Source organism: Scatophagus argus, chromosome 20 (assembly GCF_020382885.2).
Source record: "Scatophagus argus isolate fScaArg1 chromosome 20, fScaArg1.pri, whole genome shotgun sequence".
NCBI classification, from domain to species: domain Eukaryota; kingdom Metazoa; phylum Chordata; class Actinopteri; family Scatophagidae; genus Scatophagus; species Scatophagus argus.
Genome location: NC_058512.1, coordinates 7,793,894 through 7,928,308, shown reverse-complemented (window position 1 = coordinate 7,928,308; position 134,415 = coordinate 7,793,894). Strand labels below are relative to the sequence as shown.

At 39.6% G+C, this 134,415-nt stretch overlaps 2 protein-coding genes across 4 annotated transcripts; both read left to right on the top strand.

Moving 5' to 3' along the window:
- Positions 1-4,321: 4,321 nt before the first annotated feature.
- Positions 4,322-36,142, top strand: znf618 (zinc finger protein 618). Of its 3 annotated transcripts, none has more exons than XM_046375079.1 (15): positions 4,322-5,251; positions 15,176-15,461; positions 16,077-16,154; positions 16,444-16,488; positions 22,459-22,548; positions 23,264-23,344; positions 23,834-23,923; positions 24,289-24,378; positions 24,565-24,654; positions 25,964-26,041; positions 27,030-27,074; positions 27,866-27,943; positions 28,764-28,976; positions 29,301-30,403; positions 30,779-36,142. In XM_046375079.1, the coding sequence occupies exons 2-15, from the start codon at positions 15,203-15,205 to the stop codon at positions 31,325-31,327; spliced, it is 2,889 nt and encodes a 962-aa protein (XP_046231035.1). In that variant the 5' UTR covers positions 4,322-5,251; positions 15,176-15,202; the 3' UTR covers positions 31,328-36,142. The 3 variants fall into 3 exon arrangements, with proteins under 3 accessions (XP_046231035.1, XP_046231034.1, XP_046231036.1); XM_046375078.1 differs by having other exon boundaries at positions 4,324-5,251; positions 15,176-15,515; XM_046375080.1 differs by lacking the exon at positions 23,834-23,923 and having other exon boundaries at positions 4,325-5,251; positions 15,176-15,515.
- A 12,461-nt stretch (positions 36,143-48,603) lies between these two features.
- On the top strand, positions 48,604-134,090 carry pappaa (pregnancy-associated plasma protein A, pappalysin 1a). The gene is made up of 22 exons (XM_046375611.1): positions 48,604-50,114; positions 55,168-56,272; positions 63,537-63,682; positions 63,971-64,264; positions 64,599-64,791; positions 65,044-65,165; positions 71,357-71,858; positions 80,361-80,489; positions 80,642-80,733; positions 83,256-83,452; positions 98,577-98,687; positions 99,082-99,217; positions 99,438-99,651; positions 103,631-103,805; positions 110,322-110,505; positions 111,096-111,297; positions 111,465-111,669; positions 112,315-112,462; positions 112,803-112,918; positions 116,893-116,964; positions 118,014-118,112; positions 128,771-134,090. Exons 1-22 carry the CDS (start codon positions 49,724-49,726, stop codon positions 128,873-128,875), a joined length of 4,938 nt encoding a protein of 1,645 aa, XP_046231567.1. The 5' UTR covers positions 48,604-49,723; the 3' UTR covers positions 128,876-134,090.
- The last annotated feature ends 325 nt before the right edge of the window (positions 134,091-134,415 follow it).

Below are 134,415 nucleotides of genomic sequence, written 5' to 3'. Positions count from 1 at the left end.
ATCCTAAATAACACACTACACATGGATACAAGAGGCCTTTGATTGACCTTTGTCAAAACCTGCAATTACCTGTGGCCAAACAACAGCCAGGATTCCTACCTTACTTGACTGAGGACAGCCAACACCAACTGTTTTCTTGTGCCAACAATATACATGGGATGAACTTAGACAACAAAGATTATGTCATTCTGTTTACTGATCAGGTTTGTGCTATTTAACCGCTGGCTAAATCAACATTGCTGTCATTCAGTCCTTTGCCATAAATGAGGTCATTTCTGCTATCCGAGGACAGATGTTGACATAGTCTTGTGTACACACACACCTCCATACTGTGTCTCTGCTCTTGTTTGTGTACATCATCTGCGGTCAACACTGTCCTCACTGTACATTCAGACCTTGGGTGGTTTGTGTGTCTTCATGGTTTGTGTATAAATTAGTGTACTAAAAGTAAACAGCGTCTCCATTCTGAAGCTGTAATTTCAGATGTTCATCTTCAAGATCTTTTGCTGCTTGTATTGATGTAAATATTTTGAAGGAACTTCTGATCTTTCATTGAAGACATTTTTGGCACGTCTCAGCAGCTTCTTGTGCTTGCTGCCAAAATATCATAGATAGAAAGGAGATTTTTTTTGTCTGTTTTGTTAGTTTTTAGATTATATTCAGATTTTATGTAACTATGGTTGAAAATACCTTGTACTGTTCCATTTTTTGTTATGTGTAAATATACATGGTACATATATTTACTGACAGTCTTATATCTTGCGTTATCCATTTTGTGTTTGTTGCATGTGATTGGATATTTGTCTATGTGATTGTTTTGGCTTAAAAAACAGCATTAATAACTTATTTTTTGATTCTTCATATTTCTACAATTCTTTGGACAGAACAAATATATAAGTTCTGTAAGTGTATTGTTGTCAAATTTTGGAAGACCTACATTGTGGTAACATTATTGTAAGGGGACTGTCTACTAATTTATGCCGAGCTCTTGAGCATGCAGCAAAGGTCTGGCGACTCTCAAACCCAAGTAGGTCACAGAGAAAATATAGCATCCTTGTTGTCAGCCTCACTCACCTGTTGGTTATTCTGCCACTTGAAGGAATATTTCTCATAAAGTAGGTTGAGAGGAGGTCAGGCCAACCTTGAACAGTGAAAAATTAGAATGTGTTTTGTAACATTGAGGACACTACTGTTGCTGGGTTTTATCCCAAATTTCTGAGCTGACAAATGTTTCAGCAGTAGTCAAAAACTCCTTGCCCAGTATGAGTGAGTCAGTGGATTCAATCTGTTCTCAGCTGCTGTGAAGAATTGTCTCATTCATTCCTTGCTTCCAGAAATATCTTTCGGTCTTGGATTCTTACTTCCACATTGGACCTCAGAACTGAGTCTTTGTTTGAATTTAAAGGCTCAGAGTTCACGATTTTCAATCACTTCAACCAATCAAAAAATATTTACACACACACACACACACACACACACACACACATATATATATATATATGTAAAATACTGGGAATATTGACTAATTCAGAAATTAGTCAATTTTCTTTTGCTTTTATTTGCATAGCAAAGCAGCATCACCAAATGTGTTTTCCATCAGCTCAGGGATTTTGCTAAAAACTTCAATGTTTTTCTTTTATTTCATTTTCCAGACCTGGAAACACTCAGTGCCTTTGTCATCAATATAATAGATAAATTAAATGATATATAATAAATTTTCTATCAGTGTCTGTTGGTATACATCACTATGTAAATCACTTTGGATTGCTTTTTATGACATAAACTAGAAACGAAGCCCACGACATCCAGCTTTATTCTAATATCCATGAAGAATTCAAATTCAATCCAGTGGCATTGAAAACCTCTCAAAGATAAATTTCATCCCGCTTGATTGTCTAAGTTACCATTAAGATCGACCACTGAAATAATGTGGTCAACATGCTTTCCCCGAAACATCTGGACACTCCATGCTACAATATGTGGACTCATATGCTGATATTAACAGCCCCAGAACTTTAATGGATGAACACATGTTTGCACCCAGTACTAAACAGCTTTTGTTCTTCACTGTTGAGTGGTGATTCAAAGCAACTTCAATAGCAGTAAATGATGGATCAGAGCTTTGCCGAAGTCCAAGCAGTAGATGGAGACAGAATGCAAAAAGTGAACAGATTCTAATGTACAGATGAATTTCACTCACTGGCCACTGCAAAGGAGAAAACGTGGTGACTAGTTATTGGTATGTTGGTGCTCTCTGCTGGACAGAAATGATAAATACCTCAATAAAGAGGGAGCAGGGTCCATCTGGTGCAAATGTCAAAACAAAAGATTTGCATTGGGTGCACGTGACATGCAATAAATCACACCAACCCCAGTTACTAATTTGCATCCTGGGTAGAATGAGCACCCAAAGCAACTCTATGTAGCTGATGAAAACAATACCATCCTTGTGATGAGAGAAAAAGTATGTTTGAGAATTTATGAGCACTTCCCCCACACTATTTGTGGACATCAACTTTGTGGACAGGATGAATTACATCTTTAGTATATGTACATACTGTCAATATAATGAATGATTTATTAAATTTTTAATGATTTCACGACTTTCCTGTTGCAAAAGAGTAATAATGTCATTATTGAGCAACTGTCAAAACAGAGAATAATGTCATGTTTAAGGGATTTTTGTTGCTTCTTATTTTGATACAAAGTACAGTACAGTACAATAAATCATGCTACACCAAGGAAGAAAGGACAATGAATTCTCATTATTGATACAGTTCAACCCCAGATTTTTCTCCGTTGTTTCATAGCAATAAATCATTAAATTCACAGGTGTAATTTAGGACGGGTCAACAGCATGTTACGGGACCCAACACAAATTCTTGACTGGACTTCGGACTCTGACCAGGCCACTTAGGATATAAACGTTATTGTTTTTCAGTATAGCTGTAGCTTTATGTTTGGAGTTGTTGTCCTCTGCCAAGTTGCTATTGCTATGAACTTTCTTCAAAGATATTCTCTGTATTTTGCTGCATTCATTTGACCCTCCACTAACAGGCCTCCCTGTTACAGAGAAGCATAATGCTGCTTTCAACGGGCAGAACCCCCCCCCCACCAAAAAAACATATTTTTGACCTCATCAGACTATTTTGAAAAACATAAGCCCAGATGTAATTGACATTGTGTTTTGTTTTGTTTTGTTTTAAAAAAATGACTTCTTTCTCTTTGCTCCTCTGTAAACACATCTGTTGGTCCTTCTGAGTTTTTTTGGTGGCCTTTTTCATTGCACTTCCTCTGGGGAAACTCCATTTTTAAAGAGGCAGATTTCCGATTCTGCCATGATTTTCACTGACCTTACCGATCTCTGAAGGATATTCACTGCCTTAGAGGTTTTCTTGTACTCTGCCCTTGAGTTGTGCTTTTCAATAACTTTGTCACAGATCTGATTAGAATGTTTCTTGGTTTTCATGTTAGAGGTTTTGGCAGGAAATCGACTTGAAAATGACCTTCCACATACATATCACTTCTAAAACAAGTGCAGACATATTTAGTTTTGTCACATGTCAAATACTTATGCAATCAGTTATGTAGTGTTATATTTGTAATTTCCTTTGTAGGGATTTGACTTTTTTGCAGGCAGTGGAGTTGACTAAAAGAGATGAAGTAATACTGAATGAATGTATTACTTTTTATTTAAACACTTGTAGATTTATTTAAATTTTTCTTCAGCTCACAGATTTAAGTGTCAGTTAATATGGCTTTAACCTGTTGTGGTCTTTACTTACTATAATTCTTGAATTACTAACTCACCAACTAATTAATAATAAAAATGATTTATTGGTCAACTGGATATATGAGTGATTAATTAAATAATTAGAAATGAGTCAGTCTATTAATACTTCAGATGACAGAACATCCCTTATGAGAGGTTTGCAGAGGTTTTTCATTCAGATGCCTTAATGAATAACGATTCACAAACACACAAACAAGCCCTAATGCCTACAGTATTTATTATATTGTTGTTTTTGCCCCAGGAAACTGTTGTTATATTGCATCTGATATATTATAGACCCAATAATATAATATTTTATTATTGCTGTTTATTACTGTATGTTCATATTAATGTCAGGTCTAATTAATTCTCACACTGCCTACACCTGCACCATAAATGTATTAAAAATACTTAATAGATTATCATTAGTTAACAAGCCAAAACTGCTTCTTATAAGCATCCGGCAGAAAACTTTTATTTCTATTAAAACAAAAAAAAACTATTTTCAAAGGGGAAAGAAGATATTTTCCCAGAGTAGCGAAATCAAAATTTGTTGGCCAACAAAAACCTTTCTCTTGACAAGTCACCTTAAAACACATTGTACGTGCAGACTGCTGCAGTAAACAGGACCAAACTGAATGTGAATTAAGTGAATGTGTTGCCACTCTTTGTGGCAAAACTCTCTTAAGAGTTTTTATTTTGGTTTAATTGCACACACCGAACATTTAGACAACTTCCGCCTTGGATAGGGGGTTGCTATATTCCTCCCCATTAAATTAAGCAACAATTAAATCAGAAAAGAAACTGGAACTTGGATATTCAACTGACCAAGAGTCCATGATAGTTTTGCACAAAAACGGCCAATCATCCAAATAAGCCGAAACATCAACCTGATCAATGGCTATCATTTAAATAGCCCCATGCTTGAATAGCGTGGAGCTGCGGCGAGAGCCTGCTATTATAATGTTCTTATTTCAAAGGAGAATTTTATTTTCCTCTGCGTAATTTACGGTCTATTTTTCCCCGTGTAACTTCATAGTCGGCCAACCCTTTCCCCCCCCGTCTTCTTCCCAGACTTTTTTCCTTTTTCTTTCTTTTTTTTTCCCATGTAGGCGAATATACGGGCCGGCGCTGCAATTTCGGAATCTGCCCTTGTATATGGCGGACGAAATTTCCACAGGAGGAACCGCAACACAAACCCCCCCGTGCAAGGCAGAAAACGGAGAGCTTGCATGGACTGAGTAAACCTCGGCAAATTCATGATTCACTACGCCATTACTCCTTCTAAAATGTAACGTAGCGTGTCACGGGAGGGGAAAAAAAAAGAGAGGTTGTGGTGAAAATTTTTTTTTACATTTGGAATTTCTCATAACTAATTCACAATTTTTTTGAGGAAGCAGTTGTGCAGTCACCTCTGGTCGGGGTGGGAAGATTTCTGGAGCGGCAGCCTGGTTCGCATGAGCCGCATCGTTTTTGGAGGTATGTCACAGCGCTGTGTTTTCTTTTTTCTGATTTAGAATTACTAAATTTTTAGAAATTTCAGTAGCGGTTGTTAAGTTTCAGTCCCCTCTACTTAACAGTCGAGTCCTGGCAGTGTTTTTTTTTTTTTTTTTTGCACTGTTGCCTGCCACTACACCAGGTGCAGGCTTTGAAGCCATCCGAAATAGACCTAATCTGTTGGTGTGTATGTTTTTGTTTTTTTTTGGTTTTTTTTTTGGACTGAATTTTCATAATGAAGTTTCCGTGTAACTGCTGACTAGTCGTCGGTGCACCTAGTTAGTTCGCTTATACTCCACCTAGGTAAAACCAGTGTGTGCGCCGATAGAGCAAGGGGACCAGGCTATAGTGGCAACATGAAGGACGACGAGGGGAGGAACAATCTGAAACACAAAAACCTCCTGCAGCCATGTTTTGTGAATTTTCTAGCAAATTTGAGCAGAGCTTCGGAGTTGCTTTCCTCTGAAACTCACACAACGTTGACGTTACTTCTGGTTGTTTTTGGCGGCTTGGTGTTCGTTGTAGACACCCATGAAAAGCCACCAAAGTGTCGTCATATGAAAATACACTGGAATTTTATTTTTATTTATTTATTTATTTTTTTTTTAGGAAGATAGAGGATTTTAAATCTGGGTGTCATTGGCGCCACCTGTAGGCAGTCGTTTTGAGAAATTAAAAAAATTGTAATGAGACTAGTTTTTTGAGACTTGTCTCTTTTTTTTAAATTTAATGTTAGTTTCTGCGAACGGAAACGCATGTTGTAATGCTTTTGAAATGAATAGACGCCGTCCGAAAATGATTGCTACAAATTGAAATGAAAAGTATATTGTGCTCTTTATGCTAATCAAATGCAGAGGGATTTAAAATGACATTCAAAGCACTGTGCAAGTTAATTGAATAATTAGTACGTTCCCTTTTTGGTTTTATTCTTGATGAATATTGTATACTAACATTTAAGCATCTATGAAAAACAGTTTGGCTTTAAATGTGCCAGGGAGATGAAAATAAACAAAAATCTGCTTAATCCACCCTGAATTTTCTCAACTTAATTGTTATTTTCCTGTTTCTCCTTTCTTTTTTTAATGTATGAATGTGTATGTGTGTGTTTAGCTGGTTATACAGAGAGTATACATCTATAATTTACTACTTGGTAAACATGGAACATGGACTTTTATTTCTAGACATTGGAAATGTGTGAGCGGAAAATAATGATCCAAACTGAACTGAACAGGACTGGAAGAAAAAAAAAAAAGACCATGTCAGCATAATTTGAGGGCAGGAAAAACAATCACGACCAGTGCCTCTACTGTTTATATTAATCCTGCAGACGCCAAACAGTTTCCCATCTTGCATGGCTTGCTTTTATTTTAATGTAAGGGGAACTGCGGAGGCCATTTTGCTGTGGGTAATTTTAATGATGACCTTCAAATCTGTATAAATTCAAAGAGTTGGTGGAGATTGTATGGCTGGTATGCAAAATCTGTGTGTAAATTCTGACCTTTGCTTAGAAAATTTAATCAAAATGCAGGAGTTTCATTTAGTGAAGAGAGGCAACCAGTGTCAAGAGTTTAATAGAGTTGGATCACTCTGTGAGTGATGGGAATGTTTATATGCAGAATACCTGAAGGACCAAGTAATAACTTATAAAGTTCTCAGAGGTAATTCTTCCATGTTGAAATGAAAAACACCTTAAATCCTGACATGGTTATTGGGAACAGTATTCTGGGAGTGTTCTCATTTTAAGTAAGGTAACAGGAATGCTGGTCTGTCTGTACTTTAATGAACAAAAGCTTTGTTTCACTGAGGATATTTGGAGCCAATAGTTTGGATAGAGAGGTGAAACTTGTCCCCCTGAGGAACTGATAAACACAAGATGGCGAGGGATCATATCACAGCCTGAGGGTTTCTGTGGTTGAAAGTAGTTGCTGCTCTTATTGTCATTAACTTAGTACAGATGTTTGGTTTTCTATTAAAGGGCAGGCAGTGTTACACAAACAGTTTCTGTCTTTGATGCCATGTCAGTTCCTCCTTTTGTTAATGCACAATTACGGATTGATGATTTGTGCTTAGGTGTGTCTGTGCAAACATACATCCATTTTAAACATAGCGAGCATCATCTACTGTTTTCTTAGTGGCATGTTGAAAATGTCTGAAAATGGCTTCACTTAAATTAGTCTCCAGGGAATGGCTTTTCGGAGGTTGAGGCTGCTGCATTAAAAAATTCTGTGCATTCTGCACATATTTTTCCTGCCTCCTCCTTTTTAAAAATGAACCTTATTGGTTTCATGAATAATGCATAAGGACGTTCAATTGCTGCAGCAATGAAAATTAGGCCTGTTTACGTGCAGTGGTTATGTACACAGAGGCTTCTTTTTTCCTTGACCATTTTCTGAAGGTAGAGCAGAGCCTGAGTAGCTTTTCTGAAAATACAAATTTTCAGCAAAGCAAATCTCATTTCTTTGAGTGAAAAGGGGAGGGGTGAAACTCCCGCGGGTTTAATGAATCCATAAATCACAATAGTGCCAGGTTTGCTGCGCCTGCGTCAGTGTGCAGTGCAATTTTGATTTTCATCAAAAATTTAATCTGCCAGCCTACAAGGGTTTAGCAGCAGACCGGATGCCGCCCTGAATTTCTAATTTTAGGGGCCTGATCTTTCAGGATTTATTTTTGTATAATTCAGGTCTGCTTTTCAATATCTCTTGTTATTAAATTTTAATTCGTGGCATTAACATATAGATTGAAAAGGTTTTTATGGGGGTTTTGAGTGTATGCTGATGGAATTTTACTAGACGACACAGTTTCTTTTTCCAGAGCATCCTGTGTGTGTATGTGTTTGTGTGTGTGTGTATGTGCGTGCATCCGTGCACGTGTATGTGTGTATGACATGTGGTGAAGGGGGGGATTTATCCATTTCTCTGCATTATTGCTTTTTGAAATCATTGGTCATACACCATATTGGAAGACATTTATTATAGAGGACAGGAAAATGTGCATTTGATTATAGAAATAGGGAAACCAAAGGGTTTAGTGTGAAACAGGTTTTGGTCAACCCTTGCTTCTAGTCACTGACTTTGCTCTGGATAATACAAACGTGCAGTGAAAGCAGTGATTGAAGTGACCCCCCCTCCTCTCCCCATTTTAGCTGATTCCTATTTTTAATCCCTCCAGAGTGGAAACATTTTCATGTGCCTTAAACAAATTTGTATTTTATATTTGGAATCTCCACTCCAGTCTACTTAACTTGCAGGGCACAGTGATTTTTGGGAATGGAGGTACAGTTTAAAGTAAGAAATTCTTTCAGAGGTAGAAGCACAAGATTATTATTTTTTTTGTTTTAACCAAGCACAGTGATTGATTTACTTCATTACTGTGCAGAGGCAGATACAGTACTGCCCAAATATAGGCCAATTATTTTAAGTACCTCGACTAAGCTCTGGATTCTGTACAGAGGTATGTCCTAGAGATGTTTTTCTTGTATGCTTAACCTCCTTATTCTGTAACCCAAGACACATTTAGTACAGTGATATAATATATTGTTGATAATATGTGCATGCATTGACATTTTAAGACACAACAAGGCCAAATCACAAAGAGAAAACTAGTTTAATATATTGACATAAATTACAAGGCCACCTACACATTCTTACCTAAATGCAAGTTACAATGAACTGGCTATGGATCATTAATGTGCAAATAGCATTTGATTATTTAATTATCTGTATTTCCCGGTCTTCTGGTATTTGCGTCTCTTTGCAGTTTGTTTTGGTCGGTTTAGGTTGTTCTTTATTTGCAAAGAATACAAAGCAAACTTGCATCTGGTTTAGATTTTCATTCTGCATAGGGCTGTGCAATATGACCAGAATCTCATACAGGTCACTTTAGATAACCACACATATCACGGTAGATTTAATGAATTTAAAATGGAGACATGGAAAGGCCTATTTATTATTTGATTTTGAGTCATATACTCAACAAGTTAAGATTGACAATAATTTTCCCCTCATGTTAATTAATCAAGCACCAAAATATAAAATTGATGTATACAATGTAAAAAGGTAAAAGTGAAACATGACTCTTGCGTAGTTGGTAAAAGAGGCATCAGTAGGCCGATGTCGAACAGGAGATACTGCAGCACAATCAGCGCGTTTGTGTCCATTTTGTCTTGGATGTTATTTAAAAAAATTAAAGAGTTGACTTTGCTGAGAGCTGCTTCCTGTTTCTCATTCTGCACTGCTTGCCAAAATATTGTCATAAAGAGTGTGATTTCTGGCTAAATGGGAAAAAAACGACAGAGTATAATACAGAATGATAGGCATGTTTCTATTGTCAGACGATAGACATCGCCACGTCGCACAGCTCTACTTCTGCAAGGAGCCGTAGGCTAAAGCATATCAGAGTATGAATGTATAGATGGGTAATGTTGCATTTTGACTGAAATTAGAGGAATACCGGCTACGACAAGCATGTGTTATGTATATTTCAGGGAACTTCTTTAGAGTACAGATGAGATGCATAGCTGTGTTTTCCCCAGAGTAGGTGTACTCCTATCAAGATCAGTATCAATCAATATCAGTCAATGTCCATCACAAATAGTGAATTTAAAAGTTGCTGATCCCAAGAAAAGTCCCCCCAAAACACATTGATTTTACTGCATGATCTCCTTCTCACAGCTGTCAGTCTAATTATGGTTTTCTTTAACCACACACAGGTGGCCTTGTTGACCACTGCAGGAGTTTAGCTCACGTGGCGCTTAAATCCACCAACTCTCTCCTGTCAGCTACGGTAAAAGGAACAATACAACAATGTACACATGTTCCATTACAAGTCCTGCATTTTAAATTAGACTCAAGTAACAGTATTATCAGCGAAATATAAGTATTAAAAGTGAAAATACTTCTGCTGCAGTAAAATTTTTGCTGTGACTGATATTTTTATATATGACATGGTTAGAGTGTCAATTCTAATGCAGTAAGCAGTATTTCACTGTTATAGCTGGCTGAAGTGGAGCTAGTTTATGTACAGTTCAGTAGTTTTAACCAGTGATTTCCAACCTAGGGGTAAAAACTCTCCTACGGGTCACCAGACTAAATTTGCGTGAGATGTTTGGCGGGAGAAGAAAGAAGAAAAATAAAATGTGCTTCAAAGAATCTGTTGTCATTTTTAAAAAAAATTTTTTTCTAATCATTGTTTTTTTGTGGAATAATGGATAATTTTCCTCTTGGGCCTTTCAAAGAAGTTTATAGGGGACTTGTCCCTTAAATGTAGAAAAAGGGCCCCAGTCAGATTCTTACACTCACAAGTCAGTGTTTGGGAGCCACTAGTTCAGTCTTGAATGATGTGTTGTATTTTACAAGGCTGTTGTTTTTAAATGTAAAATCTAAATCCTACTAGTAACTGTTTCTGTGAAATAAATGTAGTACCAAAAAAGAAAAACATATTTCTCCCTGAAATATAGTGGAAGAAGAATATAATAAAATAACCACATAAATATGAATATACTCAATTAAATTGCAAGTACTTAGATGTTGACCCATCTACTGTTTATGAGTAAATCTAGTTAGTTTCTTTTCACCCCGGGTAAGCAGATGTGGTAATTTTTAAGAAGTTATGTAGTACTGTAGAAAGACATGCAATATATTAGCATGTCACTATGTTTAGGAAGTGGGTATGATGATGCTTAGCAGTCATTTTTGATTTTTTGCTAACTGGTATTGGATCACCTAATGCTAATGATATTAAATGCACTATAGAGACAAAAGTATTGGGACATACCTCTTTAATGAATTTCGGTGTGGTATGGGGCTGTTTTTCAGGCGTTGGACTTGATCCCTTACTTCCAATGAAGGGTAATCTTCTGGACAATGTTATGCTTTCAACTTTGTGGCAAAAGTTTGGGGAAGTTTGCTATTCCAGCTTGAATGTGTCCCAGTGCACAAAGCAAAGTCCATAAGTGAGCCAGGCCTTTTCGCCCAACATCAGTGCCTGACCTCACAAATGCTCTGCTGCATTAATGGACAAAAATCCCTGCAGAAACACTTCAAAATCTTGTGGAAAGCCTTCCCAGAAGAGTGGAAGCTGTTATAGCTGCATAGCTATCTATGTCATTAAAATGCGATACCATTAAAATCCCAGTTGGTGTAATGGTCAGGTGTCCCAATACTGTTGTCTACATAGTGTATTTGTACTGCCTATAAAAAGTCTCCAAGACTTTCACTCAACAGTTTTGAAGCTCTTGTTTCAGTCTCATAGTAAGTGACATGATCAATGCGCCCATTTAAATGGTAATAATTTATAAAGAATACGTCAGAGTCACTATATATTCAGCGTCTTCGTTTGTTTCGGCTGGAATTTAAGCTGTCAGAAGACCTTTACTCTGTCTTTTATATAACAACAGTGATGACAGGTTGCTTTATGTATGTGTGGGGGATTATACTTCTGATGGTAGAAAAATCTTCATACCAGTTTTAAGTTCTGCCAGAGCACTCTGAGATACTGGTGTTGTCAACTTGAAAACTGTTTCCCTTAGGCTGCGTTTTGAAAAACATCTGAAATAGAGTACTGTATTTTTCATGACACACTGTTAAATTTGTACAGAAAAACACTTTTCACATGGCACATTCAGCAAAAGGAAGATTATAAAAACCAAACCAAAAAGCCAAACCGCACACTGTAGCTTTTCAGTCCAGATTGTAGGCTTAGTAAAAATGGAAAACAGGCCTCACAAAATTTACATTTCCTGTTTACTTTGAGCAAACTTGCCTACAGAGAGAAGCTGGCTCAAAGCTGAACTTATACTAGCGGTTTATTTTGACAGAAAATTACTCCCATAATTTATCTGAAATTACTGCTTAATTTCCTTCTTCATGAATCAGAAAATATTAATTCTATTTTGTCTGTTTCTTTGCTATTTATTTTAGCTTTAATCACAAATGGTCCTGCATGTCTGCAGTGATGCTCACTCAGGTGATCAGATTTTTACAGAAAGTTAAATGACAGTATAGATGGATGGAATTACACTGATGTAATATTGTGGCCCGCATACCACCAGTGATCCTTCCCAGTGCAAAAAAACCCCTGTAAGCATCAGTTTCTAGAGATATTTTTGGAGAGCAAGCCCAGCAAAGTTTAGATATTGTAATAGCTGTGATCTGTAATTCAGTGCTTCAGTTATAGATAGGTACATACATATGTACTGGAAACAGTTTGTTGCATTAACTATACAATATATCCAAAATATGAAAATGTTTTTTTCTGAGCAGCAACATTTAAAGTGTTCTTGTGCAAGACACTGAAATGGCTGACCATTAGAAGAATTTATGTGAGCTGACCATTGGGCTGTGGTGATAACTTCATGGCTGCAAAACTGAGGTCATGTTATGCCCACTGCGGGGTTGAGCTCATTTATCGCCACAATGTTTTTGTTTGTTTGTTTGTTTGTTTGTTCTAATGCCTCGTGTGACCCCTGAAATTGGTACATTGATGTAGGATGTCACATATAACACATTATTACACTACGCAGCCCGAGCTAATGAACGATGTCACTGGGATGATTTTCATCTTTATCTTTAGATTAAAAGAATGATACATCCATAGATATTGCACAAACTGATGCCAGCGGTGGTTGTTTTAGTTCATAAATAGGCTCCACATTTATGTATGTTTGACCTTTTTTCTTTCATAATTCAAGTTAAATGGTTGCGTTTTTCCTTTCAGTAATACCTTTGGTGTAGGGGTGGGTGATCGGGTGAATGTAGATCATGATCAATTGTGTCAGTACAATCTACAGTCTTTTCATACAGATTGTAGTATTTACTGTCCTGGTACTTGTTCACATAACCTCACTGACTAATGTATCTGTACCATGTGAACAAACCAACTGAGTGATGTAGTCAGCTAAGGGGGTATAATGATTGACTGAATCAATTCATGTGGCACTTCCTAAGGTGACATTCTGTAAACACCACAATATGTGATATAGCTAGCAGCATGGCAGATGAGGAAGTTTTGTCTTTAGTGCAACATTATGTTTTAATTGTGGATTCATAGTCTACTTCAAGTCTGGCTATAGTCTACTGTAGGGCATTTCAACATTGAGATAAAAGATCAGAATTTAGATTGTGAATCATAATTATGATGAAACAGATTGTAATATTATCCCTTTGGCCAAATTGCCCAACCCTACTTTGATTACAGATTAATCTGCTGATTATTTTCTCCATTAATTGTTTGAATGTTCCCCAGAGTCCAAGATAATGTCCCCATATGTCTTCAACAGGCATGAATAAGTACAGTAAAATGTCTTAAGCCTTTACCAGAATAACTGTCAGAAATGGGTTTGCCCAACTTTTAACATACTTCCTAAAGGCTACATTGAACAAAGCCTTTGACACAGAGAAGCTTAGTTTTACACTTGTGATGTGATGCAGACACGTGGCATTACACATGAGGTTTCAAGATTTGTGACTTGAAATTAAATTCATAAACTTCTGGAAAATGGCTCCGTCTTATAAGTTAGTTGGTGTCATTGAGCAGCTGTCTGGTTCATTTCTGTAGTAAAGTGCAATAGTTAGGGGACATTTTCTTATTTCAGCAGCAGTATATATTTTATTATGAGGTCTTAACTTAAATCATTAACAAGATCCCATAAATAATACATGAATATAAACAGAGCTCACTGGCTAATTTCTGCTCACACTTTCAATCCATGGGTAGTCTGGATAAAATTACACTGGTGTATGCTGTTTCTGTACAACGTATGCCACTGGTGTAACCAGACAGTGTGAAAAGGAAAAGCTAGAATGGGTAATACATAAGCCTACATGGTGGTATTTGCCATAGTATTTGGCCCCAGAGGATGAATTCTGTCATAAGTGAGCACATGAACCTTCTCTGTAGTGCCATCCAAAGGTCAAAGGTCCCTTTGTCCAACTTTTTTTTTTTTCCTGTGCAACAAAACACAGAAAATGAAATGAATGAGTTCTCATGAAATATGCGGTGGGTTTTTAAGGCACACAGAATGTATGGTTGTACACAAAATTTACCTTACAGTCTCAAAGAGCTGTGTTCAAGTTTGTTCCATGTAAAGGTCACAGAAGATATGAAGAAATTAACAAAACACACAACTTGTACATATTAGATAAATGAGCTGACCTTACTTTTAATTTATTTATAGATGAAGGTAATGACTTTGAACTGAAACCCTTAAATGTTTTGCCACAACATTATCCAATTCAAGGGCTTTTTGAGGAGGCTTCATGGTTGTGTGTCATATCCAAAGAAAGGTGTATTTGGACTGTGAAAAGCCTTGTTGTTGCTGTATTGGTGCACTATTATTAGAAGACCAATTTTTCCTCTTTCCGTAATATCAGTCATCCTGGCATAGCTCTGTTTTGCTTGGTTGCATTTTGAGCACATTCTCTTGACAAGGCCTTTTATAGTCCTGTGCTGAAGTGGCAAGTTGTGTAATTTGGATATTTCTGAAATTAGAACATTTGGGTGTCACAAAGCTTTGGAATTTATGCCATCAAAGGTCACTCATGAACAGTTAAGCTCTGTTCTTTACGGGTAACATCAAAATTTATTTAATTTGTACATTATTTTTCACATGGTCAGACTTATTAATGGTGCGAGATCCTGTGCATTTTGTACTTACACTTTTTTTTAGGTGTTTGGAAAAAGAGTGGTGGGTTTTGGTGTTTTTTGTTTTTTTTTTTTAGACTTGCAGTAGTTTTCAGACTCAGGATATTGCTTATTAACCACAGCTTGTTCTTAGGCACTGAGTACCAAAGTAGGTAAAAGTCAATATAGTATATGTTGGACAAGTCATGCCTCAGTTAAGACTGCATGTTCTTGCTGGACCAAAAAAGTTAAGTCTTTGCCTCTCTATTGTTTGTTCCCCTGGTACAGAAGCACAGGCTCAGAGGAGGTGGAGTCATGAGTGCACAAGAGGCACCCAATCCTGGAAAGGAGCAGACGGATGGTGGGAGTGCAGCCACAGATGGCCCCTCACCAACCTTAGCCCCAAAATCCAAGAGTACAAGCCCACCACCTGTCACAATAAAGAAAGAGCCTGGGACCTCTGAGACGAGTAACGGGAAAGTGGGTGATGCCAACCCTGCCGAGATCTGTGTTGTCATTGGAGGAAATGATGGAGGAGCAAGTGGAGGTGGATCCCGTAGAGCTCAGTCCGAGGGTATGTTTGCCCTTGGTACTCCTCCTCCAACGAAGAGCACAGACTCATGCATAGGTGTGTGAATATACATGCGTTTCCTGACTGCGTTCGGCATCTCTTCAGCCCAATCTTGTTTTCTTACTGATAAAACAACACAAACACGCTGCACAGCATTTAAGAGAAATTCAGCAGCAGTGTGTCTTTTCAGAAACAATGTCCTGGTTTCTCAGGATAATCCCCAGACCTTGATGTAAGCAGTCTCTATTGAAAATACTTTCTGTAGAAGAAATTGCCCCTATAAAAACACTGTTGTTGCTGTGAAATTTTTAAATGTTATTTTCCAATCATATGAGCACAGTTGAAATTCTGTTGACCTCCATTTTATGTGGTATCTAGTATTGTGACAGCAGTTGAAATCTTAAAGTCCGATATCTCAAAACCTGTTTGAATAAACCCAATGCATGGCCAGAGAGGGAGAATTATTTGTTAAAAAAAGAAAGAGAGAGAACGCCAGTTTACTGTATACGCATTCAGTTGCCATTTTATTAGGTACATCTAGCTAAAATGAATGCAGTGCAATGCAATATCCCCATAACGATTTTATTTCCATGACAATGTTTTTGAATTCTCATACAGGTTCCTACGTATGTGGGGTATGTGGGAAGAAGTACAAATATTATAACTGCTTTCAGACACACGTCCGCGCACACAGAGGTAAGACACTTAATTTTTTGTTCGTGTGTGTGTTTAGTCTTTATGAAAATGCCAAATAATAACTGACTGCTAGCTGTGTTTTCCCTCTCTCAACAGTACAGTCGTAAAATGATTCACTTCCTCTATATGAGTCATACATGTCCTGCTGCTTGTATTTAATTAATTTTATGTTTTTGTTTTTTTGGCCTCTGAATTGTTTTAATGTGAGTTGGAAACCGTGGGCAGATAGGAGCACATATTGATCTTCTAGCGGATTGCTTTAAAGCTGACTTATCCCCCCCCCCCACAGAATCCGAGAGCATGGTTGGAGATGGTCTACCCCCGGCACACAACAGTAAGTACACTTTTGCACACTCCTCCAATGGACACACTCAAGTATATTAGCATACAAGCAGAAGCACAAGCAGTTTATTTCATACATGGCTCATTTAACAGACATCATGTTGTGTTTACTAGATATATTTTATACTTTTACTAAGTTGACTTAAACACAATCCACTGCAACTTGTAACTGAGGATATGTTTTGTCTGTATGTGATTTAACAGGCTAAAATTCACATTATTTCTTATTTGTTTTTATTATTATTCTCCTCTCTGTGGCCACCTTACCACAGGTGACATGCCACTATGGTGTACTTGTAAGGCAACATCCAGTTTAATCTCAGAATTTCTGGCACAGTCATGGCATATGTGGACACAATGTTCTGATTGTCAAAGTAATACCTTGCTGATGCAATTAGCCTAGTTAAAGTTTAACTGAATGATCTCACTGGAACCCATTTAAGATTGTGTCCTCACAGCCAAAAAAGTCATACACTAGGCCCTTGTTGTTGCCTGACAACATCAGTTTCTCTAATTTATGTGAGGTAAAGCAGTAAAACTTTAACTATGCTGAACAGAAGTATAAATGTGACACTTTTCTTTTTGGTCTTATTTTTCATGAGCTGAAAGATGAAATAGGTTTTCTATGCACACTAAAGGCTCATTCCTCTCACATTTCATTTTAAATGTGTTATTGAGCACTTCTCCTTTGCCAAGATAATCCATCCACCTGACAGCTGTGATGCCAACAAGTCAAGATGTACCTGACGGGTCAAGATGCAGCATGATTATTTCACGAGTGTGCCTTTAGCTGGTCAACACCAAGTGATGTCAGTGGATGAATGCACAGAATTGGGCCTCAGGATCTCGTCATGGTATCTGTGTGCATTTAGTTTGCCATCAATAAAATGCACCTTTGTTTGTTGTTTATGGGTTATGTCTTCCCATATCATATCCCCTCTGCCACCATGGGGCACTTTGCTCACACTGTTGTCATTAACAAAGTGTTCGCCCACATGGCGCCTGTTCGCCATCTGCCCGGAACAGTGAAAACCGGCGTTCATCCATAAAGAGAGTACTTCTCCAAAGCGCCAGACACCATAGAAAGCAAGCATTTTCCCACTAGATTCGGCTACAACAGTGAACTGCAGTCAAGTCAAGACCCTGGGGTGGACGATGAGCATGCAGATGAGCTTCCCTGAGACAGTTTCTGACATTTTGTGTGTAATTGTTTGTTTGTGCACACTAATTATTACATCAGCTATCCAGGTGGCTAGACTCAGATGATTGTCCTGCTGAAGAAGCCAGATATGGAGGTACCTGGCTGATCTGGTTTCATGTGGTGTGCAGTTGTGAGGCCTGTAGGATGTACTGCTAAATTCTCTGAAATGACAATAGAAACATTCCTACTGTTACCATGCAAGGTGCACATCAGCTCAAAAGTGAAACATCTGTTGCATTGTACTGTGTGATAAACCCGTCCATTTCAGGGGGACCTTTTATTGTGACTAGTCCAAGGCACACCTGTGTAATAATCATAATTAACATCTTGTTATGCCACACCTGTCAGGTCAACAAATTATTGTAGCAAAGGAGAAGTGCTAATCAACATGGAGTTAAACAGATTTGTGAACAAATTTGTAATTGGCATTTTGTGTGCATAGAAAAGTTTTAAAGTCGGAGCAAAAACTGATGAGTTGCAATTGTATTTTTGTTCATTGTACTTGTATTTAAGTCTTCGTGTATAGGCACTTTGCACTTCTTACTGGCATTGTTCGGCTGCCAAGGCCTGCAATTCGATAGGCATCCTAAAATCACTCCCAGGAATCATGACGAAAGTTTGATTAGGACTAAAAATACTTCTACCTTAGTGTAGTACTTGAGTTATTTTTAAAGCTTCCTACACACTCTCAGCAATCATTACATGAATTTGCACATCGCTTAAAGGTATCATAGCAGGCAGAAAAGAAAGAGCAATCATCTTTGTGCAGACAGAACCATCGTATTTTTTTTTTTTTTTTTTTTTTGCCTGTCTGTGGAGTACAAACACAGTGTAACCAAAAGGTTTGTGACAGTGTTAATAAGTAGGCCAGAGAGGCTGTGTGACAAAAAAAAAAAATACTGATAGATTAAATTCTTAAGAGGATGGATCATCCTGTAAAGCATTTTGGTTAATAATACATATTTAGAATTTGTACTTGCCATTTTATAAGTCTGTTTTAAATATAACTTGGTTCCATGATCTGCCTCAAAAGATTAAGGCAGAAAATAAAGACAAACCAAACTGAAGCCAATTATAACTTGTTTTAGTACCAGTTAATGCGATATGATAAATAAATAGTGACATGGGAGTGAAACTGATTCTGTATGTCAGTGATCAAATGAAGTTTAAAGCTCAGGTTCTAGGCAGTTAAGCCTGCTTACCGCTAGACTTTAATCTTAATGATTGGTTACTATTACTATAGCAATGAAGTCCGGAGCATTGCAAGCTGCCTGTCTTTTTTGAAACCAAATGAAGAAAACTGAGCCAGGCCGACTGAAATTAAGTCTAGATTTGCCTGTTAGCATGGTTTGTGAAGGATCACTCTGGTGAAGAGTGTTGTGGAGGAGTTGAAGAGAGTATTTTGGGAGCCCAGCAAGAACAAACTTTCCGTAGTTCTAAGTGGGCGTTAAGACTGAAAACAGACCTGCGTTAAAAAAAAAATGCAGGCGTTGGTGGAAACGTTGCTTTAGGTACCAGTGAGACAATAAATGCCTCCTCCACCAGGATATCACATTTAGATGCTCGAGCCCCCTAAGCTGGTAACCCTGCTGCATCAGCTGAGTGGTCCCCTTTACATTGTGTAATTATGCTACAGTTATTTGAAACCTGGCTCCGTATTTATTACACACCTCAGAATATCTCTTTACACACACACACACAAACACAGCACGCAGCTGTTTTACACTACTCTCAAAATTAAAATGAAAACTCAATTCATAAGCAATTTTCAGTATGTATTCCAAAATATATCCCTGTCATATTGATTGTAATATAAAATGGAAAGTGGTTTGTGCATTTTCAGTTTGTCAAGCTGGCAGTCTGACCTACAATTAGAAAATGAAAATGCAAACTGCACTTTGGCATTTGAATGTGAAATGTGTCATGACTTTTAGTGCTTATCAATAGAAAATGAAATGTCAATTTGCATGTTCATTGAATAATAGCTAACAATCTTTTTTAATACATTTTATCAGGCTTCTTTTCTGAAATATTTCAGTCCTGTTAGAATCAGTGGACAGGATGTAATATCCAATTGCACGAACTTTGATTCAAACACCCTGACACCTAGATCACAGGACTCTGCTGGCATTTTCTTTTCTTTGAGATGTACTTGAAAATGAAGAGGAAAGTAGTCTCCTTGAAGATTGTCTTGGGCTTGTCTTACAAGTGTTTTGCATTCTTTGGCAATGTCCGTGTGTGGCTGTGTAAAAGCCACAGAACAGAAACGTCACAATAAACACACAACTTACGGCCATCATGGATCCATAACCTGTTGCATATGTTGTTTCTGTTATTGTTTTACTCTGAATGCATTCTCACCTATGTTTGGAGCAGTGATGTTGAGCTTTAGTTACACTGCCAAGCACCTTGAAATTTGGTAATTAATGGAGAAATTACAGAATATGCATGGTATGAGAGCCTTGTTGTCTTGCTGCAACATTTAGACACCCTAATAATCACTTTTGTAACTATAGTTTGTTGTTTTCAATTCAGCCTAAATTTCATAGATCCTTTTTCTGTGAGATGGAGAAATAATTTGTGTTATTGTGAGGCTCAGTAGGGGAAGAAGTGCTCAGATCGTTTACACAAGTAAAAGTACCATATGGTAACTAACAGACCGAGACAGTGGTGTATCAGCAGCTCCTCTGTTCTGCTCAGTTAAATTACTGTCTTTGTCAGTGGAGTCTGGATTCAAGTCAACTTAAATCATTTAATCAAGCCAGTGATTTATTCAAGCTATGTTTGTTTATTTCAGGAACAACTGAAAGGGGACTTTGTTCAAAGACTACTGACTTTAATAAAAGTCCCAGTTGCATGTGGAAGTTGGTAACATCCAGCGTTAAAGTGTGGCTGTTGAGCTGCACAGTCTGGCATAGTTTATTGCTCTTGTACTGTGAATGGTGTTAGTTTGATTTAAAATGGCTTGTTAAACAGACCCTTATCAATGGCATCAGTTTTTTCACTGCCAATAATGTGAATATGGAGTATAGAAAGTGTGGAGTCATACTTCTCACAGTACCTATGTTCCCTGAAGGCAACTTGGTAAAGGAAGGTCTTCAGCCTTTTTTGTTATGCTGTCACTCATGATTGCACGCCCCTCTAAGCTGATGCCACGCCCCCCATGCCAGATGCGGGCCAAAAGTTTGAAACTGAAAAAAGAGACCTGAGAGTGAAAAAAGGATTTGAAACCAAATAAATAAGATTTGAAACTGTAAAAATAAAATCTGCAAATTAAAAAAAATAGACCTCAAATACTGAAAACTGAATAGATTGTTTATTCAAAAGAATTTCAGAACTGAATAAAAATTACATTTAAACTGAAAATTATTTTAAGTTCGAGTACAATGTTGTATTTTTCAAAGTTCAAAATCAAAATTTCAGCTTTCAATTTCGAATGTTTTTTTTTTTTTTTTTTTTCAAATTAATGAAACTTTTGGCCCTGATTTGGCACCATAGAAAAAATGATCTTTTTAAATCAATTCTGGCTCTTTTCTGCCCTCTGGATCACACTTCTGGGAGAGCTGATTTTCAGTCTTTTTTTTTCTTTTTTTCTTTTTTTTTTTTTTCCACAATAGCATGGAAAAAATTTGTCACTGTACTGCTAAATGATTAAACAGTTGTTGCATGGATGTCTAAGGTGAGGGATGTTCTGCTTCAGTCAGAACACATACATACAAACATAGAAGACTAAACCTGAACCAAGTGGAGAAAAGAGGTTAGAAATCGACTTTGTCTTCCACTTGCCCTGTGCCATGCTGTTTATACAATAGACTGCCTTCAGACAAGATTTAACTACGGTTTGCCAAGAGACACTTCAGATATTCTTGTCAGCAGCCACCTGGCTGCATGATGATTCCCACTGCAACAAAATTAGCAAGAACAGGACAAGTAATCTGTATCTTTTGTTGTTTCACTCTGTTAGTCTGCTACAGGCTGGGCAAGAAACCTCTTTGTAAGATAATACATTTTTAAATGTGTTAAGGAGAAGCGGTATTAATGCACATTCAGAAATTTACATTTGAATGATTTGGGACAAGACAAAATTTCAGTTAAGTATTCCAATTCAAATGATCCATTTTGAATCATGTGCCAGCAGTATGTACAATCTGACAGATTCATTATGAAAATGCAAGGACAATTTTACAATTAATTCTGAAGAACTCTGTTTTGTACTGTATAACACTCTTGTGATTTAATTAAAATGTGAATTGCACCAGTGACCTCATTTACATTGGAGTTTCTTTTGCTACATGTTTTCTAAACTTTGGAGATTATTTGGAGATACTACTCATAAAAATAATCAAATCATTATTAACTTTTCTGTGACTTTTCCTCAGGGATTCATCTGCCTATTTTTCTTGTTTATCTGATTGCATTTAGCCTGTCTCTCTGTCCGTCCATCCGTCTGTCGCTGTTCAATCAGATCTTTTTTTTTTGTATTTTTTCTAATACAGGACAGCAAAAAACAGAACTCTGCCCACGAAATATTTAATTGAAAGACATTGGGGGTACAAGGTGCATTGTAAACTGCACACGAAAGCAAAGTGTTGTTGCTATTTAATTATTATTAGATTATTATCTACTCGGTTTGGATTCAGTCCCCCCTATCACCCACCCCCACCGTACTGGTTGTCAGTGCCAGTAATAATCACTGTTTTCCTGCCTGTGTGTCAGTCACATATAAACATTGCTTGTCTTTCTCTATCTATTCATCTGCAGGTAGCTTCCGTTACTCCTGTGACATTTGTGGCAAGAAATACAAATACTACAGCTGCTTCCAGGAGCATCGTGACCTGCATGCAGTTGATGGTAATCATGAGTTTAAAGATAACTTGCATGGCACTTTTTTTTTTTTTTTTTTTTTTACTGCGAAACTCTCGACTTGAGCTGGAGTGTCATTTTTAAGTGAACTTCCCATTTCACTGTGTACTCTCGCTGCAGAATCTGTGCTTCCTGCAGCAGCAGCAAAAACTGAGAAGCATAGTAAAGAGGAGTACATCATGAATTAGGGGAGCCTTTTTCCAATAGTTATTGTCTGTCTCAGGTGAAGAGTATTTCAGACTGGTTATTTCTTACTTTGCTGGAAACAAATGAAGCCCAATGTTTCAGAATAATTACTTCAATTTGACAAAATCATTTACTAGTACCTTACATGAAATTATGCTCAGTAGTAAAGTCATATGCAGGTAAACACTTATCAGTGGGATGGCTTTGCCTTTTCCTGGCTGTGACCCCTCACTTTTTTGTTATTTTGTTTTCTCATAATGAGTGAGCTCTAAAATAAATGGTGTATATATAAAAATATATAAACAGATTTAAACCAGGACTGAAATATAAACTTAAAGTGTGCATGAGAGTAACACATGAGAGCTTCATTTAAATATGCCATTAAATGAAAAAGCAAGGAGAAAGTAGCACATATGCATCTGAAACTAACATCTGACAAAGTGTTAGGATGAAATTTTAAAAAATGTACAGTCGATATCAGTGTAGTAATTGCCTCTTTCTCTTTTGTCTCTCTCAGATCCATACGAACAGGTAGTCTTACCTGTGGATGGCCTTAAAGAGGAGGAGCCAGTTGAACCCTACCAGAAAATAGGACCAAGTAAGATCGTTGGATGCACTTTTTTCCAGTTAGTTCTGCAGACATACCCTGACAGATCAAGACTTCAAAATGTATACACACTGTAACCTAAGCAGATAATGCCCTTCAGAAAAATTAGATTAAATGGGGCTCATTTATTATTGTAACCCACTGTTTCAAAACAATTTGATTTAATTTATTCCGTTATTTTACAGTGGTGATTTAGAGGGGAAGTTCTGAGTTGAGACATAATTTCTTTCCTGGTGTTAGAGAAATTCTGCCTAGATTTTAGTTGCATCCATAATTCTTTTCATTGCCCTTAACATGCTGTTTGACGGCCTGAAGCCCACCTGTGTCCAGCTCAGTGTATTGGACACAATGTGCAGTGAACTGCAGTGAATAACCTTAAGTCATGGTGATGATCCATGTTAGAAAAATGACACTAAGCATATGAGCTAACTCCACACTGGAAAGGTTTCAGAACATGAGTCCAAAAGTCCTCCTTCGCAGGGGAAAAAGCACTCGCCCACCTCAGCAGAGACCGCAGGTTCAACCGACGGCAGCGTGTGTCCCTTCAAACACAATTGGCAGTGTTCGCAGGTGGGAAGCCTGCATTTGTCACTGCACTAATGACTCCTACTGGTTGGGGGGATAGAGTGAAGAGACCCCTGTGTGTTCTCAGTTCTCTAATATTAAGCTCTTGCTAAAAGTAAACTTTCAGATGGGAATTTTCAAACAGGAAAAGACACGTTCAGATCAGAATCACCAGCAACTTGCTCTTCTCCACTCCTCTTGTTTTCTGCTTCCTTCTACTGAATTAAGACACAATTAACTAAATGATTGTTTTTTTTTTTTCAGTTGAACACAAATAATCCTACCAATTGGACTGATATGTTACAGGTTTTGCTACTAACATGGGTTTTTGATGAAAACAAAAGTTTTATTGTGTGTTTTCTTGTTTACAGAAACCGGGAGCTATGTTTGTGAGTTCTGTGGGAAGCAGTACAAATATTTCAACCCGTACCAGGAGCACGTAGCTCTTCACACACCAATGGGTGAGCCCGTTTAGTTTCTGCTAAAAGCCTTTTGTATTAGATTTGAAAATGTCCAGCCTTTGGAATTTAAAGTCCCCACTGTTTTTGTTTGCACAAATTTAATCTCTTAAAAATAATAAAATATTCATTATTGAAGAAGTGCCAATAAATTGCACTGAGACTGACTGAGAATTTATCCCCATGTAGGCTCCTTTGATATGAAGGCATCACGGGCACAAGAATGTGGTGGTATGGATATGACTAAATATAGTCACAGCCAAACTAGTAAGATAAAAAGTAAGCATCATTTTTTTATTCTTCATTTTTTCATTGGTTTTGTTGATTGTACAATTCTAAGCTATTTTTGCATGTCTCATAGCAGTGCTTAGAATCAGAGCAGTAAGTTTTGGGTTTTTTTTTTACCTTTTACTCAGAGCCAAGTATAATATTTACACATCATATATATTATATTTGTCAATGTTAATGTAGATCTTGAATGCTTTGTAATTGAATGTGGTTGTCAACATGACGAATAGTATTGTTAAATATGACTCAGGTCAAAATGGTGCAGAGATTGATGGTAATAATATGAGAAAACAATCCAGTGAACATGATCAGAAGCTGAATATCTACTGCCTGTGCTGCTGAATAATGTCTTTGTAATCATAGTCAGTTTTCCATGATTGTGGCTCGGCTGTGTTTGAGGGTGTGGTTGAAATTCTTATGAAACTCATACGGCTAAAGTGTGTAACACTGAGCAGGTAGAAACAGGATATGAAAGAACCTGAAAAGACTGAATGTAAGGTTCTGGGTCATTGTATTTGTGGCAACCCTGCTGGAAACTATTAACCTTTAGTGAATGGTTAATTGCACAGTTTTAGCAATGATACATCGGACATTTTTTTTCTTGTTATGAATCTTTTTTTTATTAATTGCCTCCAGCACCTAAACACATTAAAGTTCTGATTTAAAACATTAAAGTGAAATTTAATACAGGTCATGCAGATTCTTCAGTTTCTTGGAGAAAGTTAGCCTCATTTTAAGCTGATATCTTTTTTCCAGAGAGGTTTACAAACTCAGTTAAATGCTAATAATAAGTACAATTAAATACTTTTTTTGTTATTTTAACCTACTACATATAGTCCCTTGTCAACATTGCAGGTGACTTTAGATAATGTCATTCTACTATGTTCACCAAAAGCTGTCATAAATCCTTGATTTTTCTCCCTAGTGGTGCAGTATTTTGTGGCACATAACCCCCCCCCCCCCCCCCCCCCAAATCTTTCTGCTGAGAAGCTCTCTGCCATAAAGAACTATTTAAAGCATGGCACACTCACATCTTAAAAGTGGGTCAAAAAGATGGAGTGAAGACGAGGAATTAAACCCATATTTAAACGTAATGTGAACATTTGGATGCTTTTTCAAGCCTGTTAGCGTGATTGATTTGCATGCGGCAAACTGAAATTAAGAAAACTAAATTGCACGCCATTGACTTTGCTCCATCTTGAATTCTGTGTCTGCTCATCATAGCTTGAATTAAGAGCGATACCCACGTAATTCAGTGTGGCCATGACACTCAGTGTTTTTCCTGTGTTTTCACTCTCAGATACTCCATTCAGGCGGAAACTGGAAAGTGCAATTCAGTCCAGCCTGGTTGACACAAACAGCTCGCAGAATTCGAGCGGTGAGCGCTGAGTCACTCATTTTATGTGGATGTGTGTGTGTGTATTTATGTGGAACTGTATCATTTCTGCTTGAATGGTTAAAAGTATTTTCAGTTGTCAAGGCTGAAAATTGAGGTGGCTAGTGTGGAGGGATGGGGGGTGGTATTAAAAGATTTGACCACCTTGCGTCAATTGTTATTATATGAAGCTGAAGTCTAAGAGCTGTATGATTATTGTCCTCCAAGCTCAGACCATGAAAATGGAGACCTTGTTGAATACCATACTGGATCACCTTTGGTTCTAATAACAGCTGCCAAATCATAGCAGTGACCCAAAAATAGACTAGTAATTAAGGGCTCCGAAAACATATTTGCTTAATCAGCCTCTTACTGTGAGCGCTGCTGTCCTATGTGAAAGCCAAATTATCTGAAAAAGTTTAAAAGTCTAGCTCTTTTTCTGATTGCAGTTTTCTGACTTTGTGTGTGTTGTGTCTGTGCTTTTCTTACTGGTTTAAGGAGTTTGGCGTAAGGGGAAAAAGGTGATGCCACAAAGTTCTGTGTACCAGTTGGCCATTTTTAATCAGAATCTGATTGACAGTGTGTAGTTTGTTTAGTTATTTTGTCAGGCCACTCTCAATTTAAACCTGATCAAGCCACACCCATCCTAAAGAAATTATGCCTTCGTTGCTTATATAGTAATGGTTATTTAATGTTATATGGAAGATTTCAGAATTAAGATTTAAGACTTTTTCTCTGTTGGTGTGGTTGTACTTTTTTGATCAGTGTGTTTTTCCTGACTGTTTTGTTTGCATCAGTCTACATTTGAAAGCGTGGAAGTTGTTTGTTGGCCTTGGCATTGTCATCAGTCACTGATGTGAGGTGTGAGGTTGCAAAGTGTTCTCTATCAGTTCACAGAAATTGACACAAGCTTTAAACAGAATAAACAAGGGACAGAAAATGGCCCAGTCTTTCTGTAGTTTTAACTCCTCGCCTATCCTCTTGTCCACAGGCACTGCGAGCCCTCTGGTGGCCACTTCCTTCTCTACAACCCAGAGTAAGTACAACCCCACCTTCCTGCACGTAACTGAAAATATGCATGCTGCGCAGTTCTCATTTTACCTTTTTTCCCTTGCATGCTTCAATTTTTGTTACTCTGTCAGTGTTTAGTGCCGACGTTTCTCTAAAATCCTTTGTGATTGTACAGATTTTCTGCATTCAGCTTCATTATCACAAGGGAATGTCTAAACAAGATTGTTAACATTTGTCTTATTGTACATCAGCATTGTGTTCAGATAGAGCTGTGTTTTTCCAGTGACTGACAAGTATGTTGACTTATACAGTTAGAGGATTTTCTTTTGGTGGACAAAGATTGTTGGAAAAGCTGTCACAAATCTTTAAAAAATGTTTTTATTCCAAGATGTAAACATTCATTTGTCTATTTTGGTTTTGTTTTTTATGAGATATGAAACAGTAGACACGGACATTAAATGAGGGGAGAGATAAGGAGGTGGAACAGCGTGCAACAAAGGCCTCATATCAGATTTAAACCAGGGCTAAAATTACATGGTCAGCTCAGGCTGCCGAGACACCTCAACATACAACTGTCAAATATCACTGCGAATATTGGCAAAGTAACACTCAGAAATCATGTAGCATATTGAGTCACTTTGTGCTGCAAAAATCACAGAAGCAACAGTATCTTGGTGGAACTGATGTTCAGAGCTGCTGATCCAGTATAGATCAGGGATAATAGTCTAAAGGCTAGGAGAAGGGCAGCTGAACAGTATACTAATTTTCTTCTCTGACAAAGAGTCAATACTCTTCTGGGCCTTGTGATTCTTTTAGAACCCTACACATGTGGTGCCTGTGGCATCCAGTTCCAGTTCTACAACAACCTGCTGGAGCACATGCAGTCCCATGCTGGTGAGTCCAGGACTACAAATGCACGAGAAACAAAAAGAGAATGTGAACACACCCTCAGTGGCTGCAATGCAAGTGGAAGTCTGATTACATGTAATTCTTAATTGTTTTTTGAGGTGTAGGCATTAATTTCTTGGGCACAAGAACAATTTTAAGGAGCAGAGTATATTTTTGAAAAGAGGGTTGTTGCAGATCTGGTTCTGAGGCTGCTGGATCCAGTTTTTATGTTTTGTTGCTATAGCTTTAGTGCATTATATATAACACTTTTGATTATTATATCTAGTAATTAATCATTTAATATATGAAATGTCAAAAGTTAAGATCAGTTCCAATCTCAAGCAACCACAGCTGAAAGTCAAAATTATGTTCTTTAGATTGTTTACCCTGTAATGCATTGTACAGATATCATCTGAACAGTCATAAAATACTCTTACCCAGGCTTCACCTATGAAAACAAAATATGTTTACACTACTCGATGCCTTATGATGAATTTTTGGGCTCTTTGGGCTTTGCTGCAAGACTGACTTAATTTAATGATATACCCTGCAAGATTTGTGGCTGATGTGTGAGAAATGAGAAGAGAAATCTTTTTGTAAACTTGCACAGCTTTTTCGATGACACGCTTTGTTAATGACAGACTCAGGGAGGACTAGAAATGGATTTTTGTGTTTTCTCTTACTGACAGTTGTTTGGATTGTTTGATTTTGTCATAATTTTATTCTTCATTTTTTTTTTTCTGGAAACGGTTAACATACATTTTCTCCATTAGAATCATGCGATTTTGTCACCTCTGCCTTATGTTTCATCTCTCTGCCTCCTCAGCGGACAATGAGAACCACACCAAAGGGGACTCTCCCAAAACCTCCTCTGCCTCCGGTCCTCAAGAGCAGTTGTGGAGAGGTTCTCAGGCTCAGGCTCAGGCTCAGGCCCAGGCCCAGGCTCAGGCTCAGGCTCAGGCCCAGGCCCAGGTTCAGGCCCATTCCTCAGTTAAACTACAAATCCAGCCTCAAAATATAAGAAACCACACTCTCAGCCGTAAGTACCGCCATGAACTTCATTCATTTCACATTAGAGTTACTGTATGTACGGGTAGAAGAACAAAAGCAAGAACAAAATCTCACGTGAATGGGACTCAAATATTTCCAACTGTAGCCTCTAAATTTTCCATAAATTTAAAGTGAATGTGGTCTGTAATCATTACCATGTCTTTATCACTCCCTGCGATTGTGTATTTCCTTTTACCTTCTAAGATAATATGTGTTTTCTGACAATATGCCATATTGAAATAACATTAACATTAATTAGTTATATGTTTTGCTCTGCCTTTTTTACCCATCCATCTGCTGTCTGTGCTGGCAGAGAGTAATGGACTACCTGAGAAGGAGCGACAGCAGGTGGCTGAGCGCCTCTTACGGGTAATGTGTTCAGATCTGAGCATGCTAAATGTGCTCAACAGCAAGGACTTTCTAAAGTTGGCACAGACCCTAGTGGATACGGGTGCTCGTCATGGTGCCTACTCCACCCGCGATGCTTTTGGCAACATGAGTGCCTTGGCACTGCGCCAGCTGCCCCGCATGTACAACCAAGTCAAAGTCAAAGTCACGTGTGCTCTAGGCTCCAATGCTTCACTTGGCATCGCTGTAACGTGCCACTCCCAGACCTCAGGCCCGGATGCTTGCTATGTCCTAACAGCCTACCAAGTGGAAGGGTCAAGACTGAAGCGCTACGTCCTCGGCGTAAGGGAGGCTGAGCTGAGGGAAGGGCCTGAGCAGGTTCACCACTGGGTGCAAAATGTTCTGTCTGAGTTTGTGATGTCAGACATTCGCACCGTGTATGTTTCGGAGCCCAGAGTTTGGGCAGCAGGGTTTTCAGGATCACCACTTGGTGGTGGCAGCAGCCGTGGCAGGATATGCTTGCGATGCGCAGGATGTTCTCTCGGTGCAGTTGTCCAGGCTGTTCTTGGGAAGCGCAGCCTCCAAGCTCGAGGTCTTCATGAGTTGGCTGAGCTTCTGTCAACGTGCCGAGACATCGCTTCCTCCTCCACGCTGGCCCTTCGTGAGGATCAGTGCACTAACACATCCACAAGCACAACCGAGGAAGGTACACAGGGCAGCCCCGCACAGTGCCCTACCCCTCCTTGCTGGGATCGTATCGCAGAAGCTCTTCTGCAGGTTCATGCTCACTTTGAACAGATTTGTGAGGCTTATGGACGCAGTAAGTCCACTGCTCCACTCCTCCAGGGTCTCAACAAGCATCTGCTAGGGACGCTGGCTTGTCTCTTGGCACCTCTGCGCTTAGCTGCACTGGAGCTAAGTAGCCAGAGGAGACCAACCTTACAACAGGTGCTGCCCGTTTACCTGCGCTTGGAGAAGTTTTTCACATCCAAAGCTGGAGAGGCTGGAACTGGCACGGCTAGCAAACTCTGCCACTACTTCTTAGAAGCACTTAAGGAAAACTTCAAGGTACTAAACTACTATTGCTAACATTAAGTTTCTTAAATTGTACATTTTGTTGTAATAACATTCCTCTTAAATTACTGAAATTCTGTAAGGAATGGGGCCTAGGTATCATTGAAATCTACCTATGCCGATGTAGATAAAATACTTTCCGTAGTGTTGTTAGAAAAGCTGTCCCTGTACTTTGCCTGAATAAAATAGAAATAAATAGAAACAAATTAAAGATCTGAACTGACATGTCTGATAGTCAGATTGTATGATTGGTATATGGAAAGTATTGAGCTTCTGTACCCAGCCCCAAGAGGGCATTGATATGTCATTAGTGTATATGAGCAATTGGTTTGAAGAAAGACTGAGTCATTGAAATGTTTCTGTCTCAAGGTTGAACGAGCCCACCAGGTAGCCATGGTCCTGGACCCACAACTCAAGCTTCGTTCCGTGCCAGCCTACCAGCACGAAGACATCATCTCTCGTGCATGTGAAATGGCTGCTGAAACCCGGGACGGAGGTATGACGGGTGGCGGTGGCTCAGGCGGCGAAGAGCGGGACACTGATGGTCCACCAACTCCAAAAATAAGCCGCATAGAGGGAGGGGGAAACAATGGTAATACCTCAAGGGGGACCTCCTCATCTTGCACAGTGTCTGGTAATGATGAGAGTCAGAGCCAAGTTAGACAAGAGATTTTTCAGTACCTGGCTGAGCCTCTTCTCCAAGGCACACCTGACCTCTTCCAGTACTGGAGCTCAGCAGTGGGTGAGAAGTTCCCCAGGCTTGCTCGCCTGGCACTGTGGCTCCTTGCTGTGCCTGCTGTGGGCATACGCAGCGAGTGTGTGACTGTGTGCGAGCAGAGCCTGACTATGAAGAGGAGGCAGCAGGTAACCGCCGAGGAGATGAACAAACTCATTTTCCTTCGCGCCAACATGGGCTAGGCGAGAAACCTGATCAATCCTAACCAACCAAACAGTCACCTCCAACCAATGACTTAAGACAATTATTTATATACTGTATGTTTAGATCAACTGTAAACTTAAATGTGTATGGACATTAAATACTTCTCAAGACAGATATTTACAGGTAACTCACATTGTACAGGTTGCAGTGCCCACAAAACAAAACGGTTTGTTACGTATTTGATACAGAGAAAGTACTGTGGACAAAATGTACTGGTGGAACGATAACTCTCAAAAGGCAGTCCTGTTTTGGTACGCCACCCTCGGTATGGGATGCACACATTAGCAGGATGAATTTCAGTCTTATCACATGCAGTGGTTTGAATTATTCCAGCCTAATGACCAAACTGCTACAAGGCTATAATGCTGTTATTTTCACTTTATGGCAACATTTTCAGGTAAAGTCAGCTTTCACTGCTTGAAAGTACTGTCACAGACCTCTGAAAAGAATCTTACTAGATTATCAGAGGTGTCCAAGAGATATATTTCATTTCATTTTATTGTTATTACCATGCAGGAAAAGATTAAAAGTAACCTTAAATACGTTTAAATGTGTTAAACATTTAAACAGTTTGACTCAGTTAAAACAGTTTTACAGCAGGTTCCTGTTATAGCAGTAAGTAGCATGTACAATACATGTACAGTTGAAGAATGATCATTTCCTTTGGTGTGACATGAAATTCAAGTGGTGAATCCTCACTGCAGTCGCACCTCTGACAAATAATTGTACCAGGTTTATGATTTACTGTTATGTATCACTGCAAATTATATTTTTCATCATATTCAGCCATGGATGGTTAGGTTAACTGAGAACTAAATCTCTGCAGCTAATTTGATGGTTGCTTCAGTGGCCTAAAAATGTAGCTCTGGATCATTTCCAAGCTGCATGCATTTTTCATTCAAAACAGTAGAAAGCAGCTAATTAAACATTAATGGCGGTATGATGCTTTCCTTTTTGTTTATGTTAAAAACTGTGGAAAAAAAGTCATCCAACGGTTTGTTTTCTTTCTTAAATTAACTCAAGAGGTCTTATGCTGCTAGATATGCAAGTCAAATGGCTAGATTTGCACGGAAGGGCCAGTATCAAGTTAACTTGAATAAAATCAAACTTTGGTTGAGTTTTTTTACATACACAAAGAGGATTGCATCATATTAGTACCTGTTTGTGGTCAGCCTACACTGATTTCCCTCACCCTCACTATACTGTAGCTGGATTGCACCAACAGGAAACTAAAACATTTTGGATCAATAAATCTTATATTATCCTTTAATACTTGATGATACAATCCATGTTGTATATCAGTAACTACACAATAGTGATATCTAGGGTCCATTTTGTCTGGATTGACACTTTTGATAGTGCTGGTTATTCAGAAATGTCAGTCACCTCTACAGTTCAGCTAGTTGCCCTCAGATGAACAGCAGTAGTGTTATTAGCTGCCTGTTTAGTAAGCTCATAGGAAAGGATTTAATTCAGAATTGCAGAAATCCTTGCATTGCCCACTGTGTGTCAGTGTTTGTATTTTTTTAAAAGCCTTTTTAGTAAAGACTTGTTCATAGGAAAGTTAATATTATTTAATTTATTCTTCCCTCATTTGTCAGTCTAATATAAACATTGTCTTCCATTTTTACGGCAATAAGCTTTACCACAGGGCATAGTTTCTGACTTTATCTGCTTAAAATGACTGTTCTCCTACAGTTAATTATAAATGGTAAATTATTTTCTGTTTGTGTAATACACATAATTTTCTCAGGAATGAGCGCACCCACGCAGGCACCGCCACTTTTTTCCTCACTGTACCGAAAACGCACCAAACTGTGACCTCAATGCCAGGGTATGTCCTGAACTGTGACTGTTGTGAAACGTTCCACCCCAAGTACATTTAGTGCCATTTGCAACAAACGAAATGAAAATAAAAAGGATCACTGAGGGTTTATTTGTTTCAGGATGAAGCTGATTCTGCCAGTACATTCACTAAAGTCAATACATGCATACTAATGAAGTCAAGTTATTTATTTTTTTATGGATTCTAGTATACACTTACCCGAGTTGATACCTCCTAAAATGACTTGGATGAATGGAAGTTATACTGTAAATTTGTTTGTTGCCTTTGGTACTTTTCAGTCATCTCTGTTTTTGGGCCTTAATTTTCTTTCATGTTAACCACGTTAAACCCTACAGTCAGAGACAATGTCATGCCTTTTTTATTGCTGTCGAATGCCTTCCTTTCACCATCTTTTCTAAAGTTTGCAGTTGCTTTTCTTTATTCACTAATGTAGATTCAAAGGGACCTATGGCTGATGGTTGGAAACAGTGTCCTCTAGTGGTCAAATATGGACCACTTAAAATTACGGCCAACTGTGGTATTTGACAAGTGCTTTATTCCGAAGTTTTAAAAATGTTTAACTAAGTGAGCGTGCACATTTTTTGGAGTCATCCCTTTGTTCATAAAACAAGTGAAGAATTAAGTCTGAACTGAAAATTACTGATTAAAATCACTAATTATCGATTCAAATCAATAAACCCTAACCTGACATTGCATCATCTACATATAGCTGAATATATAATCCCTTTAGCCACAAAAAAACAAAAAAACACCTCTTTTGTCATATTTTCTCCCCAGTACAATTTTAGATACATGTAAATTATACTTCTGGTTACCCAACACTCAAGTCAGTCTCCTGTTCATTTCATTTGATGTTCATGCACAGTTAGCTGGACTTCCTATAAGTGGAATGCAGCAATTATTAATACACGAGTAAGCTCCCTGTTATGACATATAACCTTTCTGCTGTACAACCTGTCCATTGAAGCCTCTATGATGGAGAAGTTCCAGCATCCACTTCCTGTTTCCAGCTTTCACGTCACAGATGTGCACAGACGGCCAGTAGAAGTACTAATGAACTGTACTTGGAAATATAGAAGTCATTATTGCATCCCTGTGGCATTCACATTAACATAATGTTAATGTGACTGTACCTTTTAGGTTGTTGGGACAGAGGAAGTAGAAAGTTGGCGCACTGCACATAGGAAATGTTAGGGCATCTGAGTGAGTGGTCACACACTATGTGAGATGTTTTTTATACTCCTTACCTCCAGTAGCATCTTGATTTACTGCTTTCATGAATGCTTTTCTCTCCTGGAAGTTAATTTATCACCAGGCTGAAAAACTCTACTGCCCACTCCGGTTGAAGGCCTTAAGCCTGTTTAACCACACCCAGCATCACTGATGCGTGTGCTCAGAAATGTGTTCTGTTGTACCTGCAAGCACACAAAATATTGATGTCTGGGCTCCTGCAGTACACCTGTGAATCACTGCAGCCAGCTGATAAGTTAAACCACAGGAGGTCAGCAAAAACCATTTCAGGGGATGTTAAGTTGCAATATAATGATTTCTTTTATATCTGGGTTGATCCAACTTCATAAAATCTGTTTTTCCTCTCAAAGATTGAATTCAGTATGACCAAACGTACATATATATTTTTTTCATTCCTGAAATCAACACTTTCTGCTGTTTTCAAACTGATTTATGTTACTCACTTATATTTTGGTTAAATTGCTGTAAATTATATTTAAGATTGACTTTTCTAAGAACCAATCCAGTGTTTTACCTCAGTACTCAGAAGGTAATGTAATTCAAAAATTGGAGATGAGTCGATAATATTTAGCCTTGATCAGGATATAGTCAAAATACTGTACAATGGCTTGCAGTTTTAGCAGTGATCCCCAACAGAACTGATGAAGGGATTTTTCTAACAGTTTTTAAATAAGTGTTTTAAATAGAATATACTCTGGGACAAAATGCCATTGTTGACGTAATGATGTCAACTTGATTTTACTTAGAAATAGCATTCTTTTTGTTGATTAAATGAGAATTATATCTAAGATATGCATGCTTTTCATAAGAGTGCTTATATATACATATATGTGTGTATATATATATACATATATATATACACATAAAAAAGTTAGAGCCAACACAATTCACTTGCATCCGATGACAAACACTGGCTTATGAGTAGACGTTATCTTAAGACACTATTAAGAGTCAGATAAGCAACCTGGACTGAATTTGAACCTTTCAAGGTGGGAGTAGCGATGCTGATTATGGATTGGTGTTTATGGTTTGACATCATCCATTTTCAGAGGATATGTTATGTAAATACAAGAGAACTGCTGTTTTTATGCCACAAGGGGGAGCCTTCATTTCAGAGATACAGTAGGGAACACCAATAACATTATACCTCTATTTTCTACAGTAGCATTTCAAAAGGTTTTGATATAATAGAAAACTCAACTTAGATACTGTTATTAGACAATTGAAATCCGCTGTAAGTTTTATTTTGTTTCAGGATTTTAACTTATTCAGATAATAATTGTAAAATATGGTATAAGAATGCTAACATGGAGCTCTGTTCTGTTCAACTATGGATTATAGTCTGTATTATCAATTCAGGTTAAGAAACTAGTGTTGCTCTCATCCTATTTTACAGGCATTACTTCCTTTTATACTCTGCTAAAATGCAAAAAATGTGTTTGATTCTGTTGTTTTTTATCGCACTTTGGCAGCAGATTCCTGTGTAGCTTTAGATCTGAGTTGTCTTATTAGTAGGCCTAATTTATACTTTTGTAGCAACACTATTTTTATATAATGGCAAAGAAAGGGTTCAGTGTCTTTTTGTTTTGTTTTTCCTGTGTCATATGTGGCAGCGCTGTTCAATGTTTCTTGAATACATTATCCACTGTAGTATGTGATGTGTGAATAAACTCCAAATCTGGTGTATGTGCAGTTAGAGGAGCTGTCTGTGGATGTATGTGTGAAGAGAGGAAGGATGTTGAAGGACCTGGGAGTCCAGTTTTATCTCTGTGGAAGTGTATTCACAGGTTAGACTGACACTGAAAGCTTTAAATTCCCTTTGCTTGCATGTCAGAATAAAGAAATTTCTTTTTCAGTCAAAGGTTGAAGTAAAATGTTAAGAAAACCTTCTGTATTTATGAATCAAGAGGAAAACCTGGGAAATATCGGACCGTGTTCCTGTAAAAGTTTGGTTGCTTATTTTCAGTATAAATGAGGACTCCCACCCAGAGAGACAGAAGGCAGAGCTTTCCACAGTGGCTGAGAGGGGAGAGATGTAGGGCCTCAAACACATGTAGGGGGCAAAGAGGCCCTATATAAGGGCAATGCGATTGAAGACCCGCACATGGGCAGTGAATATACAGAGCCTGCTTTGAGGTGCGTGCAAGGGTTCCCCGAGGACTACGGATAGGGCAAAAGAGCGAGCAAGTGTTCATCACAGCCTGCTGTCTTTATCCCTCCTTTCGCACCCAGGTCAGTCAGCCCCCAAGGCGCAGCAGTCTGCAGCCATGCGGAAACACCCGCACTCTTGTCTCCTCCGCTGCTCCCAGCACAAGGGCTACCTACCTAAGCCTAATTTACAGCACATGCGTCCAAGTTTGCCAGCCCCACCAACCCCCCTCACTCACACACACACACACACACACAATGTGACCCCCTCCCTTCCTCCACACCCCAGTGCTGAAGGTGATGTTTTACCTCAAGCTATTAGGCCCACAACAATAACATGCTGAGTTTTTGTTTTGGTCACAGCACCAAGTGCATTTTTATCCAGTCATTTAGAAAACCAGAATGTGGGGGAAAACAACCCGACAATTGCTTCCGTTTCATTCTGGGTTAAGAAGAAGGAGAAGTTGTAGATCAGCTCTTTCTCAAGGAATGTAAGGAGTATGTGGGACTGTTTTGCAATCAGAATGCATCCACACAGGTCATATAAGCAGAATATGAGTAGATGTCATTGTTCACGTTGTAAAATTATGAGTTTGGACTTTGTGTTTAGAATATGATAAAAGCAGCAGCAGCTGAATTTAAAGGGGGTTCCCCTCTGTGTACCACTATGTGACCACTGGGTGGCAGTATCTGACTTTATATCAGCTACACAGTGGACTCACTGAAAGCTTCAACCTAATGATATAATACAGTCCAGCATGGAAACACTACAGAACAATCTGGATTTAGCAACAAAAGTCAGACATCATCAGTTTGGATTTTATTATATCACACAGGAGTAGATTTTAATAACTGGAACCACTGATGTTCTGTAGAGCTCCTGTTAATCCAGGTTAGACCAAGACAGTCAGAAGCCCTTATAGTTTATCCAAAACTATTTTTGCTTTGAATTTGGCCTCTATGACCATGTTTATTGGGTTATGCAGTATATTCACTACACAGAGAAGCAGTAGTCCAACACCACAGTGAAAGAAGGGAATCATTTTAGTGATTAGTGAACATGTATAAACAAATTAATAGCCGTGAATCAATGAACTACTAAAACTCCTTTTGCTTGGTGTTCATGTTCTTTCACAGTGATCACTAATAATAAAATAAAGATTCTGGCCCCGTAGCTGACTGTTTCACTTTAGCCAGTAAGACACATGTCAGCACCCAGCTACATTTGCACAAACAGAGAAAGTTCTGTAGACTTCCCTTTGTCCTTGGCTGTTACACAACCAAAAGAGAGGCATCCAGGTTTCGTTTTTCAAGCCCAAATCAGGTGGTGCTGTGCAGCTTTGCTTCCACCCCTGGCATTGACAAGGTTGGCTACCTTCACCCCTGCCCAGCCAATGGCCATCAATGCTGTCCCGACTTGTCTGCTCAGTGAACGTTGGAGGGACAGGGAAGGACAGGCGGAAGGAAGTGTTCTCACCCTCCTCTCCTTGTCCCGTATGGAGGACCCGGTGGCACCGGCACTGTAGTTTCTCCTGCTCAGCAGGTGCTGACTTTTATCAGTAGTGACATGAATGTACAGAACTGCCAGGGCACATCCACCCAGTTGCTGTCAGGTGTCGTTCCTGCTAACACTCCACCTAGCCCCTGACCTCACAGGTACCCTGTGTGCCTGTCTGTTCGCCTGCCTGCTCTGATCCCTCTGCACACCTGCGAATATATACACATGCACGCACATCATACACCAACTCAAAAAGTCTTTTCCCACAGTAGGCCACAGGATTGAGTTTGTGGCTTCTTGTGCACTTTTCAGAGTTTCTGGGTTCTGCCTACAGTCACCTCTGATGTAAGTTATGCAGCGATGCCCTCACTGACACACATTATTACTTTCTGGGTGTTTTTTTGGCATTCCTCATATGTACCAGCACACAGATGCTGGCTACATCCTCCCTGAAACAAAGAGCACACAGTCCGTGAGGCTTGCGATGAGGAATTTCACTGCTTATTACAGTAGGCAGAGCAGCATTTGAATATTTCATATCTAAGTCAGAGTTATGAGATGACGCTGAAGTGTGAAGATATGATGTTTGACTCTTGGCTTGAGAGAGGCAAGTGTGGTCACTGTGAAAAAGGAGGTCAAGGTTAAATTTGCTGTGTGGATATAAATAGCCCTTCAGTGATGCCCCCCTGATCTCACCGTTATTATTTATTAATCGTTGTCATGATCTGGGGAGCACATCCAGCTTCACCATACTGTTTCAGAAAGCTGAAAACAGTGACAAGAGGACAAATATCTAACCTGAATTTTAGAATGAAGCCCATATAATTTGGGGTTTAGTAAAATAAGCCTGTCTGTGTTGTGACGAGACGTAATTGTCAATTTGTTAAACTGCCATATTGAGGATTGCTGAATGCTGGTCTTTACGACCGTTGTTATTGCCAGAGCATATCAGTGGTTATATTTCCCGACATGACTCTGCCTTTTGTTAAGAATTTTTTTCCCCCCTTGACATAATTTCTGTATTCTACGATTAATTTGCATCAAGAGAACCTAAGACTTGACAAGTAACATTGCACACTGCAGTAAAATTGTGTTACTTGGCTGGGAAATAATTACAAAATGTTGGAAATTGAAAGTAATCAGCTCCTCTGTCTTGGCTTATTATACATTTCTGCTCGGTCTGTTGCTGGCTTTTTGCTCCCCTGTTCTGTCCCCACTCTGTAGGGCCTGCACAGTATTCAGCTGCTCAGTCAGTTCACCTTCTGCTGCACCTTTCAGACTTCCCTCCCTGCAAATGTGTTGTTGGACACAGACCCTTGGGCTGTGTTGACAGCTCACTAAAGGTAAAACACATACCACGTACGTGTGACATGGTGCATTTGAATTCATTTCATGACCCGTTTGTTCTTCCATTTCCCCGTTTCTCCTCCCATCTGTCTCCCATTACATGTAATTCTTATACAACAATAGAAAAGAGCCTTTGAAAAATTTAAGAAGTTTAGAATGTAGCAGCATCTCTTTGGACATGTCTTGGCAGTCAGTACTTATTCTGGAATATTTGTGAGCCCATTTATATTTACTTACCTTTAGGCAGAGCAAGGCTGCGTGTTTCCTCCTGCCTCAAGTCTTCATGCTAAGCTAGGCTAACTGGTTCCTAGATTCAGCTTTACATTCATCTTTCAGAGTGCTATCAATCTTCTCAGCTATTACCAATAAAGTTAATAGGTGTATTTCCTGTTTGTTCCTGCATTGTTTCAAGCTGCATGACTTTATCATGCATGATTTCATGATTCATGTCTGTGTAACTTTATATTAAAATCCATTTATGAATCAGGTAAAAATAGATATGAAAATAGAACAGGTATTGGGGGGTGGGGATGGTGGATGAATTTGCATTTTCCTTTTTTGTTTTATGTGAAGGTAACAGTGCTGCTTCTGGCAGTCAAAATATCATCATGTAAGTATACTGTTCTGTCTGACTTCAGAACATTCAGATTGTATTAATGACCTCTTATATCTGTTTTATTGCTGCATGGCAAGACTGTGTTGTTAGGATATTGCCCACAGTTTTTAAAGAATTCTCTCTGACCACAGAGAAGCCCAGGCCAGCTCGTTCTTTATGCTTGGCTCTCTGCCAGCTAATGTCATGTGGGGTGTCATTCTGCTGCTGAGGTAAAGAAAGTACATTTTTAATGATTTAGCATTGAGTGCCTTTCTATTCTACATTCCATCATCTCATTTCCATGATTTGTAACTACTTGGTGGCTGGAATGATTCCTTGGGGAAAATAATTCCTTGGCACAGAAACAGACGCTCAATTGAAAATACTCACTGGGCAATTTTAATTTGAGAGGGTACTGAAAAATGACCCATTTATTAAGCCCGTTTGATAATCAAAGCTAATGGATCATTTCAATTTTCTTAACTCTGCCACTGCTAAAAGGAAATGAGGAGAGACAGGCTGTGTCTGGTAATTTGGATATATGAAATGAGGTGATTTATAATTAAATGGAACTACGCTTTTGTAATTGTAAAGCTTTATTGTTTGAGTTATTAAAAAGTTTTCCCACTGTATGCATCTGAGATGAATGTGTTCTCAAACATAGATGAACTTTTTCCTTAATTATTGCTACCACTAAAGAAGACAAAGATGTGACCGGTGTGTATGTGTTATTGCCAACAGGAACTGATCACCATGAGGCAATAGATCTAAATCTCTCACAAGGTGCCTCAGACCTGGAGCAAACGCAGAGAGACCCAAGGGCACTACAGGTGCATGATGATGACGCACACCGCTCATCAGTGTCCGAGTCCTTGACAATGTCATTCTAAGCTGAGAAAAAAGGGAACCTTCTGGGATCTGTTCAGTGAGGCAGGCTTGTTTATGTTCTCCCTTTTCTTACTCCTCTTAATTCTTTCTGGCATTCCTTTCCCACTCTCTCCTTTTGTTTTGATGGAAGCTTGTATCGTATTGGTGGAAGTGAAAAGACAGGTTGATTGATCAGGCCAGGAGGTATTGATCAAGCTGATCCTCAGCCGTGACCCTTGACCTTCAGATTGACAGCAACGCCTATAATGAGGCCTCAGAACAGAGACCATGGGATAGGGGGTTTTGGGGAAGGGCATCTGTGGCGAAAAAAGAAACCCAAGGGGATGGGCAGCGTACACACACGCACATAGCCCGGCTCAATCAACTTGGTGCCATTGTTACATTGCAGTGCCCTCAATAACCCCAATTTGCATAATCGGCTTTTGCATTGTTTGGCCCAGACACATTAAGGTGCGGCATTGCATTGTTGACTGCAAATCAGCACGTGCCTATTGTTTGCTCATCTCAGTGCATTATGTATTGTTTACTTATGCTGCAGCATGTGTTTTCCTGCTTACTGAGTTTACCATCTCACTAAACGCATTATGTTTCCCTTCCCAGCCAGAGTAAAATATACATTACATCTTATGCAACACAGCATGTCTACAGAAACCGCAATGTTGTTTACCTCCTTCACAAACCACTTCGATTATTTATGACAAACCCAAACAGAATAAGGTATATATGTTCTTTCCACGTCTCCTTCACTGCATTTTCATAACGTTGTTTACCAATGACATTCTAGACATTCCTGCCATTTTTGTCTTGGTTATAGTTGTCTTAGGACTACACTCCTACTCTGAGATGTTTGTGTCTTGGCTTTAAAACGCTATACACAGGGCATTCACTTCTTTTGTTCTGACTGACACTTTCACACTAACAGCTGTTAAGTACACTGGCCTGTGTTGCTATTTCCATTTCTGCTTACAGGTAAAACACACCCCTACTGACCGTGAGCGATCCCCTGAAACTCAGATAGACACTGGTATGCTCGCATGTACGCTCTTACAAATGTACAATAGAATACAGAGCCGTGACATTGTTCTTCTTTGATCGTTCAGATGAGTGCAAACACACCCTACCAATGAAACATTTTAAGTAATGAGTCTATGATATACTCATAAATGGAAAACTTTATTATTAACTTTATTAATGGGAAGCTTTGGTATGTGCTCACAAAGGAGGCTTGAGAGAATGTTGACTTTGTTGTACTTGTGTAGGGCCTGTCCAGCGGCTTTTGACAGCGGCTGATTTGGTTATAGTCATTCTTGCATCTACAGGTCAGTAGTGCATAGTAAATATTCAGATTAGTTTCTGTATTTAAAAATGCAGACTGAACAGCTTTCTGTAACGATTCCCGTTTAATATATATGAAGATGATCAACGTGTACGATGTGGAGACCTCCTGACAAACAAACTGTGCCGATTCTGTGGTCACTTATGTCAGATTTGATTCATATCTGATCAGCTTCTGTGCAGCTTCATGCAACCAGTGTGCAAATACACGTTTTTTGATTATTGATCGTATTTGGATGTGAAACTGAAGTGAAGCTGAAGTCTTCTCATTCCTTTTTATGACCCTTCTTACCATTAACTTCACATTTGACTTGTCAAAATCATGAGTCTTTGTGTTCACAAAGAAAAGTTATTATTATAAAATAATTTTTATTATTATAAAATAATTTTTTGTGGTTAAATCTTCAATGACTTTAAGTTGCCTTGAAAATTCAGTTAAAAAGGCTTTCCTGTTTGCACAATTAAGCAGTTATTTCATGGACCAGGTTTTACTGTACAGTGGGTGTTAAAAGGGCATATGGTACTTTAATCTCCAGCTCTTTAATTGTCAAAAGGGGTCAGGTATACCATAAATAATAATGTTTATGGGTGTATTTTACGATGTGAAAGCCTACACAATATGCAGTTCATGTGGGAGGAGGATTTGTGACGCAGTTCAGTGAGTTCAGCGTGTGAATATAATGCCGAAATTCAGGTGTGACAAACTGGCTCTTGCATGAATTCAGTCTTTGCCCTCTCTTCCTCAAATCTTTATTTGCTCTAAAGCGATCCTTCCACCCAAAAATGTTTTTAGTAAAACCAAACCATTTTTTTTTCCAATGGGCCATCCCATTCACCTTACCCAACATTTTTCCAGTCTTCCTCACCCAGATGGATCAGACTACCTCAAGCATAAACTTCCAGAACTCTTCCAAGAAATAATTTCTCTCCTTATTCCTTTCTTGGAAGGCGCGCAGTTTCAGCCATCGTTTGGTGAACTGGAGGCCTGTGCCAAATTGTTGTCAGTCCTGGGGGATTGATGCTTCAACCTGGTTAATACCACTGCAGAAACCGCTCTACTTTGTGTTTTTATGGACAAGCGTCACTGCAACTGTATTTCAAGTAGGCCGGCTAATGAGCTTTTTAACCATCTCCATATGGACGTGCTCTAACGTCTAGACGGAGGGGCAGTAGTGGTGGCAAGTGGTGGTGTGCTGACTGTGCCATACTCTGCTTTCCTGCACATATAATTCTTCCCCACAAGCGGTAGAGTTAAACTACGGGCAAGCCTTGGTTGCCGTTGGGGACCCATAATGGGTTATTGTTTACCACACAGCTCACAGCAGCGGCTTAAATCCAGGATGTAAAGATGATGAGGAACACACTCATAATGATGTGATGTTCGGCAATGGTTCTGTAGGCCCTGAAGTTACCAACTGAAACATTTAGTTTTAACTTTGGGAACTATGTCTTTTTCCAGGAAATGATCTGCTCAAAGAGTCTCAACAGTGTAGACTTTTTGGCACGAAAATAAGCTATTTTGTGTCTAATTAATGCTATATTATTGAGCCACATTTACTTGTACATCTTACTCAGTGTTTTGTTTGTTTGTCTTATGCTGTGTCTGGGAACCATGTGTCAAAGCTGAGGTACAATCCCTCGAGCACTGTGCTTTTAAATTTGTGGGTAAGTTTGACAGAAGCTTTGGGTTTGTCCTGTGTTTGGCTCACCAAAGTGGATAAGTTAGAAAATGGCAGTCTTACAATGTACTGAGGATGGGAAAATTACACTGATGTATAATTTCTATGTGCTGAAGCTTTCAAACACATGGCCAATGTACTTCAGTTTCCCGGAAATACAAAGAGACCAACTGTCTGCCTCAGTTAACTCTCATTTACATCATACAAGCCCAGTAATTTGACAGCATAAAAAGCAAGATACACCATGAACACAGAGGAAATACACTTCAACCGGATTGAGCATTTCCAACTGAGGCTTGTCAAATAGAAAACTTTTGAGAAGTAAATTGCATTTTCAGTTGTATCTATGTTCCTCTGTCTTTATGTTACGTTGCCTTCACGAGCTGCTGTAATTGGTGCTGTGCGGTTAAGCTTATTGCCATTCCAACATATTAATTGTTAGAAAGTGGACCTTTTGCCAGTTAACTAAGGGGGTGTGTACGTTTGTAGGTTACTGTATGTAGATTACATCATGACTTCAAGCTGCCTACCACCGATAATATGAGGGTTTAGTCCTTTAGAATGTGATGACTTTTAAACATGTTGTTGTTTGCCCACACTGTAATAGCCAGCAACTAGGAGAAAACTACCTTTCGCTTTGAGAAACCAGTTGTAATTGGACAGCAAAAAAAAATCTGCCTTCAAAGTGCATATTAGGTAATAGACTGGGTTATAGAAGGACAAATCCTCTGTGTTGAGAAAAGGAGAAAGCAAGGATACAAAATAAATCATGTTTACTCTGTGTTGCTTTTGTACAGCTGGAGGTTATTACTAATAAATGATGTTGCGCTTGTATAAGGAAAGAAGTTAAGATGATCCAATTTGCTATGATGAATTAAAGTAAATTAAACAGCAGACCTCACTAATTCCTGTAGAGTAAGATGGAATAATTTACATTGTAGATTTCATCAACAAAACATGACACTCTATTGATTTTTATGCCTCATAGAAGACAGTAAGCTGACTCGTCTCTGCTATGAATATTTCACGTACGCCATTCTGTATGTATTTTGTTTTGATGATTGAACCATAATGCACAGCAGTCTTTATTTTCCAGTGTTCACATATAGTATGGCGCTGAACTGGCTGCCCTTCAGTGATAAGCGCATATAAATGACAGCTGTCATAAGCATTAGAAAAGATTAAACCCGATTTACGCGAATATATACATTTTCTGTAATCTTTGAAATACTCTGTGTTTGAAAGTAACAAACAACACCTCCGTCTCACTTTGCACATATTGGGAAGTGGTTTGTGGCCAGAATCTGCCCACCTGCGTGAGAGTTTTCATGGACTCGCTGAAAATTCGACCTGGTATGAGTTAGTAGGTAGCATGGGATTATATTCTTAAGGGCTTTAAAAGGTATTCTGTAACTGCATTATATTTAGAAAGAGCCATTGCCTTACAAGGTTCTGGCCACTAAGATAGAATTCTATCATCACCACTACTCTTATTTTTTTCTTTCACACATATCTACCATACAAAATGCCCTTCATATTTACTGAAAACCCATCTGAATTATTCTTTAAAGTGTTAGCATTGTTGGAATGATATCATTTAAGTCTCCAGACCATCCAAAAAAAAAAAAAAAGGCAAAAGCATTACACTTTAGAACAGTCACAGATTAAGCTGGGTGCATTAATGGATTATAGGACAATGTTGTTTTTTTTTTTTCCATTTGACTTGCACTGCTCCACAGTCACTTGAATGACATAGTGGGATTATTGTACAATAATGCAACCACTTCCCTCTAAACATAAGTGATACAGAGAGAGACAGCAATGGCTGCATCATCACACGAGTGTAGTGGAGCTGGAGTTTGAGGATGCTTATGATCTACATGAAAAAGTTGATGTGGTGTCTCTTCTTAACATGTCATACTTGGTGAAAGCAGCGTTTTAAGTGCCATCAAATGCACCAGTTTTTGTTTTTGCTCCATTCTGCCGTTGAATATCATCTTACTCTGAGCTCTGTGTTTATGGAACGTGCTCATATTTTACCGAACTGTTATCTTTAGATAGCACAGATGTAATCTCTCCAGGTCAAAAGTGAGTGGCATGAGAGAAAAGAGAGAGAGAAAAATCCCCCAAAAGTCTTTAATGAACACAGCTAATCTTTGCTGTGTCATTTACTGTTATGACTTTTTATATTATACTTACTAGATAGATAGATGCTTTATTGATCCTGAGGGAAATTCAAGCAACTACTACCCTGTACCACATGGCTTTTATTGTACGTCTAAGGATAGATGCTTGGACATTAGAGACGACTGCATGACAAAAAGGTCAAATATTGTGACTCACATAATTGGGAATCTCTTGCATTTTCATTTGGGTTAAAAAGAGATTCATTAGAATTATTTTGTTCCGATGTACCAGTATGTGCATGTGTTTTTTTATGCCTTTCTTTCCCCCCTGATTTGACAGTGAAGGTTTATGTTTGTCCAGTTGTGTTTTATTCACTGCTGATCCCCGACTGATCTCAGCATCATGCCCGTCTGAATGCTATGCAGCGGGTTCTACTTTACAGGCTGACTCAGATTTGCAGTGGGATTTGCAGAATTGCACAGGGGCTCCGTGACATGAACCGTCACGGGTCATTGGGTTAAGATGGGATGTTGTCTTCCTGGACCATCAAATCCAGGAATAACTGGGAATCAGCTTGTTTGGAAAAGGAGAGATATTGTGATGCTCTTTCACTGGCAAATGGTAGAATCAGGGAGGTGCACAGTTTGAACTTTGCGCATGTGGATTGGTCTGTGCCCTGAGGGGTTGGGTGATGGGTGCAAGATGATATTAAAGCAATTCAACTCAATCTCCTTGCATAACAGAGGGATGGTGAGTGACCTTTATGTGAGCATGTTTCAGAGGGCTTTCCCTCCCCTTTCAGTCTGTACATATTGTACCAACCTGAACAAATGCTGACTGTAAGACATTAAGTCATCTTTTCTATCTTCAGCACTCATGTTCTTTTACAGTGACAGTCTGATTTTGAGGTGAAGAATGTAATTACAGGAGTGGAGAAGTCTTTCACCTTCTGTCACGATACTTTGACACCTTGGTGGGTTTGCATTTCCATTTTCCTTCAGTGTTAACTTCTGATATCAAGTACATTTTATGAAAATCCACTTCAGTACATTGCAACACCAAATTACCTTCAGGTCTGTGGCCCCTGCCACATATAGGTCAACTGAAAAAAAGCATGCATTTTACCTCAAAATGTGCATCAAAAGCAAGCAATCTTATCTAATTTAGGGGTCTTTGAGATGAGGCCACAAACAAAAAATTCTTCCAAAGAGATGGAGGTGTTGCCACACAACCAAAGGCGAGACGAGAATGCATGTTAACAGCTTGTCACGTGAAGCCTTGGACACACAAAGTTATCCACTGTCTCCTTTGACAACACTTAAATGTGTGGTCCATGTGAAACTCTACTCCCAGCAACTTTCAAGGTCAGACACCTTTCAATATGTCATTTCCCCCTGCTCGAGACACTAAAGGAAATATGTGGCCCAGAGTCGCAACACCATATGAAAAAGAAAGCAAATATTTAATGACTGTTCTCTCTTCCCTTTATGGTAGGTGGCAAGTTTTAGCTGTCTAAACACACATTTACAACAAACAACTGTGTGAGGAAGGAGAGGAAACACTGACATTCCAGCCAGCTGTCTCTATGGTAAGCCATTAATTGTAAAGTCACTGTCCTCTCCATGTAAAAATGTTCTCTGAGTAACAGTAACATTGACCAAAGGATCGTTTTCATTTCAGTCAGAGGCTGAGACAGATGAAAGCTTCGTCACCGGTCTCAAAGGCTTTTAACCATAGTCGAGAGTGTGGTTTTGAAACTCACATCCATCTGAAGTGACGTGTCGGCAAACATTAGGATGTGTGAGTCAGCCTGAAACTTACAAATCCTTTACATTTTTCTTTTTCAGATCTCTTTGACAAAAATCATTGTGTGGGAATGGTAAACCGAGATAAACTTAGTTTGTTAGTTGAGGTGGTCAGATTATAAAGATACAAAAATGGAAACAAACAAACACTTCTTGCCATTTTGTGATGAAAACCATCAGACTATGACTTCTAAACCAAAGAAAGAAAGGACATATGATCCATCAAATTAAGTAAAGTGAAGAGGGGACACGAACTGCTATGTCTTCGTCGTTGTTCTCCAATTACGTCTGTGATCGACCGCTTACTTTATTTTGAAGAGACGTTAATGGGAAACATGACTTTGATGGGACAGCCAGGTACACTTTTATAGAATACATCATACTTTACCAAAGTTAAAGTGGAGGACAGAAAGTATGTGAGTAGCCTAAAAGTAGTTGATACTGCAGGTTAAAAAAAAAAAAAATGTGCAGCCTAAAAATATCAGTTTATATGGATCACAATTATGTTTTTGATTTTTTTCTAACATTATGAAATAAGAGTTCTGAGCTATTGATCTTGATATTTGGCCAAATCTATATATTATAATTCACTGGATTTTAATGATATACACTGAGGAGTGGCTCAGCCATCCGTTTAACTAAGCTTTAGTGTATATTTACATCAGTGCCAGAGCCTAAATCTGCGACTTAGAAAATGACACAAACTTAGAAGCAGAGCTTTCAAGATGGATTTCAACAAAGAACTACATGGATTGTCGTAATTCTTTCAACAACTCTTACTCAAGCTGCCTGGTTATGTTCCTGTGTTGTGGACTTGGTGGAAGTGTCGGATTGTTTAAATTGTAACCGCTAGAGGGATACATATACGCCTCTGAAACTCCGTAAACACCATCCTATCACTATGTGCCATGGAGAGAATTGCCGTCAGTGAGAGTTGCCTACCTGTGTGACTTCCCACTTTGAAAAAAGAAAAAGAAAAACACACACACACACACACACAGCCCCGGAACATTTGAAACCTGAGTTGCTCTTAAAAAAAAAGACTTAGAAAGAAACTGCCTCTAAAGCGGACTGCGAGCTCCGACTCCTCCAAGTGTTATCTGCTTCAGGCAATCAATGAGGACCGCGATGCTTACTTCTGCAGATCTCTGTCCCTCTTTCTCTCATTCGCCTTACCAGTTATTATAGTGCATTTCAACTTTTGTGCAGGCACACAGGCAAAGGGAAGTTTGGATTCCATTTTTGATCACAATTTACCTCTTGTTTCCTGTAATAAATATGAGAGGTCGGTTTGTTGTCACTTTTCTTTGGAATTTAATATGTGCCATTTCTTATGCTGTTTTACGGGTAGGATAAGGAAACAACAAAAAGGTGTGACAAGAGCCTGGCGGACAACTGTGGATTTCTGCGAGTAACTCCTACCGTCCAAAGGCGATGAGGGGGGCATCGGCCGGACCCCCCTCTTGATTGATTACTTATTAGTCATCCCTTTGGCTAAATGGGACCCATTGAAAAGGCACCGTGGAACACATACATGAATCAAATATTCCTGTGTCCCCTGAATGTCTCAAGAGTAGTTTTGCTTAAGAGAGGGGGTCGTGGCTTAGCATTATAAAGAGGGAAAACAGCATAGCTTTATGGGTTTATTTAGACAGTTTCTACGGTTTGACATTGTACCGCTGTAAGAAAAAAAAAAAAAAAAAAAAAAAAAAAAAAAAAAAAAGAGAGAGGGAAAAACTCGAGAGGATTCCAAAGAGAAGAACATTGTGGACATACATTTTTTTCTAGTTACTCAGTTGTTTCTTTTATTTTTTCTCTTATTTTAAATATTTTTTGCCATTTCCTCTTCCGAAAAATGAAACTTTGGACATCTCCCTGGGTGTCTTGCCTGGTGATTCTCCTCTTGTGTTTTGGATCAGAGTGCGGGACAGTCCGGAGAAAGGGGAGATCCAAGAGGGAGTTGGTGCGCATTAGGGAGGCGAAAGCCACCATCCCAGGGGCTTGTGCCACACGTCTGCCCCGGGGCAAACGGTCTTTGCCCGGCTTGGAGCGACGGGTGCTTCGCCAGCGTCGGCGCTCCTCTCAGGCGGAGGAAAACTCTCCAGACCGGGGGAAAGCTGTCTATTTTACCGGCAGGGGTGATCAGCTACGACTGAAGCCCGGCGTGGAGATACCCAGAGGAAATTTCACTCTGGAGATGTGGATCAAACCGGAGGGAGGTCAACGATCACCCACAGTGATTGCAGGTAGGATAGTCTACACATCCTCCATTCAATTGTCAACCAAACTCCTTTATTAGTGAAACTTCAAAACGAGTTAAATTGAAAAATGAGAAGTAAACATGCTCAATGTGCAGTATTTCATCCCGCTGTCATGTAGCTTATCAAACAAAGCAACATGCAGTTTCAGCATGAGTTGAAAATGAGTTCATCTATCAGACTAGACAATGATGTAATGCTCCGAAAAGTATAGCGGATATTTTAGGTAGTGCAAGCATAGGGTCACTGAAGATTTTGATCACATTTAAGTTGGCCACCTTGCAAAGGGAAAATCGCTGGGATATTATTTTTATTTGACAAATTCAGTTTCCTCTCGTTTTTTTCTACTTTGGAATGGTGATTTGTGCGGGTTATGATCATAAAATCTGAGTGAGGAGGACAGGCAGCAGATAAGCTACTGCATCATTTGACCGGCAGCTGATGTCACTGTGCGTAAAATGTAATTTCTCTGAACCGACTTGGCTATTTTAAAACTATGATGTAATGGCCAAAACTTTGTGAGCGAGCACGTCACGTCAGGCACAAAGCGAGAGAGATCTGTTGTATCTGTTGGCGCTCCGAGCACGCAGCTCAAGCGGCAAAGTGTCCCCCAAAAATCGACACCTTTGGATTGGATACGAGAGTTACGGGACAGGACTGACAGATCCAGGGGTTCCCTCTTGCACGAAAATGTCTCACTCGTGCTTGTGCTGTCGCGTGTGTGCTTTCTTGGCCACCGGTGCCGTGCGCAGTCTCTCCAAAACGCAGACGATTGTGCGAAATCACGGGTTATTCGACGAGTTTCTAATTTAAGGCGCGATCAGATAGTGATGATGCATCTCTATTCGCTGACTGCAAAGAGGAGGACACACACACACACTTGAGCACATCTATGTCGTCGGACGAAAGCTTGGCACTTTGTAGCCGTCACTTGTGCGCACTCCTTCTAGTCCTGCCTGGTCTGCAGCCATGCGTAATGGAGCACCAGAAAGGTGTTAAAAACAGTTCTGCATCATCTGTTTTGACCAATAGCGCTTTTGTGCATTACAGTATAGGACAATGTTTTGTTGCCTTTCCTTGCCGATAGGGAGCGTTGCATACACAACTCATTGCCTGCTACAGTACTTGTGCAGATGGCTGCCTTTGAACTGAACTGAACTGAATTGAACTCCTCAGCCCCATGTATGCCAGTCTGAACGTTTGGGTACTTTACAAAACCATATGAGTAGATTTACATGGCTCTTTATTTTCTATCAGTCTGACTCTGTCTCCGTCTCACACACGTATAAATCATCACTTATGTGTGTTCTGTGTATATTGAGATACAGTATACTTCTAGGCAATGTGAGCCAGTTGGCAGGGACATGCTCTGCAAAACCAATCCCTTGTAAGAGTCTCAAGCCAAGGCAGAGGTGGGGGTGAGAGGGTCTGTTGTGACCTCTGTTAGATTTACAGAGGGTGGACACAATAACGGAAACATCTGTACAGTAAAATGCAACCCAGTACAATAACAACTCACATCCGCGGTGATCGATGGGTTGAATACACACCTATTGGACACAGTCTGAAATGTAAATGAGCATTCTAGGTTTTATGGACATGGATCACATTATTTTGTACAGGTGTTATTGCTGTGCCCCTCCCCCAAACCTTGTACTGTCTTCTGCCCACTAGAGATTAGTACTCATATATAATCTTGTGTGTTCATTTTTAAGATTTACTCCCATTGTTCTCATACCAGTGTGCCAGAGAGGGGACCTAAAGAGAACAAATAGGATGACCAAACAAATTCAATAAAGCCTAATCTTTTAAAATCCAATTCAGACCTCAAAAATCCCAATGCCTCTAAAAATGCTCCATCCCCTTGTTTTGATCCAGCACAATGTTGTTTGCAGCAGCAGCTGTTTTTTTTACTATGTTGTTTTGACCACAGCCATTTCTCTTTCTCCCACTCTCTCTTTCTTTTCCATTTGTTCTTTGCTTTCTTTATTCCAGATTTCAGTTTATCTTTTAGTTTAATGTTGACTTTCTGTGCAATTGGTGGGGAAACATTATACAGCTTGAAAAATAAAAACTGGGAAGCCCCGGGGTGGTTTGGTACTTTTGCATCCTACACCAGCTCTGATAATCTGTTCTTGTCTTTGTTGTTGAGTTGTGTTTGTTTTTCTCCTTTGATAATATGATGAATCCAAGTTGTTCAAGTGGAGTTATTCAGTTATTTCTTTTTAGAACAGTTCCTTGGTGAGATAAATCAGGACGACCACAGAGTGAAAAAGAGTGTTCAGGGATCAGTAGTTGTTACTTTATACTCTACAGATGACTGGTCAAACCCATCATCAGATACAAGTCTGGATTGCCTTGTATACCCTTTAAAGAGAACCATGAGACTTCTGAGTGTTTTCTATGCTGTCATTTCCCGAGTGTGACAGTTACATGTGGTAAGAATTGATCCAAGGTTTAAAAGCATTTGAAATGTTGTAAGAGATTACACACACACACACACACACACACACACCACACTCAGACAAACAACCACACAATCAGAACATCAAGTTCTGTGTCCAAATGTTATGCAAACTCTGTTGTGCCCTATTAGCTCTTGTATCCGGGTCATGTTGGGTTGTCCCGCATCAAAGAAAGAAGAAAAGGAATCACAAGAGGAATGGAGGCTCTTTTCCATTACCTGCTGGGGACAATTATTTGCAGACATTGAAAGATAACTGCAATGATAAAAGATATATTTTGATGGTGTCTTCTAGTGTGGTGATACATATACAATAGTTTTTGCTTGTTGAGAGTTCGTTTTTGTTAAGGATAGTTAAAAACTGTGTCTTTGTCCTATTTCATCATTTGCTTAGCTTGACTAACAATGACTTCAACCAGAAGAATCCTCACAGTTTTCTTATTTGATTCATTATCATGGTATCATGATATGACTGAGCCTACGTTTCATATGAAGGTTTTCTGTGCTGACAGTGTCACAGTGTGAGCTGCGGTGCAGAAAAACAGTGGTGTTAATTTACGTCACCAGGCATTCAGAAAACATGTTGAAGTGCAGCTATCAGTAGGTCGTTTATGACTCTAAAACCACCATTTAGTTGAATCAATTCAGAGTGAAACTTGACAGTCATATGTTTAAAGTCAAGTGTTTTTAAGTGCTGTGATGACATTTTTACAATCTATATCCTTGTTATGTTTGTTGAGTTTGTTTTTAAAATATCAGTGGAATTTTCCATTTTCTCCTCAGGGAAATTGATGCTGCGGTCACTTTAGTATGACTATGAAATGTGCCTTTCTTTGACCTTTCAGAGCCAGACCAGCTCAAAAGTAAACGGAGTCTTCATTGTTCCCTTTCCTCCTGCTTTTTATCAAGTCCTTGTGACATTTTTCGTTGTGTGTGTATGTGTATTTTTTTTACCTTTTCTTTTTTTCTTGAGTGTGTTTTTCTTGGAAGAAGACAAATGGCAAGTGCAAGGAAGGTTGCCTTTGAACCTGACAGGAACAGCTCTCTACTGCAGCGTGTGCACATGCAAATCCCTTAGTGTGTGTGTGTGTGACACAAATGTATGCTTCAGTGGTTCAGTTTATCTGGGCATTTGAGAGTATGTGTATTTGTTCATGAGCATGTATGTATATATGCATGTCTGCATAAGTATGTGCATATGTGTGTGTAGGTGTATTGGTGTGAGCCAGAGGAGGCGCAGTGCAGGGTCTGGAAAAGTGTAGTGTGTTAGATTAATTGAGCATGGCAGAATTATGACAGCTGTTTACACTAGGAGCCCTACAAGCATTTTAGCACACCTTTTAGCCTTGAGTGCACTAGCTGACAGATGGAAGGCTTTTTCCTTCCAGTGTAGTGGAAAGCCTGAAAACGTCATCCACCAAAGGACTGACCTTGACGCTGAACCTAACTCTCTCACTCTTTGAACATTAGTCCATTGAAATACCAAGTTAATGAATGCACAGCAGTGTGTGCATCTAATTAGAACCAGGTCAAAGTTAGCAAGATGTCCATGCAGTCACCATTAGCAAGCCAATTATTGCAGGCTCAGGTACCCTAATCGATGGGGAACAAAGGCATCTGAAGGGACAAGTACGTTAAGGCAAAGATGTAATGATAATGAACTTATAATTTCAGACCATACTAAAGGTAGCAGATACAAATTTGCAGGCAGCATATTTGCAGGCAGGTGATGCACAGGTTCCAGAAGCTATTGTAAGTGACACAGGACACAGATTGAATGTCTCGTTGTGGACAGATGTAATTGTCAGAAAGCTCACGGATAGAAATGCTACCCTGAAAACAGTTCCTGGGAATATGTTCTCGTGGCAAGACTGGAGTTCTCTCCTTAGAATCACCTGTGAACTCAGACTTTCATGTCTTCAGATGGATGTTGTGAGGCATGTGCTTTGGAATCTTGGCACACTTTGACTTGATACATGCACGTAGTCATGAACGTGCATTAACAAGCACATCTGTGCACACACAGACGTGAAAACGTGTGCCTGCACACACGTACCTCAACAAGCGCTAAACAAACAAACAGTTAACATTCAGAGATCCCCTAAGAAGTGAAAACACATTACCATGCTGAAGCTGACATACACAGTCCAAGTGAAACAGGAAAAAGGTGTTTTGGTGCCTCTACAAAAACAAGACTTTAGCAGAAAACTAGCCTTTCCTGGCTACCCCACTGGCAAGGAACATTTACACGAACAGTTTTAAATGTACTCAGTGTTCACGGAGAGCCTATACAGAGAGATTTCCATGGGGTCTCCCTTAGTTAAACCTGCACTTCAACCCAATTTATTTTAATTTAAATCTAATTGGCATATTGACCAACGAATGCTGAAATAAAATTTACATGAAGAATCATATGCATGCCACCTGTGAACATCTAGCATTTCTATTATTGAAAAGAGAAAATATGCACTTAATGTGGCAGCTCTCTTACAGGTGACTGATGTTTTGCTTCTGCATTCACACCTGCAAATAAAAGCAGGCACATATTAATTGATTTTTTTTTCATTCTCTCCACAGGGCTATATGACAAATGTTTCTACGCCTCCAGTGACCGAGGTTGGCTGCTTGGAATCCAGGCGGTCAGTGAATATGGGAATCGTGACCCTCGTTTCTTCTTCTCCCTTAAAACCGACCGTGCTCACAAAGTGACCTCCATTCACTCCAGCTCTCGCTATGTACCTAACCAATGGGCACATGTGGCAGTCACATACGATGGTGTGTACATGAAGCTCTTTGTCAATGGTGCCCAAGTTGGCGTCAGTCGGGAACAGTCGGGTGACGTCTTCAGCCACTTGACCAAAAAGTGCAAAGTGTTGATGATTGGGGGAAATGCACTGAATCATAATTACAGGGGAGCAGTGGAAAGGGTGGGTTTGTGGAGGCAGGCCCGAGGTCAGAGACAGATTATCAGGGATATGCAGGGCCATGAGGACCCCCAAGATCTACCTCAGCTGGTCATTCGTGAAACATTTGAGCATCCAGGTCGGAAGTGGCTGACTGTAAAAGACGGTAGCTTTCCTCAGCCTGAGCAAGGAGGAGGTGGACGGTTAGGGTTTCTGAATGGCGGTGGAGTTGGAAATTCGGAGGGATTATTGGACACATCACTTGAACCTTCAGCTTGTGGTCAAACTCTCTGTGACAACATTGAGGTTATCAAAAACTACAACCACCTTTGGACCTTCCGCCGGCCCAAGAAAGTACGATATCGCGTTATAAATATTTGGGACGATGCACAGATGAGGCCAACTGTAACAGACCACCAGATCAGCCTGCAGCACCAGCAGCTAAATGATGCCTTTAGCCCCTACAACATCACCTGGGAGCTTAGCATTCACAATGTGACCAATTCCTCCCTTCGAAATCGGTTGATTCTAGCTAATTGTGATATCAGCAAAATTGGTGATGATGCATGTGACCCAGAATGCAACCATCCACTAACAGGGTTTGATGCAGGTGACTGCATGTCTGGCCATCGGAGCCGTTGCCCTGAGCACAAGCAGGGAAATGGTATATGTGACCCTGAATGTAACTGGGAAAACTTCTTCTATGATCTTGGCGACTGCTGTAACCCCAATGTGACAGATGTGACCAAGACATGCTTCAACCGCTCCTCTCCACACAAGTAAGATCACTTTCTTCACATTTGCATGTTTTCAGTATTGGTGATCCTCTTAAGTAGTGGCTTAATACACACAGAATTTGAATTCTTTGCTTAATGCAATACATTTTTTTTATAGTTGACACTATTAAATAATTTTCAGTAAGCCAACTCCTCTCTGTGGCCTCACATGCCTTGAGTAAATTAAACAACACATCTTTCCATGCATATGTCCCCAAAGACAGGTTTTGATGTCTAGTCCTACTATTTCCTGACCATTTGGGGCCTGACGCTGAGTGTAACATAACCCCCAGCCTGTGTGGCCTGGGAAATCCTCGGGGAGCAGCTAGTCCAATCTAGTCTTGGCCTGGTTCAATCAGTGTTCCACACTTAAGCAGGGCAAAACAAATGCAACCAGATGACTTTCCTGGTAGCAAATGCGCAGGCCAGACTGCTTATTTTTGTATCAATTTTTCAACAACTCTCTCCATCATCTATTCTGTGTCTCCTGTACCCAGTGGTCTCAATTAAGCTGGCTTGATTGGAAAAGGGAGTTGGTTTGGAAAGAGTGACATTCTACACAGAGTGTAAGGGCAATTAGAGGTCAGAAAAGAAAGTTCAGTATGGCTTTTGCTTGTAGCAATGGAAATAATTTCAAAGACATACCAGTCTCTCCAGGAAACCACTGAAAGACACGTTTCCTTGGGAGGCAGGTATGGATCCCTAAGCGTGGGTGCTTAAATGAATTTTCCAGAAAAAAACAGTGAAGAAAGTTCACCTCACTTGCACAGGAATACCAGGTTCACAGAATCTCCTGGGTTTACTGTACATCAGGAAAGAGATTATGTGGTTTCATGCAGCTACTTTATGAGAATACAGAGGCCCTAATAAATTCTTGCCATTTTTTGTTTTTGTGGTGATCTCACTGTGGCTTGTAGATGATGAGTAAAAGCTGGCAAAGAGAATGAATCTCAGGAATTATATGTAATAAGGTTTGTTCCAGACCTCCAATAGCAGGATTGTTTGTTTCTTGGTACACTGAAAGTCAACACAGTAGACTGAGACGCTTTTTTGGACGATGCCGGGGGGTGGGGAAGGGGTGGGGGGTGGTGTTATGGTTACACCAGAAAAAGAGACAAAATTTACCGAATTTCAGTTGTTTGTCAGTATTTCTTGACACTGTCGTATGGGGGTGAACGAAAGGGAGAAAAATGAGAAGACCTTGTGTGTGTGTGGGATTGTTTGGGTCTTTCTGATAGCATGAGTCACAAAAACCAGACTGTTTTCAATCACAGTTAAGCTGGAAGCATTGTCTGTTTGGCACCATCCCGTTGTTTAAAAATTAACGCTAAATAACTAAATAATGACAACTAATTAACAACATCAGAGGGTAAGAGCAGGTGGGTTTGCTGTTGCTTCCATCTCTCAATTGCCACCACATCCCTTCCAGCTTAGTCATCATTAGAAGCTCATTCATCAAGTGGCAGGCAAACTGCTTCATTTAGACGTCAGCCAATGGCAAAATACTTGCTGTTGCAATGTTCAAGCAGTTGTTTGAAGGATCACTTGTGAGATAAAGGTTACCAGCAAAAGAAGGAAAGACAGAAAGAGGAGAAGCAAACTCTTGTTCTAAAAAAAATAGATATAATCTCCTCAAGTGGTTGCTTATTTTGCTTTGATTATGGTATGTCTGGAGAGCTGCACTACAAACAGTTTGACATTCCTCCTTAATTATGGAATTCTGGATGAACAATGCACTGCGCATGCAGGGGAACAATGGCTGTGAGGTCCTGCATTTATTTTTGCAGCATTTGCGCCTGTTACCACTTACATGTAGCCTAATGTGTTCAAAAAAATCTGGCTAACGCTGGACAAAAGAAGCTCTGTGGCCCTGCAACAGTCTCTCCTCTGAAAATACCAGTGAGAATAATCCCCCCTGTTTCCCTCATTCCAGATTTGGCCGAGGGAAATATTTTGCATTGTTTTCACAGCCTTTGGTTTTGACACTTTTTATGGTTTTGGTGGTATTTGATGTTATCTGACAGTATGTATTGTATGACTGAACATTCTTATGTCTGGAGCTAGGGAAAGCTATAATTTGTTCAGCGTGAATTTAGGCTATGTATGCAGAAAGGCAGAAAACACATGGCAAGTTGTTTCAGAAGCTGATGTGTGTTTGTATGTGTCAGTGAAAGATGAACGTATTATCTAAACAACCTGATAGAAGATCAATCACACGATATAAGAACTCATCAGAGCGCCTGAAATTAAAATGCTTTTTTGGAAACAACTCTCAAACTACAGCAAGATGGATGCAGAAACTTTGCAAGGTGGATATGAGGCCCATTTCAGCTATTTCATTTCTCAGTATGGTTTTGGGGAAATGAAGAAATGCTCTGGCATTATCAGAGGCTAATAGGTCATCTGTTTTCCCTTGGCCTCTGTCTCTCTCTCCCCCTCCTGAGTCAATACCTCTCACTGTGGCAGGTTAATGGATGGACCACTCTTTCTTCTTCCTTCACTCCCTTTCCCTGCTGTATTCAAGCTCAGAGCAGGGGAGCTAATCCTTGTGGCCCTTGACTTGGGTGTTTTACAGTTGGTCGTCTAAACTTTAAGCCCCTGTCCCATAAAACATAATGGAGTGCTTGGGCATAAATACCAGGACTTTGCACGCCCCCTTTAAAGCTATAGCACTCTTATAAAAGCACCTGTTGTTGAAGTTTCACCTGTGCTCTCATGGGGGCTGGTGAAGTTTTTCTGATTATCTGGGAGGCTGAGGGGCAAGTGGAGTAGGGAGGGGCTTTACTTGGGCAACTAGACAGGTAGGATAGTTGCATCTGGATCTAATAGGATATTCTGCCGGACACTGTGGGTCACCATATTTGAAAATATGACGCATCCACGAATTCAGTTGATGAAGAAGTTCACATATTTTTTGCCAGGACTGAGAGTGTTCACTCCAGTATTCAATCAAGATCTATTATTGCAGATAGGAACTCCGAAACATTTGCAGTGCTCCATTCAATGCTTCCAAATCTTACCTTTTCAAACTCTGTACTCAGCAACAAACAGTCACGGCAGGATCTGTGGAATCTTTTGACACAGTTCATATACATGTGTCTTACTTGGAAGGGTAAAAAATAATCAGAAGAGTACGTTGGAAGGTTAAAGAGAAGAGTGCAAGTATTGTAATAAAGACAGAGATGAATGATGGGTTTAGGGACTGTGGCGCTGACCAACTTGATGACAGGGCAGCTGAAGGCCCCTTCAGTTTTAAAAGTGTTCTTGGCCATGAGTACGTCATTGCCATGCCAGCTCACCCCAGCTTTCACACTATGTTGCCCCAGACATATGTATACAAGGCTAATTTATGGACTTATATGAATTACATATGGGTGTAAATGGATGAAGTCATAATCCACCATTTAATATGTATCAAATACAAAAGCATTAACACTGCAGTTTGAGCTGCCTTGTGCCTGCACCCCTAGATCTGCCTATAACAGACGGACTGCAGTATTGTTTGAATCTAGAGAGCCTCAAATTTTTGCACTCACCTTACCCTTCTCTTTCTCTCTCTCCCTCAATTTCTCCCTCTCTCATTGTCTTTCTTTGTAAGTCCTTAAAAGTATTTTTTTCCCAGGACATGAAAAGTGGTGTGGTTAAATGCATGGAAAATCCTGTCTTTCCCAAGTGGCTCATCTCGACTGAAAAATGTATGATGAGAAGCAAGAGAGGGGAACAGGGACTACGGGCTGGGGAAATAGTTGAGGGGTGTGTGTGTGTGTGTGTGTGTGTGTGTGAGAGAGAGAGAGAGAGGGAATACAGGGGGGTGGGGTAAAGCAGGGTAAAGGGTTACTGGGGGGCAGGGGGGTTTGAGAAAGATGTGGACGGACAGATAGAGAGACAGCATGTTTGAAAGACCCAAACTGATTACTAACACCCCCACAATGAAGTCATAAGGTAAAGACTTCCTAGAGTGGCTGCTAACCAAAGCCTTTACTGCACCTTAACTGATGTGATCATTAAGACAGTGTGAAATGCAAAACATGCACACATATGTATGCGCATACAGACACACAAAGGACCTTTTTTTTTTTTTTCCAAATACTGATCATACTAAAATTGTATGCTTTTCCAGTGAATGTTCCCCTTGTGCATCAGTCCAACATGTGATGCACATTTTTGTAACAGGGCCAAGGGCGTTAGAATAACTGAACTCTGATTAGTTAGGTTTTGACCCTACAGTTGAGCTGCTGCTCTCATTCATTGCTGACTCAATCATTTCAGCATCAAACCCTTTGACCCCCCCATGCATGTCCAAAAACTCTGGATAAATATTTTCTAAGGAAATAATGAAATTCCTGAAATGATTGGGAAGAGGGACCTTATATCATCTGTCCTCTCTCTCTCTCTCTCTCTCTCTCTCTCTCTCTCTCTCTCTCTATCTTCTTAGACCTGGCCCCAGTGAGTGCCCCCCAGTTGCTTTCACATAGGCTTGAAGAAAGCATTTGCTACACTGAACCCTTTATTCAAAACGTCTGTTTTGAGGGAACAATGCTTCTTCACTAAGCAGCTCCTTATCCATCTTGAGATTTGAGGCAGGAAGACTTGTCCAGGAAAGGTTGTGGAGATGTTATGAAACATTTCAAGTAGCTGCATATGAAATGTGCATTGCTGATAACTTTACCAGGCTTGTTGCAGTGGGCTATAAGGATAAACAAGCTTAGAACGGAACCTAAAGTGATACCACTCAAGCAGTTGTGCTACTCTTGGCAACCAAATACTTGACTATGATTTAGCTGAAATCTCAAGATTCAAAGCTGCTATTATCACGGGCCCATCTATCTTAGACTGTTATATATGCTATGAGTATATGCTGTATATAGTATGAGAATGAGTATATATGCTGTGAGTCTCGGTGAATGACGTTTTTTTTTTTTTGCTTATGGTAGCCTGGATGAAATTGATAAAAAAGAAACACTGCACTACTGACATGGAATTCATTTAGACAAAAATATGAGATCATACATTACAAGTTCAAATCAACCTTGCAACATAGTAGCTACTCAGATATGACCAGTCAGTCTCTATTATTTGGTAAAGCATTGTCACTGATGACACACAAAATACCTTGCCTGTTCCTAATCTCATTTGTACAATACCATAATTTATCAACTTGTTTACCACCCACATGATTCACATTTTCATCATCCATTCATTAACCTTTCACTTTTTCGTTCATGTTTGAGCACCCCACTTCACTTTAACCTAAACCCAATCTATTTTTATGCAAGCACATGAAAAACAAAACACATTATTACAATACTGAGTCACAGACCTGGAGATGTGTAGATAGCAAGACACAGAGAATCATTCACAGAATATTGTCAACAAGTTATTTGTTTCAGTGAGAGACTGCAGTGTGTTATTTTTCAAGTTAGTACACATTTAACCAAGAAGGGAGGCCAGTGAAATCACTTACTCTTTTTCTGGGAGGAAACTCTCCCTGCTGTATGGGGCCAGGTGCATTAAAAGAATGTTGTTTTAGCCTCAGTGTTATTGCACTTAATCTTAAGATCTAAGAATTTACAAAACAAGAGTACAACATATAAGGCAGGCAAGTGGGTCATACAAACTAGGTCAAAATGAAAGAGGATCTAATTTGTGACAGTACGGTCAATGTCATGTTTTGCATCCATTGCGCATCTAGTTCACAAACGCCAAAGGAAAGAAAAACTGCATGTACAACAGATTATTGACTCTTTCAAGAGATGACTGAGCTTGTTGATGCAGTTTGCCAAGACCACCAGCCAGGCTCATGGAGAAAAAAAAATGTTTGATGTGTTCGTAACATGAATGACTGTCTCAATGCTAGAAATATATCTCATTGTTTTGAATGACTGCAGTCGTTAGTGTTGCCATCAGGATTCCCAGGGCCAAGACAAAACATTATGTCATGGATAGGGGTGACTGAAGTCGCGAGCTAAATAAAGAAACAAACAAAACCAGTGCTGTCGCAGGGACACGCCAGCACTTCCTCATATGCAATAGAATGCATTACTAAGTATATTTATGGCTAGTGGGAATATTTGAAAATGTAATAACAAATATTACATGGGTATAAGGAAGCCAAGCAAGAATCATTTATTCCACTCAGTCTATTCAAATGAAATGCTGATGTGTCATTTTACTGCTCTTCAGCCTGTAAAACCATGAAAAAAACCTCCCAAAAACTAAGCAATGTAGCAATGTCACAATATTAAAATCTCCAATAAATCCCAGATTATTTTTAGTCTCACTGATGAAGTGGATTTAGTCCCACTAGCATCTGTTTGACTTGCCATGGCATTTCATACTGTATGTCGAAATGCAGAATGAGCACACCCAAGGGGATCATCAAAACGAGACAAAATAGTAGAAACTAAATGTTTTATTGTACTTGTTATTGCACAATTCACCGTTTTCCATAATAAAACAATGGACATCACGATGCACACAAAAACACTGCAGCATGGAATTTTGTATTTTTACACCATTCAACTCTAAAAGCACTATACACCCATAGCTGCATATTTGAGATATTCCTCTACAACAACATCAACAACACAGTCTGTAATCCCCCTTCTGCTGCACAATTTTAAATGAATAGGGAGTGCAACGAAATTGAATGGAATCAGATGAGAGGATTTGGTTGAAATTGATAGCAGCCCAATTCTGATACCATTCATAACTGCACTGCATGTGCACATCAATGTGCCAGGCCTTCCAGGCAAAAAAATTACCAAACTTCTTGTGAGAAATTGTGCAAGTGTTGTTGTGTGTGAAAAGCAGATAAAACATGTCAAACATCAGACAAGGTAGTTTGTCATCAGGTCAACATTCATTTTGGTCACTTAAGGTACTCTGAGACAGAATAAGGAGAGAAATTATGTTGATAGTCTTTAGTTATTTGGACGTACTGGTTAAAATGCCAACTGGTTCCAGCCTTATAGAGCCAATTATTCCTATTCAACCTTCATTCTGTTGGTTTAAGGGCAATTGCAATTGCCAGTACAATTTAACAAAATATTTAAATTCATCAGGGACTTAATTTTGAGCTCTGTGTTCCTGAAAGCTTACACCACATAAAATCTGTTTTGGTCAGGAACACTGTTGCTATTTATAAAAGTTTGTCTTGGTGAAATTTGCATTCACTAAGTACAAACTATCCCCACTTCATGGCTATTAATGTAAGGTGAAATATCTCTTTTTCTTTCTTTCTTTCTTTCTTTTTTTAATCTTCCAGAGCCTATTTGGATGTGAAAGAGCTGAAAGAGATTCTGCATTTGGATGGCTCAACTCACCTGAATGTCTTCTTTGCCAATTCTTCTGATGAAGATCTGGCGGGGGTTGCCACTTGGCCCTGGGACAAAGAGGCCCTCACACATTTGGGTAAAAGACAAATAAACACACTTACATACATGCATGCATGTGCGCACGTCTCCACTTTGGCAGCCCAGATTGTTGATTTTAAGTAATTACAGTTCAAGCCTCAAGCAGTTTCTTCATCACAGCTCTAACAGGGAAGAAGGTGATAACGAAGCCAAGGAGCCCCATTAATAATGCATTGTCTGAATCTTACTACTGTTTCACAATTACTTTACACTACAGAATAGGCTTTTCTGTTGTTTACATTCTGCAGTGTTTACATGTATGTCTTCTTCCTCTGCATTTTCTCAGGTGGAATTGTGCTAAACCCGTCTTTCTATGGTACATTTGGTCACACTGATACAATGGTCCATGAGATTGGGCACAGTCTTGGGCTTTACCACGTGTTTCGAGGTATATCAGAGATTGAGTCGTGTAATGACGCATGTTTGGAGACTGAGCCCTCGATGGAGACGGGAGATCTGTGTGCGGACACAAACCCCACTCCCAAATACAAAGGCTGCCATGATCCTGAACCGGGCAACGAAACCTGTGGTTGTCGGCATTTCACACACACACCGTTTAACAACTACATGAGTTATGCAGGTGAGAAGCTACCGGTACTTACCTTGGCAAAATGTTACAGTTACACTTCTCACATGCAATTTGTTGACTGTGTTCGTGTGTTCTGAGATAAGCGTGGATTTTTGCAAGGACATTTCATGGGAAAAACACAGCAGGGGTCACATTCTTTCTTGTCACTCCTTTTGTGCAAAAGTTAAACATTTTTGCTGTCTTGATTAAATGGAAAAAAGATGCTGCTAAATATGAACTAGTGTTTCTTTTTTTATTTATGGAAACTATTTATTACTTCCTTTTCCTGGCACTGAGTAATCCAAAATCTAATTCCCGCTCCACTAATTACCACTGTTATCTGCAGATGATGCCTGTACAGACTCCTTCACACTGAACCAGGTGGCGAGGATGCACTGCTACCTGGACCTCATCTACCAAACCTGGCAACCTGCCTCCAAACCTCCTCCAGTGCCAATGGCACCCCAAGTGGTTGAGCAGCATCATAATTACATCACCCTGGAATGGTTTCCACCCATTTCTGGACACTTTTATGACAGGTGAAATGAGCTACATAGGTGGCCAGTTAATTATTATTTGAGTTTAACAATAGTATAATTAAAATATAAAGTATTAAATATAATTACTACTACACCCAAAAGTGTGCTAAATAATTGGAAGCACTCAACACATGGTTAAACTCTCGGCATATTTTATCTTACTGTCATTACTCTTTCTTTATATACTGTGTAATTTAAGCGTATTTGACCTGTATCTAAGTTGGTTGCTGTGTCTGTCTGTTGGTTTCCTAGAGAAGTGGGATCAGTGTGTGATAAATGCACTGAAGGGAGAGTTCTACTGCAGTATGCCTCGAATTCTTCATCCCCACGACCATGTGACCCTTCTGGACACTGGTCCCCACGAGAGGCTGAAGGTACAGTGCAATACTAGACACTATACTTAAAAGTTGTTTGGTTGAATGCTGTCATTGTAAGGTGGTTGTTTGTCTTACCTTTTATGGTTCCAAGGTACTCTCACTGGTGCTTATCATAATAAATGTGAATATTTTTCCTTCCTCATCCTTCAGTCTGCATTGAATTTCAATCTTTTTTCAGTTTCTTGAATTACTTAAAGGAATTTTATTCTAACTCACCTTTATCCAAAGTATATAGTACGATAACATGAATGTTCGCCTTTTGTTGATGTTTTCAGTCAACAATCCAACATGCAAAACATTTTGGTGACTGACTCAACCTCAAAACATGCAAATGACTCACTGGATTCATGACACTTGGGCCGTGGGACAACATGGAAGTATCAAGGAGGTCGCTTCCCAATGGATGGTGCTGTATGGTACCACAATTCCCATATTAGGGCTCAGGCCCAAAAGCAAGGCTAAAGATCACATCAGCTGTAATTCCCCCCTTTTAATAATTTCAGTTTAGGGTTATTTGAGTGCAATAAATGCTGAAATTACGGTTAAGGGGGGGAAAAAAAATCTGTTTTCTTCTAAGTTTTGTTTTTCTCTTTTGTCCCTGCTACTGAATCCATATTAGAACAGCGATATGGGAACAAGCATTATGGATGAGGTATTTAAACCATAAAAATAGTTGTCATCCCATTTGTGCACCTCTGATTACTCTGTGGTTCTGGCAGCGGCAGTATGAAGCATACTCTGGATATTATGCATGTGACTGTGTGCTGCTATGTTTAGTCGAAGTAATTAGAGACTATGCCTTGCAAGGTTATGTTCAGTTAAATATCTCAGGTGTAGTAGTGTTTTCCACTTGTAACAGTGATGATGGTTCCCTCGCTAGATGACAAACCAAGGATGTATATTTCTGATAAAAACGGACTCCTGCATAAAAAAAATACCTGAAGGTGTTTTACCAACTGTTTGCGCCAAATTTGTCATGAACAGCATCAAGTGTATTTTTATTTTTTATATACATATTTTTTTTGTCACTCTGACCTGGTTGTACAGTAAAATCAGCATATAATGAGTTGTCGATCATCAGTCAATCAAATGTACCTTTATGTAGTGCACTGATTGATTTGTTTGCTACTGGATAGAAGTAATTTGAGCTTCCATCTGCAAACCGTCAAGTGGAATCACCACTATCAAAAAACACATGATAATTAATATTTAATAAAATAAATTAATGATAATTAACAAGACAACAACACCAATAATATTAATAATAACAACGTTGATAATATATAAAACAATTGACTTTACAGCAGCTTTTGTGTCTCCATCTCTGATGTGTCACTTTGTCTGAATCTTTGTGTGTGTGTTTGTGTGTGTGTGCGCTCTATAGATTCTAAAGTCACTGAACCTTGACTTCACACTGGCTATAGTGTGTGTACCAGAGGCAAGTCTGGGCTTGTCTAACATGCTGTGTGTGTAAACTGTACTCTATTTCCTCTTGGAAGGGGTCCCTGTTTGTGGCAGCTCCCCATTCACTGTTAACTCTGCTTGGGCCAGCTTCTCACAGGATACCACAGCTGCTGTTTCCTGCTCTGATGGTGCATATGTGTCCAGCAGTTCCTAACTTCTAATACACATTCTGGCAATCTACTGACTAAGATATTGTAAACTAAAGCACTGACATATTGACTACTGGCATGTATTCTTATAGCATAGTGTGTTAATGTATACTTTTGTGATCTTATGTGTGTTTTTGTGCACTCGTCAGCATTCACGCATACACATGGCACCTGTTATCTAAGCACATACAGGCTGCGACCTCACACTACTTGACTGAGAAATGCTGGCATGGTCAGAGAGAACCAAAGTGCCTCTCATAAATCTTTAGTACATAGTACATTTAGTACAAGTATATACCCCAGAGAAATATGGCTGGAGGTCCAAAAGCAAGAATGAAAAAAAAAAACTAAAAGCAAAAACACACATGGATATGGATTCAGAGAGGAGGTAAGAAAGGTTGGGTGCGGTAGAAACCACCCAAAATTGTTAGGAGAATTGCATGTGGTTAGTGACATTCACAAGGGAGGATCCTTGGTTGATTGAAAACAGCAGTGTTCATGAATGGAAGTGAAAGGTCCAGGATTTGTATGTTTGCCTCGCATGTGTGTATGTAGCTTGAAGCGAACACACTTTCCTGTTATTTTGCATGTGAATTTACAAAATAATGCTCTTCATGTGCATTCGGAATGCACAAAATTGTTGCTTATGCATTTATATATATGGATTAACTCAACAAGCCTTAACAGCAAACATGTGTATGTCTGTATGTAAAGGTCCAAAATATTATTTGAAGTCTAGGGGAAATGTTGAGTCAGGCCTTGCTGGTTTGTATGCACGCAGGGTTCATCTTCTCAACATTATTCAAGAACAGAGGGCATGATTTATGCGCCAGTTCCATGATCCAAACATGGATAATAACCAGTATGAACATGCCTTGTCTTTAACTGTAATTATAATAATTCAAATGTGTGACACAAAATAAAGTGTAAAATTTGTTTAGTAACATTCTCCCAGAACTCACCGAGCTCTTAGGATTCTGGTCAATTTAATGCTAACACATATGCCAAAACTCATCCATTAGTTTTAACAATTATGATTGCATTATTTGACTTTGTAATTCTTGGTAGCAGTAGAGTTTTAGCTGTAATTTATTAATTTGCTAATTCCTTGCTTAATGTTCACTTTCTATCCCATGATTTTGAGCAGATAAATCTGGGACAGAGAATGATGTGCACATGAGTATAGCCCTCCTCAGCGTCTCAATGGGATCTCTGTGTTTCAGTTTTACCTTGCTAGACCTTTTATTATACATCAGTTCATATAATTTTCCGACTTAACATTAGTCAGTAAAAAAAATGTTCTGGTGTGTACCCAAAAGTAACACTTAGTAGTATGCTTTAAGAAAAAGGCAAAATCTGTGACGGATTAACCTCTTAAATACCCTGAACGTAACTGGATGTGACGCTGGTTCCCAAGCAGAAGAGAGTCTATTGCCTTTATGAAGTGTGTCTGTGGAGTGTCTCTCTGTTTGTGTGTGTGTGTCAGGGCCAAAGGGTTGGGGGTTGATGTCTGCCTTCTGAGTGAGGAAGTGTGTAACACTGTGTGACAGTGAGTCATCGATAGTGAGAGCCAGAGCCAGACACTTCTTAGAAAGCATAAAGCGTGCATGCCCGGACATATCCCTGTCCCTGTCCCTGTTTATTCATCCGGCTCTCTGGACTTTTTGTGGATCAGTATGATTCTCCAGAGCAGAAGGATTATGACTGGATAGTGGGCAGGCACCAGGATATCCTGTTATACCTCATCAATTTGTCTTTCTTCTTTCTTTAGCTGAGTGGTTCTATAAGTAGTATCAAACATTGATCATCATAGCATCAACACAGTGTATCAGTATTTTTGTATATCTGTTCATAAAAATATTAATCTTATTTGGCTAGCACAGTTGCGGATTGTAGAATTCCCAGTTCTCTGATGTTTACCAGATGACTTGATCAACAGGTAATTCTTGATTGGAAGCTGATGTACAAGTGTGGCAGGAAAATGATCCCAGCAGGGTACATCACAGTTCAATAAATTTCAGATGTTAATGTAAAAAAAAAAATCACTCAAAAAATGTATGATTACCAGACCTGCGATTGACTGGCGACCAGTCCAGGGTGTACCCTGGACTGGCAAGGCTGGCAAGGCTTGAAGATAAGCCTGCAGTCAGAATAGGGACACAATGGTATGAGATTCTCACTCAATAACTTAATAACTATTTTGAAAATGTCATTGTTTCATGGTTGTATACTCCTCTCACCCCCTCTGGGGTGCGTGTCCTCCTCAAGCTCGGGTCCAGAGGCCTGGGAGTTTGAGGGTTCTGCACAGTATCTTAGCTGTTCCAAAGATTGTGCTCTTCTGAACAGAGACCACCGATGTTGTTTGGGGGTCAAAGCCCCCAGTTCCCTGATTACCACTGGCACCTCTTTATATTGTTGAAGAAACTCTTAATTATATTATATTATATCCTGAGAGACAGGAAGCTTGATATAAGCTATAGTGTAAGCAAATTCAATACTGCAAGCAAATGTACATTAAGATTTTCATACCATGGTATACCACTGCTGCAACGGACATTAGAAGTATATCAAATAATCGTTCAGGGAGTGCTAAAAATAGAGAAGTCCAGCAACAAATGCAGTGTTATTGAGATAAACCAGGTTCAACTTTTCTGCCACGCAACTGAATATCATTCAACCACTATGTTGGCCAGTCTCGCACATTGAAGCACACAATTGTGGTAGATGTTGGGAGACTTAGTATTATGTCATAGTATTATAAACTGCTGTCCAGTCTGATAAGCCTTTAAAGCCATGAATTTATTACTCAAGAGAGACTTCCAGGATTATATTTCATCTTTTCAATGGTGTTTGAAACAACACGGCCGTGAACAACACATGCCAGCACTGAATGCCGTATTCCAAACCATCAGGAATAGTGTAGCGGATCCTTTCAATGAAGTATACCAGCACTGATCTCCCAAAATTCCAATGAAATGCAGCTTGTCTTTGTTATTCAAATTTTCTAGACCTCCACCTGTGCTCATGGAGCAGTGAAGACCTTTGAGAGTACAGGATCAGTGGCTTACATTGAACCTAACACCAGTCTATTTCACTTTTTTTCTCAGAATAGGTATCTTTATCAACAGACTAATGCCCAGGTGGGATCAGCTCATCAACAGAGAATGAATAGCTCATATTGAAAGGTTAGGTCTGTTTGAGTCACTCTGAGCCCCCCCCCCCCTTCCTGCTCTAAGGGAAGTATAGGTCAAACACTTTAGAGTGGGGCTGTTTATGTAGCTGTAAGCATTTGCTATACATTTTCAGGGGACCATTCTGCTGTGAAGTTTGAAGGACTGAAACACTGATGTGAAACAAAGTATAATTTTTGATGACCTGTTGCACTTAGCTGCTCTGACTCCAATTAAGTAGATCAGTAAATGTCATGAAAGTCGTTCTGGTTTTGATGTTGGATTTCAAAAGCAGATCATGCACAAGTGTACTGCCAATCACAGATACATTTTTGCATCTTTGAAAGACATTTTACATTGCTGTAGGTTATACAGTAGGTGACACCCATATTCTGCCTCCTCTTAAATCTCCAACCGCATTAGCGACAGTGCCAGACCAGGAGTAAGGCCCATCATAACAGCTGACATTACAAAATATTTTCAGTGGCTACAGCCCCTTTCTTTGCAAACTCAATGAAAATCTACCCAGAACGCCAGGACTACATGAGCCGAGTCCCTCCTTCTCCTTTCTCACTCCTTCCCTCCCTTTCTTTTTCACTCAGTCTCTCGTTCTCCTTTTCTTTCACCTCCACTCTGGCCACACACACACACTTACAGTACAATAATAAGTGTGTTGAGATAATGTGGCTTGGAAACCGTATTCAGTCCTCACTTGATTAAACACTGGAATTTTGCACGGTGCCCAGAAATGAGGTTAGCAAATGGCTTCGTTGGTTGCCAGCTTGGAAATGCACAAAAGGAAATCGAGGGAGAACATAGTGTCTGCTGCTTGCTGGCTTCTAAAAGTGCTTGATGAATGTTAGTGTACGTCACTTGGGATAATGCGAGTTAGCTGTGTGTGGACTCCAAATATGGCTGGAGTGTGACTGTTAGAGGTTGTAATGACTGGGCTGAAGTGAGAACCCTGCACAGGCCCCTCTCAGAAGGTACACACCTCAGCTTTTCCTGTGCAGATGGACTCACAATGAACTCTCAGTTTCACCTACATCTTGATATTGTAAGAAGTGTAGATATACTTAAAAGATAACTGATGCAAATTAATGATCAGTCAGCTCTCATAAAAATGCTACCTTTACAATTTACTCTTTTACCTGCATCATTTTCTTTCCTGTGCCCTTTGAGTAATTCAAGAACCTGTAGCCTAAAATATCTGTATTTATCATTATGTATCTTTGTGTAATTTATAAATCATTCATTATGTTGGCGTAAGAAACTTCAGGTGGATTTTGCTTAATGCGCTTGACTTATTTCTCATTTTGTTGTATCTTTGAATTATTTAAAGTCTCTTTATCGTTTACATGTTGTGTGTCTGACATTGCATCTCTTTTGTAATTTTATCCCACAGGCCCTCCAGATGTGGAGCAGGTTTGCGAGCCAAGTGTACGCACCTGGAGCCCCAATGCAGGCAATGAGCAAGGTGTTGTCGGCCTGTCGGAGTGCCCTCTGCAGGGCTGCATGCTTCAGCTAGAGTTCCCCTACCCACTGGTACCAGACTCACTGACTGTGTGGGTCACCTTCTTCAGTCCTGAGGAAACAGCACTGCCAGCTATCCACAACATTTTGCTACTGACTGTTAGTGGAAACAACATTTCACTAGGCCCCAGTAATGTCTTCTGTGACACCCCTCTGACTCTGAAGCTGGACATAGAGGAAGAGATGTATGGGGTACAGTTTTTCACTATGGAGCAACACCTAGAGATTGATGCCACCCTCTTGGCATCCAAACCTGACTGCGCACTCTGCAGGCATTGCCAACCACTACGTTACCGCCTGTTGCGCCAGCCACCCTTCACTCATGCACCCCATGGGCTGATGTTGAATGAACCCATCCGCCGATATACAGACAGGTGAGTGACCTGGTAGGTAAATATTTTGTATGCAAAGATTTAAATCAGACATTGCTGACTGGTTGTGTCAGCAACCTACACAAACTACACATTCCTGAGTTGAGAAAACATTAGACAACAGAAGAATTTAAAAGTTTGGTTTTTGTCATGCTTTGAGAAAAAACAGCCTTTCCTCCTAGCAGATGAAGACATGACATGTAACATGACATGTAATACACTGTACGTCCTTTGGTTTGAAACAATTGTTTTTACCCAAAGTATTTTCTTTCATAATTTGAGAATTGTTGATTCTCTGATTATCATTTATCTTCCTGTTTCAGTGTGATGTAATTTTTTGGGGTTTTTGGACACAACAGCAAGAAGGTGTTTATCTATCTGTGGAAATTATCCACAAAAATCTGTTCTTGTAAAAGCAGATATCCCTTTCAGTACCCCCAGGAGCACTAGCAAGCCACCACTGTTTCTGCAGTTTCAAATCTGCAGCCCAACATTTGTTTCCTATGTCACAGGTCAGTCGTTGCCCACATTTGTTTTTTCCCATGTTCTATGAAGCAAAGGCAAACTGATGGCTTGTTAAAGGTATTATCTGCACACTGTGGTGAGAGTTTAGTCTTTTGCTTTCATGGAATGTGCTGACTCGATAAAAATTGTGCTATACATGGCACTGCTGCGTGTTATGCCATCTCACTATCATGCTGTCAGCGCGGTTCACATGAGAAGGAAAGTGCTTGATAAGAGGCAAAAGGGTGAGTATGCATGTTATGCAAGATAGACTGATGATACCCAAGTTCCATGTCCGTACACAACTTCCTTGTTGACTTGCAGTGTCTGTGGAAGGCTGTCTGCAGTAGAGATGTATTTATTTGGGGGTTTTGGCACACTTCAGTGATTATTGATGTACTGTAGGTAGTTTTGCTGCTGTGGTATATTTCACTAGCTGTGGTTGCATTCCAGTGGTAGTGGTCAGTGGCACTGACTGACTATTTTCTATTGTGAGAGCGTATGGGATCTTGTCTTCGTTAGATGGCCAGAGAAGTTTTGTAGCAAGTATGTGTGTTCCAGCCATAAAAATCTTTAACTCATTCAAATGAAGAACAAGAGTAACAACAACCAAATGTTGACTTTTTTGTAACGTATTTACCTAAAAACAGTTTGGAACAAAACATAAAAAAATGAATTCTAAAGAACACAATGAGATGATTAAAAACAACAGTTTAGAGAAATGTGCTGAAGGGATAATTTGCACTTTTCTCACGATGTTTTCAGAGACTGTCAGTTGTTGATCAGTGCATACACATAACCCTAGACAATATCTTTGGGATCTCTTTGCAAGTCATGACTCTTCTTACACCAAATAAGTCAAATCCAAACAGGTTGTGTGGTACTGCTATGGCATTATTAAACAAGTAGTTTAAGATGCATCCAACAGGAGAACCGAGAGTTAGAGAGGTAAGATTCTGTCATGTGAGTGTGATGGCAGAGAAAATGCTCCACTACATTCTCTGCTTCATAACAAACCTAGCCTTTGACATTGTGGAGTAAAGAGCAAAGTTCACTCAGATGTAAAGTGGTGTGTTTGATCACCTTGGTCCAGCTGCTGAAATGCTTTTGTTGACCACACAGTAAGACACTTCTTCTTGCAACATGTTTCCATGGGGTTGGATGGAGCAATGGAGGTCTTGATGATGGGATGATTGACCTCCCACTGTCAGGCCAATGGCCTTCACCTGAGCTGGGGCAAACTGAGCAAAAAGACAACTGACATTTTGGCTTCATCTATGTGTGGTGCTTTGGTTGGAATGACTCAGGGCTGGGAGGTCAGTGTGACAGAGTAAATTATGGTGGGGATTAAGAAGGGTGAAGTGAAGAGGAGACACTGGGGTGGAAGGTTGGACCAGTTGGGGGTAAATCATTGCTTGGCTGAAGGGGGCCAAGAGGTGATGGAGAAGAACATCAGGGGGTTGCAAAAGTATGAAGAGAGAGGGTAGTAGGATTGGACTACTATGACCCCATTCCTCTGAGGTACCCCAGCCTATGGGCTAATCCTCTTCCTGATGTGGGCTTCAGAGCTGTCATTCAGTCAAAGCCTATCTCATAGCCGATGTGAAGAGACCTTCCAGCATAAAGAGAAAGAGAAAGAGCAGCTCCCCCAGCAGCACTATTACCCCACACCCACTCTGTAATTTGACTCTACCCAGGTTCTGCACAACTTTTCCCCATTATATTGCTTAGCCATCCTTTAGCTACTCAACTGATATGTCTGCTTCTGAAGAACTCCCCTTCATGTTTCTTCTTAAAAGGACGATACAAGATCTTAACTCACTTTCTGGCTAATTGTGAAAAATAGCACTGCACTCCGGCAGTCATAATTGTGATTACCCTGTGGGTGTACCAGAAGAGGCGCCACTATACTTTGACACTGCTGTAAGCAATTTCTGTAACTTTCTGAAACCAACAATGCAACGTTCACACTATGATTGGACACGTGTGCCTGTGAGAAAGCAGGCAAGGTTTAAATTTTTCTTTCAAGCTCTTTTTTGTCATTCTTTACACATCTTTGTCTCTCACTTTTTATTTGTATAAATGAGTGTAACACTACAAATGCCTTCCAGGAAAAGTGAAAAGTGGCCATTTGCAACAGCCATAAACTTGTGTCTAACACCATGGTTAGGAGGACATGTCGTACCAAGTAGTTTTTTTTTTTAGCACACCACGGAATGAAGTATAGAGTAGACTTAATATTTGTTTTGGAGGTACATTTTGCACTTGGAACAAAACTGTATGTATTCCATGAGACAATCTTGGTTCACTGGCAATGTCAATAATGGCAAGGGTGTATTACAAATGTAGACTATATTTATTTTGAATTTAATATAAGTAGACTAACTTTTAGTGTCATTATCAATATTTCAAACCACTAAGACTTTGGCCACATTTTCTATGTCCCCACTCACTCATTGATTTTACTTTTTAAGAATTTCTTCTTTTCATACCCCTCCCCCACCCTTCCCTTTAGGTTGTTGGCCTTGCATAATCCTTGTAATATGAACCATTCATGAGTCGCAGACAGAGTCAATAGTGTAGTGAACATAAGGAGTCACGGGATATCTTGTGCATTGACCAGATTTTCTCCAGCACTCTGTATTCTAGAAGAGGAAGCAGATATATAGGCATAAATTGGGACTATTCTAAAATAATATCAGAAGTAGGTTGGCACTTTTTCTTAGTGTGGATATTCCAAAAGAAGGCAGAGTTTTTTAGGCAATGGTTGCATTAGTGATTACTATGCCTTTTTAAAAGTAAAGCTCAAATTCTAATTAATCGCTCCAATTTAGGGATTTAGCAGACTTATCAGCAATGTAATGCAATATCTAAAACAAACTTCACATTTGTATTATTTATGTATTTGCATATGTTTGGACATACACAAGGTGCGAACTGTAGAACAAGTAAGGGTTTGGGAGTGAACTAGACGCAAGTTAGAATTCAGGTAAGTGGTCAGGGTTAAGGGACGACTGGTATACCTACATTTCTGAGTTAGTTAAATTGGTGATGTATCAACATCATGGAAATGCGGCTGTTTATGGAAAAGCAAACTGCTGACTGTAGTAACACAGGTGCCTTCCACAAATGCATGCATTTTCCATTAAAATGATCTCCTCTCTCTTGTCAAATACTTCCTTTAGGTCTAGACATGTAGCATTAGTTTGTTACACATACTGTAGGTGTAAAATAAATTGCAGTAAAATCTCAAATTCATGTCAGCTGCCACACTGACAAAACTGATATTGCCCTGTTTGTTGTTCTTGCAGGCTCAATCGAAGATATTTTCCCAACTTCCTTAAATTTATCTGCTTTTCTCATCTGGGATCCCTCAGCCAAGAACAACAAGCAGCTACAGAACGGAAACACATCCATATGCATGCTCACACATAAGCCTAGTGCACACATAAGTGAAGGAAGGAACACACACAGATGAAAACAGACCCACACCAATACTCTTCTTGCTCCTAGTAGCAGCCACATACATTAGCACACCCTTCCTTGTGTAATCACCTGGTGCTATCAAAACCCCTCTGAAAGGCACTACAGTGCCTTGTGACTGCTTCTGAGTGTGAGCCAAGATAAAACCTCTATTCCAACAGGGGTCTGAGAAAAATGTCTGGATGCACAAAGGGGCACCAATGATGAAATATTATCACATGACGCCTTGTCTGGAAATGGATATATAATCAGTTACAGATGAAAGTGTGGTTTTATGATGTCCGTATGCCTGCCAGAAGTCACATGTATCACTGTATATTATCCATCACATACACACACGTGTCAAATAATTGTACCACATCAAGTGAGATCTAGATATGATGCTGGCCATAAATTCTTTCACCAATTTGCAGTTTAATAATACCGCTGTCACTCTAAATATTGTTCCTATATATATGCCACTCACCAAGTTTGAAGGAATGGAGAATTTAGAACTGCCTAACAGAGCATGGCTATTAGTAGTGAGGTCAGGAGAAACAAAGCATTGCTATGTTTAAACAGTTATCACACTGTGAGAAGTAGCACTGTTTATTCTAAAGAGCTGGTGGTTCATTATGGCACCCAGGTGGCATACTTGTATGTTGTTTAGCAGCATACTGTAACTCTCAGTCCAACACAGGAGATAGAAACAGAACTGGTCAAGTAGAGTATGTTTGTATTCTTGGATCTGTTTGGGATCATCTCTATCCTCAGTGTGTTTGGAAATACTCTGTTTTACCATGGTTTGACATTTTAAAACTCTGTAACAAACAAATTGACGATCCTGTGAAATACAAAGGTGTGCACTGGGCAAGGTAGTTCTGGTCTTTGAAATTCATTAAGTGGGCATCTGATGGGTACATGGTACAAAAGCTTTGTGTTTGTGCTGTGACTAGCATATGCTGAAGAGCCAAGCATTTTATCTGGGCCCATAGAGAAAGGACAGTGGTCACAGGCCCAGAATCAAGGTCTTCGGGTGCTTTGATAGTGTGAGAGAGCTGTCTATGTGGCCCAAGTAGGACATAGCATGACATGTCATGGCAATTGAAGAAGAAGAAGAATCAGCTTTATTGACAGTATATATATTTTTACATACACACACTGAATTCGTCTTCTGCATTTGACCCATCCTTAGTTGAACACACACATGCAACACCCGGCAAATTACATGCCAATACAATTGAGTCTCTAGTGTGGTAGTGATAGAGTTTTTAGGACTTTTTGTGCAAACACATATGATATGGCTCAATCAGACCTAATCCTTTTAAAATTTTCACAGGAGAAAGCTGTGAAATCTGGTTCAAGGCTGTTTGCCCTAGGCTGCTATTGACACTGCCGAATGGTTTGTAGCTCTTAGGTAGACTCGCAAAAGAAAATCAACACTGACTGTAGACGCAAACCACAGCGTGTGGTCTAAGAAGCCGTGGTTGTGTGCTTGGTCATCCATATCGACTCCCTAAGTCTTGTTGTTGCGGTACATCAGCATCGCACTACTTCCACCTTTACTTTTCCGCGCCTTGGATTACCTACTGTATGATAGCCAGAATTTCTAGTTATCCACAAAAAGAAAATTCATGTGCTACCTTACTGCAGAGTAATATCTATTTCTTTCTTTTTTCTGTCTATTCTGTATATTTGCTCTCCTCAAAGATAAAGTCTCCCAGAGCTTGACTTTTCCAGGGGCTAAACTAATTCAATTAGAGGGGGCATGTTTGAGTGTATCCTGGAGTTGCACCAACATGAGCCAACACTGCAGAACAGGACATACAGTAATAATATAAAAGAGAGTCTGTCAGGTCAAACATTCTGTGTTGATAATAATAAAGCCAATATAAATATCTCATCCTAGGCACACATTTTGCTGTGGGAATATTCATTTTGTTACTTGATCTTAAGGTCAATCCTTTTTTTTATATTTGGGACAGCACAGCTGTTGAAGTTGGTCTACTTGTGTCTATTCAGAATGTGATGAACAAACACAAGAGAAATGGAGAAATGAAGATGAGGAGAACAATACAAGGGATGGATCGTGAATTGAGAAATGTCATAAAGAAAGTACTCAATGAAATTCCATGCAATGTATTTGTTTTGCACACAGAGAGGCTGAAAACCTGCTTCTTTCAGTACACATGTGTTTAAGAAAATTCTGGTATTCTTGGACTGTACTTGGTAAATGGAATGCACTTATGTAGCACTTTTCTATCTAAATGGACAAAGCCCTTTGCAATTTGACTCTCATTTACCCATTCACACACATGCACACACCAACTGCAGTAGAGCTGACATGCTAGTAACTTGGGATTCATTGTCTTGTCCAAGGTCACTTCAACATGAGGTCAGCAAGAGACATCAACTGAAAGACCAGTGCTGTGATTCGTTGCCCTTTTGTTCACAAGTTAACCTCATCAATAATGTTCAGCTCAATAGTTTGACTTAAAGCTCATTAAAGATTATGGCTTCACTACAGATCACTCAAACACTTTCTTGGTTGGCAAAACCTTTGTGGTACCAGAGCAATGTTTCCTGCTGGTGTTGCATTGCACTCACACTGGGGATTATATGGCGGTATTGGGAATAGTGGTTCGTGGCTGGGCACTCTTGTGGAGTCCATAAATGGAAAGAGTAAAAAAAAATTACTAATAACAAAAGTATTGTGTGTGCCAGCGTATATGTGTGTGTGTGGTATATGAATCCACATATGCCTCGATAGTCACGTGAACAGTACAATATCCTTGTATGCTCGTCACTGCATTTACAGTATTGCAGAGGGCATTTGAAAATTAGGTCTATGTTACTTGATGGTCCATGTGAAATGATGTATGGATAACCTATCCTCAATTAGTGATGTAGTTCTTCATCTATATGCCTAATTTTTGGCATATACTTAATCAATACCAGCCATGATTATACACAATTACGCATTCATCTCTTGTTATGCATTGAATGACAAAGAGCATGTAGGATGCATTACATTCACTTGCTTTCTTTATGCTGTTATAGTCATGCGTAGCAGATATGAAACAACATATTCTTTGATTCTTTGCTGTGTTTACATCAGTTACAACATAGAAGAATTACTAGAACTTCAGTGTCAATAATTTTGCGTTTAGTTTCAAAGTATAACTTTCCAGCATGGGAAACATCACATGAGCACATATTACTGTAATAAACAATATAAACATGTTTTATAAATCATTAATTCATAACCATTTCATTAATTGGTCTTTAATGGGTCAGGGAGCCAACTGGATTCCTCTTTGTAATTTAACGTAATCATCATCTACAGTTCAGACAAAATGACATTGCAACTACACCAATACATGACAATACATGGAAACTGTGGTGTGTGTGTGTAGGACAAAATTAGAATCAATGTCGTGTCATAACTTGGGTCTTCATACACACACACACCATTCACAAACTCAATCAATTCACACACAATGTAAGGTCAGAAATTGGAAAGCCAAAAAAGAAAATCACAGAGGAGAAACCTTGACCATTAGTGGGAAATCAAAACTAGAAATGAGAAACCAAAACTATAAAGTCAACACTGAAAAACAAACAATTCATCTGCAACTGAGAGTGCTGATATGTGATATGAAATCAGTTTTCATGTCTTTAATGGTAGTCAAAACAAATAAATAAATACATAAATATGGATTTGCTTTGCTTGCCTTAACGCTTTTTTGTTTTAACCTCTATTCTCTGTTCTAGTCCTAATATGAAGTAGGAGAATTCATACGTATGTCATTCACTTGATTAGTGGCTTACAGGAACCAGTAGGCCAGCCGATACAGTGCAGTAGAAGCAATTAAACCTGATGGTAATACAGTTACGTAAAGGCAGGCAACATATTAGACAGAAAAATACCATAGAATACATAAAAAGAGGACAACTAATGTCATGATAGCACCCTCACTTGCATTTCTCTTTTAAAGTTTTCTTTCTCAAGTTTTGTTTTGTTTTTGTTTGCTTTGATTATGGCCTCGGTTTCGCATTTACAGCTTTGATTTTTTTTTTTTTTATAGTTTTGGTTTTCTCATTTATGGTTTTTTTTTTCATTTCAGACTTTTATTTCAGACATGCTTATCATGGTGACTCAAGAAACCATCATGGCGACTTACACCAACAAAGTGAGTAGTCCCCCACTACTTCTCCTGTCCACTGTGTATTCATCATGATGGTTCTTTGAATCACTATGATAAGGAAACAATACAAAATGGGACCCAAAGGGAGATGTGTGGAGGTGTATGCGCAGACAGATATTTAGTTTGTGTTGCTTAGTGGCACTTAAGTTTTTAAAAGGTCGATACCATGCACACATTCAGTCCTGTTGTCGCAGGCCTGGTCGAAGCATCTTTCTCAGTGTACGAACTTTCACTCTTTCGTCTTTCTGTAAATGCGACATATCTTTAAGGCTTCACAATATCTCAAAACTTCTGCACTTACTCCAACAATTATCCTCTTCTCTCTGTGCAGGGATGTGCTGCCACATGTTGTGTACACCTACCAGGTCCAAACCATCTCCAGCCTGAGTGAGAGTGAACCCTCCCCACCTCTGGTGCACGAACTTGGGTCGCAATACTGTGGCGATGGACGCATCCAGAGGTAGATACTAAAGATGCTAAAGCACATGTGTGAGATGAAGCAATTTTCAAAAAGAAAAAAATGTACAATAATCCTAATGTGTCTCAGAACTTATCAGTTTGACTGTATGTGTGTGTTTTGGGTGTTTTGAGTGTCTCCTTTTGCTGTTTCAGTTCCAAAGGAGAAGAATGTGATGACATGAACTCTATGAATGGGGATGGCTGCTCCAGTCAGTGCAAGAAAGAGCCCTTCTTCAACTGCATTGGTATGTAATATGTTGTCACTGGCTTATTTCTGTGGGGCAAGAAAACCTGGGAATAGATGAGAGTTTGCCTTCAGTGCACCTTTAATCAAGATATTTAACTCTTGGCTTTGTAAGTATACCTACTGGTAGAAGTATGTGGTTGTAATGCATATGATATCTAATTTATCCAGGCCTAACAGAGTTTAGAAAGAATACAATACACAACTAATTAAAAGTTGCCTTAAGTGAGAATAATAATAAAAAAAAAAAAGACAGAAGAAAACTTTGGATTATATGACATTCTAAATCTTGTCTTGTCGATCATTTTAATAATGTTGACAGATAAGCTTGTAAACATATTTTAGTGGCCATGACCTTTAAAATGGCATGTAACATGCGCATAAAAATATTACCACCATGTGCCATGAGGTTATTGCTTTTTGGATGTGACTGTTTCTATTATCCCACAAAGAAAGGCTGCAAAGTTTTCTGTAAGACCCACAGGCTAACTTTGTGAATGAACAGATTTAACATCTGGGTGTTTAATCCAAATACTTCATGTCTTCCTCAAAGGAATAAAATGACATTAGATATAATAATCACTTTGACCTCCTGTTAAAAAAATCTGGAAGTCATTATTTTTCAAAGGGTGAGTTATCTTATTTTACGTCGTTGAGTGACTGGCATCTCCTATGCAGATTTTTTTTTCCCCTTTATGAATAGATGGATGGTTTCCTGTGCAGTTCTCCTGCTGTCTGACATTAATTTTGCCCCCTGTTGTGATGTGTGTGTGTGTGTGTGCGTGTGTACTTGGGCATGCACAGTACATGCATCCATGCACACGTGTGAGCTTCTGTGAAGTGGCCACTTAATCCCTGTCAGATTGCTGGATGACTGCATTGGCTGTGCTGTTTTTCCACCAACTGCAGTGCTCAAGGGCGTGCATATATGTGTGCGTGTGTGTGCTTGTGCGTGTGTGTGTGTCCATCCGTCCGACACTGTCTGACAAAGTTGTATTTTTGCACAGAAATCTGACACTATAATGATGGGACCTTCTGTTCATCTGTCTGTATTTGTGAGAGAATGCCTGCATGTCAGTGTGTTGGATAGTGAAAAAGAGAGTTGGATGAAGAATTGACACTAAATATACAACAAGGCCAGGGTACTATAGTCTGGATGAGCTTTAATAGGCTATTCACACGATTGAGATGAATTATTTCTGGAATCAACGACATCGACAGGTTCTTTTCACATGACCCCACCAGGCATTACAATTCCCGTGTTTCAATAGGGCTCCAAGCTACAGTCAACACGTGTAGGTAAAGCATAAAGAAAATCCAAAATGCATTTTAATCAATCACATATTTCTGCACAAAAAAGACCTGCTCTCTCTCTATCCATTTTTGTCCATCTCATTACTCTTCCTGTTTCAGACTGTAGGGCTGTCTTCTTTTTGCTGTTGCACTCAATCACCTTTCCACTTTTTCCATTATCTGTTTATTCTGTCCCTGTCCAAATTCAAATACTGCAGTAACACTCTTTCTCCTTTTCCATCCTTTTCTCTCCACTTTTCTGTTCTGCTCACGGTCTATCTATTATTTCTGCAGCCTTCACAAACCACTGTTTGAGCTTCCTCTTGTCCCTCCCTTCCCTTCTTCCTTGCCTCTGTTCCCGCTGAGTGAGTGGCGGGAGTGTATTCCGTATGCCCCCTCAGTAGCCCCTCGTTTCACCATTGCCAGAACACAGAACTGACTTGAGTTTTTGGCTGTGCTGGAGAGGGCTGGAATTTCGAGGAGGAGGCCCCGGCCAACTTGGCACAGAATGCCGCCTTTCCCCCTAACTGGAACCCCACTGGCTGACACTGCTTTAGCTGAAAGCTGGGAGCAATGAGGCCCATGCAACCTCCTTGCTCTGCTCCCCTCACCTCCACTCCATAGCTTCCAGTTCCAGACCTTAACTCCGGGTGGGATGTCTGTAAAAATTACGGCTGTATCTTTCTTTACCTCTTGACTTTGTCTGGTTCCCCGCTAACCCCCTCCTCTCTCTCTGTTTGTCTCTCTCACTCTCATTTTATCGCTCTCCCCCTTCCATTCTTTCTTTTGATCTCTTTCTTCCTGATGTTAACATATTCTTTCATCTCTTATTTGTAGATCCTCACTCAAGAATCTATCCTCCTTTTTCATGCACCTTTTATTTACCCTTCTTTATCATGTGCTCTTCCTCTCCATCTTTTAAAATGATAGGGATAAGGTTAGAAATGTTATACCAAAGGATAAAGGGAGTATACATGTTCGATATGAAAAAAGGGGTAGGGAAGCAAGTACTAAAAGTTGAATTATGTAAAAAAAAAATTACCCGCATGGCTTTGTGCAAATGAAAACATGCTAGACAAGGAAGACTAGGGTGTTGGTGGGGGATATTTATGAAGTGACAGCTTGATATTTTAGCTGTATTACTCAAAAAAATCATTTGTATACAGGTAAAGCACACAGAATGATTTATTTGAAATTCCAACTTGTTTTCTGTTGTCTGTTCACCTGCAGAGGAGCCAAGCATGTGCTACTACTATGATGGCGATGGAGTGTGTGAGGACTTTGAGCGAGAGACAGGCGTCAGAGACTGTGGCCTCTACACCCCCAGTGGTTTCCTTGACCAGTGGGCGACCTCTGTAGAAGTTTCCCACGAGCAGAAGCCCTACTGCTCTGGTGAGGTGGCCGCTGGATACCCCGCTGTTACTAAGGTTAGACCCTTTACAGTTTGTCGTGTGCACAGTAGATATGTGACTTATGCAGAAATGTTCTCAGACGAGGTAATGTTTAAAAGATTTATTCGTGTCACGTTTAGTCATGTTTGCCTTCTTCACTTCCTGACTGTTCCAGAAGCTGCTGCAGCAGGAGACCAACTAAAACACACCATTACCTTGCATACAATTACGGTTTTCTCTGGATTTGAACATTGTTGAAAAGTGTAATAATATAATAATGTAGTACACATCTCAGCAAAATATATAACAAAGGGCTAGTCATTTTTAGATATTTCAGTGTGAAAGTATTATATATTATATATTTTAAAAACAAGTCAATGTTGTTTATCACATCAGACATATAAAAACATTAAATATCTTGTCAGACAATCAATCAATCAATCAATCAATCAACAAACTGGACCATTATTGTCATTACAAACAAACATTCTCCTGAATAGTCTGGGTCTTTGATTCTTTATCATTCTGATTTGGTGTTCTTGCTTTCTCATCTATAAACCAGTTTTCATATTGATGATAATGAAGCCTCAGTTTTCACAAGTTGCTTGCAACAAAGCTTCTTGTGCTTGTTTGCCAGTTAAGCAATCTCAGAGATTGGGACACTTCATTAGGTGTCTCCCAGGGTGGGTGCAGAAGTTTGCAGCTTTCACTGAAGTAATGCTAATTGAAGACAAAAGAAGAAACCATTGATTTCAACTCAGCCAGGTGAAGGCATTGATCTGTTGCTGTCGCGACACAGAAAGGGGCTGATTGCCCAAAACATTAGCGTGAGGCATACACACATGTACACACACACACAAACCTTTGGACACAAAGAAGTGCATTAGACTCACTCCTATTTAATCCCCTCTCACTGATATGGTCCAAGTAGTATCAAGTTTTTTAATGGCGTTCGGGGTATTTGTTGATCAAACTGTTACTGTTACAACAAACATCCAGCAGTATCCCACTTTGAGTGACATCACTATGTGCTGTTAAATTGTATACTTATAACCCTACAAAGGACACTTTGTGCTGGTTTTGTTAGGCATCACACATCTACACGGGACAGTGCTGTCTCTTCAGAGGCATGCGTGTGGTGTTGGAAGCATGTGATGATGGCTGATGGCTGTGTTCTAACTGCTGATGATCCATTTTACAAGACCAGTGAACTATGAATTATTGACCAGCTGTGATCAGGTGTCTTGCTCAAGAACACTTTGGCAAGAATTTGCAAAAAACAAAGATAGGATTAACACATGCCATTTAGTGCATTTGATATTTATATGGCACCACAAATGTCTGAACACAAAAGGGCGCATGTTCCAACCAGCAACCTTGCAGATGGTTTGTTCTCTTGGTGGACTGAGACACCAGTGGAACATGTCCATATAGCCATAAAGAAAGGATTTCTGCTGTGAAGAACACATTGTTCATACCAAAAAGCACTGTGGAGAACGCACTGTTCCCAAAGTCATATGTGATGAGATCACCTCATTACAAAGCCACTGACTGTATACTATGCTTGGACACACAAGTGCATGTGCATGTGTAGAAAATATGCAAACACAGGTAACAAAACAACAAAGTCTTGATGCTATCTCTCTCTTTGCTTGTCCGTTTTCCTCAAGATTCAAGAGTCTTTATTGTCATTATGCGAGCAAACAAAATTTTGTAGAGATTCTCGGCTTAAAGACACATGTATAAATAGCACAAAATACTTAAAATGAACACTTCAGAAAAATATAAAGATATAAAACAAGGCAAAATAGATAAAGTGCATTTAGTGCCAGTCTATGGTGTGCTGTGAGTGTTTGATTGTGTGTGTGTGTGTGTGTGAAAAGGTGTGTGTATGTGGCCACAGGGGGGAGGGTGCATGTGTGAAGTTCCTCCTTTCGCAAGTTCTCACAAATTCTGTCATCCAGTCAGTAAATCATGAACTTGTAGGTATGTTGTTACATCAAAAATTGTGTCCCCAGAACCCATTCTTCTCACCAAAATCACTACATGTTCATGTAATCACTGACATTTATTTTTCCACTCCAGTAACGTGCACTACTGCAGCATCAAATGCCGTCCCCTCAACTCCAAATTAACTCTGATTGCACTGTGTCCTTGCAGTTTCGAGCATATGCACACACAAACAAAAAAACCTGCTCGCACATCATGCACACGCGATCGTGCACACTTGTTTGCTCATGGTAATCCATTTCAGAAAACAAAGATAACATAACAAGCCCCTCGCTCAGGCTATACTTCCAAGCAATTGTGAAATTGCGTGCATACGGTTATGACGACTGTCCTGGAGGCTCATGCCACAGATGAGGCATGTGAGAATTAGATCTGGAGATGAAGACCAGGCAGTAGATCTGCCTTCATTCATGGATCCAGTTTAAATGTGGTCACTTTAGAACAATATAAAAAATACCACAGTGGCTGACCGGTAGCAAAACTAAGTTATTGAAGATGAAATTGAAGATTATAAAGGAACTTTTGGAAATGTCTGGCAGCTGGTTTTTTAATTGCTTTTTTGTTTGCCAACGATTGGTCTCAATTCCAATCAGGAATCAGCCATAGCCTGCCCAGTAAATAGAAATTTAAGGCATGTGGGTAGCATTTTTTTTTTTTTTTTTTTTTTTTTGGTGGAAAAAGATATGAAACCTTTGATATAACCAACATAGCAAAAGTCCAAGACTCAGAAGTGCATAGTTACTTATGATCACAATTACATATGATAATAATCAGATATTGTCCTTAACAGAGAGTTAGAAAGCTGTTGGAATTGTAAATAGCTTGGCAACTTTGATATGACTGTCGTCAGTGTTAAAATGGTGAAGACTACGGGGCTTATTTTCTGTATTCGAGATGGACAAGTGAATGCATTGCTTCTCGGAAAACGAGTATGAACTCAACTCATGAAGTCACCTTATTTGCTTGTATATGGTACAATCCTTGGATCTGATGAAAACTTGCAGCACTCTGACATTGAGGTGACTCATGTTTTGTTGGAACATAGTCGTATTTTCTACACTGTGAGTGTGTGTGTGTGTGTGTAGAAGTATGCCTTCTGTGGTTTGCACATCTATGATTGCTGACAGTAAATGTAGTTTGCATACCACTGGGGAAGTGTGCAAGGCTATAGACCAGTTTCTGAGCAATTTCAAGTGAACTGACCTGTTTATGTTTAGTGATGGCTGTTGGAAGAGCTTGATCCCTGCTTCCTCAGCAATAGAAAGTGGAGAAATGTCATTGCTTTCCCTTTATATATGGTGAAAAGATCTATTTCGCTCTTAAAGAATTTTGTAAAATTGCAAGCAATATTAACAACTTCCATGTAGGGTCAGTAGATGGTTGGTTCATTGCCATGGAATCACTTGCCACTTCAAGGCAAACAAGGCTGACAGAAGAAATCAGTCAATAGCATCATTTGCGTACCATATCGATGAATAAAATGAATCTGCAGGGTGGAAAAGGTTAATTGTGCTAAGACTCTACTCTCGTTAAGAATTTCTCTCTCCTACTTGAAGTAACTGAAACAGAAGCATAGGGCATGTTGTGACATAGTATCTTTACTCAAGAAACAACTGTTAAGAGCACTGAGTGACCTCGCATGAAAAAGTTTAAGGGTGACCCTTTCAGAAGCTAAGCTGCTGTTGGAATGGGTTAACACACTCATTCTCTCTTCATCATTCACCAATTCCATGTGTACTAAACTTACATTAAGTGTGCATACAACCACCATGGCACTAAATGGGTACAGTAAGATTTGGATGCTTGACAGGATCAATAATAGAGATACAGAAAGGCAGCTGTCATATCTGGTTGGGGACTTGGCACATATAGTTACCCTTTGATCTCAGCTAACCACACCCCAGAGGCAATGTCATTACCACGGCACAAAGCCAAAATGACAGTAATGTTCTCAGCTGGAGTTAGTGTCTGGTTAACCACCAGCATCCATCCCACAATATGTGTCATTATTATCCTTCTTGTAGTTTTGTGTAGAGAAGAAGACAGAGATGAATAAAGAGAGAGAGGCAAACTGAGGGCCAGAAACAGGTTAGAAGTGCAAAGGGAACAAAGAAGTGTACAAAGAAACCTAACCAAGGTGTCTTAGCAAGGTGCTGGCCACCACAAGCTGCCAGGATAGCTTCAATGATCCTTGACTTCTCCAGATTTCTAAATACCTAGTCCAGGAGTGAGTACCATTCTCCCAAAACTGAACTAGAAACTGAAACAGAGGCATATTCTAATTCTAAATTCAATCTAAGATGTATGTATATTGAAAATATGAATGAAATATGAATATGAATGCAATTGCTTCCATGCACATACCTGTTGATTTCTGCATTAAGATCTACGGGACAAAATTAAGATCAGTAAGATCAACCCAACAACAAAAAAACCCCATCAGACCCAGTTATTTCAAATGTAAATATCTCAAAAACTCATATGTTTATGCTCAAATGATTGTGCCCTCTAGTGGCCTCGTCAGATTTTGGCTAAAATAAGGCAATGTTCGCCTTTGGTCAAAACCAAAGGCCAACATTACTTTATTATACCAGTCTCAAGGTATTTTTGTGCCTAAACCAGAAGGTTTTATTTTTGAAACAAGGATTTGTAATGGTTTTCAATAAGGCACTTTAAAATAAATCATTCTGCAGATAGCAGCATCAGATAAAAAAACAGCTTATTGTGTTGTTTAAGGAGGACTTTTTGCATTAGAGAGAATTTTATCACCTAAAATTTTACTTGTGTTGTGTTGAACACATATCTTGGATTTTATTTGAAGTCATAAGTGACAAAGTGAACACAGCAACATTCAATGCATAACCTAAAAATTTTGAGGTAGAACTAACTACTTTCCCAAAATTTGCCTTAGTATCCTGATGTCACGCACTTCTCCCTATGACAATGAATTTGTCCTAGTTGTAGTTGTTATAGTATTATCAGAACCCAACATCATATTGTCCTACCTCGTTACAGTGATAGTTCACTTTATGCTCTGCAGTTTTATTTGATCATTTTCCTGTGTTTATGGCTCACAGCTCTTTGGTGGAGCTAGGCTAAAGATGTACAGCCCTGATACAAGACGGTGGTAGTGTAACTAGCTCTCTGTGTGCTTGTCTGTGTTTTTTTGTTCTGAATGAATGTGTTGAGGGTAGAGGGAAAAGATAGCACATCATTTCCTTCTGATCTAGTAAACAAGTCTGCATTGGATTTGTGTATCAGTTCCGTTTGATGTCTCAAGACACATACACACAGATTCTGTGTATGTGTGTGTGTGTCTGAGAGAGAGTGAGAGGCGGGCAGCGGTGATAGAGATCTTTGCAGATGCTAGAATGCAACAACAGCACAAGAAGACACTTGAGGAGAAAGAGAGATCATGTATCTGCACGAACTCTCAAGTGCTGAGCTTGTGTGCTAAGGGTGTCCACAGAAATATATTTCTGCTGTAAAACACAGACACAGAGGAATACAGAGATAACATCCATTAAATACCACGGTGAATGATAATGTCACTATAGGCCTACAGCATTTTGTCCATGAGAGCTGAACTTTTTGCTTAACTTCTGACACGCACCAGAGCAATGCCAAGGAGAAGGATGGGTGAATGCTCCCTCATTCAAAGCACTGGTGAGGAAGGGTTCGGCAACATAAGAATAAATGATGCATAGAGCCATAAATACGTACTGCTCTTTAGTACACGATAGCTCAGTAGACTGCAGTCTGCAGAATGTAAATGTGTGCTATTCCAGCACTAACTTTAGTTAGTAGAGGTTATTCACACTTTTGAGATAGAAACCACAATGTCAATGCTATAGTAATATTTATTGTGCTTGAATGATAAAAAAAGTGTAGTTACATGAAGGAAATGGCAGGGAATGTGCAGATTTAGATAAGGGAGGAGAGGTCAAGATTTGTTAATGAAAACTGATTCAAAAGTACACACAGCAGTCAGGTGCTGTAAAACCAGCAAAAGTAAATAATATGTAAAGATACATTATATGATGGCCGAAATGACATATGAAATAATGTTAGGAGTCAAATGACAGATGGATGAACAGATGGAGTTAGTGGTTGTAACTGGAGGTAAAACAGTCTGGAAATGAGTTTGACCGACAGTCTTACTGCACTCAAAAGAAAATACATCACTGAATAAAAATGATTGTGAAAGTATAAAATGGTCCAAAACCGCTCTTATTGGCCATTCCCACATTAGAGTGTCCTCAAATGAGCAGTTTGATCCAATCAAAATACCATATGCACACCAGAGAATGCATGAAGTTAATAAAGTTGAGACACATTAATGATCACAAAAAGGCCAAAATGCCAAAACATTCTAGCCAGGTTGAATGGTTATACTGCTTTCATTTAAAAAAAAAAAAAAAAAAAACCCAAACTTTTCTGTTCCTTCTTTCAATGTCAGACCCATTGCAACATATTGTAGAAGACCTCAAATAAGAGGCTACTGGTGAATAAAACAAGGTGGCCTCAGCTTACTTAAATGATTCTCCTTACGCACAGGTACACAGTCCGACAGAAACTCACAGGCAAACGTGCACACTCACAGTGCCGACTTCATGCAGGATTATAGGGCAGGTCCATAGGGGACAGAAATGTACTACTGCTGTCTTTGTGGAGCAGAACATAATGTTCTCCCACTACCACACCACGGAATATGGTGAGCCAGCTCAACGTGCTCTAGGGGGATTGAATTGGTGAACTGGCCCTAGCAACTAACCTGTGTGAGTGTGTGTGCATGTGTCCATGTGCATGTATCCATGTATGTGTGCAGACCTTCACTTACATGTGTATAGATGACTGGGGAGTGTGTGTGTGTGTGTGTGTGCATCCAAACTTTAAGATCAAACAGCAAACCAGGTGATTTCTCCTGAGAGGGCTGCTGCCCAGGCAATCTCTGACGCAACCCCTGGGCACCCCTGGAGAACACTCCCCTTAATTATACATAAGCAACAGAAGGGATAACATTTTAGTCCTCTCATGCTGCAAGAAATTGCCTATATATAAAGTTCACCCATCTTCAGATGTTAAACAAACATTAAGTGCATAAGGTCTGAATTAAATAACACCTCCCACATTCAAGTTTAGGTAAGTAATGCTCCAGTTGTAAAGGAGAGGGAGAAGATAGGCATTGTAAAAAAAATATATATATATGTATATTCTGACTGGAAAAAACAAGGACACAATTAACTGGCAAGGTTTTGTCCCAAGTTCTAAAAAATCAGGCACTGTGTGTTTGTGTATTAAAGTGGTGGATACATGCATACTGTATACAGGCTACTACAGAGCGTACATACACATTTAAACACATTTTCCTCTGCATATACATGCAAACAAACACACAGGCGGACTTGCACATACCGTCGCACAAGCTGAATAACATGCTTACAAAAACAAAAGCTCATACAGTAGCTGAGCTGTTGCTTTCAGCAGCACTGGAAGGCCAGCTTCTCTGGCACTGTAACTCTCACCAACATTCCCCCAAACCACACAGCCTTCGTCAGGCACAATGCCAGTGACATAAGCGTGTGGTAACATTAAAAAGAAACCTCTGGGATGGCGTTCCTTTTTCCCTTTTACTTTTCCCGTTTCAATTATTATTGTGGTTCTTCCATGTGGAAACCTCATTGTGACTGGTGTATTTTTTCATGGCACTGATGACCCCACGCAACATTTTCAGGCTGTTAATATGCGGGATTTTGGCCCTGTTTTATTGAGCATAGGGGGACCATTGACTGAGGGACATTCATATACTTTGCAGACCCATCTGTTTTTAACTTGCTGGCATCGTATGCTCACCATTCCTTATACATTAGTTTGTGGTCAAAGTTCCCTTACCACCCAGTCACTACTCCTGTCTGGCCTGATGAGACTGCGATAGGTAAACTGCATAATTGCACCCACTCACTAACTTTTACAGCCCCATTCTCAGTAGGCCATGGAAGTGGCCCATCATTAGCCCAGGACCAATGAGACGGTGAGCTTCAGTGGGTATGGGTGGGGCTGGGTGACAGGACATTACCTCACGCACCAGGCGCTCACCAGCATTCCAGTAAACCATGAGATGGTGCTTGGAAACTCACTAGTTTCTCTCTGTTGCTCTTTCTTTCTTTCTCTCCACAAATGTCTCACAGATGCTCACTCCTGCTTCCTATGCCTAAGCTTCAAATATGTGTATATAAATATATAGATAAATAATATTTGCTATGATTGCAATAACTAGTTTGATTATTGACCCCACTAGTTGTGACATGGCTTTGATAATGTAAGTAAAGAGAGGTGAGTTTGTAAGATCTGCCTCAAGTTCCTGAGTCTTCCTCTATTGTTTGGCGGGTTCAGGGAGTGCTTTTGTGGGGCCACCTAAATATCTGAGGGCCTCGATCTTCCAAGAACACTCTCCCATGTTTGTGCATGTGTCTGCTTGGTTTATCGATTTGAATCAAAGGCAGGACATTTTGACAATCTGCAAGCTTCAACATCAGCATTTGAGCCAAGGTGACTGTAGCATGTGTTTGTATTTGAGTGTTTGTGCATGAACATGTGCAGGCATCCCTCTGTAGAGGTGATCTAACTTCACCCCAGTGCCAAGTTTCCATCACAAGGGGAAATGCTGGAGTTGCAGTACATTATTGTCATCACTCTGTCTTTACTAACAGCGTCACTCTGTGTTTCCCCCCTCTCCAAGTTCATGTTTTGCTTCATGCTCTTAGTTTGCGTTTTTTACAGTACAGGCATATTTTCAGGATAATGGGGCTGACAGTTGCACTCTCTCTTTCTCCACCTTTATCTCCTTTGGTTTCCCCTTGGCTCAAGACACTTAGCTCTCCTTTTATCTGAAGTGGTGATTTACAAACACCAGTTTGTGTCTACAGACCAGGGATTGGCTGTTGTCTGCCAGTCTGACGAGCCAGCTGGTACAAATTAAGACCATGTGTGGAACTGCGTGTGATTGTGTGTGTGTATTTTTGAGTTAAAAAGTTGAACTCATCCCTAGTGTTGCTGTTACTGTTTTCCAAGGAAGGCGAGAAGCTGTTTTGTTGCAAATTGACATTTCAGCATTTACCTGGAATTCAGTTATGCCCTTGTTTAGAATCATCAACATGAGAGAATTGTGAATTTTGAATGACCCACGGTCGAGAGGCTACCAGAGAGGCTACCAGAAGTAACACATTATAGAAACGACTTTCATTAACAGGTAAAATTCTTTAAAAAAGGCATTACACATTATGACAGCATTAGTTTTCCTGTCATTTATAACAGTTTTCATCATCCATTTTACCTCAGAATCAGGAGATCTGCATAACTTCCCACTATGTTTTCCTGAGAGACTTGAATGTCTTCTGTCAACAGTTCCTGCTGTGATATTGTAGTTACAATCAAGCAATCCATTTGAAGATCTCCTGGCAGGTGGTGTATTTTACAGACATAACAGATTAATGAGGGCAAAAAAAAAGTCTTAAGACTTAACTTAGATGTATATGTGCTGTTCCTTTACTTTATTTCCGTGTTTTGTTTTTCCTTTTCTTGTACAATCCATTTAAAGTCGGAGCCTCAGTGAGTGGCAATTTAATGTGCACCTTTTCTTTTGAGGCTTGGCCTTTGAGGGTTGTTTATGACCCCTCCTTCACTTCACTGTTGGGGGTGTCGTCTGTTGCTATTAAATGCTTTAGAGATCATTTGGGAACAGATAAATAAAGTATCTATTATGATTATATTTGTATTACCTCACGTATGTACAACTACATGCTTGTTCTTTGTGTGCACAACAGGGGCACCTCTGAAAACCACATCTTACAAAACTACAGTAAATAATGTGTTTGACTCCATTGACTTTTTCCTCCACATTATTTTCAGTGATTTAATATTCCTAATATTAGGGGTAGGTAGATTGATTCATCAGAGCTTGCAGTATGTCTGCGAAGGAGGAAGTCACATCTGCTTTTTATTTGATCTCATCAGGTTCAGTTGATGAATTTGCCATAAAAGTTTATTTTAAAAATCATACTGTGTCTGAGACAGATTATAAAAAAAAGAGACTGGAAGAAAAGGCATGCTGAAGGTGCAGAGAAAAGTTAACTTATATTTTTCAGTAACAAGTACATTCAGTGTATTTGCATAACTTAATGTAATGGTAACACTGGTATGTGCAGATGTTTCTTTAACAGTGCTTATGCTGCTGCTGCTAAATTTGTAGATGTAGCCTTCTTATATTGATAATTGTAGCCATGTGAGCAAGTGCTATAAATGTTTCCCAGATCCCATCCCTCTCCCCTCTGTGATAAGTCACATAAGTCAGTGCACATGCCTTTTACCATTCTTGTGGACTTACTCTTGAAAATTAATTTACTCTAATCAACACCTGACCATAATACAAATGAGAACGGAATTTTTGTCCATGATCTGCTGAGGTCTAAATTTAGTTTTCAGCTAGGATAGTTTACCACTTCTTAGTTAAAAGAACTGATTGGATGTGTACCAAGGTTTTTACACATTTTGTCACAGCACAAAATCATTGAGATCAAACCCTTGAAGTTAATATTTTGCATTTGTAATATAAAATGTATAATAATGTCAGTAAATAATTTATCATTTTTCACTCTATTCGCTCATGAACGCTTCTAGTTAAACACACCTTGTCAAAGAAATGCATTTTTGTCGATTAACCTTGCGTCATTGGTGATTTCTTTACTTTAATATCTCAACAACGGCGACAACAATAGCAAGGAAAAAGCTTTTAAGAAGTGAATCAGAGTGAATTTGAGTTTTGTATGCAAAGGCAAAAGTCAGATGCTGACACACATAGGATTGCTGAAATTCCCATTAAAAATTTTGTTGGTTTAACATCAAAGGATCTATGGAAACATGGGCCTCAGTCTGTAGATTAATGCTGACAACTAAGAAAGCAGTTTGTCAGAACAACACATTGACAAAAGTGATAAATGTGGGCAACGAGGTAGCTGTATTTGTTAGCTGTATTTGAAAAGGAAAAGTCTAACGCATCTCAGGGAAAAATTGTTTGGTTTCAGATGTAATATTATGCTTTAATAATATTTTTAAAAAATGTGTTTAGAGGAGGAGTGGGGCAGCACTACTTTTGTTTTTGTATGTCTACCGTAATATTGAAACATCCGCCAGCAGTTTGTGGGGCATGCTTGACCAGAAATTCAAAAAGGCAATGTGCTTTATCAATGCTTATGTTTTAGATCCAGCCTCAATAAGGAATTACTAAAACAAAAAAATGTGCAGATTTTAAAAGTTTTACCGAAAATAAAATTTAACAGTGTTAGCACCATGGCGTTGTGTTTAGCACTGTTGACTTACAGCAAGAGGGTCCTGGGTTGGAATCCAAAGCTGGCTGGCTGGGGCTTTTGGAGTTTGTATGTTCATCCAGTACTTGTGCGGGTTTCTGTCGAGTGCTTGAATTTCTCTTTCTAGCCCAAGACACGCAGGTTAAAATAACTGGCAACCCTGACTATCCTTTAGGTGGATAAGCAAATTACAATGATTTGTCAGCCTCTGTGTGTCAGCCCTGTGATAGACGGCCAGTGTGTCCATGCTGCACCCACCTTCTCAACCGGTGTGTGCTGCTACACCCAGTCCTCTGTGACCCTGAAAAGGATATGTGGGTATTGATGAATACACGAATGGAGAAAATTTGAACTTGTGGAATCCTTACTTAGTATCCTTATCCTTAATGGGTGCAAACATGTATTCCCATCACTACCCTTACCCTTTCTTTCAGTGACTGAATCAAATCAATGGCAAGTCTATTTAGAGTGCTTTGCCACTTGCCATTCCATTGGGAGGAGGTCGGAGGTAGTGCAATGACTCTGAGAGCTATGGGAGACTTGTGAATTGCATCCTACTGGTGTGATGCTTTATGGGTGGGCATTTGCTTGAGTTCAAGGGGTTTCGCATGCCAAACAGTGTTTGTATGTCTCAAACAGTGGAATGTTAGAAAAACACAGCAGGAGATGAGTGGGAAAAGATGAAAGGAGGAGAGATCTAGAGGAAGGTAACTAGTGACATGGTTGTTTACATCAATAAGACGTCAGTTTGCACATGGAAAGGTTTTTGTCACCCATCATGTCAAGAAAAAGATAGCAATAGAAACCAGTTTCTCTTGGCTTCAGTTGATTAGCAGTCTGCTGGCCCTTTAAATCACATTGGTTAGTTAAGTCATAAAGTCATGGAGAGTTACTGAGAGTGTTTAGGGTGGGTTTTTGTGGGTCAAGCCCAGACCAACATCAGAGTTGGGCCAGAAAGAAATGTTGGTCTCTGGGAAGCCCTGCACTTGCCAGAGTGAAATAACCCTTGGTTTCAATGTAGTAACTATATTTATTTCATTCACATTTAGAAAATGACTATGTTTCCTTTTGAATACAAAATGAAGATCTACACAGCTGCACTCAAGTGGGACCAAAGTCTCATGGCAACTGATCTCAGGTATTTTGTCACCTGCATTTCTCATTTCTGCCTCTTCAGCTCTGAGCAGAAAGGTCATGTCAACAGATCCAGAGGACAGATTTATAGACAGATAGCTGGTCTGGCCAGTTTTCCACAGTGGCAGGATCTTACAGTAGCCTCTCTAGCAAAACTCTCATGTTACTGGTGTCTTATTTCACTAGCTCAGGGCAGCGGGCGAAACTCACCGTCCTTGGGTATGTGCCCTCTCTCCCCTTTGCCTGTGTTATCTGTTGCTCAGTACTCTCTTACCAGTGTGTCCGTCTTTTTTTTGTCTGTCTGCTGCTTTTCCGTCTTTTTAATCATAATGATTGCTCACATCTGGATGGGAGTGGGGTTAAATGCATCAATCTTGTGCATTTTGAGAGCAAGATTAGGGGTCAAATAGATCATAAATAACGTAATTGCATTAGTCCAGAGTTATGACTGAAGTCCAGAGGTTCAACCAAAACATGACCATGAGACTAGATAATCAGTGTTGTTTTAAAATCATGTGCACCTATGAGAAGTGCCATCACATCCATATATCTTCTGGACTAACTGGTCCTCACAGAGGTTGCCACTGGAAACCACAAGTTTAATTTCATGGACATGCTTAGGAAAACATGTTTGCAGACAGACATACTGCCCAGTTTAGCAAGACAGACAGACTAGACTTCAAACTGGACAGCACCTTAACATTACTTTTACTTGTCGACTGACTGGGAGTGAGAGCTGCTTTGCTGAGGCACAAAACACAACTTGAGGACTTCAGTGTTATTATGAGAAGTGCTAAAATATTTTCTAGTCATTATGAAACTGTGGTGGGACAAATTAGATTGTGGTATCCCGCCACAGTCTGGGTAATTAATGGGAAAAACTGCAGTAATGAGGTGAATTTGTCATCATAGAATTTATGGTGACTGGATACTAGCAACTGCATTCCTGGCCCTTTTTAAAGCTCTCCTCAACCATTATCGCTACTCCTGATAGAGTGACAGAGTGGTACCGCAAAAGGTTGAGTTAATCACCATACCTGAAACGTTTGGCTGGAATATTGTATGTATGTGTGTACAGGTGACTTGTCAGACCAGTCAGCAAAAACAGAAAATGGTCTCTGTCGCTTTTTTGAAAGTTGTTTTGTTAAGGGTCTGTACCTTCACCAGATGTTGTGGCCTAAGGCTGTGGTCATTTCATAATTGTCCTAGTGAAATTGACTTAAGTGCTGTGCTGGGCTAAAAGCAAGTCCACAAATTGAAAAATCCTCTTTTTACTTTTGACTTTATACCTGTTCTTGAATTTGGCAACAACACAACATTCCTCTTATTCTGCTACCTCTATTCTTTAGGGACACACTAAACAATCAGGAATACAAAAACATAAATCTTCCAATAGTGGAGGGAGACTGATGACTAATCAACACACTTGCAGTTAGCAATAACTAGTCTATGTTTTGCGTTTCAAATCAGTAATGTCAGATCAGTATTCGTAATTTTGGTCATATTTTCAGCCTAACTGACAAACCTCCAGTTTCTGGAGTAGGACAGATCACTGGTCACACCGAACGCACAGGTATTTGCAAGCAGTGTCATATTCAAGATCATCTGGGAATACTTCAAATTTGGATTCGAAAGCCAACCTGTATGTGTTTTTCTATGCTTGTGTATTTTGGCCTGTGGACACAACAGTAGTGATTCAGAAAGACATAATTTAGTTTGCCTGTTGCAGACACACTTTAATTATCATGAGGAGATTAGTTGATCCACCAGACAGGTGAGTATAACTAAGCGGAAACCTCCAAAGTATACTAAATCGTATGAACAAATGTGTTACAGCAGTGTGACACAGGTGACTAATTCAAGTGCTGCATGTAATCATGAAAGCCCTCAGAGAGTGTTCGTGATTACATGAAAACTCTCTGAGGGCTTCTAGTGGGCAGGTGTGGCATGACAGGGTTTTTAAAAAGCCAGCACAAAGGAAGTACATAAAAACACACTAGTACAAGGGAGAATCAGAGACAGAAGTAGAGGAGCGGGATGTATGCGGTGTGTGACACATGACAGGGTGTTGACTACACTAGACAAGACACAAACAAAGAGCTGCACAGAATGGACGTCAGCTCCACGTCAGCCCAAGCAGCAGACCAACAGCTGACAGTTGCGGAAAACGGGCCACAGCCATTAAGGACAAGACAGTAACCAAACCAATGCTTTTTTTTTTTTAAGAGTGTAAAATGCAAGTAAGAAAGCTACTCTGCACAATAACACTGGATGTAATCGCTTCCTGCAGGCGAGCTGACATAAGTTGATGGCACTGATACTTTGGTAACAATATGCACAGGCAAAACATTAAGGCAAAACAAGTTGAAGAACAAAACATGACATTTCACAGACAGATTTTTTTCTTTTTTTTTGGGGAAAGAAAATCTGTTCCTTAATTTTATCTCACAATTTTTTCTTCTTCTTGTACATAACAAAATCTGCATTGCATCACATTACACTTCATTTAGCAGACGCTTTTATCCAAAGCGACTTACAGAATGGGTAACAACAAGTTTCAGGACAATAGAAGACCTTCAAAGTGGAAGGGAAAATAAAGGCTTTAGATAGAATGATCCATGTGAAATTATTCAATTATTTTTCTCCTTCCCTAGACATGTCAGTCCAAGGTGTTTGATCTATCAGATGGAGTGTCTCAATATGCATGGTTCCCCTGCCGTGAGGCCCATGTGACAACCTGGGGATATCCGAACTACTGGCTCAAGGTAGGACCTGACGATCTGAAAAGAGTGACGAAAAAAAATGGAACTGTATTGGTGTATGTCAGTTTGCATAACCAGTTAACTTATTGTTATTGTTTGTATTTTGCATTTAATAAATGATCTTTAATCATGAATAATGCCATTCCACCTTGAAGTGCGGAGTTTGCTGCCATCAGTTAGTTTCATTCTATGCAGGAACACCATGCCATTATTATGGTGGCTGAGATGGCTCAATACTGCAACTTAAAAAACACAAATGCAGAAGAATTATGTGTCCGTATGAAAACACATATAATGCCTCAATGACTCAGCAGATGAAACACACTCAACTCCAACAGTTAGGAGAGAGGATGAAAATATGTGCTGCAATTTATACTTTTTGTTTTCCTTTATTCAGGCCTACTTTTCTCATCCCATGGTGGCAGCAGCAGTGATTATCCATCTTGCTGCTGATGGGACTACCTACATTGATCAAACTCAGTGTAACATCACTGTTCAGCTGGTGGACACCAAGGAGGGCATCCACAGTCTGGGTAAGAACTGTCTCCTGTGATTTTAAGTTGCAACCCCGCTTGATTCAACTTTAGTGGCAGACTGCAGAATATGACAGAGTGGAAAGGTGAGCTCAACTATTTAGAGTTTGTTATAGTTGAGCAGAAATCATGCAGAATTTCTTTCTTCAGTCCCATATTTCATCCTTCCCATTCCAACTTGCTTGCTGTCTTTTACCCATCCCAAATATCTTCTCCACAGGTGAATGGCGTCTCAGCTGCCGTACAAACCCTTTGGTGATCCCAGTGAGCCACGACCTCTCGGTGGCTTTCTACCACACCAAGGCTATCCTGGTCATGTTTGCCTCTCGCCTAGTGGCCATCTCTGGAGTAGGCCTGCGCTCCTTCCAGTCCTTCGACCCCATCACAATAAGTGGTTGCCAGAGCAATGAGATCTACAACCCCACGGGCCAGAGGTGAGGCCAGAAAACAGAGATGGGAAATGGAAGATTGTTGAACATGAAGCCTACATATGTTACTCACTCATCGGGAAATAAAGGACAGGAAATATACCGAAGCCGAGAGTGGCCATAGGTCCAGTTGTTTTTTGTTTGTTTTATTTCCTCAAGATTTTACGTCAATTTCTCAAAAATAACCAAGCTTTTTCTCTTGAGATAACCCAATAATGAAATCAACATGACGCACTCATACTACTCTGTGGGGCATGTTTCACAGATAATTAAAAGAACATCTGATTCGCTTTTGCTTTTTATTGTACAAATGTTCTCCTGGTGATTTGATATGAGGGTATTTACATCATGGCTAATTGCTGTAAGAGACAGGTTTAACAGTCTCTTATTTCATTGTATTTTGCACAATACAATGACAATAAAGGCTTCATGTTCTATTCTAGTATTGTTATGTAAGGCTTGATCCTACGTGCACTTTTTAGAGTGAAGAATAAGTTAACTGACATTTTGAGCGGCTACAGTTCTATCTGTAATCTATACATTATGTCTATAATGCTGGCATGGCACTCGTGATGTCTAATGGACAGTATAGGACAGTATATTCTATGTAAGAGGAGACAACTTTTTGTTTCCGTAGAAACTTGATTTAGAATCTTATTTTTTCAAACTATTTTATAGTTAGGGATGTAGTTTAAAATTATTGTACTTTATTCTGACTCTTCTCATGGATGCTGATAAACCAGTTCTAATAGTTTCTTCAGGTCTTTGTAGCCAAACAACATTTGACACGGAAAAAGAAAATGGAAGAACAACAGAAGAGAGATCCCTCTTCCAGGATGGACAAACAGGCAATAGATGCTGTTGTAGAATTAAAGTGTTGAGAATAAAGTTAAATAATTATCAAGTGTAATCAGGGTAAGGGTTGGAGCCTTTCAGGTGAAGTGTGAAAGTGTTAGTAGTGAAGACTATGGATCAGAAAAGATTTCTGGGTGCCACTGAGCACTGGTAAGACCTCGACCACAAATCATCTTCTCTACCACCTTGTAAGAGTAAGACTGAAATCAAAGTGCAAAGGGAGAAGAGATGAAATGTTTAGAGCTGTGTTTGTGTGTGCATCTTTGAGCCAGATAGGGGGAGAGGCATGCATTAATTAGTGTTGCCAACAAGCTGTTTAATGTTAGACGTCTGCCCAGAGCTACAGCTATAACAATAAAACGTTCTCAGTAACAAATATAATATCACTGGAAATTCACAATTAATTTGGACCTGTTGCTGAGCTCCACAAATTTTCCACAACAGATCCACTGCGCCGCCTCCAGCACTAAATCTTGTTTACCACCCCAGTTTGTTTTGCATTGAGTTCGGCTGAAGTGCACAGTGCATACAAATATTCTTTCCAAGTCCTGCCAAAGTGGACGTATTTCTCCTGTATATGTTTTTGCTTTGTTTGATGCTACATTGAGTTTCCCATTTTCTCAACTCTAACTGGTTAATTAAATAAATGACCTGTCAATCAGGCATCTAAGGCATCGCCCAGTGCAGAGCAGTATTTCATGTTTGGACACTTTTTCTGCATGTGTCAAAACAATTCATTCATCCGATTCAAAATCAGAATCTGAACCAGGAAGCAAAGATGATGAATAGTTAGGTGAAAAAACCCATAATACTTATTGAAGAGCTGTTGGCAAGACCAATTAAAAAACAATTAACTCCCATTTAGCTGCAAATTCATAGTTCTCTAGCCTCCAGTACCTAACTACCAGTCAAATAATGTCAAGTCACTCCTCACAAACATAGCTAAACCAGACCACACATGCACAAGGAGTCACAATTTACCAATTTCCACACCACTGTCATGCATGAGACAATTCATCCTGATGATGCTCCCACAGCCCTTTCAACAAGAAATGCTCTAATAAACACCACAATACACAAAGAATGGATGGTCAGAGGGTCTGTGCAGAGAGATAGAGCTGTTTGTGGCTTTTGTTGTGTGCCAGTGAGACATCCAAGAGCACCTAAATAGATTCGAACTGCCGTGTATCTGCATCAGCCAGGAAATTGTTTGTTACCGCACACACACACAGACGAGCAGCTGTCTCCCTGAGTTCTCGCTGACTTTTCTTTCTTTTACATTCTCTCCACTTCATCTAATTTCCAATGGCTCTTGAAAAGTAATGTTTTTCAGGATGGCAAGTCAACCAGACCAGTTTTGACTTGAACAAGCCACAAGCTGAATATTATTATATAGTAGTATGATCAGTTTTTTGTTTTTTTGTTTTGTTTTTTTTTTTTTTTTTTGCTGGGTCTGTTTTTACATCAGTAGACAATCCTAGCTTGTCTGTTTATGTCATTGATCTTTTTATTTTCTTTAATCGACTTTAATTTATCATCTGCATTCTTTCATCTATACCTCACCTCCCAAATTTCTTTTCTCTCCTCTCCATTTTTCATGTCCTCCTTATTCCCATTTCCTCTCCCTGCTTTTCCTCCACGCTGTCTTCTCATCCTTACTTTTTTACCATACTGTCACATCATCATCCTTACCCTCTAACTGTGTGCCATCTCCTTCTCCTTAATTCTTCCCTTTCGGCGCCTCCTGCTCCGGCTTTCATTCTCATTCTCCTGGGTTGAACAGCACATTTCCCATAATGCTTCTGCCTCCGCAAAACACCACATCCCTTTTTTCCTCAAGTTGTTAACAACAGGAGCTATTAACATGACTCAGTTTTATGTTCCTCACTTGTCTGCACATGCATGCACACACATGTACATTTTCCTCCCTTTTCTCTCAGTTTTCTTTCGCACCATTTTCTTCCTGACTTTAATATTTTGGTCAGAATTTCTATGCATGCTGTGTTTTTTCCTGTTCTCCCTTTTCTGTTCAGTTCTATTGTGCTGTATGTTGAACTTTTCATTCACGGGGGAGAAGGATGATATTCCAGGTAGTTAAATTCCAGAGTGATTAGCAAAAAAACCACAAAGGGATTTTGTTGTAAGCCAAAGTGTCCACAGAGAGGCTTCTAGGCTTCCCTAGTTTGTCCTCAAAAAGCCTGGACATAAGGGACAGCAACTCTTGTGCTTGATAAAGTGTACTTTATAAACAGTCTTCATCTGCTCAGTTTAGCACTTTATCAACATAAGCATTTTAATTATAAGCTGAGAATTTTGTTAAGGGGTCATTTGGTTTTCTTTTTACTTCTTTTAATACCAGTTTTAATGTTATAATAGAAGGCATAGTTAGATTAAAAAAGGAGGAATAGAGGGAATAATATTCACACATAGAATGTTTGGATCATTAATAATTTGAGAGAAATAAGGCATAGAAAAGTCAAAGAATATGTCTGCAGTAACAGAAATGGGAAAATAAATGGATAAAAAAGGCAATGCAGATTCCACTCTTGCAGGAGAAAGTTTAACAATGTTTCTCCAGCTCTGTATTTCCTTACATGCCCCCTTCTCTCTTTGTGCCCCAGTAACTTCCCCTCTCTTTTTCTGTTGGCTTCATAAGGGAACCCTATACGGTCGAATGTGGACTGTTGTAAAAATGTGTCTTGGGCATTCGAGCATTCCAAGAGCATTAAATGTCTTCCTCATCAGGACCAACATAGAGACCCAACTCTACCATTGTAGCCTGCGCATAATATATCTTGTCGTCCTTAATTCGCCAAGTACATTCTGGCATGTGTGTATGCACATAGAAACCCCTTTCATGCATATAGCAAATATGGCAATCTTTTCTCCATGTGGTTTATTGATTTGATATGCTAAGCAGTCATTGATGGATGGATGTGGTTGTCTCTGTGTGTAGCTTTTCCATGTTTGAGTGTCTGCAGTATTGTTTAATACTTTAAACCAGAAATTGGTTGTGACTGTACTGGAATGTAATTTTTAATTTCTTTCTCTCTGTCCCTCTCCCTTTCTCTTTCTCTTTCTTTTACCAACAACCCTACCATACTCACACACAATGCGCACTCACTTGTAGTTGTGTACATTATTCGTGTGAAGCCATTGACTGCCAGGAACCCTTAATCCGCAATGCAGAGCTCAAGTGCAGTAGCCCTGGCCGCCACTTCTACAATGGAGATCGCTGCACCATCTACTGCAACTCGGGATATGTCCTGCAAATCCACCAGGATGATGACATCATCAAGAGCCAGGTAAACACACTGCTATACACACACACATTTAAACACACAGGGCAGTGGAAGAGCTCAGTGCACAGAGACACACAGATGCATACACAAACACGCAAACACTGAACGTGCAAAAGCATTTCTACAGCATATGGGAACATGCGTGCGAACATGAATTTGTGAATGCACACATGAAGATGCACTGATGCAAACTCACACAAATGGCCATCAGAGAGAAGCACTTTTCCCTCTGCTCTCCTCTCTATCTCTGCATTTATTTTGTCACCTGAAAAAAACTAGGCTTGGCACAGCAAGCCTCCCGGGAAAATGACATCATGAACATCCAGGTAGATGAGTGCTGCACTGAGGAGTGGAGACGCCCCAGTCTCCTCCTCCTCCTGCTGGCTTGCTACACACACACACACACACACACACACACACCCACCCTGACACACAAACATACACACATTTTCTGTACATGCACAGACATAATAGTGTTTAGTCTCTTGCTGAGCATGCTGCACCATCACCTCAAACAGTCACTTTGTATCTCTACTCCACCGGGACGATGACATCATTGCATAGTGTCTGCTCCCTCCCTCCCTTCCTCCCTCCCTCCCTTCCATCCTTGCTCATTTTCGCACACATTGAAGTCTCTGTTAAAGGGCAGAGATTTGCTACCACTCTCACACAGCAGCACACATTAAATTCTTCCATGTATATACCAACACACATACAGTAAAGTACCGACAATCTCCTGCATAAACAGGACAGATATATCCAATATACACACAGATGCAATCATGCAAGTAAACAAACAAACAGGGTGGTTGACACTGCATCGTAAACCTTTTGGATTGGGGCCAAGCTGCTGTAAAGACCATATAAATGCTTTATCCTTCTCCACGGCTCTGTAAAGCAGTCTGCAAGACAATCTATTAATCCTCTCTGAGGGAGATGGGAGGTTCAGAGAACAAGGTAAATTTTGTTTTTATGTGTATTTCAGTCTGGAACTGTATGTGTGGGTGTGTATGGCTCTGTGAGAATAACGGACATCGGACAACGCATTTACAGAGAGAGGAAAAGAGAAGAGTTTTACAGAGTAAAAGAAAGGGGATATAATGACTTTTTTGGTATTTGGTCAGGATTCTGACCTTAACAATGTGTTCTCTATCCCGTCTTTCACATGACTGTTGCCAGGGTCTGTAAGTCGTCATAACTGGAGTGTTTCTAGAACCGCAAAGTCGTTCAGCTGTCCCTCTGTCTTCCACTAAATGTCCCTAATCACAAATGTGCATAATGTATCTGTGCACATAAATAAGCACATGTGTGCATGTTAGTACATGCGCAGATGCATACACGCACATGCACAGTATGTATACTTACTATCGGAACAGTCAGCACAGACTTCTAATTGCATTAGAGTTTGATTGACAGTGGACTGTGTGGCTATTCATCAATGTCAGTTCATTTAGTGATAAATTATGCTTTTCTGAGAGGGAGAGGCAGGAAAGTGCAGAGAATGCGAGGGAGAGGAGAGAATAGAAAGGAAAGTAGGGCTGTGCCAAATAGAATTTTTTTTGGATTTGGAAAGTTTGCCACAAATGATGACTGACAGTTCAAAGATATTTAGAGGACCTGCTATTTATGAATAACTTTTGGCATTCATTCACTTCACAAAGTACATACTTTAATACTCACTTTAACAAATAACACTCTGCAGAATCAGATTTATATCTTGTAAAATATAGACTATACAGCCATTGTTGGTGTGGTAGCGTGATTAACCTGTGCAAAATGTTTTTTTTTTTGTAAATATAAACGATCGTATCATTTTGAATTGCAAAAATAACACCTTTCTCTACACACTCTAATCTACTCCACTTTTTGAAATTATAAATTATCTCCACATTTTGATAATTTCTTTGGTCAGATGAATAAGATGATGGACTATGTCATACAAAGCCTATTCTTGGTTGTTCCCACATATATAGTCATTCAACAGGAGTAATAGAAAACTATTTGCCAAAATCTTCCCACTAAGCTGCGGTTAAAAAAAAAAGATGCTCCAAATTAGATGTGCAGATGACTGATGTTTATAATTACCATAACAGAATCCAATCCTCTTTTAACTCTCCCTGTCTGACATGTCAGAAGTGACTTCAATTACTAGCTTGTTGATCCAGTTCAAGTCCAGTCTTTTATCCTCAAAGAGCGAAACAATTCTCCAGGAAATGGTTTCACCAGTTGCCTGTCCCTCCAGGGGCAGAAGTCTCCTCCCTAAAGCCTTTGTAAGTTGTAATGCATAAACAGTTTCACACATGGGCACCATTCAGTACGAAGTTTTTTTTGTTTTTTTTTTATTCACTGTGCACCATCATTTTCAGGTTTTCAGGTTTTCGTGCAAGATGTAGAATCCAATGAAGGACAGCAGTAGGCTGCAGCAGCTGTGACTGACAAAACTGTATGACTGCAGGACAAATAAGACAAATGAGAATCGACAAAAACATTGGGCACATCCATTTGAGCACAGAAATCATAGAAGAACCCCCCACCCACCTACCCACCCAAAAAAAAAAAAGAAGTCATTTTTGAGACAAATGTAACACTTAAACAAGACCACTTTACGTCAGATTTTCCTTTTCTCTTCGATATACGTCTCCTAATTCATTTCTGTCGTTGTCTAAGGTTGGTTGCAAATTGCAGTGTGACCACCTTTGCCTGTCCACTGTATGGTATTGATCCATTATCTTTAAAGGGAAGGGCCTTGTCAGGTCTAATCAAAGCGATGACAAAAATTTCACAAACATCGAGAAATAACCCCGGTATAATTTGGGCTATTATGTACATCATACATTTAAAGTCTATTCAGAGCCATTTTTATTTTTGCCACATTCATATAAGTGGGAAGTCAGCAACTTATTTGCATATTTATTGGTATTTTTGGTTGAGAAGCTCTGATTGGAATGATGATCATCATCTTAGTGTATGTGCAGTAGATCAATGGGTATAAAATGGCTGTTTAGAGGCCCTGAAAACATATTTTATCAGTCACCTCATTACTAATGATGTGATCTTTTGTTTTGGTTGTTTGACATTTCTTGTGTTCTCCTCATTGATGTTGGATGACAGTGGCCCAGTTGGGAAAATATGGTGTCCCTCCTCCATGCATCTATCAGAGTTTAGCAACATTTCATTCATTCAGAATCTGATGACTTTCTGATCTGATGACTGATGACTTTCCAGGGCACCACCAATAAAATCAGATCAAACCACACCTACACAATCCTGATGAAGAACTAATTAAGTAATTAATGATACCTTAATATGTTTTGTTATAAATTAATATTTGATTGCTGCTCATTTACTGAAGGTTCCCTTTGTCACCCTGTTTGCTCATCAGGTTACTGACTTTGAGGATGCTGAGTGAGATTTGCAATTGTATGGCTGATATCTTAGCAATATGAATATGTGAAAACTAATTTCACTCTATAATGACCTACAGTGGCTGTCTCCATGTCTAGTGGCAGAAAGAGCGTGTAACTTTCAGCTGTGTACACGAAAGTCAAAGAGTTGGTTTCTCTTTGGACGAAATTGTACATCCTCGTTAATGCAAACTCTTAATTCTTCCACTCAAAACACAAGCTCTGAGAAGTTCACTCTGTTCACCCGGCTCACGTGGTCATTTATAAAAAGGTAACCCTCCCAAAATTTTATGTACTTTGAAGCGTGTCCGCTTCCAGGCAAATAAAACCGCTGCTTCTAAGTAAAGCTGATTATTTTCTCTAAAACTGTTTCATAAGGGCTTTTCCATGACTACTAGACAATGATAAATTAGATTTAATTCCACCACTAAGCAATACTGTAATAACTTAGCCTATCAAAGTGAAACTGTATGTTTTTTCTATACCTTTTTTGTTTACGTGTTTGTGTACCATCTGAGAAATGGCAAACTCCGAAGCTTAAGGACAATCCTATCAGTCTTTTGGTTCATTTGTCTGTTAGTCTGTCTGGCTTGAATTAGGCAGAGTAGCCAAAGGTTGTTAAAATCACTTCTGGAAGAGAAATAGTCAGCTGTAAATTTTTTAAAGGAAGGAAAATTCCCACACATTTACACACACAGGCACACACAGGAATACACTTGATTAATTGTTAAAACATCTCACAGATGTATATAAATGTGAACGTGTTTCTGTGTGTGTGTGTCTGTGGGTCTCTGTGTGTGTTTTTATGTCTTACACTTGTCCACACATTTATACATGTCTTTGGATGTGCAAAACCTATAACTTCACACACACATGCGCACATTTCATTTGCAAGCGTATCTACAGTCAACACATTAACACTAAATAGATCGTTCCAAATTTCTTCCATGCAGACTTTGCTCACAGCTCTCCATCATGGTCAACTCATTCAACTCCAAACCCAGTTATTTTTCAGCAGGCACTCACATGTGATGCATATGTTACTTTGTTGGATATCCAAATATGAAAGGAGCTTATTTATTTTGAGGGAACCTGATACTGTTATGCAGTAACATATAATGGGATCAAGATGAAAGATAGTAATACATGGGAACAGAGAGGAGGTTGTGAAGCAATAGATATGTACTGCTAACTGAGTCCAGCTTGTGTGGCCTTAAAGTTTGGCCACTCTCTGAAAAGATGTGTGTAATTAAAGTTAACCAAAACAGGGGTAGAATGTAACTCAGGTTTCCCTTTTTTTGTTTTGAGAAGGAAGAGTCAAAATGATTGAGCTCTCACAGCTTTGTTGTGAGATTTCTTGGCACTGCTATCAATTTAAGCATTCTTGTTGCGTTACATGGTGCTATTTAATGGACGAGGATGAAAACATTTGAGGTTTGGATGATGCAGTGGCTTCCCATTTTGGTCTCATCTTTGCAAAATTCATACCACACGCCAAATAATTTACAGGAATCAGAGCTATTTCTAATAGGAAATAGACCTACAATCAGAATTTTTTTGAGTCGAATTAAAATTTCAGAAACAAGACATGACCATTTTGATGTGCAAAGTTCTGGAAACATTCTGGCTGCCATTGCTGTTTCCAGCACCTCACGGCAGCAAATGCTGGGTCCTTAATGCTATATTTTCTGCAGACACACACACATACACGCACAAAATTAATGCAAGACATGTGGCAAGTCTCAAACCTTGCTAGGCCATAGCTCCTTCAGCAGTAACCTGGATGCCTGCTGTTTCTAATCAAGGGCTATTCTCTATAGGTCCATAATGTGAATAGAAGGGATGTTAATCTATTATACTAGGTCTTACATCGTGCTGTAAGACTTGAGCTTGTCTTTGTTTCTCACAGAAGAATGGTGTTAGGTGTACTGTTGGGTTTGACTCTTGGCCTGAGTCCATTTCTCGTGGATTTTTCATGTTCTCCCCATGGGTGGATTTCCTCTGGGTTCTCCAGTTTCCTTCCGCATTCAAACAACATGTAAGGACCCAATTGCTCAGGACGCACTCTGTCGGCTTGAAAATGTGAGGCAGCCTGTCTTGATTTTGAGAAATGAGCAATGGAAAAGTTTTTGTGTCGACAGCCAAATGCATAGTTAGCTACTGTTGACCACTAAGCTGTGCTGCATTGTTAAAAGTGCTGTATGTTAGAATTGGCCATCTGTTGAATTCATGCTCTAGACAAAGTGGGAGCAGTATGTCACCAGAAACATGAGGTGTCCATTCCTACCATAAGAAGCAAGGGAATGAAAGTCCCACCCATATTGCCTTTTTCAAACTTGGCAAACATATTACCACTGCCATAAGCAATTTTTATATTGTTAAATAGCCATGGTTAGCTGCTGTTTGTCTTGAAGAAACATGCACTCACGACACTAATTTGTCTGCAAAGTTGGTGTGTTTTATTTTACCATCGCAAAAGCTACCTGTCGGTTTTTTGTTCCTTTTTTTGTTTGTTTGTTTGCCCCATGAGTGCAAAACTGATCATTTTCATAACATTACTTGAATATAATTTATATTGGGTGTAAAAGTCATTTTTCAAAAATTCAACTTTTCGGTGATACTACTTCTTAGTATCATGATACACCGAAGCTCACAAAGAATAAGGGCACAGATGTTGGTATTTCACTCAGTAGTCCAGATTCTCTCTATGTGTTTGTTCAGAAGTTGTCACACTTCCACCAAAGTCAATCTGTTTTGTGTTAGGGGTGCTTGTGCAGTTGTTGGATATCAGTTGTCTGGGTGGCATGACTTTACCTTACAAATGCTATAAGCAGTTACTTGAGCTGCCGGGTATCCTGTGGGGCTTACTGACATACAGTAAACTAAGCTTGATCGAGCTCTGTTACGTTACACTCTGATTAGAGAGCGAGTGCTGAATTGCTGTAGTCATTTTTAGTTAGGTAAACATTATAAGATGTGTTTCTCATTTGTCATATCAATACACAGATGAGTGCTTGTGTCAGTGCATGCTTACGCGTAAAGCTTTAGAATAGGCTTCTGATGCATATATCTTTCTCTGTCTGGGACTCACTTGATATCTTGTCTTATTTTCCAGTCGGACTCTTCAGTGACCATAACCTGTGCAAATGGGAAATGGAACAAACAGGTATCATGTGAGCCTGTGGACTGTGGTCTGCCAGACAAATACCATGTTCATCCTGCCCATTTCAACTTCCCCGAGGGCACTACCTACGGCAAGAAAAGCACTTTTCAGTGTCGAGAACCTGCTCAGCTTGTAGGTGAGAGGCATGATGGAGTGTGCACACCTGTATACATATATTCAGGCCATCATCTTTAGCGCCCATTCATGTTATCATATTTACCAGATGATTTGCATAAATATATATTTCTTACACCAATCAATTATAAAATTGCTTGTTGAACAGATTTCACAATAAATTGGTGGTTGGTCCGCTTGCTTTCACACTACAAAGAAACCATAGCAGAGTCCACATGGTAACCATCCAAGATCTGCTCTTCAAGGGTTCTCATTTTGGTTGTTTGTCTGTGTCAGGGTTCAGCTGACAGCTTTCACCCCAGCCCAAACAAACTGCGTTAATTGGGCAAACACAACAGAGACAGATCCAGGCAAATTGGTTACACTTGCAGGTCTGCATATTATAGAAGGTTGACCTTGGCTGACATGTGTGCTTTTTAAGCGGCATTCTACTTATATACTTTTCAGAAAGCCTGTGGTCTTAACAACAAAATTGCTATATCGTTTTATTTTTTTTGTTGTTGTTGTTTTCAGTCCCTTTTCAAATCCACTGACCATCACTGATTTACACTGATTGTTTTTTCTTCATCTATCCCCCTTTTCACCCCTCAGGTACAAACAACACTCTTACCTGCCTAGAAGATGGTCTGTGGTCCTTTCCAGAGGCTCTTTGTGAGCTTCGCTGCCCAGCCCCTCCTCCTGTACCCAATGCTGTGCTGCAGACCAAGCGTTGCAATGAGACAGGCCTCAAAGTGGGCACGCTCTGCAAATACAAGTGCAAGCCAGGCTACCATGTCACCAAAAAACCTAAAAGGTAAAAAAAAAAAAAAGTAAACTCTTGTTTTATTCTACATCAAATATGTTTCCAATGAAATTGTTGCTCTGCATAAGTTATATTTAAAGACTATTTGTAACCTTTAACCTCACAGAAGTTACCCATAACCCATAGGTCCAAATGTTGATCATGTCCTTTCCTGTTAGGCGAGCATTTAAACGCCAGTGCACAGAGGATGGCAGCTGGCTAGAGGGAGCATGCGAACCAGTGACTTGTGATCCCCCACCTCCCATCTTCCACGGCTCCTATCACTGTACCGACGGCTTCCGCTTTGACAGCATCTGCAGACTCAACTGCTCTGTTCCTGCCGGTAATACCGCTATCACCGCCACAGGAGGCTCTGCCCATACGGTGAGGCTGCTGCACGCTCCATGCAAGCAGGTCTGTCCATCTCTTTCCTCTCTTTCTCTTCTTGCTTTACCTAAATGCTTTGTTTCTTTTTGTCACGTGCATAAAATGTTGACATTCTCTCTTTTTCTCCCTTTTTTGCATCCTTATTGTTAATCCCTTTTAGGGTCAACATGGTATAAAAGTAGTGAATAATCAAAGCGAAAGCTGTACAATCCATTAGAATCAGAAATACTTAGCATGGTGTCATTTAGGAAGCATATTTATATGCTTTTAGCACACAGTCTACTACAAATAAATGATTGTAGACATACTCTTATCTAATATCATATAGGTATGATATTCTCATGATAGCTGATGAACGTCTATTTCTCGTTGCCTGTCTCTCCCTGTCTCCCTTAGCCCTACTCAATTTGACACCATGCTAATTAGATTGCCATTGATTTCCAGAACAGTCCTGCTGCCACAGACTTTTGAAATGTATACACCTTTTAATCTGTTCTGCCTCTCAGGCGTTGTGGGTTGGATGCCTGATAAAAAATGGATTGTATTTCCCCCTTTGCAACGGGATGCCATCTCAGTGTACTTGGCGTGGATGTCAGTGTGTGTGTAGAATTGTTTCTGAGTCAATATGTGTGTTATTTTCAGGGCGCGGGGTCCAATGTGATCCGCTGTCGGAAAGATGGAAACTGGACTGGGTCGTTCGTCTTGTGCCCACACAGCAAAGGCCAGTGTTCTTTACCTCAAAACCTCCATTATAGCCTTCAGTACTCATGCAGGCGAGGACACGGCATAGGTCTGTATGAGCAAATTTGTTTTGATATATAACAATTCAGTTTTCTCACTGCTGATGTAATATTTCATTGTTTGTATTGTTCTCAGCTTTTGTAAAGTGTGCTATTATTTTTTATTTTGTACGTTACCCATTTATTTTCAGTTTGCACTATAATAATCATTGTAAATTGCTCCTAATTATGTGACCTTCCACTTTAAATATCACACAATGTCAAAATCATATCAAAGGAAAGGGGGGAAGGGGCCATTGTAACATTTTAGGTGTCTTTGTGAATACTGTACTTTTATTGGGTTTGTTGTTCTATTTCCCCTCTTGCTCTCTCTCTAACACACACACGCAGGTGAGGAGTGTGAGCTGACGTGTAGGGAGAGTAACAACGACGTGGTGATCCTCCCTAGCAACATGACAGTAGAAAGTGTACTTAAAGAACACTGGAGGAACCCACACAAAGTCAAGGTAAGGTTGTACGTGTGTTTGTGTCCACCTCACAGCTCTGACAGACGCACTTCACAAACTTCTGTGATCCACAACTTTCCTGTAAGGAATTTCACGCATAGTGTCAACATCCTGGCTCTATTGCCCACAATGCAAAATGCCAGCTTGTGTTTGTCTTTTGTGCCCAGTGCCGTGTAAATATTTGTCTTAGAAACATGGCAACCCTTCAAACATTTTTATTCTATTTTGAGAGTGTGAGTGTGTTTGTGAGTGTGAAACTATGCTGCTGCCCCCTTGCATCCCTGTCCTCAGTATGACATTTCAACTGCCTTCTTGCAGGAATATAAAGCTGCAAAGCATCTTTGGAAATAAAGTGTTGTCCCTACACTGAAAAGCAAGGAACAGCACCCTTTGTAGCATTTGATTTCCCACGTATTTGTCTTCACCAGAAATAAGCCACAGTTTACAAAAACCAGGAGAAGAATAGAAGAGTAGAATTTTTGGGGCCCCACTATCACTGTGGTCCAGTTGTGAAACCTTATCAAATGGCTAGTTATCAGTAATCACTGTAATTTTCTAAAATAAACCTATGACGCTCATTGCTCAATGACCTAATTTGATTTAGATATGCCTCACAGCTACCGACTGTACTGATTAAGTACTGTTTTCTTAAACTGGCAGATAGCAAAACACATAGGTTAGAGGTTATGGTGTGGGAGGCCATTACACACAGAACAGCACACCTTGCCCTATGGGAGTGCCACTCACACATTAGTGGCACCCCACCCCCCCATGGTGTCATTGGGGATATTTATGATCCTTGTAGGTGGGGTCAAGAGGCAGGGGTAGGGCTACGGTGTGTGTGTATGTGTGTGTGCAAGGAAAAAGTACTAGATTACGCCTACTCTTCTAATTTTACTCTCCCCATTTAGTTTGATGAATGTCAAGGATGTGCAATTTGTTCTAAGTGTTTTAGTCAGCTTAATGCCCTTTTAGCTGTACAGTCAAAGAGAGGTCCCACTAAACAGCATCAAGTTTTGTAACTAAAGGAGCAAAGAGAAGCCACGATCGAGTTAAAGAACACATTGTATTTCTCGCTATAATTTTTTTTCCTACAACTCCTTTTGTTTTTGTTTCAGAGTCACACTGAGTCAGCAGCTTTTTGTGGTGGATGCTGGGAGAGAGTGGCAGCTTGGGCCACGTGGACATGAAATGATCTGTTTTTCATGGATTTGTGTAATTGATATTATTTGTGCTCAGTGGTAATTTGAGAGCAGAGGCTATGCTGTTGGGGGTAGTGGATAGCATGAGGGAAGTCAGAAAGAAGAGGGTGCTGGGATGAGGGTTTTGGGGGGGGAGGGGGGGTATTCAAAAATGCAGGGTCAGGAAGCTGGAGAGGGTTTTTGATGGTAGTGTGCCCTTCAGTATGTGCCATGTTTTGTCCTCTGCTACTACCTGTCAACTGATAGATTCCTAATAGACCAAAATGGACTGACTTGAGAGTTCCCATGCTGTTGTACATGATGCGAGGACAGTGTCTTTCACCTCAAAGGCGCACAACTGGAATTACTACAAAACATCACAGCAGATATAAATTTGCGTCAAAATGTAATCCTTTGTAGGACATTTTGATCTGAAGTTACAATAATTTCAAACTCGAAACGATCTTTTTTTGGTCCACCTTGAAAGTGCAACCAATTAAGTTGTAGCTTCAGAAAATTATATGCAACAGGAGATGAAATAAATACCAAGAGCTAAACAGAACAAACATATTGTTATAAGACAGAAGAAATGCACAGGGCGGTCACAAAATGGTATTCAGAAACAAAATCGGAGGAGGTGTGAAAAAAAGAAATCAATTATGACAATGGCTATCAGTTGTAGTAACAGCAGAGGTGTATTAAGTAGGAGTGGACATCATAACATACTTGTAAAGTCCCCTCTAAGGATGAGATTCTTCATAGAGTATCTATAAGAGAATTTATGTCCCCAAATCCACTTTCTAGATCTGCTTTGCTGAGCTGGAGGTTAATGTTTCCCACCTTAATAAGTGATGTTGATTTATTGCCTTTAAACTAGTTGTATTTCAGTTCTTAGTGTGACCCACTTAGAATTCTCTCCTGTTTCCTTACCGCCACCTCCTCCTTCTCTTCTCTTTCCTGTCCCTCTATCTCTAACTATTCTGCGCCCCCAGCACCATCCTCCCCCTTTATCAGCAAAATTACCCTGTCGGGCTTGCTGTGGAATTAGTCATTTTCTACATGACATGACCTCGTCTGTGGTGGCGCTGAGATAGGGATCTATTTTTATGTGGTATCAGCGCCCCGGGGAAGCTTCAGAGGGTGAGGAACCTATACGTAGTGTGGGGTGAGGCCAGGCCACGATCATGGATTATCATGATTTACGGCCTCGCCGAGAGAGGAAAAAGAGAGTGAGAGAGAAAATGAGAGTGGTGGGGGGGGAGAGAAGGAGTTTCTAGATGACATCATCATAGCAGAGCATGGGAAAAAGAGAATAAAAGTACAGAAGTCGCAAAAAGTTTCACCTCCAAGACAAAAACAATACGCTGAATCTTCCACTATACAGGGACTAACCATCACTGGCCTCACACTGAATACACATGTATACACACACCAAAGACATACCTGCATTCTGCTATGCAGTACCACATTGCAGTAGTACAACAATTACTCCTGCAGCTCTCAGTTGTCCTCAGATGTTGTTCTTTCTCTCCACTTTCAACAGCCCATCTTGCCTTTTTTGCATTGATTTGCTGACAGCACTGAAATGAAAAATACCTTAGTTTGCAGCAAAAAAGAAAAGCACGTCAACATTGTGAGATATATGGACATGGGGGGTCTCTGTAAAACGGACCATCCGAGGTCAGCCACTCCTTTGCTGTGTATGACACTTTTTATCAGGCACACTACTGTCTAAGTCTGGGTTCACATTGAGGCTGTAAACAAATCCCTTCTCCACCTGAAAGCTCAAATATTCATGCATACAACTGCCCCTACACCTAACACACACAGACATACAGTAGTCACACAGCATGCATGCCCATCCAGAGTCATGTGAAAGTATACAGTCTCATGTACCTACAACTTATGCCTACATGAATCCATTTGCCTATGCAGGTAGACATCATATGCACAGTGCTGACCACCTCTCCTGAGCACAAATGTTTTCTGTTGCATTTCAATGAAGAGCACAGCAAGAGAACAGGATGGGATTCCACACATTCTGCAAAGATATCTGAGAACATGGTGCTCTTCACCTCTGTGTCTCTCTCTGTCTGTCTCTCGCTCTCTTGCTCACAGCTCTTGGCCCTCCTGGGGCCAAGTCTTTGTTATGAAGACACATCATTTTTATCAAGTTATATCTTGTCAAAATCAACTTATTCAGCTTTGTTTTCAGATGAAAGAAGGTCAGTCTAAATTGAAGAAGGATTCATAATGAAAGCCTGTGTATGTGTAGCTGATAACTCCTATGTTTCACTGTGTTTGTGTGTGTGTGTATGTGTGTGTGTGTGTGGACATGTATCACTCACTTTGTGGGGAGAAAATACAGTCATATTGTGGGGACTCTGCTACCTTATGGGGACAAAATGCAAGTACCCATAATGTAAATCATTCAATTTTAGAGTGAAAACTTGGTTTAAGGTTAGTTTGAGGTAAGGTTTAGGTCAAATTATGGTAAGGGTTATGGTTTTGCAAGTAATGATTATGGTTATGGTTGGGGTGAGTCTCCAGGAAACTAAAGTAAGTCTATGTAATGTCTCCAGAAATTATGGAAGCACAAGTGTGTGTGTGTGTGTAGAAAGTCTAGAAAGTGCCTTTGACTTTGGTCAGGGTTAGAGTTACGTGGGTTGAAATGCAGGTAAAAAAGCACAGTGTTGGCGGAGTGGTTCAGATGGTGCAGCTGCTGCACAAACAATACTCAGACCATGGAAAGCAAAACTATTTAATTAATTACACGTTTGTCTTATCTTTCAGAGTATAGTCTGTACAATGGGATTGAAATGGTATCCACACCCAGAATTGCTTCACTGCATCAAAGGATGTGAGGTATGGATTGAAGCTGAATTTAATTTTTTCTTTTGGTATTTGTGTAGTGATCTCTTTAATCCTTGCCTGATATAATATATTTACAGCATTGAATACAGACACGTATTCCACTTTCGTAGTGAATGTACCTATTCATACAATCATACATACAAATGAACAACCAACATAGACTTGGACATGCTTGTCTGTGCACATAGACGTGACCACCCTTCACAACAAAAAACAACAATTATCTTCAAAACAATCTCAGGCTTAATATCCTCAAAATATGATTTCATAAAATTACATTTGCTGTATTTGGCCAGTGAAGTTGGATAGAAAAAGGACTGGCAGATGCTGGACAAGTATAACTCTGAAGCTAACCTGCACTGCAGGTGAAGGCTGAATCTCTTGTCTGAATATTTGGATTTATAAGTCTGAGATTGGTGGCTATTTTTTTATTTATTTATTTTTTGACAGGCCAGCAGATGTGTGTTGAAGTTAGAAATACAGTAATATATTAACACACTGGCAAGTTTTTCTTGTGTGGATTTTTAAGCCAGTTAAAAATCCACTTGTTACATGAGTGGTATCAGACTAATTAATGTGATTCACTGACACTCAATATCTTGCAGTAATCTAATGTAATTACTAATTTATTAGTACTCACAATAATCCTAACACATGCGATCATGTGCTAAACCTGCCTTTCCTTGAAAAATTTTACATGTGAAAGAATTTCACTTAACTTCTTAGAAGAATTATATCATCTTCACAGTTTAGGCCATTTGGCTAACTTGATTGGTAACCCAAGTGGAGAGGGTGGGGCCAGCCCAGTAAATCATATTACTGGAGTGCTTTGCGCAGTGAAGAGTTTATGGTATCCCCAGTCTGATTTGTGGGTCAGGCCCACTAAAGGCTTAAAAAGTAAAATTGAAAGCTGAGGGAAATTTAATGTATCAGATTCATCAGCAAATTTTACTCAGGACCTCTAAAGAACCCAGTGTCAATCAACCCCATTTAATGTTAGTGCTTTCCTAACTCTGTGTTTTTCTGTTTCTCTGGTACAGCCATTCATGGGAGACAACTACTGTGATGCGGTCAACAATAGAGCCTTCTGTAACTATGATGGAGGAGACTGTTGCCAATCCACTGTCAAGACTAAGAAGGTTAGTGGCATGCTTGTACCTCAGAATAAACCTCACGCTTCAGACAAAGAGATGATGTTGGATTTAATACTCGTCACACTGATCAGCCGTCATTGTTTGTTCCCCAACTCTGGAGTCACACAAAGCTTAGGAAGAAATCCTACCTCTCACATGTATCCCCTGCACCTAACCCACTTGGACTTTGTCACCACCATACATTCAGTGGAGGTTACCATTACAAATCTCTGTCATTTATAAATGATCATTTATATCTAGACAAAGTAAGTGTAATGGAAGCCAAAACTCAATATACTGTATACAGATGAGTACACTGCATTTCATCTCTTGGACCACAACAGATTATTCCTTCCTTTGCCTTGCATCCAGCCTTAGATCACTGGTAGACAGATTACTGGTTCCACGTCCAAGAGAGTGGGAGTTTTCAGATTTCATCATTAGTCTTGTTATGGTAATCTGTTTTCTCATATGTAAAACATCTATATTTGTCTCTGTATCCCTGCCTTCATGAATTTATCCACTAAGTGTACTCAAAATGTGGGTAATAATGTTAAATTTTGGTATTAGAGGTTGTGACTGTAAGAACTTTTATATTTATTCAACATATTCCTTTTCCAATTTTCAAAAGTTTATTGTCTTTTTTTTTTTTTTTTTTTATCTGTTAACACTCAGTTGGCTGTGTTGTATTTCAGCACAAGTTTGGGTATCGTCGCGGTATCAACTTCCTTAATTCAGGGAGGTACTTTGGCTCTTTCACGCCAGCTGCTGGCAAAAGATCTTATTGGAAGGGTATTGTAGCGTCTTTGCTGCAGCATCTGTTTCCTCTGGCCTGGCCTGTTTCTCTGAATATAGTGAGGGACTTTACTCGTACTCCTGGCATATACGTCTGTAAGTCTGGCCGTAAATAAGAAAGTAAATAACTTTTGACACAATTTGACTTTCTGGTGTCCAATTGGTGATCTGGTATCAGATCCAATTTCAGTAACGCCATTCAAATCTTGCATAAATAAAGCATAAAGCATAAAGCAGTAATGTCAGTGTTAATGTCATAGTTGTTACTAGGCCTCTTTTCTTACTTTACTTTTAAGGTTGGCATTATTTTTTTACAAAATGCAATGACTTAATATGATTTCATTTGGACTGAATCGCAAAGAGCGAGAGAAGCATTAACACCCCATGTCTGTGTTTTGTGCTATATATACAGGATTAAAAAAAGTTTAAAAATACTGACAGTTGGTGAGTCATTCACTTTTCCGTGGCTAGCCAGTTCTTTTGTATATATTTTATATGGGCACAAAACTTCATACTTGCTAATTATTAGCTTTAATCTTCAACCTTCTGTGAAATGGCTTCTGTGCTGTGGCAGAGCTTCCAGTCACGAAATTTGCACCAACATTTAAAAGTTCCTTGTGCAGTTTCAACTCAAGCCTTCATTATTCTTGGCCTGTGGGCATAAGAAATATTTATCTGTCTGACAATTTGACTGGTAATTTTGAGTGCAAGTAAATTATGGACAAGGCACATTTATACAGGATTAGGCTGACTCAGACTTTTGCAGTTATCATAAAAATACAAGATTTCTGGCAAAGTTACTTCTGGGAAAGTTGGGTTTAAGAGGACAAACAACAACTCATATATTTGATTTGATATATTTGATTACTCAGCTATGAACATGCACAACTTGCTTTTGTTCTTTATTCATAACTTCAGCATCAGATGAGATGTGTTGTATCCCTAAGTTCAATAGCAGCAGGAAAGTCTGTGAGCAAGTCGGCTGGGAAGTGACCTCACTCCTGAAGTGGTCTCACTCCTGAAGTGGTCTCACTGCTGTTGATTGACACTATATCTTCACTACAACTTCTGGCCCCAATCCAGTGCAATGGATCAGTCAAAACTTGCATAACTGACTTTTACTGACAGACCCTAATGGGGGGATATACTCCTTTAATCAACTGCAGAAACACGAGGTAGTGGGGTTATAGAAGAGCAAGCCATGGGCCTTGTAATAGTTAGGATTTGTCATACTGTACATCAAAGAGGTTATGATAACTAAAAGTAATACATAGTGGTCCACTTCCCAAAAACAGGTTTGGATTAGCCCATGACTAAAGACAAATTTCAATGCAAATATTATCTTGTTACTTCTACAACATACATCACTGCTCTGTAAATCACATCTCTTATGTTCCCCGATTGGGAAAAAAATTATGTTTTCTCCTTTTTTGTTTCATGTTGACATATTAGTTCATCATCAGTGTAGATGGAGAACTTGTTTCCATGCAGCCAATGAAGTCACTTTATAACTTGTTGAATAAGGTACCAAACAGACGGTCACAAGAGAGAAGGGCAAGGCTGACATTACTTTGCTGACTAGATGGTTAATTAGGTGGTCAAGTGCAGCACCCATCAACAACTTTGTCCCTCACACTTCAGTACTACAGATCACACACACACTGTCTGCCCATGGCTTTCAAGCTACAGTCAATGTTGTTTTTTATTTGTCTCTCATTCCCCTGCTGGGGCTCAGTCTTCCAGCAGCTGTCAATCAAACACAAATACACCACTTAAGTGGATGAGATTTCCTTTCTTTTTCAGGTAAAAAGGGAAAAAAAGACCAACGATTAAATTAAACATTGATGTTTTTTGATGGAATGTGATTTCAGTTGGACTTTAAACCTTGTAGAGGAATCCGACACAGGTGTCCTGCTGCTGTATTTCCAAGCAAAAGGATGCTTCATGCAGATGTTCAGTAGTATTGTCTGCAAAACAGGTGTTACTACTTCGCTACAGGCAAATGGAGGTTTAGCTTACCTATTTTGTATTAGCCTTTGACACACCAGCAAAGACAGACTGGGTGAAATGCAGTTCTATTCCAATAACTGGAATTCTATAACTAGAATTCTATAATAACAAAGCAGGTTGCTACTGTATGATAGGCTACAGTAAGTAAATTGCCTGGACTCAAGAACTCTAGGCTTCTTTTCCAAATTCTAGTTTAATGCATTTTTCCTTGGCATTGATGGAGGAAAACAGTTTGGTATTTTCTGCAAGTGTTTCCCCTGGAAACGATTTGATAAGATACGAAAAATTGCTCTGAAATAAGCAATCATAATTTGATTTATCAGCTGCCAGGATCAAGGGGCGACGAAGGTTAGTGTGGGTGAGAAATAAAACAAGGAAAAACTAATATGAGAACAAAGGAAAGCCAGATGTTTGATATAATCCCTTTTGCTTGTTAGTTTAGAAGCCCACTGCCTAATTGATGCTGTTTGCTTGCCTACACATGTTGTTTAACGGCTTGGCCAATATAAACATATTTTATTTGCATGAAACTTGGATTAACCTGATTGTCGGTTTTAAATTAGAAGTCAGACAGCCTTCCTGACAACTTCATCTTGTTGTTTTATTACTTTGATAATTTTTTGTCTACATTTAATTTTCCTCTATGCTTATCATTTTTGAACTTGCGTTGAATTAGGCAATTGCATTGAGTTGTTTATTCCTTATGGGTAAAGCTTATTCTTATAGTCATCGCTATTTGATCAGCTCAGATAAAACCCAAACATGTATGTATGTTGCACCTGATTCTGATTTTCCCCAAACTGAACACATGTGGGACAGGCACCCAAAGACAGAGTTGCATAAAAGCCTCAAAAACAAAACAAAATGACACAATATATGACAAGTGGAATCTGTAGTTCATTTATGACAGTCTCTCCTCTGAGCTGCTGAATAACACACTTACTGGGTGACAAAAACGGGTTTTTCCTCAGGAAATCAATGTTCTTGTCCAGACCACTAGTGAAGCTCTTGTTCCAACTTTTTTAATTGTTTCTGAACGCAGATTGTTGTTACAGATTCTTTTGTCCATGTGAGGGTGGAGATCATTTAATGTCAACGATTATTATCCAGGCATTATTTTAATACACAGACAAAGATTGTATTGTGTTCTTACTGTGTATTTAATAAATCTGTTAAACTAGATTTTTTTTTTTTAATAGAAAGTGCAAATTTATAAATCAAGTTCTTTCTTTGATTTAACAAGCCTCCGAAGAAGAAGTTTTTGAACACCTAAAATATTGTTAGATTTAAGATAAAAAGGGCTTGGCACCTCAGACATTGTATTGCTTTGTACAGAAGTCAGTATAATGCACTACATTTCAACAGCACCACAACTGGCATCAATCAAAATGACCACACAGTTAAATCAAATCAACACTTCTCTAAACAACCAAAACTGAACATTAGAAATGATAAAGGAGCAGTTTGTTGCCTGACTGCATCAGTTAAACCTAGTTGTACCTAAATATCTACATATGTGAAAAACTACATGTGTGCTTACTCTCGCCTTTCTCCCTCTTATTCACGCTCTCATTTTCATTGAATCTTTGTTCTGCTCATTCTCTCTCTCTCACACACACACACAGACACACACACACATGCACACGCTCTCACTCACACACAGTTCATGAACCTACACACCTGCCATTAGTTGTTATGCACAGGAGGTCTGGTGACTCAGTGGGAATCAAGCTCAGTGTTGTTGTCCCCAGTGTGTTGTGACACAGCACATTGGAACAATGATATGACCCCTTTTATACACCCACCACACACACACACAGAGATACACACACACACACCTCTGCCAAAACGATTTCCATTTACTATTCCTTTCTGAACTTTGGTAATTAGGTAAAGGGAAAAGAAAAGGACAAAATAAATTTTTACAACTGACTTTTATTCTCCCTCATCATCCAGAGTCATATATCTTTTTGTCCTTTTAGTCCATCCAGACAGTCCAAAGGTTAAAACCAAACCCTCATCTGCCTCCCTTGTTTGCTCTGTGACCTTAAACCAAATGTTCTTACCCGTATTGTGTCATCAGTCTATTGATGGAGGACATACAGCAGGCTGATAAAAACATCTGCTCCCCCCTCCTTAGCAGAAGATGCTTAAGTGACTTCTTTACAGCAGTTGCATGATCATTTATTGTTATGTTTTCCAACATCAAACACCATGCCTCTCAAATCTGAAATGATTCAGCGCTTCAATATGTAAAATCCTATTTTTTGGAATGTGATACAATTTTTTCCAGATACAAATATTGGACAGTTTCCTCTGTTTCCAAGCAATCATAAATGCTATTGAAATTTTTTTAATTTTTTTTCCCCTTGGTTCTCCTTTTCTCTTTCATCTTGTCAGCTCAGCGATTCATCCTGATAAGAGCTGAATAACTGAGGGAGGAGGAAAAAAGAGGGAGGGAGCTGTATTGTGAAAAAGCAAAGTAACAACTCAGCTGCTCATTTACTTTTTCTCCCCTTCCCAGCATATCCCTCTCTCGTATTTTATTTTGGTAGAGATTTGTGTATTAAGGCGTTCTGGATGACTTGCTGTGTATTATTCCACCCCAGGAGCTTTGAAGGCGCAAGGACTAGCTGCACGTAAGGTCACCACAGGATCTCCCCTTAATAGTTGCAAGCTGTTGGCTGGATTTGGAGAGGCAGGAAGGAAAGGGGGCAAGGCTATGGAGCATGCCTTTCTGAGGGTTGCCTGCGCAAGACCTCTTTAGTGGGTACCCCCCCCCCCCAGTTTCCTTTCTTGAATGCTGGAAGCAGTACGCAGAGGGCACTGATTATATAGTTATACAGCTTGGCCTCTCTATGTGCCTGTAGGTTTTTTTTTTTTTCTGCACTGGTGGTAGGGTCTTGGGTGAGTGCTAAGATCTCTCCCAGTCTCTCACCCTTGTTTGTAACTCTGTCTGGCGCAAGTATGCACAATACGTGACTTGATATGTGTCACAAATGATGTTTGTGTCTAAGCTAATGATTCGTGACAACCACAGCTGACCACTTAACTTCTCTGTCTCTCTGGTGATGGTGATCTACAGATACAAATCTTATTCCTATATAACCCACACATATCACACTCAAACCAGTCCTCTTTCGGAGCCATTGCAGATAGATGGATATAGACAGATAATCCCCACCCAATTGTTCTACATTAAATATTCATGTAACTGGATGCAGAAAGCACATGCCATCAACAGCTCTTTATTTTTTAAATGTCTGAGGTCAGCCAAGGTGACTTTATTTCCCTGTTTCCTGGGCAGTTAAAGGGCAGGAAGTGGCTCAGGCACACATGAGGAGCAGGCGCATATACATACAGTAGGGGGATTTTTTGGTCCTGACATTTCATTGGTCATGCTTTCTTACCTTCTTAGTCTCATTTTGTCAAGTCTCTCCAATGCAATACTTATGGGCACGCTAACAAGCATCAGCATGCCATAGTTTCCAAAACGCAGCAAAGTTGGAGGGGAAGGAAGGATAATGTGGAGGGAGGAGCAGGGCTTTTCTACACAGCTGGCAAAGGTAGTTACACACCAGGGAGTGTGTGTGTGTGTGTCACCCCACGGTTTTTAGGAGTTTTGGCTATTTGCTGATGCCAAATGCTTGTGCTTATTTTGCCAAACTCTGTTATGTGTTCTTTTGAGGCAGTTTCTTTCCGCCTCTCTCTTTTAGACACTAGTTCTAGTTTGTTGTTTATTCAGTAAAGTTCCTCAAAGGCTTTAGATTTTTTTGCTATACGGCACAATGCGCTCACTGCTTTCAGTGACTGATTTATTTGACAACTGATTTTAACTGTTGTGACAAAGTGACAAAGCTGCAAGGTTGTTTGGAATCTTAGGACTGGAGGTGCATGAGTTGGTCGAAGCACAGCTCACTGTTTGTGTTCCTGTATATTTCCATTTGCTTGGCTTTGGACTTTTAAGGTTGATATGCATATATTTATATATTCATTTATACATGAAAAAAATCAGAATAAACAGTTACACTGAGTTTTCTAAAAGATTTATTAATACGTATTAAAGTTTGACAAAAAATTAACTCAATCTATAACGGCTTTTACGGTGTGTTATGCATCCCTAGATGAGCCACTTCCCCTTACCCCAGTCCTGTGCCCCTTGCCCACCTTCTTCCTTCAAGCACAAGCTGACACGTGCATACTGCACACACAGAAATGAGAGGAACTCTGTGTTATTTTGACCTGTTCCTGAGATGGAAGGATGGGGCTCTGAACAAGGTCTGCGTTTTTCAGAAGGGCTTTCATGTTGCAGTTAGTGGGTGTCCTCCCCCAACCCTCCTCCAGCCCTGGGACATGGAGCAGCATGAGGGCCCCCAGGCTCACAAGGCCAGCCAGTCCCATTTCCCAACCACCCTGCGAGAACCTCAAGTCAGGGCCAGATGTGGCAGCTATCCCAGCCACCCTTGAGGTCAAGGTCAAAGGAAACCATGTCAAATTTGCCACCCACCATCATTTTCTAGATAGAGAGACAAACAGAAGTGGCCTGGAAGGGGAAGTGAGGTGTTGAAGCAGGGTGGGAGGCGTAATGGGGAAGTGTGCTGCAAGAGAGAAGAACAATAAAGCAATATAAAGTAAGGCAGAGTCTTTAAAGGAGACACAGTAAAAGTGTGAGACTGAGAGACAGTGAGTGTAATTAAACCGAGAAAGAGTCAGGTGGGAGTGAGGAGCCCCATGTTCTTGGCTTCAAAATGCCACAGAGGAAAACACAGCTCATGCGGTTGACAGCTGTTTCTGAAGTGTGTCCGGCCCTGGGCTTGTAAAGTCGTCGCATGCAGGCCTCATTTTCTCAGAGGAGTCTGGGCACTGCCCACCTGGCCCTCACATTAGCAACACCCTCCCTCTCCCCTTCCTCCTCCTCGCCTACACACACACACACACACACACAAACATCTTACTTTATATTTCATTTCAAAGGGGAGCCTGCGTCACTGCTCCTCAGCAGCTATGCTCCCCCATGTCATTCCACAGACCTGCTGTCTACAAATCACTGTCTCTCACGAATTGTTGGTGTTTTCTGTGTGTTGCATTCACCACCAACTACCACAATTTACACTTTATCTTTACACTAATATTCAAAGTAAAATCTTATTGGGTTATTTTATTTTAAATAGATACATATTCAGTCTTGGGAACAAAGAATTTTGTGTTGTTTGAATTGCTTTGTTGTTGTAAGGCAGTATGCAAATAAACTTTGTTGCCCAGAAGAATTTATTTTTTAGAAACAGACTTGCAACAAGGATCAGAAACAGAGATCTTGTTTCTCTTCACTTTCTATTATTGGAAGATTTTCTGAGCTGAGCAACTTGTTTAATGGTGGTCAGAATCTTCTTGTAGTGGAATATACAACAACCTTCAGGCACATGGGAAGGTTAATCTAAGTTTAAAGGATCTGCTGCTTTTAAATTTTTTTCTTCAGAATTATTATATGGGTGTAAATAACAGTACATTATGCTCGATTTTTTTTTTTTTATCCTATTCTGTTCTGAATTTAGTTACCCATGTATGTTCTATGTGTGAACCATGAAGGGTAATATTCTCTCCCTCTACTACTACTCTCATTTAATTTACCATAATCCATAAAGGTGTACAATATATTACACTATTACTATATGTCTTAGTATTTTTCTGTCTTCAGGACATTTCACAGCAGTGGTGCGTAGCCCCCAGCCAGTAGCATGAAGGATATGAGGCTGGGACACTATAAAAACTTAGCCACAATTCACAGTGAGGTTTCCATTAAAACTTAACATAACAAAATGATTATGGATTTACATTTTTACTCAGTTAGGGACTTCGAAGCTGACTCAGGAAGCGAGTTCTAAACTTTGACACCGTTGTGTAATATAATGGACACTATTTCTATGAATACATCTCTTCATAAATGGAAAGTTCTAATGTTTTTTCACATTCTTTGCTAATGCATTTAGCAATCACCATACTATATAGAGTCAACTCATGCAGTTTTTGATAGCATTACACTAGTAGTCCTAGTAATTACTGAGCAGTTACTCCATATTCAGATAATATCGCCATGCCTGGAATCTACTCCTCTCATAGCAGCCAGACAGCTCTCTCTAATAGCATTGAATTACTAGCTGTTTTTGGCATCTCCATCTTTGTTGTGCCTGTGTTGGTTACAGTGGCTGGTATTGTTGTTAAATTTACATTGTATACAGAGATCCATTGTGCAGAAAAGGCAATACCACTCAGCCCTAACAAGAAAAACCGACATTGGCTGCAGGCCCCCACAGATTGATCTGATAAGTCACCAGGACACAAATGGAGACATGCCCTTGGTCTGCTGCCTGCCTTCCATGACTTGGACCACATGTGTTCCTTGTTTGGCCTGAAGAAGGGGGACACGTTTTGTATACTCAAACAGCTGAAGCAGGCCCCCCGAGAGGTAAGCAGACAAGGCAGCAGCAGCTGGTGCTGATGACGCATTGCCAACGTTATTCAATGACGTCAAACGCCAGGGGCAATGGCTACTGATCTTCCGGTTCTATTTTCACCTACAGTATTTCACTTTGACATCAGACAATCAGAAAAACTAAGATATACATTTCTCTGATGTTCTGATATTCTGATATATTATAGGTCTTTCTTTGCTATAATTCTTCTATTATAGGTGTGAATGACAAATGAACCAAAACATTTTGTCCTAGGAGTTCAAGTACACTTATGGTCTGGAAAAGTTCATACTTCATAACAGTGTCACACACACCAATATCATGATAAGACTTATTGCCTCTCATTGACTGATGGGTGTCCAATAGTTACTGGTAACTGCCTATCTCTGACACAAAAAAGGAAACAACAGTATTGGACTGTTGAGATAGCAAGACTATGGACACAATGAAGATTTTAGCTCAGAGTTCAGATACACTTTGTATGCAGAGTTTGTGTACCCATTACTAAATGTTCTAATGAGAACCAGTCCAATTTCACTTCAAATCTGTTTGATATTTGCAATAATCTGGTCCACATCAACTATGAGAACAGAGGAATCAGTGTATGTGTGTGGGTAAGTCTGACAAACAGACATGGGGGAAGCTGGGTAATGTGGATATCCACTGTAAATATCATCTGAAGAAATTCCAAATATAGTAAAACAACCAGGTACAATATTAATATTACCTTATTGACAGCAATTCATTCTTCTTAAAAACTCAACCTCAACTTACACAACTAATTGAATGCTTTGCCTTATGAATTACGCTCCTCTTAAGGTGTTATCTCTTACATGTTATGTACACAGGTGACTCAAACACGTATTTTTATGTTCACATGAAAAAGACCAGCAGGCATACTTATTAGTACAAGAGAAGAATAGAAGTTAAGTGATGTTATTATAGAGGGAGCAAGCTGAGATGGTTGGAATCAACAAAACATTCAACATTTACAAGGAAGACTGCTTTTCATCATGTCAGCATTTTTTTTTAAATTATGACTATGATCTAACCTTAACCAAGTAGTTATTATTGTGGTTTGCAATGGCTGCCACATTGCAAACCATGATTTGTCCTTATCCCCAACTACGTTGTTATTGTGCTTAGACCTAGCCAAACTTTAAACATAGCAGTGTAAGATCGGCAAAAGTTTTTAGGTTTTGCTTTTCTATCAACAGTGTGGTCATATCAGAAAACTTATGTCTTTCTTGGTTGCATTGACAAACAACATATTTTTTTCCTGGAATTCAGCATGACACAATTTGAAAAATTGCTGTGGGTTTGAGCCAGTGGCCCTTTAGGTTGTAGAAGCTGTTACATTCTGAATGAGTCTTTTCCTCTCCCACGCAGGTGATTCCATTCCCCATGTCCTGCGACATACGGGATGAGTGCTCCTGTCGGGATCCAAATGCTATAGAGAACAGAAAGGATGAACATGTTCATTCCCTGGGGTGACCAACCTGTGCGGGGACCTCTGTTCAACGTCCCAGGACCCTTGCTCCAACACAACACAGCCAGAGTGGCCGGGTCAGACCCCTCCTTCATCCTCCTCTCGGCCTCCAGGTTCCTGCACATGCTGCTTAACAGGCATACCTCTCCATCCATATTGCAACCCCATCCAGCTAAAATGCCTCCGCCTCCACATCACAGAAAACTCTAGAATAGAGGCTGGGACTCATGAGACTCCACAGAATACATTCTCATTTCTCAGCTAAAAGGAAAGTAACTCTGCAATATAAAAAATAAAAATAAAAATAAAATAAAATAGACATATATAGCAAGCAGGGGGAAAAAAATACATGAAACAGACATTTTTTGAAAGAAGAAAACATACGAACAACAACAACAAAAAAAAACCTAAACAGAAACATAACCAAGCCTAGGTAGCATGCCTTTTTGTTCAGTTTTGTGCTGGCTTCAGTGTCTGTTTTAGTGACCTTGCTCTACAATCACATGATTGAACCAAAGGTAAATCAAGATGTTCAAGTGGGGGATTGTGTTGATGTTGGCTCTGTGTTTTGCAAATATGAAGGAAATCGAGACAAATGTTCAAAATAATCCTCAGACGTTTGAAGGCATGTTGGAAACCTTCTTAGGGGGGCTAGAAGTTTGTGCTTATATCATTCCTGGTTTCAAACTGTCTTTTTCTGTAAGTATGTTTCTTCACAGGCACATCAGAGGCTATAGAGGTTACTCCTAGCTTGGTGGGGAATGAGACAGCCATATTGATAAGTTTTAAGCCACAGATTTGACACAAAAGCCAAAATAAAATGCACAAACACACAATAAATGTCAACTAATTGTTGACCCATCACAGACAGAATTTCATAAGACAATTTTATACTTACAGCAAAGTCCAGAATGCATAATTAAAGCTTTTTTAGCTTGACTTCTGCTAACGTGTTTGCTGCTACTTGCCATCTTCACATAATATCTAATAGGGTTAGACAGCTTTGTCTGCCTTGCTGCTCACAGTACCTCTTTATAGCATTCATTCACGCTTGCATGTTAGTCCGTAATACTTTCGGAGAATACATGTTGACAGCACCATATACGAAATGCACTAAGAACTTTAAAAAGAAAAAAAAAATATCAAAACCTCACTTGACATTCATGTTTTACTTATCTGCCCAGGACAAATACTTCATACATTGACCACGACTTAAAGAATGTCATCCATAACACCTCACTTTGGGTTGGGGTGATTTTACTGCCAGTTTGAACTCTTCCTCGTGGTGCTTGATAAGAATTGTGTTACCTCTAGCACTGATTTAAAATGTTTAAACTGAAAGTAAAATGATCCCAGCCCTGTTCAGAATGTAGTCAATGCTTATCAATGCTTTTTTGATCGCACAATTTTGCATCACACAGTCACACAAGAGTACAGAAATAAAGAGCTGGATATAGGCCATGGCTCTTAGTGAGAATGAGCATAGATGGAAGGAGAACACATGTGAGACACACACACAAACAAATGCATACACACACTCATATGCATACACACTTTCCCCTCCGAGTAGTATTGGACTCTCAGCTGTAGCTCTGCAGGCAACAACATTGTACATGAAAATGACATTTGGATGTACATATCAACACAGCATTTGCAGTCACAATATGATCAAAGGTCCCTAAGATTCTCTGGTGGGTCTAGTGTTTATATAATTTATGTAAACTTTACATTTGTCTCTGCAGTAAAAAGTGCACTTTGGTGTTCTGATCAGCACTTTTCAGTATTGTGAATTTGGGTGTCCATCCCCACCAATTAACTTCTTTAGATTATATGGCTGCTACAGTAGCTTTGTACTTTGTCACACTTCATTCCAGGCGCATATACATTATTTTTTTTGTATTGCACATTTGACAATGAAGGCTGTATGGCATATTGGACCCAATTTTGCTGCTCTTATTTGGCTGCAACCATAGTCATGGTTACAATCAGCATGATTATGCCTTTACATTTGGGGCCAATGGCACAGTCCCCCTGACTCATATTAGGCTTCTACAGCATTCCAGATCATTCTTGTAAATCATTGTACACAACAAACTACACAAGTGGTAATGGAAGACCAATTTCATGTCATTTTAAAACCCAATGTTAGTGAAGAAAGACAATACCACAACATGAGAAAGTGAGAAGGTATTATTTTCCACCAATACAATGAGAAAAAAAATCACAAATATGTAAATATTACTACTTTATGTTCTTGACAGCAAGGAGCATTGAATTTCTTTTTTCATGTATTTCATTTTTAAAAAAACATCATATTTAATCAGTGTTTGTATTATTGACCTCAGTTACTGCACTTTTTAGTTTCCATGTAAGAAGAAAAAGTATATCTTTCAAAAATGTTTAGAAGCTGCTATTGTCAGAATGGTGATCTGATTCAAACTGTATGACATTCGGTCATTTGACTCCCTGTGTTGCCATTAGTTTTCCTGTTATTCGTTTTATTTGTATCTGGCCATAGATATTCCTCTCCAACCTAACTTTCCTTGCATTTAATGTTATCAGTGATGTAGGAAGGCATTGTCACTATGAAACATATATTCATCCATTCATTATACATTCGGGCCCCAACCCCCACGACCACCACCACCACCACCTCCACCTCCCAACCCTTCAAAAAACAGGTTTCACATCAATACAAGACATTATGTTAAGAAATATTACGTCACATATTTAAGGAGTTTTACCCTGATGTGTATGTAATACATAATCTAGGGTTAAAGGTGTGCATTTTGGCAGATAAACTGATTGATGTCAAAAGGAAAGAAAAGCTTAAATGAAGGAATTCCCATTAAAAGGGACTCTTGAGAGACTTTGTAACTTTTATGAAATATGACACTTTGTAAGGATGTTTTAAAGGCTACATCATCTTCAAAGATTGCATATATTACTTTATATGAAAGCATATATAACCCTGGTGAAAAAAAGACTTGTATTATATTATATTAACAAATTATATGTAATATTAGTACTCCAGATATTGCTGCTTTACATAGAACTGTTACCAGTGGGGAGAGACTGATCTGCAATCACTACACTATGCCAACAACATGCAGTACTGTGGTTCATCTTCTGCCATTGAGGTCACTGGAAAGCCATTTTAGCCGTTTGAATGGATGAATCCGAAATCCGCCATTGGATCCTTCCCTTCATTCTGTAAACCTGTTAGAATCCTGTCATTGCTTCAACGTAATTTGACCAACCTAGTCAATGTCTGGATGCCAAACCAACTGCTCTATCAGAAAGGTTGCAGAATGTGACTGCTCATCAACTTGAAAAATTACATTCTTTATTTTGGAGAAGGTACCCATAAGCCATAGCTAACAGAGATATTCATGGAAGGAAGTATAAGATTACACATTGGATGAGGACATCACCTCTCTACTGTAGTCATCACAGGATCCCTTGCTGTACCTCATGCCTGTAATGTTTGCTGCTTCTATATTTTTGGTATTTTAGTGACATTTTTGCGTCTCATAACAATGGTGTAAATAGTAGAACTATTTATTGAGAGTGTTATACTTTTTTAAGTTATATTTAATGTCCATGTAAGTTATTTTTTACATTGTTCTTATAAACAAAAACATTATCGGTTGTGAGTCAAAACTGTCATATTGTCTCCTGTATCACACTCTGTTGTGATCAGACACACAGTACACTTCAGGCCCACAACCACACAAGAACTTGTCTCATTGGTCATTAAGTGTAGATGGACACTGCTTGCATCCAATGAAGATTCACCACATGTTTAAATGTTACTGAGTGCAGTGTATCTTTTCTTTTGCTTTTAAACCAGAATGTAAAGGGTTTTTTTTCCTTATTTTTTTAATGCACACATTAGCCATACATGAAGTTGTGAAAACAGAACCAAGTATATAATGGTCAAGCACGTACATCCATAAAATAGCAAATAATGTTCTGAGAGAACAGGCGGAGGCACGCGGAATATCAGTACAGCCAGCTGAGGGCAAGAGAAAATGCACAAATGGCAAAAAGAGGGATCAAAAATGAAGGAAAAGAAGGACTAGAGGTCAGAAGGCAGCCGATGGTGCCCCAGATAGAGTGTTCTTGGATAGAGGAAAAGAAGAAGGTGGGCACACAGAGAGGTAGGGATGGGTGGGCTGCTTTTCCTGGCCTGTCTTGTTATTTGTCCAGGTGTGAAAATGTGTACTCACAGAGGCTGCCCCTGGGCCAGGGGTGGCCAGCGCTGACTGGCAACAAGCCGAGGCCAGTGAGTCAGAGTTTCTCCTCGGGGTGGCAGCCATCCCTCTCTGGGACTCCCACCACCCTCTCCCTCACCCCCTCCCACGTCCACCTCCCCACTCCTCGACACACTGCCTCATCTGTCACTGTCAGGTATGCCTGCACAGGGCTGCCAGGGTCAAGCTGGCCCTGTGAAAATGAGAGAGGATGTTTGCCCAGCTTACAGAGCCTTTTGAAGTTAGGCTGAAGGAACACAGTTCTCCTCACCTTGAGCCTATGCTTATCACACAACATGATTTGTGTAGTAGTCGTTTTTGACAGGCTTTGAGACCTCTCTACATTTTCCACCAACAGTTGCTCCTCTGTTTCTAATTTAACACCTGGTTGTCGTGTTGCTTGTCTAAAAATGGCAGAGACTTTGTTGTGTCTAACTCATTACAAAGCGATGGTATGTGTAAGAAAGAGTCTGAGGCCCTAATAGTTTTGCTCAGATCATTGTTGAGAAAAATACTGATGTGCCATCTTGTTGTAAGACATTTTCTTTGTGTATTGTAACACATGACGTACCTCTCGCAGGCCTCTGGTTATAAAATGGTCCACTTATGTCTATTTCCTAATCCCTCGATGAATTAAAAAAAAGGTGAATTGTCCTTTTTTTTCTAAGTGGGAAGTTCAAAAAAGTGTATTTACATATTATATGGATATCTAGTGGTATTACTGCGATGTTTCGTACCTGATTGCTCAACAAATACATTTTAAGATGTAAATAATAATATTATATGATGATTGTATTTGCAAACCATGTACTAACTGTTTTTGAGTAGCTCTTGGATTGGTTTTTATCATAACTATTATACAAAGATGAACCGTGAATATGTTGTGCATTGTGTCAAAGTATCACCTGCAAGACAGACAAAAGAAAAAAAAAAAAAGACCTGTGATGCTTTACCACACCACTCGCTGTCAGCATTTATTTGTTCAGAATGGCTTAGTACAAGCACTGTTGTCAGTTGTCTAAACCATGAATTTATCCATTGAATCATAAATTATTTATTTGTTGTCAAGATGAATAAGATCATTAATGGTCATTTCTGGGTCCTAAGAGTCTGTTGAAATTGATCCTCATAATCAAACTTGACTGATCTTTGTTATGCTTTGAGTTCATTTCAGATTTGCCTGAGCTGACTGGCACCAAACAAAAGCTTTCATTTTTTTTCCCTTGCTCCATACTGTATATTATTGAGTCTTATCCTAATGCCTTTGTGTTTGCTGAGAATTTCACCAA

What these genes read in the sequence shown, in the direction of transcription:
- znf618 (XM_046375078.1), top strand. Translation starts at nt 15,203, where the DNA reads ATGAGTGCACAAGAGGCACCCAATCCTGGAAAGGAGCAGACGGATGGT. An exon ending in TTCCTTCTCTACAACCCAGA is followed by an intron (nt 27,075 to 27,865) that starts GTAAGTACAACC and finishes TGATTCTTTTAG; the next exon opens with AACCCTACACATGTGGTGCC. An exon ending in AAGAAACCACACTCTCAGCC is followed by an intron (nt 28,977 to 29,300) that starts GTAAGTACCGCC and finishes CTGTGCTGGCAG; the next exon opens with AGAGTAATGGACTACCTGAG.
- pappaa (XM_046375611.1), top strand. Translation starts at nt 49,724, where the DNA reads ATGAAACTTTGGACATCTCCCTGGGTGTCTTGCCTGGTGATTCTCCTC. An exon ending in GTCCCCACGAGAGGCTGAAG is followed by an intron (nt 65,166 to 71,356) that starts GTACAGTGCAAT and finishes TTTATCCCACAG; the next exon opens with GCCCTCCAGATGTGGAGCAG. An exon ending in ATCCGAACTACTGGCTCAAG is followed by an intron (nt 98,688 to 99,081) that starts GTAGGACCTGAC and finishes TCCTTTATTCAG; the next exon opens with GCCTACTTTTCTCATCCCAT.